Raw genomic sequence first — 139,062 nt, 5'->3', positions numbered from 1 at the left:
GGCTGGCTAGAACTGCCTGGCACTCATCCCCTCCTCCCCACAAGGAAGGACCAAGACAACAAGTTAACAGTGACAGTTTGACTGGAATGTCGAAGGTGGAGTGCTGGACTGCAGCAGAGGCCTTGAGACACACCTGTGGTGTTTGGAAGCCCAGGAGGCCTCTGCTGCCCACTCTTCCTCACCCACCAGTTTGACCTAGAAGCAAAGAGGGACTTCCTGTGGCAAGGAAAAGGTAAGCAGATCTCCACCAGCTGCCACTGCGACAGCAAACGCTGACAGTCCTTGCTGCAGGAGAACTCACAGTCCCTGCAAGCCCTGAGCCCAGTTGGGAGCACTGCAGCGAAGTCATAGAGCAGCGTTGCCCCGATTAGAGGCACAAGGTGTGCACCTCCCAACCCGCACCCACACCATGAGCCAAGCTGCTACTGCATCTGGAGGGGCTCTGCCCTGGGGCCAGTACCATCTGCACCTCTCCAACACTGGGGCTCCACCTTCACGCCACCAAGCCCACATGGGCGGCTGAACACCACAACCCCAGTTGCATGGAGCTTGGGCCCAGGCTCAGCTATAGCTCTGGTCCTGCACAGTAGGGAAACCCATCCCCACCACAGCTCTTCCAGCTGTCTGCCCCTCCCGCCTGCAGCAAACCCACCCTTGAGCCAGCCAAACAGCTGCAGGCCTTCTCATGCAGGACCTGCCTGCCTCCAAGCAACTGATAGCAGGAGCTCAAGTCCTGATAAATCAGCCCCACAGCGCCCCCACCTGCAGGTACGCCCCTGGCCTGCCCAATGGCTCTGTGTCTCCAATAAGGGCCTAAGAAAAAGTCCCACAGGCTGCCCCTGGCAATATACAAAAATTAGTAGCATTTCTATACACAAACAAAAAACTAGCTGAAAAAGAAATCAAGAAGGCAATCCTATTTCCAATAGCAACAAAAAAATATAAAATACCTAGGGATAAATTTAACAAAAGAGGTGAAAGACCTCTACAAGGAAAACTACAAAACACTGATGAAAGAAATTGAAGAGGATATGAACAAATCAGTAGACATCTCATGCTCAAGGATCAGAAGAATTAATATTGTTAAAATGATTGTGCTACAGAAGGTAATCTACACATTTAAGGCAATGCCTATCAAAATACCAATGGCATTCTTCATAGAAAAAGAAATAATATTAAAATTTGTATGGAACCACAAAAGACCCCAAATAGCCAAAGCCATTCTGAGCAAAAAGAACAAAGCTGGAGGCATCACACTCCCAGACCTCAAAATACACTACAAAGCTACAGTAACCAAAACAGCATGGAACCAGTATAAAAACAGACACATGGACCAATGGAACAGAACAGAGGGCCCAGAAATTAATCCACTTTCTACAGCCAACTGATTTCCAACAAAGGTGCCAAGCACATTCACTGTAGAAAGGACAGATTCTTCAATAAATTGTGCTGGGCAGTGGCTCACACCTATTACAGCTACTTGAGAGATGGGAGGATTGCTTGTGCCCAGGAGTTCAAGACCAGTCTGGGCAACATAGCAAGACCCCATCTCTATAAAAAGTTTAAAAATTAGCCAAGTGTCCTCTCTTCATGGCCTTCCCCACCACTCTTTGTCAGGGCTTTCTTAACATTAGTGACTCCATTTTGATTCTGACAACTTTCACAGCATGTATTTAGAGCAGCTGCTAGGTGTTCGTCCACAGAGGTGGCCGTGAGCAATTCCTGGGATCATAACAAGAGTCCATTCTGCTTGGGGCTTACCACAAATGAAGTAAAGACAGGCCCATGGGGACAGGTTGGGCAGAGTGAGCCCCATATAAGCAGGGCAGGAGAGGGGCCCGCACCCCAACAGAAATGTCAGGCGATCATCAGGTGATGGTCAAGCAGTTGTTAAACTGACTAAAATAATTATTGGTTGCAGCTGGTGCCAGGGAACGGCAGGCTCCCAATAGATAGAAAACACCTGAAGCTGGTGATGAGCCGCTTCCCGATAAGATCTCAGGTGTTGGCATAGGTGGGAATTGAATGGTGAGAACACTTGGACACAGGGCAGGGAACCTCACACACCAGGGCCTGTCGTGAGGTGGGAGGGACAACATTAGGAGAAATACCTAATGTAAATGACGAGTTAATGGGTGCAGCAAACCAACATGACACATGCATACCTACGTAACAAACCTGCACGTTGTGCACATGTATCCTAGAACTCAAAAAAAAAAATCTCAGGAGACCTCAGGTGAGTGAGGTCAAGCACGCGCACTACGAGGCAAAGTGGCAAAGTTTAACCAGCATGTGACCTTCCCCTAGGAACTGGTAAGGGAAGACTGCCTCAAGAGGGCACCGCACAACTCCAGTAAGCACACTGTGCCCGCGGCCCTCCCAAGTGCTGACAGGCCACTGCGCATGCGGACAGCCCACCCCAAGAGAAGAATCAGGGGAGAAGGGATGCAGCCCCCCAGAAGCAAGCCAACATATAAACCTCAAGTCAAAGGTCAAAACTGTGTACTTGGTCTCTCAAGATGCCCCCCGGCCCTCCTCCAAGTGTACTTTACTTCCTTTCATTCCTGTTCTAAAACTTCTTAATAAACTTTCACTCTTGCTCTGAAACTTACCTCAGTCTCGCACTCTGCCTTGTGCCCCCAGATGAATTACTTCCTCTGAGGAGGCAAAAGCTGAGTTGCTGCAGACTCATATGGATTTCTGCTGCTGACACTAGGAGATGGCGTTCTGGGCTCCCTGCAGCCCTGGAGAGTAGCAGCCTCCCCTCTTTCTCTAGGAGCCCCCCCACTAGGAAATGGCAGTAGGCACTCAGCTCGTTACATTCCATGCCATTGATACCTGTGTGTGCATGAGCCCCAGTCTCACGCAGGGCCCTAGGCATGAGCCACGGCCTCCCTCTGGTGTGAATGGTTAGCCTTTGGGGAACCCTAAGCAGATGCCCACATTCAACTGGCAAGATTCTCAAACATCAGCACACAAGCCAGCCCCGGAGGGCTGCTCATGCACATGGTGGCACTTATCAATAACTTTTCAACGATGGAAAAATGTTCTTGGGTGGGCTAGAAAGTCCTTTAAGAGCTGTGTCCTTGCAAGAGGAGAGCCAGCAGCCAGGCACAGTGGTCACACCTTGGGCCTAGATGTCCCTGCCTCTGACCTGCTAGAAGGCTGGCTGATCTGCCACAGAACGCTTCCGCTTTGCCTCCAGGAAAAGGCCTTGTTATCTGCAAACTCCGGGAGGCGCCCATCGCAGGATACCCAGCTTTGCCTGAGGGCTCTTATCCCTGCTTGCCTATAAGTATCTGCACCCGGGACAGAATCTAATCCACATCAAAACTCAGTGTGAGACTTGCTTTCCTAGAACTACAACCCCGGGGGCAGGTAGTGTGGGCAGAGACAGAGTCCCACCCCGCCCAGTGGACACAACATCTGTTGAATGAGATCAAACATGGGTTTGTGGCCCTTCATCCATATATCCTGCAGATGTGTCGGGCGCGGCGGCTCAAGCCTGTAATCCCAGCACTTTGGGAGGCCAAGGCGGGCGGATCACAAGGTCAGGATATTAAGACCATCCTGGCTAACACAGTGAAACCCTGTCTCTACTAAAAGCACAAAAAATTAGCCAGGCGTGGTGGCGGACGCCTGTAGTCCCAGCTACTCAGAAGGCTGAGGTAGGAGAACGGCGTGAACCCAGGAGGCGGAGCTTGCAGTGAGCTGAGATCATGCCACTGCACTCCAGCTTGAGCGACAGAGTGAGACTCCCTCTCAAAAAAAAAAAAAAAAAAAAAAAAAATCCTGCAGATGTTAGAATGCTTGGAAGAGAGAGAAAGCCAACGTCAATGAATACAGAGAGGCAGGAGATCCAAAACCTTCCTTCCCAGAAAAGCCTGGGTGCAAGGTCCCCGAGCTGAGCTGAGCCCAGGGGCGGGCTCCAGTCTGAGGACACCCTGTAGCCCTCACAGCAGGAAGCATCCACATTCAGATGCCCTCCTCTTTCCCTCCCTCCCAAGGCTGCACAGCAGCTATGGCCTGTAGGGAGAAGTGCGGTTTGCAGGTGCCATTCCTATTTCCTTCGCGTCTGACCACTGCCCGAGGGCCTCACAAAGGAACCAAATCTCTTGGAGCCTGCATTTCCTGTCATCCTGAGTGGCCATTGGAGTCCTCAGTGAATAAGGACAGCAAGGGCCAGCTCTTCATGTGAGCTTTCTAGAACATTCCAGGCACTCCATGTACTAACAGGTTCCTTGCTAGAGGGCCCTCAAATGATGGAATTGGTAAAAGCATTTTAAAACGTTGAATAATTCGCTAACCATAGACGTGGAGCTCAGTGAGTACAAATGCAAGATGTGACTCCCCCAGGCCTAGAAAGAAAGCCTTAGCTTCAGAGACATGGTAACCTTGGCTCTCCAGGGAGTGAGGCCAACAAAGTCAGCAGAACAGGGTCAAGCAGCTCTTGTTGCCCAAGCAGCCACAGCCGTCTGGCCTTCACTGCATCCAGCTGTGCAGTGGCCGAGAGGGTGCTGCGTGGGGACAGCGGGAGGAGAGGCCTTCAAGACCCAGGCCAGCTAAGCCTGGGGAGATAGAAGCAGGCACCACACTGGGGGAGTGTTGAGGGGGACGCAGGAGTTTGAGGAGTTCTGCGGGGTGCTGAATGGGGTCCTCCTCTGGCGCTTTCTCGAGGGAGTTCTGCAATGATCCACATCCTTTCCAGGGACTTTGCGTCAAGTGCTGTCACATGCTGGCATGGCTGGCTGGCAGCCCAGCCTCTGGTGGTCAGAGTCAGGAGGTGACAGATGAAAGGGTCCCTTTCCTCATGCGGTTTCTCAACAGGGCAGGGGGATGCCCACGAGTGTGCAAATATGTCCAGACCACTGCAGAACCCCATCTGCTCAACAGGGCAGGGGGATGCCCACGAGTGTGCAAGTGTCCAGATCACTGCAGAACCTTGTCTGCTCAGCTAAAGAGGCCCGTCCTCTGTGATCTTTCCCAAGATGGCAAATGTCCTGCACCACCAGCCACCACTTCCGTTGGCCACTGTGGATGACACTAGGGATGGACACTGACCAAGAAGGTACCAACCTGATTTCAGCTCCTAGAGCTGGCCAGGTGCCTGACTGGAAAATGAGACATCTGAGGAATACAGAGATGGGGGTAGGGTGGGAGGGAGAGGGAGATGAAGCCACACCCCAGAGCTCCTCAGTTTGTAGCTCTTTCCCGAGGCCTGGCTAGGTCCCTGCCTTTGGATGCCATGAGACACCCACCCTGGATAGCCTGCCAGTCCCTTTATGTTTGACAGCTGGAGTTGGAATTTGCCTCCCGCAGACCACAGGACTACAGCCTTCATTCACATGTTGCACAGACTGTGGCAGGACCAGCACCCGCTGCCGGTGTGGGATGCCTGGCCCTGTAGGGGCCCCCAAGAGTGGCTGAAAAGCAAGGCGTGATGCCTCCTGGGCCACCCTGCAAATCGCTCACGAGCCTGTTGAGGAGGATGCATTTGATCAGGGTAACTGGAGTCGGCAGAGGGCTTTCCAAGGACAGGTCTGCCAAGAAGCGAGAACAGACTGAAGGGGGAAGGAAGGACAGAGGCACTGGGTGTAGTCAGACACCACTGCCGCGGTAGACGAAAATCGCGCAGTGAGAGGACTCTGTGGGGAGGGTAACTAGGTGCATGAGAGTGAGAGGGGCGAAAAAAGACTGGGATGGCTCCGAAGCTCCTGGCCCAGCTTCCAAGGGTTGGCGGCCCAGGACTGCCCCTGCACGCGGCCTCGGGTGCCTGCTCTGGCCAGGCCTCCTTCTCTGGCTCAGTCTCGGCACCAATCATTGTCCCATCCGCCAGTCAGTCAAATCCTGAGTTCTTCCCGGAGCCCAGCACTCTGATGCAATTGTCCCTGCTCCGAAAACCCTCAGCAATCTATTGGGTCTTCAGTAGCATCTACTCTTTCCAGAAACGTCGAACAAGGTTTTCGATTGTGGTGCGCTTGTGGTACGCGTGTGGCAGACACAGAAAACGAAACGACCTTCCAGAGAACTGGCCAAAGGGCGGGAGCCGCTCCAGTACCTGAAGAGCACGGACTGAGCGCTTCTCACGGAGTCGGGGAGGTCGCCGGACCATCCACCGGCTGCCCGAGGGCCTCCCACTGGCCTCCCACGGCCGCCCTCCGAGGGGCCGCTGCTGACCTCGCCGTGCTGGGCACGCCTGGCTTTAGCGGGAAGCTGGGGGTCAGGTTCAAGGCTGTGAGGAGCCACTTCAGCCTGGGAATTTGAATTCTTTCTTCAACAGCGCCTGCCCCCACAATGGGCTTGTACTGGGGAAAACATCCACACACGGGATGAGGTGCTCGGCTTCTGTGAGGGTGAGGGTTCTGAGCACTTCGTTTTTCTTCCCTTCAGATTTTGACAGTTGTGGACTAAAACGGTTGCAGGCCCAGTGCCGGAATTCCCGCACCGCCTTCCACCAGGCTCCCCACACGTCGACACGGCCCCCACTTGGTGGTCTGGCAGGCGTGGTCGGTTGGGGACGGCGCCCCGGGGACCACGCAGCGCTAGCCTTCCCCGGCGCCCCGAACACCCTCTGCGGCCCCAACAGCGGTGCTCCTGGGCCCCTGGGAGGCACGCCCGGAGGGCGGCGCGGGCTGGTGACGTCACACACGCGCCGCATCCCGGACGAGCGTGCGCGGCGGCGGCCGAGACTCCGCTTCCCAGGGAGCCGCGCGGCGTGTCCACTTCCGGCAGGCGGCGGGGCCCGGAAGCGGCGCGCGGGGCCGGCGAATCCGGCGGCGCCAGGTCGGAGCGGGGCCGGAGCATGCGGGGCGGCGGGCGGTCTGCGGCGCGCGGCGCATTCGTTCCCCCGCGGCGGTGGCGGCGGCGCGCGGCGGCTCTCCAGTGAGCGGCGGAAGCCGGAGCGGCGGGCTGGGTGCCGGGCGGGCGGAGCCCGCGGCTGAGAGGCGGGCGGGCCGGGGGCGCCGGGCGCGAGGCAGCCATGTGGAGCGGCCGCAGCTCCTTCACCAGCCTGGTGGTGGGCGTGTTCGTGGTCTACGTGGTGCACACCTGCTGGGTCATGTACGGCATCGTCTACACCCGCCCGTGCTCCGGCGACGCCAACTGCATCCAGCCCTACCTGGCGCGGCGGCCCAAGCTGCAGGTGAGCGTCCGCGGGGCTGGCGGCCGGGGGTCGGGCGGGTTGGGGTGGTGGCCACTCCTCCAGTCCCCAGACGCCGCTGTCGCGTCTTAGTTCGGAGCTGTGGCCGCGCGAGTCGAGATGGAACCTTTCCTAGTTCCCCAGTGGCCAGGTCTTCCGCCCTCCGACTGGCCGTGGGATGCGTGTGCGTCCTGCCAGGGCCTGGCCGGGCTGACTCTTGACGCCCCCTCCTTTCCAGCTGAGCGTATACACCACGACGAGGTCCCACCTGGGTGCTGAGAACAACATCGACCTGGTCTTGAATGTGGAAGACTTTGATGTGGAGTCCAAATTTGAAAGGTATGGTTGTAGGACAAAATGCCAGTGAAAGGGAAAACATTACTTGTGTTCAGATCGTTTAAAAGTTAGCTTTCTGTACCCAACGTGTTTACCTTAGAGGACTAGTCTTACCGAGTGTCTCGAAGTGGTAGAATATCGTAAGTGGAGGCCTATGCCTGGCCTGTAAACATTCAACCTGGAAGGTGACAGGTGATGAATGTCGTTTGGGAGGTAGCTCTCAGCAGAGTCTGATGGCAGTGGGACGTCCTGCAGCGGGGAGGCTCCGAAGGAGCAGGGGCCAGGCTTGGTGAACCAGTTGAGAGCGGACAGCTCTGTAGTTTCACTACCGGGCCGACTTGTCTTTTCCTGGTGGAAGTAGTTCGCTTAAGTTACTTGTGAAGGAAAAGGGATGGGGATGGAGGAAGCAATTTTGTAGAAAGTCATAATTAAGTGACATGTGACGTTAGAATAGATCAATGTCCAAATATGTAGAGTAACTTAAAAATTACATCTAACATATGGCCTAATTTTTTTTAATTGAATAATGTTAACTATGATTTGCTTCTCACAAGTCGACCATTTCCCTTCATTGCCTGGGAGGTATCTGAGAGAGAATAATGAAAGCTTGAGACTCTTGCTGGACTCCACGCCCTTGAGGCGGCCAGTCCCTGTAGGTAGCTGGAGGCACTGGCAAGGCGGTTTCTGCCTGGCCTCTTTGGGCCTGTGATCTCAAGCCAGTTGCTGCCCTCTCTCTGCCTCCATGAAATAGAGGCCAGAAGTGCTGGCCTGGTCACCAGTCGGTTGTAGCTGCCCACACCTTTCAAAAATGTTCAGGATTCATCTGCATTGGGTTTAATTTCCCAGACAGGAATACTACCTTTTCCATGCTGGGCCCTGGACCAGTTACCAAGGACAGCTAATGAGGTTTTCCATTTGACCTGGCACAGTGTCAGCCTGGAGGTAGCGGGGAGAATGAGCATTCTGACACAGCCCCACCTCAAGTGTCTCTGAGTGCACATTCCATCAGAGATACACAGCCCTGCACCCCCACCTAAAGAGAGACACTTAAGATGTCCTGGTGGAGACGGATTCTTTCTTGGGTAGTGGGGAGCCATGGATGCCTTTGGTTTCTCATTAGAACTTTGGCCATAAGTTTTTTTTTTTTTTTTTTGAGATGGAGTCTCGCTCTGTTGCCAGGCTGGAGTGCAGTGGCGCCATCTCTGCTCACTGCAACCTCTGGCCCCCGGGTTCAAGTGATTCTCCTGTCTCAGCCTCCAAAGTAACTGAGACTACAGGTGCCCTCCACCACGCCTGGCTAATTTTTGTATTTTTAGTAGAGACAGGTTCACCATGTTGACCAGGCTGGTCTCAAACTCCTGACCTTGTGATCCGCCTGCCTTGGCCTCCCAAAGTGCTGGGATTACAGGCGTGAGCCGCCGCATCTGGCCAACCATAAGATTTTTTTTTTTTTTTTTTGAGGCGGAGTCTCGCTCTGTCGCCCGGACTGGAGTGCAGTGGCCAGATCTCAGCTCACTGCAAGCTCCGCCTCCCGGGTTTACGCCATTCTCCTGCCTCAGCCTCCTGAGTAGCTGGGACTACAGGCGCCCGCCACCTCGCCCGGCTAGTTTTTTTGTATTTTTAGTAGAGACGGGGTTTCACCGTGTTAGCCAGGATGGTCTCGATCTCCTGACCTCGTGATCCGCCCATCTCCGCCTCCCAAAGTGCTGGGATTACAGGCTTGAGCCACCGCGCCCGGCCCTACCATAAGATTTTTAAGGAGAGACTGGGCACAGTGACTCACGCCTATAATCCCAGCAGTTTGGGAGGCCGAGGCGGGAGGATCACTTGAGCCCAGCGGTTCGAGACCAGCCTAGGCAATGTGACAAAACCCCAGCTCTACAACAATTTTCAAAGTTAGCCGGGTGTGGTGGCACACACACCTGTAGTCCCAGCTACTCGGGAGACTGAGGCAGGAGGTCCCTTGAGCTCAGGAGGTTGAGGATGCAGTGAGCTATGATTGCACCCCCTGCAGTTTCAGCCTGGTGACAGCGAGACCTCGTCTCAAAAAAAAGACTTTTAGGCCGGGCGGGTGGATCACAAAGTCACAAGTTCAAGACCAGCCTGGCCAACATAGTGAAACCCCGTCTCTACTAAAAATACAAAAAATTAGCCGGGTGTGGTGGTGTATGCCTTTATCCCAGCTACTTGGGAGGCGGAGGCAGGAGAATTGCGTGAACCTGGGAGGCGGAGTTTGCAGTGAGCCGAGATTGCGCCATTGCTCTTCAGCCAGGGTGACAGTGCAAGACTGTCTCAAAAAAAAAAAAAAAAAAGACTTTTAAAGAGGAAGAAGAACTCATGTAACCATCAACAGGTGGCATGTGAGGTTTTCCATGGGGCTGTAGCATGGACAGTCGGACTCTAGCGTGCAGGTGAAGAGCCAAGCGCCTGGTCCGAGGCCTACAGTTCTAGCAGCTCACCAGGCCTTTCCTCAGCTCGCACTGGAGGCCGCGCAGTCAGGGCAGACAGGCTTAAAAGTCAGTCCTTTGTGGCTGATCGTCTTTTTATCTTTAAAAATGCAACGCCCAAAAAAACTACCCACATTAAATTTCTGAGACTCCAGTAGCAGGCATATGGAGCCCTCGCGGCTGCTGCCCTTCGTTTCAGAGTTCTGGGATTCAGTGTGTATGGTCAGCTGGTATCCTGGCCAGGCCCAGAAGCTGCTTTCCCCCTGGCTGCTTCAGCCCTGTAGCCTCAGGCGGGTCATTGACCTCTCAGCCTCCTGAGATGGAGGCAGGAAGTGCGGGCCCTTTTGCTTTCAGCTGTAGGCGCCCACACTTGTGCCGAGTTCTCAGGACACACACACCCAGGACTCGTAAAGCCCCAGGCAGGTGGGTTTCATTTTTGGTACTTCTGAGCTGAAATTAGAAGTTATTCAGCTCAGAATAACTAATTTCAGCTGAAATTAGAAGCTGAAATTATAAAGTTGTTTTATAAAGGTATTTGAATAGTTTCTAGAGACAGAATATAATATGTATGTAGTGCAAATGGTGGTTCTGTTTCAGGACAGTTAATGTTTCTGTACCAAAGAAAACGAGAAACAATGGGACGCTGTATGCCTACATCTTCCTCCATCATGCTGGGGTCCTGCCGTGGCACGACGGGAAGCAGGTGCACCTGGTCAGTCCTCTGACCACCTACATGGTCCCCAAGCCGGAAGAAATCAACCTGCTCACTGGGGAGTCTGATGCACAGGTGAGGTCTTCGTGGGTCACTGACAACAGGCTGTGCCGCGCCGTCAGAACGGATGTGTCTGTCTCCACACAGGCAGGCGATGTCTGGGGCTCCAGTGACTTTGTTGGGAGTAAAGCCATTGGAATGTTACTGGCATGCATTTCTGACTTTCAGCTGAGTCATATCCATGAGTTTGCAGACAAGTTTTATCTAAAATTAGGGACAGTTGAAGTGGTCGCTGGCATTCTTTATGCAGAGTCCCTCAGGGAGTGGGCCTTCTCAGCGTCTGGAGGCACCTGCTGCACTTGGTGGGATGGAGCGCTGGTCCTGCAGGGCTGTCCTGCAGCCTCGCACCAGGAGCTGGGCTCATTCTGCGTTCTGTGTAGGACTGGACTATTCCTAGATGTTTATTCTAAGAACGTAACTGGAGATGCTGGAAAAGGTAGAGGTACAAGTTGTAGTTTGTACATCTGTAGAAAGGTGTATGCACAAATAGAAACTGGAAGTCACTTAAGTGATCATGAACACAGGCCAAGGATAAAGCAAGGGAATTCTGATACCCACCTTTGTGTTGAGTGGAAAGTGAGATAATTTGCAAAACAAGGCTGGGCGCCGTGGCTCATGCCTGTCATCCCAGCACTTTGGGAAGCTGAGGTGGGTGGATCACCTGAAGTCAGGAGTTCGAGACTAGCCTAGCTAACATGGCGAACCCCGTCTCTACTAAAAATACAAAATTAGCTGGGCGTGGTGGCGTGTGCCTGTAATCCCAGCTACTCGGGAGGCTGAGGCGGGAGAATCGTTTGAACCCTTAAGGTGAGATGGCACCACTGCATTCCAGCCTGGGCGACTGAGGGAGACTCTGCCTCAGAAAAAAAATCTACAAAACAAGAAAGATGGCAGCTTTCCAGGAAGAGGCTGTGAAATTGTTGCAGACAGAAAGAGAGGTGTCTCGGGGTTGGTGTGGTTTTGAAAGCCCTGCCAACACCTGCTCCTGCCTCTCCCCAGTTTGCATCTGTGTCTCCTCGGGAACAGCCCGCACCTGCCCCTCTCCATGTCCCCCTCATCCGGGGCCCGCATCTCCGCACCAGTGTCCTGAAAAGTGGGTGGGGTGATGGGGACGTAGCATGTAGTGCAGGGAGCCTCCCTTCCAGGTAGCAAATGTGAGGAGGTGTGAAAAACCATTTGTAATGTAAATTATTGCTAAACTGTATCTTTAGGTAGGAAAAGGGTAAGATCATAGTGTTTCCTAGGATGTATCAGATCTGAAACGAGCTAAGATTTCCCTGTCAGTCAGTGTCCCTTTGAAGTTTAACTTCATTTAAGAGCCGTGCATAGTCCTCAGTGTGTCTCCTGCTTTAGGCAGCCCCACATGCTTAGTTTCAGAAGCCGACTCCCTCTCAGTCTCCTTACAGCCACCGGGCTGTGTGAGCTCTGGACTTGCACAGTCTTCTGCCAAGCTCAGGGGGCTCTCACCCTCTCAACTTCTGAGAAGTGGGCCCACTTAGTTGAGAACCCCAAAGAAGGAATTGGTGAGATCCATGACCACATGTTGCAAAGCAGCACCCCCTGGCTTCCATGTTGATAAGGATTGGGGGTGTTTGGTGAGAGTCTGGAGGAATTGGCAGCTGTGGGGCCACTGTGCCCTCTCTGCTGGGCTCTCCCCCAGTTGTGCCCGTGCATGGCTGTCTGTTCATGGGTTAGGATGCTGACCCTGCTGTCCCAGGCACGGTTTTCTGTCCTAGCATTGGCCTCTGTTTTCCTCACTTAGCAGCAGCTCGAGGCGGAGAAGAAGCCCACGAGCGCCCTGGATGAGCCAGTGTCCCACTGGAGACCGCGGCTGGCACTGAATGTGATGGCAGACAACTTTGTTTTTGACGGGTCTTCCCTGCCTGCCGATGTGCATCGGTACATGAAGATGTAAGTGGGGCCCCAGAGCTGGAGCGCCGGCGGGAGGGTGCTGGGATCGTGGCTGGCCAGAACCCACCAGCGGGCCACTCCTGCCTCCTGGAGTCCCTTCTGTGGCGAGGCACTCGCTGCCTGGGCCCCCCAGCTCTTCCCACTTCCTCGTTGAGGTTGTGCTGCTACTAGAGGGCTGGAAGGGAGAAGAAAGGAGTTCAAGCTGGAGCATGCTGCCCTCTGCTCCTGGCTGGCGAAGGCTTCCATGGAGAGAAAATGGAAGGTGCTGACGGGAGTGTGTTGCTTTGCTGCCCTTGTGATTTTTTAACTTGGCTCATTTAGATTTACTTAAAAGTTAACCTTTAGATTATTAGTTTAGTATAACTTGTCATCAGTTAAATACAATTATTGGAATTTACGTATTTGGCCACCTGAGCTCACCCCGTGTCTCCCATGTGTTGGGGATCCCCCCCAACTCCCACACCACAGCTCCGTCTCCTAGGTGGCTGCAGGTGACTTGCCCTTCCAAGTGTAGCGGCCACATCCTGGGATTGCTCCATGTCCGTGCGCAGAGAGCCCTGGGCTCTGCTGTACGGCCTTGTCCCTGCAGTTCCCCCTAGTGGCCGTGGAGGCATTTTCCCACCTGTGGCCGTCACTTCGTGGGGAGTGGGTCTCAGAAGCGTGCATATGTTGTCAGGCTCTCTGATTCTGTTTGGGGAGGCTGTGCCCTGGGGTCATTGTGACTGAGAAGCAGCTGAGGGTGGTGTTGGGGGGACTTCTCTGGGGTAAACCCGGTGCCTGAATGTATTGATTCATTGAAAGGGAAAAACCTTGGACTGACTTTGGAAAGTTGTGGTTTAATCCCAGGATCCAGCTGGGGAAGACCGTGCATTACCTGCCCATCCTGTTCATCGACCAGCTCAGCAACCGTGTGAAGGACCTGATGGTGAGTGACGCCTCTGCCCACTGGTTGTGCAGCTGGCGAGACTGATCCCAAGACTGGCCTCGCAGCCCCAGCACCCTAATGGACAGGGCCATTGCTGACATGTAGCACGGAGCTTTTACCTGTGCTGGGAAGCACTGCCTTCGGGCGTGGGAGGGCTGTGACGGGGGGCGGCCCTGGTGGTGCGCTGGGTTTGCTGTTGGCTGGCTGCGGGGTCCTCCTGAGCCTCTGGATGGTCGCTGGTGAAAGGCCCCTGAAAGATTGTTTATGCAGCGCCTAGAGGCCAGGCGCCTGAGCGCCGTGTAAAACCGCATCTGCGTGCAAGCTCTGGTGTGCCATGTAGGTTAATTCAGAGTGTCCTGAGCAAACTCCTGCTTTCCCCGCCAGGGCTGGTCCTGCACAGGCGGCCAGAGGAGCGGGTGACAGCCTTCCTCAGCTCTGGGGGTGACCCCTGGCAAGGCAGAAGGCCTGTGCGGGAGGGAAGTGGCTGCTCTCTGGGCTCTGGCGCCATGTGGTTATGGGCAGTGACGACGCCTGCTCTCCCAGGGTTGCTTTGAGGGGAGATGAAATGTGGCCACCCTTCGGCCAGTGTCGAGACTCACAGAAGCAGTTAATATTTAATGTCCCTTGCTGCACATGCGGCACTGTGCTAAGCACTCTGTGAACCTTTCTGTGATTGTGCTGGGAGCTGTGGCGTCGTTTCACGGATGAGGTTATTTGGGGTTCAGAGGTGAAGACTCAGCTGGGGCCCTGCAGGATCACCGCTCTGCCTTGCCTCCCTGCAAGCTGTCGCTGTCACTCTGGACCACCCAGTAGGAGCCAGGCCGCTTGACTTAACGGCTTTCGGCAGCTCTGAGGCGGGCCCTTTCCCCATTTTTGTTGAGGAAACAGTCCTGGGGAGAGCAGGGAGCTTGCTGGGGTGCAGCTGGGAAATTGGGGTGTGGCCACCTGACTGCTTTGATCTCTGCCCAGGCCCTGCTGCCTCCTGCTGACTGTGGCTCTCAGAACTGTCGCTCTGTACAGCTGTTCCCTCAGACCCCTTGTGGTCCCTAACACTGCCTCCTTCACTTCTGGGGTCACTGATTGCTCCTATACAACCTGCAGACTGGGGGCCGGACAGGCAGTGACTGGTGAGCAGGTCTGGTGTTCCAGCCTCTCCCTAAACAGTTTCTCTGTCAGCCCCTGCAATTCCAGTGCCTTTCTCTGTTTGCTGGAGTTTGCTGGTGTGCTGCTGAGAAACCTCAGGACAGCAGGTTCTGCTAAAATGCCCCGTACGGAGTTGTGTGAGCTGTGGCACCAGCCCGTGGTCGCCTCTTGTGAGGCCTCATGCCGCTGACTCCTTGTAGGCATTCAGAAGAAGGTGGAAGGGGCAGGCGGCTGCAGAAGGCTGCCCTGTGTGTGTGTCTGCAGATCTGTCTGTTAGAGGCCCAGGGCAGGCTTTGTGGCACAGCTGTGCCAGTGGTGGCCCGCCCTGCAGTAGTTATGGAGACACGTGCCGACAGCAGCTTCCCGGAATCCCGGCCTCTCATGTGCTGTGTCTCTGTTGCTGTGTCTCACTTGGGGCCAGATTTGAGAGGTGCTGTCTTAAGAGAGGAAGCAGGCAGCTGGGACGCAGCAGGCGCAGGAAGTCGGCACCTTCTGTGGCTGGGCCCGGCACTGCCAGATGGAGCAGGCAGTGACACCCTTCAGACACGCTTGGCAGCTCGAGGGGTGCCTGGAGGACACCATCCACATGCACTGATGCCACTTGGCTGCGTGGGGCGCCCTGACAGCTGCTTTTAGGGCAACCTGGCACCTGCTGGTTGTGGCTCTGACTCCACCACACTCTTGACACCAGCAGTGCCTGCCATGGCGGGTCAGGGCGTGAGGCAGGGCGGGTGGATTAGAGCACAGCCCTCGCTGGACGTTCCAGCATGTGGAGGGTGGCGCACACCGGGTGTGGTCACTATGCATGTGCTGTAGGGTGTGGGCTTGCCCCTGTGAACCCGTTCCTTACCCTCCTACCTCGGTGCCCTGGGACCTGGCCTGCAGCCTGTGTGCATGAGGCCCCGGCGGGCCGCAGGACTAAGCTTATTGTTCTGAGGCCCACACATCCACCCCACTGCCCGTGCTAGCTCTGCGTTCCAGAAGCCTTCTTTTGTCCCCATGGCCACCGCCTGCTCCGTGCTTTAGGCCCTGAGGGCACTTTGCCCATGTGCTGCAGGGCTGTGCGTGTCCCGTGGCCTCAAACTCTTAGGACAAACCAGCGCTCTGCAGGCCAAGCTCAGCGCTGTATGCTGTGCGGTGGATTCCTAGCAGATGTGGGTGGCAAGCATCACTTCCAGGGAACCAGGACTTGTGCACTTGAAATTGAAGGGGCACGTGCAGCAGAACAGTCCAGGCACTGCTAGCACTGCTGAACTCACAGGGTCCTAGTGGTGGTGGGAACCTCCCTGTGCTGGGACACAGCACGCTGGGGCCTGGGTCCTGTGGTGACAGAAGGAGGGACCTCAGGATGCCTGCTGGGTCCCGTCATGTCTGACCTGGTGCCACACAGGGATGGGAAGGGGGATGGCAGGGTTGACGAGGGCTGCCAGGCAGCTGGGCGCAAGGGTGTGAGGCCAGGGCCCTCAGTGTGGCTGTCTTCATCAGGTCATAAACCGCTCCACCACCGAGCTGCCCCTTACCGTGTCCTATGACAAGGTCTCGCTGGGACGGCTGCGCTTCTGGATCCACATGCAGGACGCCGTGTACTCCCTGCAGCAGTTCGGTACGTGCCGCACACGGCTGGCGTCGGGATGAGGCTGCCATGGAGCCCCCCGGGCGTCTGAGTGCAAATCCTGACACAGGCTGGGGCCTCCATGCCTCCTGCTGCAGATGCTCACACAGATGTTGAATCGGAGGCTCAGCAGCGCCTGCCTCACTTCTCTCCTTGGAGATGACCTGGTTGATTGTCTGGAAATTGGCTTTATTAAGAACATAATATGTGAAATGCCATGATTTTGGTCAAATGAACCTTAACTCTGTTGACGAGATTTATTTATTTATTTATTTATTTATTTTTGAGACAGAGTCTCACTCTGTTGCCCAGGCTGGAGTGCAGTTGCGCAATCTCTGCTTACTTCAGCCTCCACCGCCCAGATTCAAGCGATTCGCATGCTGCAGTCCCTCCAGTAGCTAGGATTTACAGGCGTGTGCCACCACGCCCGGCTAATTTTTGTATCTTTAGTAGAGATGGGGTTTCACCGTGTTGGCCAGGCTGGTCTCAAACTCCTGACTTCAAGTGATCCACCCACCTGAGACTCCCAAAGTGCTGGGATTACAGGCATGAGCCACTGTGCCCGGCCTAAATTTTTATATTGAAAACTGTATTTGTAATGTTAGGTAAGATTGATATTGCCTGTTTTATGTTGTGTGGTTTTTTTTCCTTGGCAGGGTTTTCAGAGAAAGATGCTGATGAAGTGAAAGGAATTTTTGTAGATACCAACTTGTACTTCCTGGCGCTGACCTTCTTTGTTGCAGCGTTCCATGTGAGTCGTCCGCCAGGAGGGCTTGCCACAGGCACTGGGGAGGCTCCCTGGGTCCCAGGCCTCCTGCAGGGGCCCTGGACCTGGGGTTTGTGGGCGCCGTCCAGCCCTGTGGCCCTCAAGCGTCTGCTCCCATTGCTCAGCAGCCAGCACTCCTGACACTTGGCGACCATTGCCCCAGTGGGCAAGTTCTCCCAGTTCTGTAAAGGGAGGGACCATAGAGCTCCATCCACAGCCTTGGGGACTTGGGGACTTGAGCTGTGCTGTGCTGGCTTTGGGGGCGGTTTTGAGAAGGATCCAGAGTACTCTGAGCAGTGTCCACACCAGTGAGATGAGCAGGTGCAGGCATCTCACTCTCCCCTGTCCAGGCCCCGACCCCATGCATGCCCATGCAGAGGTGGGCAGCTTCTGGCAGAAAGTACTTGTACAAATTCTAACACACTGATTTTTAAATGTAAAAAGTCCTGTGTGTATACAGTAGTCCCCCTTTATCCTCATCCGGTGTGTATACAGTAGTCCCCCCCATCCTCATCCGGTGTGTATACAGCAGTCCCTTATCCTCATCTGGTGTGTATACAGTAGTACCTCATCCTCATCCGGTGTGTATACAGCAGTCCCTTATCCTCATCTGGTGTGTATACAGTAGTCCCCCCTTATCCTCATCTGGTGTGTATACACTAGTCCCCCCTTATTCTCATCCGGTATGTATACAGTAGTTCCCCCTTATCCTCATCTGGTGTGTATACAGTAGTCTGCCTTATCCAGTGTGTATACAGTAGGTCCCCCTTATCCTCATCTGGTGTGTTTACGGTAGTCTCCCCTTATCCTCAGGAGATAGGTTCAAAGACCCTCAGTGGATACCTGAAACCAAAACCTAGAAAGACTGGTTTTTCTTCTAAATATATATATTATATAATGCTTATGATAAAGTTCAGTTTATAAATGAAGCACAGTAAGAGATTACCAATAATAACTGGTAACAGAAACAGGACAGTACACTGTAATAAAGTAACATGGGTGTGGTCTCACTCTCAGAATATCTCATCGCACTGCTCTGTGGGTAACAGCGAACTATGGGTAAAGCAAGGCTACTGTGCTCTTTATTTTCGCCTGTGGAGTTGAGCTGCTAGAGGAGAGCCATCCTTGTGGCTGTTAGGCTGGCCTTTGGTAAGGCTAGAAGGGTGAGGAGGCACCCAGGAGTGCAGCTGGCACTGGTTCTGAGTGCCTGGGAGTTTGGCTGCCCATCAAGCTAAAACTTTCTAAAGCCACATTGGAGAATTAAATGATTTTTATTAAAAGGTCGATGTCTCTAAGGATGAGCTCATGCATGGTTAGGTTTTTTTAAGTTTTTTTTCTTTCGGAGATAGGTCTCACTATGTTGCGCAGGCTGGTCTCAAAACCCTGGGCTTAGGCAGTCCTCCGGCCTTGGCCTTGCAATAGCCAGGACCACAGGCATGGGCCACCACGCCCAGCCCCTGCATTTCTAGCACAGTTGAGAGGTAAGGCTGCCCGGAGTAGGCACAATCCGAGAGCAGGGTAGGGACGCCCAGCCAGCCCCACAGTCCAGGGAATCCAAAGCCTCCAATTGCCTGTGGGCCTTTCCAGCAATTCAAGTCAAAGATAAGTGTTATTTCAGAATGGTCCCTGCAAAGCCTGCCTGGGCACTCTAGGTTCTGACAGGACATGGCAGGCCGGGCACATAGAGGTGCGGGTCCTGAGTATAGACATCTGTCCTGATGCGTCCCGAAGCTGAGCACACCTGCAGTCTCACGGTCACACAGGAGGCCTCTATCTCTGTCTCACAGGAGATAGAAACAGGAGATGTGAGTTGCTGTCATGTGTGTTCTCTTTAGCTTCTCTTTGATTTCCTGGCCTTTAAAAACGACATCAGTTTCTGGAAGAAGAAGAAGAGCATGATTGGCATGTCCACCAAGGCAGGTAGGCGCCCTGGACGTGGACCTGCTCAGATCCTCTGCCCCGGGGATGCTCCCTGGAGCCTGCGGTTGAGGGCTGCCCGCCTCATTCCTGGCTGCAGACACAGCGCCGGGTGTGTGCTTGGCTCTTGAGAAGCCTCTGAGACCAGGCACTGTAAAACCCCGAGAGCCTTTGCGGCAATTGCAGTGGGACTGTTGGAGGCTGCGCAGCTCAGGGCCTAGCTGCAAACTGGTATGTGTGTGGTGTGACTGCCGGAGGCTGCATAGCTCAGGGCCTGGCTGTGGACTCTGGCGTGCATGGGGTTTGGGCCTGGGCTGTGGGGAGTGAGAAGCATGGACCTCTGGAGCCTTCCCGGCTGCTCACGGGCGCTGAACGGGGCTGGGGCCTCACATCCCCTGTCTTAGTTCCCTCGCCCTGTCCTTCCTCGGGTCTTCCTTCCCCAACCAGCGCAGGCCTGGGTATGTGGGGCCTCTCAGGTGATGGCAGTTGATAGGCCCATGGTGCTGTGCCCGGCAGCGACGGAGTGTGCAACTGTTAGGTGGGGTGGTCAGGGACCCCTGAGGCCAGGCAGCCCGGGCAGGAGGCCTGCCAAAATCTGGGACCAGTGTTCCTGGCCAGGAGTGCCTGCCATGGTTAGGGGGCCCAAGTGAGTGAGGGTCCTCCTGACCTTGCAGAGGTGGAGGTTGTTACAGTGGGGTGGGGAGCGGCAGTCTGGACGGGGCGAGGCGTTGGCGGTGTGAGGACGAGGAGTGGATGAGTCCTGTTGGTTAGGAGTGAGGAGTGTTTGGCGGTGTGAGGACGAGGAGTCGGTGAGTCTTGTTGGTTAGGAGTGAGGAGTGTTCGGCTCCAGTATCAGAGACCCAAACACGTTGTTTTTCTCACATGGAAAAGATGCCCAAGCAGGTGGCCCTGGCTGCCTGGGGGCCCTGCCGTGCTCTGTGGTGGTGTCTCCTAACCCTAATGCCTTTCCCGGCGTCCCGGGTTGGGGTGGGCAGCAGACAGCGCTGTGGCCATGACCACTGTTTGTCATGTGGCTCCATGGATCTGCTTCCCCTGCCTGCCCTGGGGGTTTGCGGGAGGAGGTAGACATGTTGAATAAGCTGGAGTGGTTGTTAAGGTACAGGCTGGGGAGGAAACACGTCCAGACTTGAAAAGCCACGCGCTTATCACAGAACTAGCATAAGACCTGCCTGGAAGCAAAGCTGTGCTGGCTCCGTCATCCGATCTCTGCCCACGTTCCATGCTCGTTTGCAAGTGTGGCTCAGACACGTGTTTGTGGAGCTGGTGTGGGGCCGGCTGTTCAGTTCAGTAGCCTTCAAAACACTTTCCTGGCTGCTGAATACTTCCCTGTTCTTTTTGAACAGGGTAACATGGACTGGGGAGTACCTGAAGCTTCTTGGGCGTGGGGGTTGGGATGGGGGACTGGGGGTATGTGTGCGACTTGGGGGCACACAGGCGGGGTCTGGCCTGCACCCCCTCCCAGCCCGACCGTCCTGTCCCCAGTGCTCTGGCGCTGCTTCAGCACCGTAGTCATCTTCCTGTTCCTGCTGGACGAGCAGACGAGCCTGCTGGTGCTGGTCCCGGCGGGCGTTGGAGCCGCCATCGAGGTGAGTTCCAGGCAGTGACCTGAACTGTCTGAGGTCCATGGGCCTCCACGCACTCAGGAAAGGCTTTCAGCCCCAGCATGTGAGACCTTCCGTGGAAGCCTGCGTGCTTGTTCCTGACGGCCTCAGTGTTCTGGAAGCTGTGGAATGGCAGGCAGCGGCTATAAAGGCTTTGAACACGTGGAGAGCAGGGAAGTGGGTGTTCTGATGGCGCCAGCTCCTGAGGCCCTGTCCACCAAGCAGAGTGTTTTTACGTGTTTGAGAAATCCCACCACGCGCAAAGCAGAGGCATAAACCGTGGGGCCTTGAGAGGCTCGTGCTGTGGCTGCAGAGCTGAGCACGGCGGCCAGGTGGGCAGTGACGGAAATCACTAGGTGCCCTGTGGTCCAGCCCTGGTTGTTCCGGAGCTCAGAAAAGCCAGCCAAAAGGGAGCCTCGTGGGGCAGGGCCAGCTTGGGAGCAAAACTTGAGGGGGATGATGGCCCCCGCCGTTGGTGGCCCATTTGTGGGTGGGAGCCTGCACGGCCGTCATGCCTGTTGAGGAGGAGCTGGATTAGATGGTGCTGGAGCACCACAGGCGGGGCCCTCCATAGGTACGAGTCACAGTGCCACGCCCGGCTCAGGCACCAGTCCTCTGTGAACAGTGCCTTCCAAGGATGCAGCCAGGTGGTGGCGGCTCTCAGAAGAGGGCCTGAAACAGGCTCCATGGCTGCCCAAGTGCCAGGCAGAAGGAGGTGGGGGCTAATTTGGGTGCAGGCAGGGTGGTTTAGAAAACCGCACTTGCATGCTGGTTTTGTCGTCTGCTGGTCGGTGGCTGTGCAGCCCACCTGACCAGGTACACCTGCCGGGTGTGGGTTAGAGGCCCAGGTCCGGCCCCCACCATTCTGCCCTGAGCAGTGGGAGGGACAGGAAGAGGACAGTGGGCTGGGCGGGGCCGTGGGCGGCAGGTCCTCCCCGTTACCGTCTGGGTCATTCATTCGGGGTCTTGTGGCCTTGGAAGATTAAAGGAGCTATTTCCTGATTTCTCCCCTCAGCTGTGGAAAGTGAAGAAGGCATTGAAGATGACTATTCTTTGGAGAGGTCTGATGCCCGAATTTCAGGTAGGATTTAACTGTAGTGGCTGAACCCCACGCCCTCTCTGAAGAGTGTGGTTTTGCCCCCTGCGCGCAGAGTAAAGTGGCCATCCGCGGATGAGTCACTGCGGGCCTCTGTCGGGAGCCTCCGTGGTGGAGGCAGCACTGGTTTCTGATTGCAGCCACTCTCTTTGCCTGAGGACTCCCCAGTCATGTACCCAGTTCTGACCCTCTTCAATGCAGATGGCAGCGCTTCTGGGCCTGAGCTGGCCTCTGGGAGAAAGGACGCTGGCTGGCCAGCGGGAGTGCTTCATTTGGCACCTTGCCTAGAGCACGCTCCCGAGGCTGGTGCTGACTGGGGTCAGTACAGTCCTGGCAATCCCCAAGTGAGCAAGCCCCTGCCTCTTGTGGCTGCCCCAGTGCCTGGGTGCTCATGAGGCCCCTAGGCACATGAGGGCGGGGCAGAGCTGGAGTTGAATCGCAATGCCCACAGATGGACCTTGATTGAGGCAGGGCCATCAGCAGTCACGGCTGAGATTTTCCATGCTGTGGGCAGAGGAAGGGCAGGAAGCCCAGCAGATGCAGCGCAGCCACTGTGTTCCAGCCTGGCCCCGTGACTCCTGGCCGGCTGGTTCAGAGCATTGTCGGCTGTGCCTGTGCCCTCTGCAGTGTTCTCACTGTGAAGCAGCGGCACTGAAAACCGAGCTCCCCAACGAGGAACAGCAATGAGGCCGCGCTGTCCCCGCTCAGGCTTGCGGGACCCAGGGCCAGGGTGAGGTGGGAAGGGTCCATGCAGATCCCTGTCCTCTGGGTCCTCTCCTCGGCCGGTAGGGACCTGAGCGCCCTCTGTAGCAAGGCCTGGGTCAGCTCTGCAGCCATGTGTGACGCCCCTTAGTCACAGCTCACCTGTGCTCAGATCCTCCCTGAGTCTGTTAACATCCCTGTGTTGAATTTCACAACAGTTTGGCACTTACAGCGAATCTGAGAGGAAAACCGAGGAGTACGATACTCAGGTAAGTCACGTGTGGTTCAAGGCACGTGCATGCCGGGCACATCTCACACCCTCCACGACGGGGCTCTGGCTGTCACTGCTCAGTGCGGAGTCTCCTTGGAGCACGGGTCAGCCCGCCTTGAGCAGGGATCGCAAGAGTGAACACACAAAACCCAAATTTCTTACTGGGAAGGGTGGGGGCTTGCAGAGATGCTCATTCCCCAGTCCTTACAGGCACAGCCTGCCTGTGTCACCGTATAGTGGGGTATTTTCATCGTTTGTAAGTCACATTTGCCAGGCAGCTGACGCAGGCCTTGGTGTCTGCTGTGGTTGCTGGGAACGCACTTGCTGTCACCAAGGCCATAACGGCCTCGGCAGCACAGTGGCCTGGAGGATTGGCCCCAGAAGCACAGAGCATCACCTTTCCCCAGTGCTGTTGGGGGAGCTGGAAGTCTCAGGTTCAAGTTAAAAGAACATTTCTGCACAGGAATGATTGTGGTTTGGTTTAATGTTCACCAACTTGTATCTAACTTTCATGGAGTTGTAAAGCTGAAATCAATAGATACAGCTGGCAATGTAACTACATTACTTAGTAGACAGTTTTTTCAGGTGTTTTTCTATTATGTTTATTGATCTGTTGTGGGTTGGTTGGTTTTGACCAGCCCGAATTGATCTATTATTGTTAACTAGTGCCTGTAGTTATACCCGGGCTGTGGCGTGTGCGGTGCCTCCCAGTGCACGAAGCCCTACGTGCGCCCCTCACACCACCCGCCCCCTTTCAGAGCAGCCCTGCCGCCCTGAGTGCTGTAGCTCGTTCTGTCTGTCCCTGTCGTAGTGAGCTCCATGCAGTGCATTTACACAGGCCTGGCGTTTGGGCCTCTAACTGGAAGCTCCCTTTGTTCCCTGTAGGCCATGAAGTACTTGTCATACCTGCTGTACCCTCTCTGTGTCGGGGGTGCTGTCTATTCCCTCCTGAATATCAAGTATAAGAGGTAGGAAGCCACATACGCTTCACCTGCTGCGTCTTTCCCGAGAAAGCCATTTGGATGACTGAGCCAGAGCAGAGTGCGGCTGGAGGGCAAGCTAGGGGCCAGGGCACTTGGGCGAGTGCCTGGGAGGGGTCCTGACCCTGTAGCTGCGCACAGTGCGCTCTGGGCCTCAGTGTCCCCCCCGGTAAGGTGTAGCTGAGAGGACTGACTCCGGCCACCAGGCTTCATGGGAAGCTTGGCCCTGAGCTGAGAGGGGTCCTGGAGTCCCTGGCCTCCGCTGTGCGGGTGGGATGCTGGCCCTGAGCCGAGAGGGGATGGAGCCCCCAGCCTCTGCTGCCCGAGCATGGTGCTGGCCCTGAGCCAAGAGGGGTCCTAGAGCCCCTGGCCTCTGCTGCCCGAGCAGGCTGCTGGCCCTGAGCTGAGAGGGGTCCCAGAGCCCCCGGCCTCTGCTGCCTGGGTGGGGGCGCTCAGCGCTGTCTCCAGCTTGAGAACCAGGCTCAGCACTGCTGCTCTTGGCTGCCCAGCTGCAGTGAGAACACCTGGGGGTTTTTTTTAGAGAATTTTTAATGAAAGAATTATTTTTCATCAATTTAATACAGATACTAAGCTATGCAAGAAATGGGACTTCTCCTTTTTTTTTCCATTTCAGCTGGTACTCCTGGTTAATCAACAGCTTTGTCAATGGTGAGTCCATGTGCTTCCCTACTTCAGTAATGGTATTTACAGCAGGCACCAATTTAATTGTTCTCACCCTGTAACCCAGTGTGGCAGGTGCCTCTGCGGTGTCCAGGGCTCCCCTGAGCCTGTGAGCAGATAAAGCCCCGCATAGCTTCACAACAGTGACTGGTTCTGAGAAACAGGTCCTTGTACAAGCGACAGGGAGTGCTTACACCAGATGCGGCAGCCACTCCACGCCAGGCTGTGTGGTGCAGCCGCCTGGTGTACGTGTGCGTTGCTAATCACAACAGCGTTGTGTGTGTGGTACAGGACTGTTGTCTGTTTTCTTCATGAAAACAAGTAAACTTAAGCATTAAAACAACATCATGTATGTCTGGTTCCTTAGAGCAAATGGAAGCACCAGGCTCTCCTGCCGATGCACGGTGGGGACCCCGCAGGGCCCTGTGCTCGGGGCCACATGTCCTGGGAGGCCCGCCCGCCCCCACCTGCCCCAGGTGGCACCTTCAGCTGCATGGGCTGCTGTGTCCATCCCCCCGCCCCACCAGACCAGCCCTGATCGCAGCTTTGTGGTCTCTTTGGGAAGTGGTCCCGTGAGCATTAAGGGCGAGGGCCTGTCTGGTGCAGAGCAGGTGGGACCCGCACTGCCGTCCTGCCCTGTGGGAGTCCCACCTTTGACCCCTGGGGCAGGACCCTGTGGGTCGGGAGGCCGTGTCCTCAGCCCCAGGGTGCTCCAGCGCCCTCACTCACTGGACCCCATGGGCAGCAGTTACACTGATTAATAAATAAAAGAGCTTTGCTCTCCAAAGTTGTCGTAGACTCTTGATGAACTTACCAGCCAGGAAGTTGCTTCACACAGTGACAGACTCTGAAGTTGTCTGGATAGCAGACCTTGTTTTCTGCCCGCTATGCACAGACGTGGCAGCCCGGCCCTCCACGCCTCGTGAGTGCTGTCTGTCTTTCTGCAGGGGTCTATGCCTTTGGCTTCCTCTTCATGCTGCCCCAGCTCTTTGTGAACTACAAGGTAAGGTGGTGTGTGCTGCCTGCGGCCTGGGCCCCATCTCCTGTGCTGCCGGCAGCTGACCTGTGCCTGTCTCTCGTGTTTCAGTTGAAGTCAGTGGCACATCTGCCCTGGAAGGCCTTCACCTACAAGGTGAGTGTGACAGTTGGCGAGGAGTCCCTTCTCACTGAGCAGAGCATGGTTCCATTTGCTCTAAGGAACCAGACTGAGCAGAGCATGAGTGAGGGCGTCTTCCAGCCAGCAGCATTACCAGGGCAATCTCTGCCCAGAGTGCATCTGCAGCCGTCCCTTTCACTGAAAAATATTAAGGTGGCTCCTTTAAAAACGGAAGAGCTGTAGAGAACTTCAGACCCTGAAAGACTGGGGTTCTCTCACTTGTCACAGATTTGGTTTTTTTTTTTTAGTTTTTATGTTTCTTCTTAGGACGTGTGTCAAGACACAGACCCCTGTGGCCCAGTAACCGGTGCCTGGGGATAGTAGATTCAGGCCTCCCAGGCAGGAATGGAAGCTCCCATGGGCCATGGCCATTCCCCGTGGGTAGAGCTGTGGAGGGCCCCTTGGCTCCGTGTGGGATTAGAAGTGCCTCAGCATTGCAGGCGGAGCTGAGTTAATGGGACGTGATTTGCACTTTACTGCAGTCAAGTACAAGCTCCCAGAGGAAAGGGCAATGCTCGGGCAGCTCTCCCCTTGGCTCTGTCTCGGGCAGCTCTGCCCTTGGCTCTCCCCTTGGCTCTGGTTTCAGGCCATTCTCTTTGGGTTCCCCAATGTGGGTGGGAGCCTGGGCGAGACCTGCAGTGTGTCGGGTGCCAGCGGCTGTGGGGAGCCCCTGAGGGAACAGAGCGTCGTGTCTCCACTTGCTGGCTTTCTGCTCTTTTCATTGTTGCTGTGAATAGTTCCAGTTAGTTAGTTCCAAGTATCTGCCAAAAGCCATTTGCTTGGTTAGGTTACCAGAAACAATAGGATTCCAGTCCCAGCAACTGGGGTTCACCTTCCTCCCGTGTGGCCCTGCAGGCTTTCAACACCTTCATTGATGACGTCTTTGCCTTCATCATCACCATGCCCACGTCTCACCGGCTGGCCTGCTTCCGGGACGACGTGGTGTTCCTGGTCTACCTGTACCAGCGGTGGTGAGTGCAGCTGTGCATGCTCAGCTCCTGGTCCGTCTCAGCAGCGTGGCGCTGCTGCTAAACAGGATGACGGCTTTCATAGCACCCTGCGCCTGTTTGTCCATTTGAGGGCAAAGATAATTTGCGGGTGGTGGTTTTTCCTGTCTTGCCTAAACTTGGGTTCCAGTTGCCCATGATACGACCTGGCAAGAAACTGTTGCAGCTCTGTCTCCTCATTGTGCTTTAGAAATGCTCGTTTCTATGTGAATTATTGATTAGCCACTGAAAGCAAATTTCTCTCCTTAAGCTATTTACTTATTCACAGTCATTGCTATTGAGCAGGACAGAGACTGTAGCACGACTAATCCATACTTGGCACTAGCCTCGAAGTGTCCAGCTGGCAGTCCTGGGGTCCAGGTCTCCAGCGTCGGGAACAGGCTCTGGGCCACTCTTAGGCTGTGTGTCCCTGCAAGGCAGAATGTTACTGGAGAGCTTGCTCACCTCAACATTGGCCACACCCCTTAAACCAGCCACCCGGGTTTCTGAAGACGACATTGTGTTGACCTCCCAGCTTGGCCTTCAGGTCGAAGGCTGATGGCTAAGGAAAAGGCTTTGTGGAATTTTCTAAATGCAGAGGCTCAGGCCCCACCCCGGCCTCAGAATTTTCTAAACGCAGAGTCTCAGGCCCTACCCCGGGCCTCCTGCTTCCCTCCAGGGCTGACATCTGCCCTCTCAGTCAGCAAGAGCTCCCTCCAGCTCTGCTGTGCCAGGGTAGGAGCCAGGGATCTGGGGCTCCCCTCAGGAGCGTTGTATCCGGACCACTGCAAGCACTGCCCTCACCTCCCGTCCTGGCCCCAGGACCTTGTCCAGGGGTGGAAGGAGTGTGTGTCACCCCCAAGGCCTGTTGCCAAGTGTCTCAGAGCCTCCTGGCTGTGTCCTTTCTCTGGCCCTCGAGGTCCCTCTTCCCATCTCCCCCCGCCCTGACCAGGAGGCCACCACTCATACACCATGGCTGTGACACTTTCCTGTGCCCTCCCCAGGCCATGGCCCCCCTCAAGGCCTGGGGCCATCCGACTAGTGCTGGAGAGAGGTCCTTTTCCCCCAGGTCGTCCTGGGGGGTCCTGCCTAGGTCTGGGCTGCCGGCCCTTGGGGAGCGCAGTGCTTCCGTCCCCGCCTGTCTCCGCACGCGGCCTCGTCCCCGCCTGTCTCCACACGCAGCCTCGCCAGGTGTTTCAGAGCCTCTGTCCCGGCCAGTGTGAGACTGGCATTGTTCGGCCTGTTTTAACTCTTTGTTCAGGTGCAGTTGGCACATCCACACAGTGGCGCGTGGCCTCCCTTGCCTAGCTCTCCAGGCCTGGCCGCCGGCTGCCCACCCACCCCCTTGCTGTCTCATGCAGCCCCTGCACTGGAGCTCCCGCTTGGGTCTCAGCAGGAAGGACTGTTTCCCTTTAAGCAACACTCACACAGGGCTTGGTTCCCGTCCCCCGTTCACCATTCTCAGATCCCCCAGTTGGCCTCCTGCCCCCTGCAGAGCATGGGGTTGTCCAAGCCATGGAGTCCCGGATGCTGCTGTGCCTGGCGTGGTTGTCACTCTTCAGGGTCCCATCTCAACCGTGAGCCCTTCAGGTGGCTCCCACGTCCTCGCAGGTGGCCCAGGGTGTGCCTGAAACTGTGCTACACTCGGGCTCTGTGTGTTTCTGGTTCCAGACCTGCCAACGGTGTTTGGCCAGGACCACAGGGACCTTGGTGGGCAGCAGGTCCATTTTTAAGCTGAAGCCCTCACGCCACAGCTTCCTCATCCATACCTAGGAGTGATGTTGGCAAGGCCTCTGGGGCTCTCAGGATCAAAGGTGGCGGCAGTGTCCTGCCAAGTGTTCACAGCTGAGGAGACGCGCTCCCTGAACATGGCAGTTCCTGTTGCGATCGCTCGGGTCTCCATGATTCCACAGTTCCCAGAAGGCAGCCAGTGCAGCCTCTGGGTCCTCCGTTTGGCCAAGCTTCCCTTTCCTTGAAAGCAGTGCGCTGGCCTGGCCATGCCGAACAAAACACAACTCAGAAATCCCTCCTCAGCCCTCAGCAGTAAAACTTCTGAGGATTAGACTTTTTAGTTAATTTGCTCACTGTGGCCGCTCACTGGAAAATAAATCAAGGATGCCAAGTCCTCCTCTTAGGAAAATAGCCCCTGCAGTGGGGTTTGCTGATGTGCTCATTTGTGTCGTTGTAGGCTTTATCCTGTGGATAAACGCAGAGTGAACGAGTTCGGGGAGTCCTATGAGGAGAAGGCCACGCGGGCGCCCCACACAGACTGAAGGCCTCCCAGGCTGCCGCTGGCCACGTGCGACTTGAATTGTCCATGAGTATTTTTGGAAGCCTTTGGTGGAATTCGCAGACATTGCATTTTCTGTGTTGCCAAAATCGCTTTGGACATTTCTCAGACATCTCCCAAGTCCCTCACATCAGATTTGGAGCTGGTGGTGCTCACGGTGCCCCCACATGTGAACGTTTGTCTTGGTCACAGAGCTGGGCGCTGCCAGTCACCTTGAGCTGTGGTGGCTCCCGGCACGCGAGTGTCCGGGGCTCGGCCATGTCCTCACACTGGCAGGTGCGGGAGCCCTCACAGGCAAGGGGGCTGTCGGAGTTCCATTTCAGGTGGTTTTCTAAGTGCTCCTTATGTGAATTTCAAACACATACGGAATTCATTCCGCGTGGACTCTGGGATCAAAGGCTCTTTCCTCGTTTGTTTGAGAGTTGGTTGTTTTAAAGCTTAATGTATGTTTCTATTTTAAAATAAATTTTTCTGGCTGTGGCATTTTTCTTGACCTGGTATAATAAAAGTATTTCAGATATTTGAGTTTAACCCTTTTCCAGAAAGTAATACATAATATGGATTTATTTATGCATTAAAAGAGCAAATTTACAGAGCCCTTCCCAAGCCTTTGAGTCATGAGTGTTCTTACATACTTAGCATCTCAGTTATTTAAGACTAAATTATTGTACAGAGCCATGACCCGTCGGGTCAAGCCTATCTTGCCCTAGGTTGAGACAGAGAGGGAGAAATGGAATAGAAAGATGGGTAGAGAACTGCTGGACTCCGTGTGCAGTAAAGTTTCATATTTGCTGAAGTTCTTGTGGGGTTTGTTCTCAGCCCACAGCAGCCTCCACCTCCCACGTTCACGTGATCGATGCTCCTGCCTCAGCCTCCTGAGTAGCTGGGACTACAGGTGTGCGCCACCACATCCAGCTTTTTTGTATTAATATTTTTAGTAGAGATGCGGTTTTGCCATGTTGGCCAGGCTGGTCTCAAACTCCTGAACTCAAGTGATCACTCGCCTTAGCCTTTTGAAGTGCTGGGAGTACAGGCATGAGCCTCCCCACCTGGCCTCTAAATACGTAATCTTTTTTTATTCCTGGGCATTTCCTTGCTCTAAGTCTCCTTTGCCAATAGCAGCTTTCATCCTCGTGTGTTTCTGGAACAGGTGCCCCTGTCGTGGGCCTGGCTTCCTCATGGCTGAGGGGCTTCAGGAGCCCTGCTCAGAGCCCCAAGCCTGTTCCATGTGTCTCCACGTCAATGGATGAGACACGCCATTCCAGGATGCTCATTCAGGCTGAGAACCAAATCCAGATGCTCTCAGGCCATCCGCAGTTGGCAGTGAAGTTTCTGTACACTGTGCTTTCTTTCAGATCAGATAAGTCTTTTATAATTCAGGTGTAAACGTCACTCAGTTTGAGAGGAATGCACTGGGCTTTCAAGTTGTCATCTTTTAGTGTTACCCATTAAAATACGAAGATAGCAGATGAGTTGGCACACGAAAACAAATACGAATACACGGCCTATACCGCATTACTTAGTCGTGTGTTGTAAGTGGGGTCTGGAAGCGTGGCTGGGAGAGCGGGTGAACTGCTGGGTTTTATTAGATGTGCAGGTCCCATGGAAGGCACAGCACCTCAAGGGGCCTGGGGGGCACACAGGGGAGGCAGCTCCACAGGCAGGGCAGATAGTCGGGACCCTTGGGCAAGTCAGCGGTGGGGGAAAGACAGCAGGAGGCGTGAGGGGCTGCATTGGTGTGTGAGGGTCACGAGGTCACGGCCCTGCCCATCACAGGTGTGTTGGTCTGTGGGGAAGTTGAGGCATCAGGGAACAGGAAGTTGTAAACGTCTACAATGGACCTTACCCACACAGGCCGTGCCTTTGCCCACGGTGCCAGATTACTAGGGCGGGGTGTGGTGGAGGGTGTCCCTTCCACACCTGCGGTTTTCTTTGTCTTTGGGGGAGGGGAGCCTTGCTTTATAAAACACACAACTGGCTGTGTTCTGTAAGGCTGCACCTCGCGTCCTGTTGGCAGCAGCTAAGCACACAAACGGGAAAGGAGTATCGCCCAACTCCACCGATGAACCCAAAGTGCCTGGCTTTGCCTGGGGGATGCTGGCAAGGTCAGGTGCGGTTCCCAGCGTTTCTTCTGCCTCTTGGGGCACATCCCGCGGTGGATCGGCGCCTGCGGCCAGCTCCCGCAGAAATAGCGTCATCCAGCACTTGCATCAGCAGCCAAAGCCGGGCCTAACTGTCAGGGGCTCTGTGGACAGCTCTGCTGCTCTCGCTTTTCAGTTTCAGTATGAAAAATAGTCGCTACAAGAACTCATTTTTGCCGTAGCACCTGCTCTTCTATTTGGGCTGGTGTGCTGAGCAACGGAGCCTCATCAGCCTGACAGCAGAGTCAGCTTAACCTTGAGTTTTCAGGAAGCACCGTGGGAGGGCTCCCAAAAGGGGCAGATGTCCGCTGTGCACTGTGTCTGCTTCTGTAGTCGGCCCTCCAGTGCCATTTTCTTTCCCCTGCAAAGGGCATTATGCGTAAACCAGCTGCTGGCGACTGTTAGTCTTGATCTGTGTAAACAGGAGCAAGTTGCAGATTGTTCCTTTGAAGACACCGCAAGTCACGTGTGTCAGTTACTCCTGAGAGGTTGCTAGGGCACTTGCCTCTCCATTTTTTAAGATAAGCAGAGGTTTAAAAAAAAAAGGAGTTTGGGGAATGAGGCCTTGCAAGTCCTTCCAGCTTCAGGATCAGCACTTGCTCTGACAGCCTTGACTTCCTGCCCTGTGGGCCGGCACTCCTGCAAATGCGCAGTGTTTCAAGAGAGGCCAGGACTGAGCCTCATGCCGATCCCATCTCATGGGAACCCTGAAGCGTCACTGCCCAACGGAGGCTCCAGCTGGTGACTTGAAACATGCTTAAAGGGTTTATCCTTCATCCCGATGAGTTTAGTTCTGTTTTCCTCTTGGATTTCATTGATATTTCTTCATAACATCAAGGCCATGTCTTATGATTGATCATGAGGTGGGACTGAGAAATGTTCTAAGTACCTGTTGATTTTAGAATGTGTCAAAGCCCTCGAAGCTGTTGCCAGCATCTGTGAAACTGGACTCACATGGCGAGGGCCCGGGGTCTCCCACGGTGGAACTGTAGTGTCCTGATCGCAGCTGGTGGGCTCCGTACCTGGGCAGGACAGGCTCAAAGCAGCCAGTGTCCAGAAGGAGCTTCTGTCTCTCCCCCTTGGCACTGGCCACTCATTTTATAGAATGGATTTTCTTTAGACCAGAGTTTATTAGAAAGCCCAGGAAAATGAGAACTCGTACCCCTGTGAAATACCTGCCACACATAGCCCTGTAGAAGCCAGTTTGATGGCTCTCAGGTGTTTGGCATCAAGATCAGTCTGTTGGCCTCAGCCTCGGTAAGCCCTGCAGGCCAGGGGTCTGGAGGAAGGATGGGGTGCAGCCAACGATAGGTGAGGCTATGGAACCCCGATGAAGGGGGCTGTGTTCAAGGAGTGATCCATGCGGAGGAGGGAAACCAGGAGGTGGTCTTGGCATACCACACTGTTTACCCCTTTCCTGAAGCAGGTACAGGACCCAAGGGGGCATGGCGCCCTGTGGCCCACCGTGCTTTCAGAGCAGCAGCCCCTGCAGAGACGCTGGTCCTGGAAAAGCCACCGCCTGAGTGTCCCCCAGCCAGTGTCCCACAGGCACGGCCACAATCCCCGCAGCTTCCATGCTTCAAGCAGCATATTTGTTCTCTTGTGGTTCTGGAGGCCAGAAGTCCAGACCAGACCTCCCTGGGGGCCGCTGAGGTGTGGGCAGGCCGTGCCCTCCAGAGGCTACAGGTGCTCCGGTCCTCGCGTTCGCCACCTCGAGAGCTGTGCTCCTTGCATTCCCAGGCTCGTGGCCCCTTCTTCGCCTCACCTGACCTCTGCCTCCGTGGTCATATCCCTGATTCTCACCCCTACCCTCCGTGGTTCCATCCGCCCCAGACGATTACCCAGCATCATATCCCGTCCAAGATCCCAAGTGTGATGGTGGCCGCAGAGTCCACTCCAGTGCGTGGGGTCACATCCATGGTTCTAGGGCTGGACCCTGATGTCTGGCAGGACACGCCCACCTCCCACTCATCCTGCCATTTCCCTTGTTGAACCTTCAGTTGTGATGTCCCAGTGGCTTTTGTACTGCTGGCTGGACTCAGCTGGTGCACTGAGAGGCGAACTCTTTATTATTTTTTTTTGAGACAGAGTCTCGCTCTGTCACCCAGGCTGGCACTGCAACCTCCGCCTCCCAGGTTCAAGCGATTCTCCTGCCTCAGAGACCTCCCGAGTAGCTGGGATTACAAACCGCCACCACGCCCGGCTCATTTTGTATTTTTAGTAGAGACGGGATTTCACTATGTTGGCTAGGCTGGTCTTGAACTCCTGACCTCAGGTGATCTGCCCACCTCGGCCTCCCAAAGTGCTGGGATTACAGGCATGAGTCACTGCACCCGGCTGGCAGGCACTTTTTAAAAACTTGTGACTGTACAGTTTCCACACAGTGTCGTAGCAGATACACCCTGTGCAGCTCAACAAGCCCTCCATGCTTCCACACTCCAGCACCGAGCACCCGAGTCAGGCTACAGACGGACCCCGGCCCCACAGGGCCCTCTCGGTGGAAACCATGCAGGTGAACCCCGCCCAAGGGTCACTGGGTCCAAGGCCCACACTGGAGCAGTCACACTGGGAGCTCTGGTACCCAGGTTCTCGGGCTGGGCTCTGTCTGGAGTCCATCTGTGTTGTCGCAAGTGGCACTCATTTGTAACTTTCTTCCGTGGCATGAACCCGGGCCGTCATGGATCAAACCGTGCACGTGGCTATGCCTGCCTCTGAGGCACAGACCCAGGGGGGACGTGGCTGTCGTGGTGCATGTGTGCTGAGCTCCAGTACACGTCACCCATGTTCTAAGGGGGCTGTGCACTCTGGCTGGGCACCGTGGCATGTGAGCCCCATGGCATCACCCCTTCTCCAGCACACAACGCTGCTGTCTTTAATTTTAGCCACTCTGGTGGGTGTGTAGTGGAGTCTTTTGGAGGTTTAAACCTGCATTTCCCTGCTGACTAGCGGTGTTGAAAACCTTTTTGTGTCCTCACTGACCATCTGGGTGGCCTCTTTGTGTTTTCCGTTTCCTGTTCCTTCCAATCACACTGTGCAGAGCCGATCGTGCAGGGCTGGCTCACTGAAGCTGCTGTGACCACAGACGGAGGCTGAGAGCATTTCCTCTTCGCCTGTTGTCTAAAATCATCCCCTCAGGCACTTGTAGATGCAACTGATGAAACCGCCTAAGTCCTGCGGTTTCCTTTGTGGGATTTTTTTTTCACTACTGTTTTAATTTCTGTAAATTCTGTGATAATAATACCATGCAGATTTTCTATTTCCCCTTGAAGTTTTATTATAATATTTTGTTTATTTAAATAATTTGTCCGTTTGACCTAAAATGACAACTATCTTTTTTTTTTTAGAGACAAGGTCTTACTCTGTCGTCCAGGCTGGAGTGCAGCGGTGCAATCTCAGCTCACTGCAGTCTCAGCCTCTCTGGCCACAGGTGATCCTCACACCTCAGCCTCCTGAGTAGCTGGGACTACAGGCATACACTACCATACCTGGCTAATTTTCATACTTTTAGTAGAGGCAGTTTCACCACATTGGCCAGGCTGGTCTCAAACTCCTGACCTTAAGTGGTCTGTCCGCCTCAGCTCCCCAAATTGCTGGGATTACAGGCCTGAGCCACCATGCCCAGCTAATTTTTTTATCTTTTTGTAGCAATGGGGTCTTGCCGTGTTGCTCAGGCTCATCTCAAACTCCTGGGCTCAAGCAATCCACCACCCACCTTGGCCAAAATGCTAGGACTACAGGTGTGCACCCACTGCACCCAGCCCAAATATCAACTGCCTTGGCATGACGTTGGCATAGCACTGTCTTGATTTACATGACACCTGTGGCAACGTCTGCTTCTCCACCCCTGTGTGAGCTTGTGGGGGCGGCCACAGCAAAGCACTGCGGCTCCAGCTTCAATAGCAGACATTGGCCAACTCAGTTCTGGAGGCCACGGTCCCAGATCAGGTGTGGGCGGGACTGGCTCCCTCTGAGGCTGCGAGGGATGCCCTGTGTCAGCCTCTCCGTGGCTTGCACACAGCTGTCTTCTCTCTGTCTTCACATCATCTTCCCTTGACGCCCGTCTGTCTCTGTGTCCAGATTTATCCTTCTTATAAGGACACCAGTCACTGGCTTAGGGTCACCCTAATGACCCCATCTTAACTAATCACAAGTGCAAAGATCCTATTTCCAAATAAGGGCACATTCTGAAGTCCTGGGGGTTAGGACTTTAACACATAGATTTTGGGGAGGACACAGTACATCCCGTAACAACTTCTTATGAGGTTAGAGGTGGGACTTGGACCCCGGACCCAACTGAGGACTAGCTGAAACAGGGAACTGAGGACCAGCTGAAACAGGGCCCGGGTGGAAGCAGCTTTCCATAAGACATGCCTGCCAGTGTTTCCCATTGCTGTGGCAACCCCCGGGCATTACCACCCCCCTCATAGCAATGACCCCAACCCAACGGTTACTACCCCTTCCCTAGAAATTTCTGCATAAACTGCCGCTTAATCTGCATGTAATTAAAAGTGGTTACAAACCTAACTGCAGACCTGCCCTGAGCTGCCGCTCTCAGCAGGCCACTTATGAGGAGCCCTGCCTGGCACGAGCAGCCCCAGGGTTGTCACACTGCCTGTGGGGAGCTCTGCTCTGGGCACACCAACCTCGGGAGCCCTACCCTCAGGAGCCCTGCCCTCAGCACGCCGCCTGTGGGGACCACTCCCCCATGGGAGCAGCCCTGGGGCTGTCACACTGCCTGTGGGGAGCCCTGCCCTCAGTGTGCCGCATGTGGGGAGCACTACCCCACAGAAGCAGTCCTGGGGCTGTCACACTGCCTGACCTATAACCCTGCTGCTTCCATACAGCTATTTCCTTCCATCCTACTGAGGCAGGAGAATAGGGTCTGGAGGCAGGGAACCTAAGTCTGATTCACGCTGACTTGCTAGAACTAAATCAAAAGGAAAACTCCAACTTTCTGAGCTCAAGTAACCAAAGGACCAGAGGCTACTCCCTTTGCAACCCCTCCCCCTTTTTTCTGAGTGGCAGATGAAAAATTGAAAGTACCTCTGATTAGTCCCCTCCTGCAACCAATCAGATTGGTCTAGGGCCAAGTCTTCATTTGCATATGAGTATAACACTTTAACTTCACTTCAGCCTCTGATTGGTCACTTTCCACACTGAGCTGACCAATTGTGGGCCAGTATTTCAATTACATAGGGCATATAGCAAGTAACCAATGGGAAACTTCTAGAGGATATTTAAACCCCCAAAATTCTGTACCTGGGCTCTTGAGCCAGTTGCTTGAGCCCACTCCCACTCTGTGGAGTGTACTTTTATTTTAATAAATCTGTGCTTTTTCTTTTTTTTGTTGCTTTGTGCATTTTGTACAATTCTTTGTTCAAAACACCAAGAACCTGGACACACTCCACCAGTAACACTGCCACCGGCTCATCCTTGAGTTCTGCCCTGGGCGAAGCCAAGAACCCTCACCTGCTGAGCCCCACTTTGGGGCTTGCCTGTCCTGCATCACTTACGTAGTTATTTGTATCTTTATTTTTCTTGAATGATTTGTTTTTGTCATTTTCATTATTATTAGTCTTTCCTAGAAGAATAAATGTTTAGCTTTGCTGATTCTTGATATTTTGTTTTCTCCTTCACTAATTTCTGCTCAGATCCATTGCTCGTTTCTTTGTACATTCATCGGTCTATTTTCATATTTTGTTTCGTACCTTTAGAGCTGATTAATGAGCTCATTAATCTGTTCAGCCTTGCTCTAGGAACTTTCACTTCTGGACAAAATAAAGCAACAGGAACGGGATTCGTCCTCCCATTTGACATGACAACACCACCAACAGACTAGACAAAAGGTATGAAATCACAGCCCTAAAGATCCTGAACCTCGACCAAGGAAGGTGAACCTCAAAAGGCAGGAGCCAAATGCAGCAAACCTACAATCGCCTACCTGGGAAGACTGTCCAGGCAATGGTGCCCACCTGAGGCTGGACCTGGTCATCTCCCTGGGGTGAGGAGATGGAGCTGGAGACCAGGGAGGCCAAGGTGGCTGAGGTCCAAGAAAGCCCTGGAGGAGCGAGCTGTGTGGAGACTGGGCTTCGGGAACTGGCGGACGGTCCTCCTGCAGTATGTGGCTGATGGTTGATCAGCATGTGTAGCAGAAAAAGGACTGGATTACAGGAAAAGATACAAGTAAGAACTACCCAACAGGATTAGAAGGAATGGTGTTCGCACAGGAATAGTGCCAGTTCTAATTTGCCAGAGTAGATAAGCCTCTAATTCACCAGGTTTTTTTTGTTGTTGTTGTTTGTTTTGTTTTTGTTTTTGTTTGTTTTTGAGACAGGATCTTACTCTGTTGCCCAGGCTGGAGTGCAGTGGTGCAGTCTTGACTCACTGCAACCTCTTCCTCCGAGGTTCAGGCAATTCTCCTGCCTCAACCTCCTGAATAGCTGGGAGTACAGGTGCATGCCACCATGCCTGGCTAATTTTTGTATTTTTAGTAGAGACAAGGTTTCACCATGTTGGCCAGGCTGGTCTTGAACTCCTGGCCTCAAGTGATCCACCCACCTCAGCCTCCCAAAGTGCTGGGATTACAGGCATGAGCCACCGCACCCAACCCTAATTCACCAGGTATTGACTGGAGTACTCAGTAGAGCCTGGCCTCAGAGACAGGGTCTCACTGTCACCAAGGCTGGAGTACAGGGGTGTGACCTTGGCTCACTGCAGCTATGACCTCCCTGGGCACAGGTGATCCTCTCACCTCAGCCTCCCAAGTAGCTGGGACCACAGGCACTTGCCACCACAGTTGGCTAATTTTTATATTTTTTGTAGAGACAGAGTTGCACCATGTTGCCCAGGCTGGTCTCAAACTCCTGGGCTCAAGTGATCCTGATCCAGCTACCTCAGCCTCCCAAAGTGATGAGACTACAGGCGTGAGCCACCACGCCCAGCCCAAATGTCAATTATCTTGGCCTGATGACTCTTCTGAGTACTCTGGGCAATACCTTGTGAGTTAGAAATGCTCAATTCACAAGGTATTGACTGGCTATTCAGAAGAGTCTGGCCTCAGTAGTGGAGAAAAACCTTCCTCATGGATCAACCCCTGCCCTGGTCCCACTTACTGGAGCGCAAGCACAGGATTCAGAAGGATCGAGTTTTTCCAAGGAATGTAACTGTTTCCCGGGAAAAACTAAACTGTATTTTTAGGAACACATTTTGTGTTATACATACATTTTGTGTTATACATACATTTTGTGATATACATCACCGAACAAGAAGAAACTCACACTGCATGCATCCGTATTACCAGGCAGGTGAGGAAGTGAGGAAACAAGGCCTGCAATGAGGAAAAAACCACCCAGAGCTGACCCGGGAATGACAGACGTGACAGAGTTAATAGAAAAGGATATTAAAACCATTATTAACCTTTATTCTGCATGTTCAAGCAGCTAGAGCAAAGATTAAAATGTTAAGCAGAGACATGGAAGACGCAAAAGATCCTTGCCAAATTTCTACAGAAAAAAGTGTAATGTCTGAGAAGAAAAATACACTGGATTAGATCAATGGAAGATGAGGCATTGCAGAAGAAAAGATTAAGGGATTTGAACACACAGCAACAAAAACTACGTGAAGTGAAATGCAGGAAAAAAAAAGATAAAGAAATGAAAAGAAAAGGGCATCAGTGAGCTTCGGCAGATGTTCCATTGGCCTCACATATGTGTAAGTAGAGGCCCTGTAGGACCAGAGGCAGGGGGAAAATACTTTAAGAAATAATGTCTAAAAATTTTTCAAATATGAGGAAAAACATAAAATCACAGATCCAAGAAGCTCAACAAAACAAAGAACAAGAAACAGGAAGAAACTAAAAGTTATATCACAATCGAATTGCTGAAAACCAGCAACAAAGAGAATATCAGAGGAAAAGAGATTAATGACAGACCAAGAAACAATGAAAACAATACAGATTTCTTATAGGAAACAACACAATATAAAAAACACTTTTTACAACCAAAAGGAAAAAAATGCTAAATTAATTTTTTTTTACCCACTGAAAGTATATTTCAAAATATATTTTAGGCCAGGCTTGGTGGCTCACACCTGTAATCCCAGCACTTTGGGAGGCCAAGGTGGGTGGATTGCTTGAGGTCAGGAGTTCGAGACCAGCCTGGCCAATATAGCGAAACCCCATCTCTACTAAAAACACAAGAATTAGCTGGGTGAGGTGACACATGCCTGTAATCCCAGGTACTCAGGAGGCTAAGGCAGGAGAATTGCTTGAACTGGGAGGCAGAGGTTGCAGTGAGCCAAGATTGCACCAGTGCACTGCAGAGTGACAGAGTGAAACTCCGTCTCAAAAACAAACAAACAAACAAAATACATATATAGAGAGAACTTTTGGCTGGGCACCTTTGCAAGTCTCATGGCACATGTAAGTCTCATGGTAACTTCAAATCAAAAAACATACAACAGATACATCAAAAATAAAAACCAATAAGTTAAATCATACCACCAGAAGAAATCACCTTCACTAAAACGAACACAGGAAGGAAAGAAAGAAGGAAGAGAGGACCACAAAACAGCCAGAAAACAACAAAATAGCAGGAGTCATTCCTTACTTATCAATAATAATGCTGGATGTAAATAGACTAAACTCTCCAATCAAAAGGCATAGGGTGGCTGAATGGATGAAAAAGCAAGACTCAATGATCTGTTGCCTACAAGAATTCACTTCACCTATAAAGGTACACATAGACTGTAAAGAAAAGGATGGAAAAATATTCTGTGCAAATGGAAACCAAAAGAAGAACAGGAATAGCTATACTTACATGAGACAAAATAGCTTTCAAGACAAAAAAAGTATAAAAAGAGACAAAGTAATTATATAATAATAAAACAAAAAGATATAACAATTATGAATTTATATGCATCCAACACTGGGACACCCAGATATATAAAGCAAATATTATTAGAGCTAAAGAGAGAGATAGATCCCCATACAATAATAGCTGGAGACTTCAACACCCCACTTTTAGCATTGGACAGATCATCCAGATAGAAAATCAACCAAAAAATTGGACTTAATCTATAATACAGACCTAATGTACCTAATTAATATTTACAGGACATTTCATCCAGTAGTTGCAGAACACGCATTTTTTTCCTCAGCACGTGGATCATTGCCAATGATAGACCATATATTAGGCCACAGAACAAGCCATTAAAAATTCAAAGAAATTGAGCCAGGCATGATGGCTTATGCTTGTAATCCCAGCACTTCGGGAAGCTGAGTTGGGAGGATCACTTGAGTACAGGAGTTTGAGACCAGCCTGGGCAAAATAGTGAGACCCTGTCTCTACAATTCTTTTTTTTTAATTAGCGAGGCATAGTGGTGTTTGCCTATAGTCCCAACTACTTAGGAAACTGAAGTGGAAGGATCACTTGAACCCAAGAGTTCAAGGCTACTGTGAGCCATGATTGCAACAACACATGCCAGCCTTGGTGACAGAATGAGACCTTGTCTCAAAAAAAAAAAAAAAAAAAAAAGATTCAAAAAAATTGAAATAATATAAAGCATCTTCTCTGGCCACAATGGAATAAAACCAGAAATCAACAACAAGAGGAATTTTGAAAACTATACAAACACACAAAAATTAAATAATGTACTCCTGAATGACCAGTGAGTCAATCAAGAAATTAAAAAGGAAATTGAAAAATTTATTTAAACAAATGATAATGGAAACATAACATCCCAAAACCCATGGTATACAGCAAAAGCAGTACTAAGAAGGAGGTTTATAGCTATAAGCAGCTACATCAAGAAAAGTAGAAAAGCTGGGCGCAGTGGCTCATGCCTGTAATCCCTGCCTTGGGAGGCCAAGGCAGGCAGATCACCTGAGGTCAGGAGTTCGAAACCAGCCTAACCAACACAGAGAAATCCCATCGCTACAAAAATACAAAATTAGCTGGGCATGGTGGCACATGCCTGTAATCCCAGCTACTCGGGAGGTTGAGGCAGGATGATTGCTTGAACCCAGAAGGCAGAGGTTGCGGTGAGCTGATATCATGCCATTGGACTCCAGCCTGGGTAACAAGAGTGAAACCCTGTCTCAAGAAAAAAAAAAAGTAGAAAAACTTAAAAATACAACCTAATGATGCATCTTAAAGAACTGGAAAAGCAAGAGCAAACTAAACCCAAAATTGGTAAAAGAAAAGAAATAATAAAGATCAAAGCAGAAATAAATGAAATTGAAACAAAGCTAACAATACAAAAGGTCAACAAAATTAAAAGTTGGTTTTTTTGAAAAGATAAAATTGACAAACCTTTGGCCAGACTAAGAAAAAAGGAAAAAAGGCCTAAATAAATAAAGTTGGAGATGACAAAAGAGACATTACAACTGGATCACTAGAGGCTACTATCAGCAACTGTACACTAATCAATTGAAAAGCCTAGAAGAAATAGATAAGTTCCTAGATGCATACAACCTGCCACGATTGAACCAGGAAGAAACCAAGATTGAACCAGGAAGAAACCAAGATTGAACCAGGAAGAAATCCAAAGCTCGAACAGACCAATAACAATGGGATTAAAGCCATAATGAAAAGTCTCCCAGCAAAGAGAAGCCCAGGACCCAATGGCTTCACTGCTGGATTTTACCAATCATTTAAAGAAGAATGAATTCCAATCCTACTCAAACGATTCTGAAAAATAGAGGAAGGAATACTTCCAAACTCATTCTACATCGCCAGTATTACCCCGACTCCAAAACCAGACAACAACACATCAAAAACGAACAAACAAAAAAACGGAAGGAAAACTACAGGCCAATATCCCTGATGAATATTGATACAAAAATCCTCAACAAAACACTAGCAAACCAAATTAAACAACATATTCGAAAGATCATTCATTGTGATCAAGTGGGATTTATTCCAGGGATGGAAGGATGGTTCAACATATGCAAATCAATCAATGAGATACATCATCCCAACAAAATGAAGGACAAAAACTATATGATTATTTCACTTTATGCAGAAAAAGCATCTGATAAAATTTAGCACCCTTCATTATAAAAACCCTCCAAAAACCAAGTATACAAGAAACATACAGGCCAGGCACAGTGGCTCACACCTGAGATCCCAGCACTCTGGGAGGCCAAGGTGGGATGATTGCTTGAGTCCAGGAGTTTGAGACTAGCCTGGGCAACATAATGAGACCTGGTCTACAAAAAACTTTTTAAAAAAATTAGCCAGACATGATGGCACATGCCTGTAGTCCCAGCTACTCTGGAGTCTGAGGTGGGAGAATCACTTGAGCCTGGGAGGTCGAAGCTGCAGTGAGCCATGAACATGTCACTGTACTCCAGCCTGGACAACAGAACAAGATCCCATTGAATAAGAAGGAGAAGGGAGAAGGGAGGCAGAAGAAAGAAGGAAGGAGGAGGAGAAGGAGGAGGTGGAGGAGAAGTGGAAGGGGAAGGGGAAGGGGAAGGGAAAGAGGAAGAGGAAGAAACATATTTCAACATAATAAAAGCCCTATATGACAGACCCAGGTAGCATCATGAGAAAAACTGAAAGCCTTGCCTCTAAGATCTGGAAAATGACAAGGATGCCCACTTTCACCACTGTGATTCAACATAGTACTAAAAGTCCTAGCAAGAAAAATCAGATAAGAGAAAGAAATAAAAGGCATCCAAATTGGAAAGGAAGAGTCAAATTATCCTGTTTGCAGATGATATGATGTTGTATCTGGAAAAGACTTAAGACACCACTAAAAAACTATTAGAACTGAAATTTGGTACAGGAGGATACAAAATCAATGTACAAAAATCGGCAGTATTTCTATATTCCAACAGCAAACAATCTGAAAAAGAAACCAAAAAATCAATGCTATTTACAATAGCTACAAATAAAATTAAACACCTAGGAATTAACCAAAGAAGTGAAAAATCTCTACAATGAAAACTATAAAACATTGATAAAAGTAATTGAAGAGGGAACAAAAAAGGAAAAGTTATTCCATGTTCATGGATTGGAAGAATAAATACTGGTAAAATGTCCATACTACCCAAAGCAATTTACAGATTCAATGCAATCCCTATGAAACTACTAATGAAGTTCTTCACAGAAATAGAAGAAACAATTCTAAAATTTGTATAGAACCACACAAAAGACCCAGAATAGCCAAAGCTATCCTGAGCAAAAAGAACAAAACTGGAAGCATCACACTACCTGACTTCAAATTATACTGCAAAGCTATAGTAACCCAAACCACATGGTACTGGCATAAAAACAGATGACACATGGACCAGAGGAACAGAATAGAGAATCCGGAAACAAATCCATGCATCTACAGTGAACTCATTTTCGACAAAGGTGCCAAGAACATACTTTGGGGAAAAGATAATCTCTTCAATAAATGGTGCTGGAGGAACTGGATATCCATATGCAAAATAACAATACTAGAACTCTATCTCTTACCAAATACAAAAGCAAATCCAAATGGATTCAAGACTTAAATCTAAGACCTCAAACTTTGAAACTGCTAAAAGAAAACACTGGAGAAACTCCCAGGACGTTGGAGTGAGCAAGGACTTCTTGAGTAATTCCCTGCAGGCACAGGCAACCAAAGCAAAAACAAACAAATGGGATCATGTCAAGTTAAAAAGCTTCTGCACAGCAAAGGAAACAATCAACAAAGAGAAGAGACAACCCACAGAATGGGAGAAAACATCTGCAAACTGTCCCTCTAACTAGGAATTAATAACCAGTATATAAAAGGAGCTCAAACTACTCTACAGGAAAAACACCTAATAAGCTGATTTTTAAAAACAAGCAACAGATCTGGGTAGACATTTCTCAAAATAAGTCATACAAACGGCAAACAGGCATCTGAAAATGTGCTCAACATCACTGGTCATCAGAGAGATGCAAATCAAAACTACTATATCCTCTCACCCCAGTTAAAATGGCTTTTATTCAAAAGACAGGCAATAACAAATGCCAGTGAGGATGTGGAGAAAAGGAAACCCTTGGACACTGTTGGTGGAAATGGAAATTGGTACCACTATGGAGAACAGTTTGAAAGTTCCTCAAAAAACTAAACAATAGAGCGACCATACAGCAATCCCCTTGCTAGGTCTATACCCCAGAGAAAGGAAATCAGTGTGTCAACAAGCTATCTCCACTCCCACATTTACTGCGGCACTCTTCACAGCAGCCAAGGTTTGGAAGCAACCTAGGTGTCCATCAACAGACCAGCGGATGAAGAAATGGTGGTGCACACACAACGGAGTACTCTGCAGCCATAAAAAAGAATGAGATCCTGTCATTTGCAACAGCATGGGTGGCACTGGAGGTCAGTACGTTAAGTGAAATAAGCCAGGCACAGAAAGACAAAACTTTTCATGTTCTCCTTTATTTGTAGGAGCTAAAAATTAAAACAATCGACATGGAAATAGAGTAGAATGGTGGTTCCAGAGGGGTGGGAGACGGTGTGACTGGAGCCAACAATAACCTATTGTATGTTTTAAAATAACTAAGAGAGTATAACTGGATTGTTTGTAACGCAAAGAAAGGATAAATGCTTGAAGGTGATAGATACCCCATTTACCCTGATGTGATTATTACACATCATATGCCTGTATCAAAATATCTCATGTATGCTATAAATATAAACCCTACTATATTAAAAATTAAAATTTGAATGGCCAGGCATGGTGGCTCATGTCTGTAATCCTAGCACTTTGGGAGGTCGAGGCTGGTGGATCACCTGAGGTCAGGAGTTCGAAACCAGCCTGGCCACCATGATGAAACCCCATCTCTACTAAAGATACAAAAATTAGCCAGGCGTGGTGGTGCACGCCTGTAGTCCCAACTACTCAGGAGGCTGAGACAGGAGAATTGCTTGAACCTGGGAGGCGGAAGGTGCAGTGAGCTGAGATCATGCCACTGCACTCCAGCCTGGGTGACAGAGCAAGACTCCCTCTCCAAACAAAAGCAAAAAAGAGAAAATGAAAATTTTAATTGTTATGTACCCTATAAATGTATACTCTACTATATTAGAAATTAAAAAGTAAAACAATTATAAAAGGTAAGTAACCACTTAATCCAAAATAAGAACAATGTATTGTGGGGTTTCTAGCTTCTGAAGAAGTAAAGGTTATGGCCGCAATGGCAGAAGCGCGAGGAGGGAGCGGTGGAAGTTACTGTTGTTAAATGCTCATACTCTCCGTAAGTGACTTAATTTTAACCAAAGACAGGCTGGGAGAAGTTAAAGAGGCATTCTATAAACCTTAAAGCAATAGCTAATAATGGTGAAAGGTAATCTTTATTAATTACCGATAATTACAGATACCTCTAAAATCGAGCTGCAGAATTGGCATATCTGATTATACTGTGTTCTTGTCTTGTTTCTTCCATCTCTCATTCATGGTGCTGTTTTTCTTGTATGCTTGGAGATTTTTGATTGCATGTTCACGTTTAGTTAAACTTAATCTGTATGAATCCTGAAGCCAAAAATGTTGGTGATTTCCTCCAGAAGAATTCAAGTGTCTGGCAGGAAGCAGGTGGCTCTGTGGACCGGAGCCACTTCAGATCTTCAAGGCTCCCTGGCCAAGACCTAGGTGCAAGGCAGAGGCCCGATGACCTGAGGGCAGGAAAGCTAGGGTGGGAAGGGGTGATGAGAAGCCTGCCTCGAGCGGTGAGCAGTGCAGGAAGTGCCCTTATTCATGCTTTTCAAAGATTGCTCTGGTTGCCACCTGGAAAAGGCGGCCGGCAGGAATGGAAGGGGTCAGAAACCTCCTGCTCAAACCCAAGCCAGCAGCCAGGGTGCTCACCCGGGCGCGAGGAGTCAAGGCTCCTCCAAGTATGGCTTAAATCTGTTTTTCGTCTGAAGCAGTGACTGAGGTGTATTCTGAAGGAAGCTTGAGTTAGGTGCCTTCTTTAAAACAGAAAGTCATGGAAGCACCCTTCTCAAGGGAACACCAGACACCTGGCTCTGCAGTCTTTTACCTCTTTCCTCTCTCCCTCTCTTGCCCTCGTGGTTTCTGTTCAGGACAGAGTGACCCCACGGGGCTTCTCTAAGCCCCTGCAGAGGAACCTCTTGCAAAGCGCTCCACAGACCCCCGCCCTGGAGAGAGGAGTCTGAACCTGGCTTAATAACAAACTGGGATGCTGCTGGGGGTGGACAGCGACGGCGGGATTGAAAGACTTAATTCCATGAGTAAATTCAACCTTTCAACATCTGAAAGGATAATTTTGTCTTACTATTTTCTTAGATTTCATCAAATAACCTTCAGGAGTGCAGAAATCCAAAGGCGTAAAACAGGAACTGAGCTATGTTTGCCAAGGTCCAAGATTTAATAACCACGTTCAGACGGATTTTTCACCCTAAGTACTTTTTATTGGTTTTCATAAGGTGGCTTAGGGTGCAAGGGAAAGTACACGAGGAGAGGACCGGGCGGCAGGACTATGAGTGCGGTGAAGCCACCAGGGAGCGTGTCTTCAGCCTGGGAGGCTGACAGCAGGACTGCTGACCATCCTCCCTGGGATCTGCTGCATTGGGCAATGGGAACACGGCCACGCTGTGTGCGACTCAGGGCCCCACACCAGCTTCCTGGGCCCACCCACACTAACCCAGGAAGTCACGGTGCCCTGAACCTGTGGACACGAACATGACTCTTCCCTGCCTGCTTCCCTGGGTGGGCCAAGGGTAATGAAGCCATGTGCATGGAATGGCCATGTAAATTATATGACTCTACTGATGGCGACCGTTACTTCCATCATTATCCGTCTTCACCCTTAAGGACTGAACGAGTCCAGCAACTTCTTCAGGCATGACAAGCCATGACAAAACTCAATACAAACACTTATTCTTTTACTAGGCCCACAGAGCCCTGCCCACATCCCTGATGTATTAGAGTCCAAGAGAGATGAGGCTGCTTTCAGTCACCAGGCTGGGGTGACAACAGTGGGTGGAACAATCTGTTCCTTTAGGCTAGGAGACCCTGGGAGACAGGACCCTGAGGCTGCCCTGGCAGGCAATCCCCCAGACTCTAGGGCCTGGTTGCTGCTTCCCAAGGGAGCCATCTGCCCTAGAGACTTACCCTGGGGTGCCACACTGAGGCCAGCCCTGTCCCCACACCCCCTACTTCCAGGCCTCAGCTTCTCCAGGCCTCAGCTTCTCCAGCAGCTTCCTAAACCCTGGGTGGGCTATGTTCCAGCGCTGCTGTCTCCCCTGTCCTGGGTGGGCTATGTTCCAGCGCTGCTGTCTCCCCTGTCCTGGGTGGGCTATGTTCCAGCGCTGCTGTCTCCCCTGTCCTGGGTGGGCTATGTTCCAGCGCTGCTGTCTCCCCTGTCTTGTCTCAGCAACGCAGCTCGCATGGTTCATCCTTACATGGGGTGTCTGTCTCCTTCCCCAACACTCACACGCATTGAAGGGAGGAGATTCTGTGCCTCCCAGACTGGCTCCTCTCAGCCTGAACCTGGCTCGTGGCCCCTGGTGCAGGTTCCTGGCGTCTGGCTGCATGCTAACCTCCATTTCCAGGCGCTCCCCACTCCTGTCATCTGCCGGGGACTGCCGGTGTGTTCCTCCGTTTCTGTGCTCCTTTCCACGTTCAGCCACGTGTGTCTGCCCGCTAGGGTCTTGTGGGTTTTTATAGGCACAGGATGGGGGCGTGGCAGGCCAGGGTGCTCTTGGGAAATGCAACATTTGGGTGTGAAGGTAGGAGTGCCTGTCCTCACCTAGGTCCATGGGCACAGGCCTGGGTATGGAGCCCTCGCCAGGGACCCGCCCTTCTCTGCCCAGCACTTTCCTGCCCCCCTCCCTCTGGAACACAGGGTGGCAGTTTCCACAAGAACTAAGCATCCTCTTCCCAAAAGACCCGGCAATCGCACTCCTGGACATTTATCCCACAGCCCCGGGAATTCACGTGATTACGCACATCATGTACAAACTCCCGTCCACGACCGACCACTGCAGTTTTATTTTAATAGCTACAAAGGGGGGAAAGCCCTGCTAAAACGTCTTTAACAAACTGATTAAACAAACTGGTCTGTCCGCACCGTGGACAGTTCCTCCGCGGTGAAGAGGAACGCGCCGTGTATAAAGCCTTCAGGCGTCTCAAGGGAATTATGCCGAGTCAAAACTGCCACCTCCACGGGATAGGACTCCACATACACAACATGCTCAAAATGAGAAAATTTCACCCCAGGGCAGGGGAGTGGTTAGAGGGGTTAGGGACAGTGGGGGCAGGAGTGGGGGCTACTGCACGCACCTTTTACTAAAGCCAGTTTCCTGGTTCTGACAGAGTATTGGCTCAGTTATGGGAGACTAACCATGCGGGAGTGGGGACGGGGGAACCTGGAGGCTGTGCCATCTTTGCCACGCCCGAGTGTCCTGGGCAGGATAATGCCCTAGAGACCCGCATCCTGATTCCCCCAGACCTGTGGACAGAACCCGCCCGGCCCCAGGGCCTCTGCAGGTGTGATCACCGTGAGGAACCTGAGGTCCAGGATCATTTGGGATTACCTGCAGGGCCAAAAAGTAATCCAGGGGTTCTGGGAGGAGGCGAGCAGGAGGGTCAGAGTGGGGTAGTCTCGGGACATGGAGGCAGAGTCAGTCCGAGGCTGAAAAGGGAGAAGGGGCCTCGAGCCCAGGCCTGCAAGTGCCTCCGGAAGCTGGAAAAGGTGAGGAAGGGACCCTCCATGGAGCCTGCAGCATGAAGGCACGGCTGGCCCTTAGCCCTCCAGGGCCCATCGTGGACCTCTGGCCTCTGTGCCACAGGAGGGCACCCGTGCTGCCCTTCTAGCATGAAGTGTGTGGGGATTTGCAGAAGTCACAGGAAACCCATGCACTGCGAATCTAGGATTATTTCAAAACAAAACTTCACAGAAACATGCAAGGACAGGGCCGAAGCGCCTCCGCGCAGGGTCAGGGCAGGCACGAGTGATTTATTTAGCTATTTTATCTTATTTACTTACTTTTTGAGACAGAGTTTTGCTCTTATTGCCCAGGCTGGAGTGCAGTGGCGTGATCTCAGCTTACTGCAACCTCCATCTCCTGGGTTCAAGCAATTCTTGTGCCTCAGCCTCCCAAGTAGCTGGGATTTCAGGTGTGCAGCTCCACACCCGGCTAATTTTGTATTTTTAGTAGAGATGGGGTTTCACCATGTTGGTCAGGCTGATCTCAAACTCCTGACCTCAGATGATCTGCCCGCCTCCGCCTCCCAAAGTGCTGTGATTACAGGTATGAGCCATCGCGCCCTGCCTGTTTAATCATTTTAAAACTTCCCTGGGCTCAAGTCACACCCATTGGTCAGGAGTTCATGGAGTTCAATTTCCGCTTTACTCAGGAGTTACCCTCCTTTGATATTTTCTCTAATTCCTCATAGACTGGGGATATACCATCTCTTGACGTATTCACAGTTTCTGTGACCACCTGTTATGCCGTGGGACCCACTGCAAGGGATGCCCCCCACCCTGCCAGCACAGCAGCTGGGAGGCTGCAGGCCTCAGGTCCCAGCGGGTTGCCATCTGCCAGGAGAAACCTGATGTAGAATCAGGGCGTGAGTGTGGACACCGTCCTGAATCTCAATGTCTCCATGTGTGCTGAAACACTGAAATTAAAGTAGAAATTAAAGTCCATCCCTCCTACTCTACTGGTAATGAGTCCCCTCCCCATCCCCCCAGGGGCAGAGGAGTTCCTCTCACTCCTGTGGAGGAAGGAATGATACTTTATTTTTCACTGCTGGTACAGAATCCGCTCTGTTTCGGGTGTTTGTTTGTTTGTTTTGAGACGGAGTTTCACTCTTGTTGCTCAGGCTAGAGTGCAATGGCACGATCTCGGCTTACTGCAGCCTCTGCCTCCCAGGTTCAAGTGATTCTCCTGCTTCGGCCTCCCATGTAGCTGGGATTATAGGCATGCGGCACCATGCCCAGCTAATTTTTTGTATTTTTAGTACAGACGGGGTTTCACCGTGTTGGCCAGGCTGGTCTCAAACTCCCGACCTCAGATGATCTGCCAGCCTCGGTTTCCCAAAGTGCTGGGATTACAGGCGTGAGCCACTGCGCCCAGCTCAGAATTTACTCTGGTTAGAAACATCTGGGTCTGAGATAGGAAGCTCACCCCACTCAAGTGTTGTGTTTTAAGCCAATGATAGAATTTTGTTGTTGTTGTTAGAACATTCTTGATGTTTTATACTGTGATGACTAAGACATCATCAACTGTTCAAAGACAGACTAACTGCGCCCGTAATACTGGGGTGTCTTCTGGGTATCAGCAATCTTCATCGAATGCTGGGAGGCCTTTCTCACCATGGACACGGTGTTAATTACTCCAGCGTAATCTTCTGCCTCCATTTCTTCTATTCCCTCTTTTAAAATTATGTTTTCTATGTTGGTTTCTCTGGGGGGAACCAGAGTAAGCTACAACCTTAACTTTTGTTGGAACAAATTTTCCAAACCACCCCTTTGCCCTAGTGGCACAGACAGTTCACAAACACAGCCCTTTAAAAAGGCTTCGGGCCACTAAGGGGATTTCTAGAAGAGCGACCTGTAATCCTAAGTATTTACAAGACGAGGCTAACCTCCAGCGAGTGTGATGGCCCAGGGAGGGTGCCAGGCCTGTTCAAATGCTAGCTCCATAAATAAAGCAATTTCCTCCGCCCGTTTCTGAAAGTAGGAAAGGTTACATTTAAGGTTGCATTTGTTAGCATTTCAGTGTTTGCCGTCCTCAGCTACAGCATCCCTGCAAGGCCTCGGGAGACCCAGAAGTTTCTCGCCCCTTAGATCCAAACTTGAGCATCCTGGAGTCTGGGTTCCTGGGAAGTCCTCAGCTGTCCTGTAGATGTGCCATGGCCCCAGGTCTAGAGGGGCCCAGCAGCCGTGTGTCTTCTACTGCTGGGCTGGAAGTCGGGCCTCCTGGCTCTGCAGTCCGAGGCTTGGAGCCAGGTGCCTGGACCCCCCGGGGCTGCCCTCCTCCCTGTGCCGGCGGGATGTGACTAGAAGTTGGCCTCATCTGCTAGATAGAGTGCGGGCCCAGGGTCAAGACAGCTGTGGCGGGTGTGAGGCGCCCGATGCGCTGCCTGCAGGAGCGCCTGGCTCCATTTCCCACCCTTTCTCGACGGGACCGCCCCGGTGGGTGATTAACAGATTTGGGGTGGTTTGCTCATGGTGGGGACCCCTCGCCGCCCGAGAACCTGCAAAGAGAAATGACGGGCCTGTGTCAAGGAGCCCTAGTCTCGGGGAAGTGTTGCAGGGAGGCGCTCCGGGAGCCCCCGCGTGCCCGTCCAGGGAGCGCTGCTCTGTCCTCGGGTTAGTCTCCAGCCGCGTCAACGTGCCTCCGTCCTCCCCTTCACGCCTGGCATTCGCAGTGCCCGGAGCCTGACGCCCCGCGTCCGGACCTGGGGGCAGCCCTGGGTCTCGGGATCAGGCCCAGCTGAGAAAGCGGCGAAGGGGTCGCCGCTCGCACCTGTTCCCAGGGCCCCCACATCACGGCCCCTCCCTCGGGTTACCCCACAGCCTAGGCCGATTCGATCCCTCTCCGCTGGGGCCCTCGCTGGGGTCCCTGTACCCTGAGAGCCGGAGCGGCGCGCGGGCGGAGAAGCGCGGCCCAGACCCCGGGGTCCGCCTGGAGCCGCCGTAGGGGCCAGGCCGGGGCTCCCAGTGGATTCGCGGGCGCAGACGCCCGGGACCGCGTTGCCAGTCCAGCCACTTCACCTTCCAGCTCCGCCTCCTCCGCGCGGACCCCGCCCCCGTCCCGACCCCTCCCGGGTCCCCGGCCCAGCCCCCTCCAGGCTCTCCCAGCCCCTCCCCTTCCTTTCCGCGGTCCCGCCCTCTCCTCGCGGCGCGAGTTGGAGGCAGAGCCGAGTCCTGCTGCGCACGTGAGAGGCCCCGGCCCTGGCCACCCCTGCGATGCCGCGCGCTCCCCGCTGCCGAGCCGTGCGCTCCCTGCTGCGCAGCCGCTACCGCGAGGTGCTGCCGCTGGCCACGTTCGTGCGGCGCCTGGGGCCCGAGGGCTGGCGACTGGTGCAGCGCGGGGACCCGGCGGCTTTCCGCGCGCTGGTGGCCCAGTGCCTGGTGTGCGTGCCCTGGGACGCACGGCCGCCCCCCGCCGCCCCCTCCTTCCGCCAGGTGGGCTCCCCCAGGGTCCGTGTCCGGCGGGGGTTGAGGGCGGCCGGGGGGAACCGGCGACATGCGGAGAGCAGCGCAGGCGACTCAGAGCGCTTCCCCCGCAGGTGTCCTGCCTAAAGGAGCTGGTAGCCCGGGTGCTGCAGAGGCTGTGCGAGCGCGGCGCGAGGAACGTGCTGGCCTTCGGCTTTGCACTGCTGGACGGGGCCCGCGGCGGTCCCCCGGAGGCCTTCACCACCAGCGTGCGCAGCTACCTGCCCAACACGGTGACCGACGCACTGCGCGGGAGCGGGTCGTGGGGGCTGCTGCTGCGCCGCGTGGGCGACGACGTGCTGGTTCACCTGCTGGCACGCTGCGCGCTCTTTGTGCTGGTGGCTCCCAGCTGCGCCTACCAGGTGTGCGGGACGCCGCTGTACGAGCTCTGCGCTGCCACTCAGGGCCGGCCCGCGCCACACGCGAGTGGAACCCGAAGAGGTCTGGGATGTGAACGGGCCTGGAACCCTAGCGTCAGGGAGGCCGGGGTCCCCACGGGCCTGCCAGCCCCGGGTGCGAGGAGGCGCCGGGGCAGTGCTAGTCGAAGTCTGCCGTTGCCCAAGAGGCCCAGGCGTGGGGCTGCCCCTGAGCCGGAGCGGACGCCCTTTGGGCAGGGGTCCTGGGCCCACCCGGACAGGACGCGTGGACCGAGTGACCGTGGTTTCTGTGTGGTGTCACCTGCCAGACCTACCGAAGGAGCCACCTCTTTGGAGGGTGCGCTGTCTGGCACACGCCACTCCCACCCATCCGTGGGCCGTCAGCACCACGCGGGCCGCCCATCCACATCGCGGCCACCAAGTCCCTGGGACACGCCTTGTCCCCTGGTGTACGCCGAGACCAAGCACTTCCTCTACTCCTCAGGCGACAAGGAGCAGCTGCGGCCCTCCTTCCTACTCAACTCCCTGCGGCCCAGCCTGACTGGCGCCCGGAGGCTCGTGGAGACCATCTTTCTGGGTTCCAGGCCCTGGATGCCGGGGACTCCCCGCAGGCCGCCCCGCCTGCCCCAGCGCTACTGGCAAATGCGGCCCCTGTTTCTGGAGCTGCTTGGGAACCACGCGCAGTGCCCCTATGGGGCGCTCCTCAAGACGCACTGCCCGCTGCGGGCTGCGGTCGCCCCAGCAGCCGGTGTCTGTGCTCCGGAGAAGCCCCAGGGCTCTGTGGCGGCCCCCGAGGAGGAGGACACAGACCCCCGTCGCCTGGTGCAGCTGCTTCGCCAGCATAGCAGCCCCTGGCAGGTGTACGGCTTCGTGCGGGCCTGCCTGCGCCGGCTGGTGCCCCCCGGCCTCTGGGGCTGCAGGCACAACGAACGCCGCTTCCTCAGGAACACCAAGAAGTTCATCTCTCTGGGGAAGCATGCCAAGCTCTCCCTGCAGGAGCTGACGTGGAAGATGAGCGTGCGGGACTGTGCTTGGCTGCGCAGGAGCCCAGGTGAGGACGTGGTGGCCGTCGAGGGCCCAGGCCCCAGAGCTGAATGCAGTAGGGGGCTCAGAAAAGGGGGCAGGCAGAGCCCTGGTCCTCCAGTCTCCATCGTCACGTGGGCACACGTGGCTTCTCGCTCTGAACGTCGAGTGGACAAGGTGATCTCTGCCTCTGCTCTCCCTCCTGTTCAGTTTGCATAAACTTACAAGGTTCACCTTCAGGTTTTGATGGACACACAGTTTCCAGGCACTGAGGCCAGAGCAGTGAACAGAGGAGGCTGGGCACGGCAATGGAGCCAGATTGCCGGCAATGGGGAGAAGCGTCTGGAAGCACAGACGCTCTGGCGAGGGTCCCTGCAGGTTACCTATAATCCCCTTCGCAATTTCAAGGATAGGAATGAGAGGTGGGGAGGAGAACCCGCTCTTCCTGGGGGTGGGAGGTAAGGGTTTTGCAGGTGCACGTGGTCAGCCAATATGCAGGTTTGTGTTTAAGATTTAATTGTGTGTTGACAGCCAGGTGCTGTGGCTCACGCCTTAATCCCAGCACTTTGGGAGGCTGAGGCAGGTGGATCACCTGAGGTCAGAAGTTCAAGACCAGCCTGACCAACATGGTGAAACCCCGTCTCTACTAAAAATACAAAAAGTAACTGGGCATGGTGGTATGTGCCTGTAGTCCCAGCTACTTGGGAGGCTGAGGCAGGAGAATCACTTGAACCTGGGAGGTGGAGGTTGCGGTGAGCTGAGATTGTGCCCTTGCATTCCAGCCTGGGTGATGAGAGTGAAAGTCTGTCTTAAAAAAAAAAAAAATTGTTCGTTGACTATGCCAGGACAGGGTAGAAGGAGGGAGGTAAGACTGTCCTCCAGCACAGATCCTGGTCCCGTCTTTAGGTATGAAGAGGGCCACGTGGGAGCAGAGGACAGCAAATGGCTCCACCTGCTCAGGGAAGGGACCAGTGTTTGTAGGTGTTCAGGGGATGGTGCTGCTGGGCCCTGCCGTGTCCCCACCCTGTTTTTCTGGATTTGATGTTGAGGCACCTCCGCTCCAGCCTCCTTTTGGCTCCCAGTGCTCCCAGGCCCTACAGTGGCAGCCGGAAGAAGTCCCGATGTCACCCCCTCCCCACAAACTCCCGAGACGTTTAAGACTCCTGGCCATGCAGACAAGGAGGGTGACCTTCCTGCGCTCCTTTTTTTTTTTTCTCTTTTAATGGTGGCAAAAGTCATATAACATGAGATTGACTCTTCTAACACGGTATTCTGTGTACAGTGCAGAATTGCTAAGTCGGCCTAGTGTTTACAGCAGTTTGCTTGAACTGCTGTGTCTTGCGTGACTGGAAGTCCCTACGCATCGAACAGCAGCTGCCTGACACCTGCTGCAGCTCAGGTGGACCACGCCGAGTCAGATAACCGTCATGCAACCCATTTTGCTTATTTGCGCTCCAGCTTCCTTCGTGGAGGAGAGTTTGAGTTCTCTGATCAGGACTCTGCCTGTCATCATTGCTGTTCTCTGATTTCAGATGAGGTCACAATGTGCCCCTGTCTCGTGCAGGGTGAGTGAGGCACGGTCCCCGGGTGTCCCTGTCATGCAGGGTGAGTGAGGCGCGGTCCCCGGGTGTCCCTGTCATGCAGGGTGAGTGAGGCGCGGTCCCCGGGTGTCCCTGTCATGCAGGGTGAGTGAGGCGCGGTCCCCGGGTGTCCCTGTCACGTGCAGGGTGAGGCGCGGTCCCCGAGTGTCCCTGTCACGTGCAGGGTGAGTGAGGCGCGGTCCCCCGGTGTCCCTGTCTCGTGCAGGGTGAGTGAGGCGTGGTCCCCGAGTGTCCCTGTCGTGCAGGGTGAGTGAGTTGCAGTCCCCAGGTGTCCCTGTCATGCAGGGTGAGTGAGGCGCGGTCCCCAGGTGTCCCTGTCTCGTGCAGGGTGAGTGAGGTGCAGTCCCCGGGTGTCCCTGTCATGCAGGGTGAGTGAGTCGCGGTCCCCGGCTGTCCCTGTCATGCAGGGTGAGTGAGGCGCGGTCCCCGGGTGTCCCTGTCTCGTGCAGGGTGAGTGAGGCGCGGTCCCCGGGTGTCCCTGTCTCGTGCAGGGTGAGTGAGGCGCGGTCCCCGGGTGTCCCTGTCTCGTGCAGGGTGAGTGAGGCGCGGTCCCCGGGTGTCCCTGTCACGTGCAGGGTGAGTGAGGCGCGGTCCCCGGGTGTCCCTGTCATGCAGGGTGAGTGAGGCACGGTCTCCAGGTGTCCCTGTCACGTACAGGGTGAGTGAGGCACGGTACCCGGGTGTCCCTGTCACGTACAGGGTGAGTGAGGCGCGGTCCCCAGGTGTCCCTGTCACGTACAGGGTGAGTGAGGCGCGGTCCCCGGGTGTCCCTGTCACGTACAGTGTGAGGCACGGTCCCCGGGTGTCCCTGTCATGCAGGGTGAGTGAGGCACAGTCCCCGGATGTCCCTGTCACGTGCAGGGTGAGTGAGGCGCGGTCCCCGGGTGTCCCTGTCACGTGCAGGGTGAGTGAGGCGCGGTCCCCGGGTGTCCCTGTCTCGTGCAGGGTGAGTGAGGCGCGGTCCCCGGGTGTCCCTGTCCTGTGCAGGGTGAGTGAGGCGCGGTCCCCGGGTGTCCCTGTCACGTGCAGGGTGAGTGAGGCGCGGTCCCCGGGTGTCCCTGTCACGTGCAGGGTGAGTGAGGCGCGGTCCCCGGGTGTCCCTGTCACGTGCAGGGTGAGTGAGGCGCGGTCCCCGGGTGTCCCTGTCACGTGCAGGGTGAGTGAGGCGCGGTCCCCGGGTGTCCCTGTCCTGTGCAGGGTGAGTGAGGCGCGGTCCCCGGGTGTCCCTGTCCTGTGCAGGGTGAGTGAGGCGCGGTCCCCGGGTGTCCCTGTCGTGCCGGGTGAGTGAGGCGCGGTCCCCGGGTGTCCCTGTCGTGCCGGGTGAGTGAGGCGTGGTCCCCGGGTGTCCCTGTCACATGCAGGGTGAGTGAGGTGCGGTCCCCGGGTGTCCCTGTCACGTGCAGGGTGAGTAGGCGCGGTCCCCAGGTGTCCCTGTCACGTGCAGGGTGAGTGAGGCGTGGTCCCCGGGTGTCCCTGTCATGCAGGGTGAGTGAGGCGTGGTCCCCGATGTCCCTGTCATGCCGGGTGAGTGAGGCGCGGTCCCCGGGTGTCCCTGTCACGTACAGGGTGAGTGAGACGCGGTCCCCGAGTGTCCCTGTCATGCAGGGTGAGTAGGCGCGGTCCCCGGGTGTCCCTGTCACGTACAGGGTGAGTGAGGCATGGTCCCTGGGTGTCCCTGTCAGGTGCAGGGTGAGTGAGGCGCGGTCCCCGGATGTCCCTGTCGTGCCGGGTGAGTGAGGCGCGGTCCCCGGGTGTCCCTGTCACGTGTGGGGTGAGTGAGGCACGGTCCCCGGGTGTCCCTGTCTTGCAGGGTGAGTGAGGCGCGGTCCCCGGGTGTCCCTGTCACGTGCAGGGTGAGTGAGGCGCGGTCCCCGGGTGTCCCTGTCACGTACAGGGTGAGTGAGGCACGGTCCCCGGGTGTCCCTGTCACGTGCAGGGTGAGTGAGGCGCGGTCCCCGGATGTCCCTGTCGTGCCGGGTGAGTGAGGCGCGGTCCCCAGGTGTCCCTGTCACGTGCAGGGTGAGTGAGGTGCAGTTTCCGGGTGTCCCTGTCACGCAGGGTGAGTGAGGTGCGGACCCCGGATATCCCTGTCGTGCAGGGTGAGTGAGGCGCGGTCCCCGGGTGTCCCTGTCATGCAGGGTGAGTGAGGCGCGGTCCCCGGGTGTCCCTGTCTCGTGCAGGGTGAGTGAGGCGCGGTCCCCGGGTGTCCCTGTCTCGTGCAGGGTGAGTGAGGCGCGGTCCCCGGGTGTCCCTGTCTCGTGCAGGGTGAGTGAGGCGCGGTCCCCGGGTGTCCCTGTCTCGTGCAGGGTGAGTGAGGCGCGGTCCCCGGGTGTCCCTGTCACGTGCAGGGTGAGTGAGGCGCGGTCCCCGGGTGTCCCTGTCACGTGCAGGGTGAGTGAGGCGCGGTCCCCGGGTGTCCCTGTCACGTGCAGGGTGAGTGAGGCGCGGTCCCCGGGTGTCCCTGTCACGTGCAGGGTGAGTGAGGCGCGGTCCCCGGGTGTCCCTGTCACGTGCAGGGTGAGTGAGGCGCGGTCCCCGGGTGTCCCTGTCCTGTGCAGGGTGAGTGAGGCACGGTCCCCGGGTGTCCCTGTCGTGCAGGGTGAGGCGCGGTCCCCGGGTGTCCCTGTCGTGCCGGGTGAGTGAGGCGTGGTCCCCGGGTGTCCCTGTCACATGCAGGGTGAGTGAGGCGCGGTCCCCGGGTGTCCCTGTCACGTGCAGGGTGAGTAGGCGCGGTCCCCAGGTGTCCCTGTCACGTGCAGGGTGAGTGAGGCGTGGTCCCCGGGTGTCCCTGTCATGCAGGGTGAGTGAGGCGTGGTCCCCGATGTCCCTGTCGTGCCGGGTGAGTGAGGCGCGGTCCCCGGGTGTCCCTGTCATGTACAGGGTGAGTGAGACGCGGTCCCCGAGTGTCCCTGTCATGCAGGGTGAGTAGGCGCGGTCCCCGGGTGTCCCTGTCACGTACAGGGTGAGTCAGGCATGGTCCCTGGGTGTCCCTGTCACGTGCAGGGTGAGTGAGGCGCGGTCCCCGGATGTCCCTGTTGTGCCGGGTGAGTGAGGCGCAGTCCCCGGGTGTCCCTGTCACGTGTGGGGTGAGTGAGGCACGGTCCCCGGGTGTCCCTGTCTTGCAGGTGAGTGAGGCGCGGTCCCCGGGTGTCCCTGTCACGTGCAGGGTGAGTGAGGCGCAGTCCCCGGGTGTCCCTGTCACGTACAGGGTGAGTGAGGCACGGTACCCGGGTGTCCCTGTCACGTGCAGGGTGAGTGAGGCGCGGTCCCCGGATGTCCCTGTCGTGCCGGGTGAGTGAGGCGCGGTCCCCAGGTGTCCCTGTCACGTGCAGGGTGAGTGAGGTGCAGTTTCCGGGTGTCCCTGTCACGCAGGGTGAGTGAGGTGCGGACCCCGGATGTCCCTGTCGTGCAGGGTGAGTGAGGCGCGGTCCCCGGGTGTCCCTGTCATGCTGAGGCTGGACTCTGGGCTGCCTGTGTCTGCTGCCAAGTGTTGCTGGAGACATGCCAGGAAGGATTCTCTGCGGACTGGAGGAAAGCAGGCCCCACCCCCTCACTTGTCCTGTTTTCTCCTAAGCTGCCCCTCAGCTTGGCTCCCTTGGGTGGGTGGCAACCCTTGTCACCTCATTCTGGGCACCTGCCGGTCATTGCTTAGGCTGGGCTCTGCCTCCCGTCGCCCCCTCACGTGGATTGACATCCAGCCACAGGTTGGAGTGTCTCTGTCTGTCTCCTCTCTGAGACCTACGTGGAGGGCTGGTGTCTCCGCCGGCCTTCGTCAGACTTCTCTTTTGGGTCTTAGTTTTGAATTTCACTGACTTACCTCTAATGTTTTTATCTTTCCATTATATGCTTTCTTTGGGTTTACTCTTTCATTCCTTTTCTAATTTCTTAGTTATTTAAGCCTTTCCCTCTAAGTGCTGCCTTAGCTGCACCCTGTGTTTTGATGTGAATTTTGACATCAGCCACTTTTAAGTATTCTTAAAATACTTAAAAGTGTTAATACGTGTTAATACTTCTTTTAAGTATTCTTACACTGTGATTTTTTTCTTTGTGCACCCTGTGTTTTGATGTGAAGTCATTTTAATATCAGTCACTTTTAAGTATTCTGTAACTTATTCTGTGATTTCTTTGAGCAGTGAGTTATTTGAACATGGTTTATTTTCCAGATATATAGAGTATTTTAAGTTATCATTTTGTTATTAATTTCAAACTCAGTTGTGTGGTGGTCTGTATAATACCAATTGTGGATCTTTGCTTTGTGATGTAGTGTGTGGATGGTTTCCAGAATCATCCATTGTAAATTTGACGTCCTGTCAGTAGAGGGCATGTTCACTGTATCCAGCTTATTAAGTCCTGTGTAAAGCTTCTGTCTCCTTCTAGATGCATGCAATTCCAAGAAGGAGGCCACAGTCCATCACCTGGGGAATGGGTCTGTTCATTTCTTCTTGTTTGGTGGCATTTATATGGGGCATTATTAGGTGCATGCACATGGTAGAATTTTTATCTTCCTGATGAGTGAATCTTTTGTAGACTTCTATGTCTCTAGTAATCTAGTAATTCTTTTTTTAAACTGCTCTTAGTACTGCCACATTGGGCTTCATTTGATTAGTATTTTCCTGCTGTATCTGTTTTCTGCCTTATATATATATTTTTTGTTGTTGTTGAGACAGAGTCTTGCTCTGTCGCCCAGGGTGAGTGAAGTGGTGTGATCACAGGTCACTGTAACCTTTACCTCCTGGCCTGAGCCATTCTCTCGCCTCAGCCTGCTGAGCAACTGGGACTACAGACACGCACCACTACACCTGGCTAATTTTAAAATGTTTTCTAGAGACAGGGTCTTGCTGTGTTGCCCAGGCTGGTCTCAAACTCTTGGACTCAAGGGATCCACCTACCTCGGCTTCCCAAAGTGCTGAATTACAGGCATAAGCCTCCATGCCTGGCCTAATTTTCAACACTTTTTTGTTCTTACAGTGTAGGTATGTCTTGTTAACAGCACGTAGGTGAATTTCCAGTCCAGTCTGACAGTTATTGTTTAGGATAACTTGATTTGTTTTCATTTTTCTGTCACTAGAGACCCGTCTGGTGCACTGTGATTCTCCATTTGCCTTTTGCGTGTCCTCGTTCCCTTGTTTCTCACTACCTCTTGGGTTGCTGTGTGCGTTTCCTGCCGAGTGTGTGTTGATCCTGTCGTTGCCTCCTGGTCACTGGGCATTTGCTTTCATTTCCCTTTGCTTAGTGTTACCCCCTGATCTTTTCATTGTCATTGTTTGCTTTTGTTTTTTGAGACAGAGTCTCACTCTGTCACCCAGGCTGGAGTGCAATGGCGCAACCTCGGCTCACTGCAACCTCTGCCTCCTGGGTTCAAGCAGTCCTCATTCCTCAACCTCATGAGTAGCTGGGATTACAGGTGCATGCCACCACGCCTGGCTAATTTTTGTATTTTTAGTACAGACAAGGTTTCACCATGTTGGCCAGGCTTGTCTCAAACTCCTGACCTCAAGTGATCTGCCTGCCTCGGCCTCCCGCAGTGCTGGGATTTCAGGCGCGAGCCGCCATGCCCAGCCTACCCTGATCTTTTAAAATGAAGTCTGAAACATTGCTGCCCTTGTCCTGAGCAGTAAAAGCCTTAAGTGTATTTTAACTCTGGTCACCACCCCCAGCCTATGTGCTATTTTCCCTGCTGACTTAGTTCTATCTTGGATATCTTGACACCCCTACAAGGTAAGCATTATTAATATTGTTTTCCGTGTTCAGTGTTTCTTTAGCTTTGTTCCTGCCCCACCTTTCCTCCTTTGTTCCCCATCTGTCTTCTGTCTCAGGCCCGCCTTCTGGGGTCCCCTTCCTTGTCCTTTGCATGGTTCTCCTGTCTTGTTATTGCTGGTAAACCCCAGCTTTACCTGCGCTGTGGCCTCCATGGCATCTAGTGACATCCGGGGACCTCTGCCTATGCACAGATGAAGATGTGGAGACTCACGAGAAGGGCGGTCGTCTTGGCCCGTGAGTGTCTGGAGCACCACGTGGCCGGCGTTCCTTAGCCAGTGAGTGACAGCAGCGTCCGCTCGGCCTGGGTTCAGCCTGGCACGTTGGGATCTGGTGGCTCCGTGGTGACGAGTTTGAAATTGTGCAAACCCACGGTCTGGTGCCAGCCCTGATGTGCTGCCTGGCGGGGGAGTGTCTGCCTCCTCCTTCTGCTTGGGAACCAGGACAAAGGATGAGGCTCCGAGCCATTGTCACCCAACAGGAGCATGACGTGAGCCACGTGGATCATTTTTAAATGTCTAGGCTGGGCGCGGTGGCTTACGCCTGTAATCCCAGCACTTTGGGAGGCCCAGGCGGATGGATCACAAGGTCAGGAGATCGAGACCAACCTGGCCAACATGGTGAAACCCCATCTCTACTAAAAACACAAAAATTAGCCGGGCATGGTGGTGGGTGCCTGTAATCCCAGCTACCTGGGAGGCTGAGGTAGGAGAATCGCTTGAACCAGGGAGTTGGAAGTTGCAGTGAGCTGACATTGCGCCACTGCACTCCAGCCTGGCAACAGAGGGAGACTCTGTCTCAAAAAAAAAAAGAGAAAAAGAAAAAAAAATTCTAGCAGCCACATTAAAAAAGTAAAAAAGAAAAGGTGAAATTAACGTAATAATAGATTTTACTGAAGCCCAGCATGTCCACAGCTCATCATTTAGGGTGTCATTGGTGGGAGTGTCACTCACAGGACATGTGACATTTTTTGTGCTTGATCTGCGGGATCCTGTGTGTGGGTCCCATGTGCGGCCATCTCAGCCTGGGCCTGCTGGGCTCCCCGTGGCCATGGCTGTCATACCAGATGGTGCAGGTCTGGGATGAGGTCGCCAGGCCCTGGGTTGAGCTGGATGTGCGGTGTCCTTCTCGTTTCAGGGGTGGGCTGTGTGCCGGCTGCGGAGCACCGTCTGCGGGAGGAGATCCTGGCCAAGTTCCTGCACTGGCTGATGAGTGTGTACGTGGTCGAGCTGCTCAGGTCTTTTTTTTATGTCACGGAGACCACGTTTCAGAAGAACAGGCTCTTTTTCTACCGGAAGAGTGTCTGGAGCAAGTTACAAAGCATTGGAATCAGGTAGTGTACCCCCACGCCGGTCCTCTGCTTCTTGAAGTCCTGGAGCACCAGTCCCGGCCTCAGCGTGTGCCTGTCTCCCCTTCCCGGTGCTTCCCTGGCTGTGCGGCTCTGGGCTGGGAGCCAGGGCCCCTGTTACGGGCCTGGCCCGAGTGGATTCTGTGCTGGGCTCTGATTGCCCGGAGCTCGCGTTCTGTTACTTGTAAAATCAGGAGTTTATGCCAAGTGGTCTCTAGAGTCTGTAAAGCAGAAGTGATTTATATTGGATAGAAACACTACCACCAGCCTCCTTGCCCCTCCTTGGGATGTGGATCTGATTCTCTCTTTCTCTTTTTTTGGTTTTTGTTTTTTGAGATGGAGTCTTGCTCTGTTGCCCAGGCTGGAGTGCAGTGGCGTAATCTTCACTCATGGCAACCTCCACCTCCCAGGTTTAAGCGATTCTCCAGCCTCAGCCTCCTAAGTAGCTGGGATTACAGGCACCTGCCACCACGCCTGGCTAATTTTTGTATTTTTAGTAGAGACAGGTTTTGCCATGTTGGCCAGGCTGGTCTCGAACTCCTGACCTCAGGTGATCCACCCACCTTGGCCTCCCAGAATGCTTGGTTTATAGGCTGAGCCACTGTGCCTGGCCCCCAATTCTCTTTTAATTCATGCTGTTCTGCATGAATCTTTAATCTGCTGGATTTGGGTCATGAGAGGATAAAATCCCACCTTCTTGGTGACTCACTGTGGGGAGCACCTGTGTGGGGAGCACCCGGGATAGGAGATGTCCATCATGAGCTAACTTCTAGGTGGCTGCCTTTGCATGGCCGTGAGATTTTGTCTGCAATGTCCAGCTGATGAGAGTGTGAGGGACTGTGGCAGATTCAAGCTGGATTTGCATCAGTGAGGGACTGGAGTGCTGGGCTGGGAGACAGTAGCCTGGCTGAGCCCAGGCCATGATATTAGCTTCTCCGTGTCCCACCCGGGCTGACTGGAGGGCTCAGTGAGGACTCTTTAGTCCACAAGGTCAGGGCTTCCCCAGCTCCTCTGCACACTCGAGTCCCTGGGGGGCTTCTCACACCCCATGCCCCAAATCAGGATGTCTGCAGAGGAAGCTGGCAGCAGACCACATCAGAGGTAACACAGCCTCTGGGCTGGGGCCCCCAACGTGGGGCTGGGGCCATTTCCTCCTGTATCTGGGGGAGAGTCAGGGCTTTCCCTGTGGGAACGAGTTAATACACAAAGTGCCCTACTTAGACATTGCACATATTGAATGGTGTGTGACCCAACATGGTCATTTGACCAGTGTTTTGGAGAGAATTTAATTGGGGTGACGAGAAGGAGCAGACAGACGTGGTGGACCCCTAGACGCTCCTTGTAATGACTGGAGCTGACGTTCTGCCTGAGGGGCCTCGGAGGCCCCTCCTCCCTGGACAGGGTACTGTGCCTCTCCTGCGCTCGGCTGGGCCTGTGGCCTGGGGTCAGGGCACCAGCCCCGGAGCACCCTCAGCCCCAGCGATCATAGAGCACCAGGCCGTCAGCTGCAGATGGCCAGGTCCAGGTGTGGCCACTCCAGCGCCCCACTCCCCCATGGGTGGTTTTGGGAGAAAACGCCAAAGGGCAGAGGTGTCAGGGAGCTGGTGGGCTCACGGGAGCTGGTTCTGCTCCTTGGCCGAGCTGCCCTGAGCAGCCTCCCCTGCCCTCTCCATCGGAAGGGATGCAGCTCTTTCTGTCTGAGGGTCCTGCCTAGGGCCAGCCCTGGGCTACCCAGTGGCTATACCAGAGGGACAGGGATCCTGTGTGGAGGGGGCATGAGTTCATACGGCCCCAGATGCAGCCTTGCACCCCATCCTGGGTGGCGGCCACTGGACAGGCAGTCTGGAGGTTGATCATGGGACCAGGCTCCCTGGTGCTGATGGTGGGACAGTCACCCTGGGGGCTGACCACCAGACCACCAGACTGTGCGTTCCTAGGGTTGACTGTAGGACCAGGTGTCCAGGTGCCCTGCAAGTAGAGGGCTCTCGGAGGCGTCTGGCCGACGTGGGTGGATGTGGCCCCGGGCATGGCCTTCAGCATGTGCTGCCATGGGTGCCCTGAGCCCTCACTGAGTCGATGGGGGCTTGTGGCTTCCCATGAGCTTCCTCCTAGTCTGGTGCCTGGCTGAGCATGTCCTGAGGGGCTCTCTGTTGCAGACAGCACTTGAAGAGGGTGCAGCTGCGGGAGCTGTCAGAAGCAGAGGCCAGGCAGCGTCGGGAAGCCAGGCCCGCCCTGCTGGCATCCAGACTCCGCTTCCTCCCCAAGCCTGACGGGCTCCGGCCGATCGTGAACATGGACTACGTCGTGGGAGCCAGAACGTTCCGCAGAGAAAAAAGGGTGGCTGTGCTTTGGTTTAGTGTCTTTTTTAAACAGAAGTGCGTTTGAGCCCCACATTTGGTATCAGCTTAGACGCAGGGCCCGGAGGAGAGGCCACGGGACCCAGCCAGGCCCATGGCACAACTTACACCCATTTGTGGGCATGGTGAGGTGGCTGAGGTGCTGGTGCCTCCAGAAAAGCAGTGTGGGGTGTGGGGGGAGGTCCTGGGGCAGGGACAGGCTCTGAGGACCACAAGCAGTAGCTGGGCTGGGGCCTGGATGCAGCAGAGTGCGAGGTCCCAGGTTCGTGTCCTGCTGTGGTGCTCAGGCACCGGGTGCTTCCGTATGTGGGCCCAGGGACCAGGCCATGGCTGCCAGGACCCCATCGGGCTCTGAGGACCCTGGGCCCTCACCCCACGGATCCTGCACCCCACCCCTGTGGCTGCTGTGGCTGTGGTGACCCCGTCATCTGAGGGGAGTGTGGGGTGAGGTGGACATAGGTATGGCATGAGCATCCCGTGTGCAACACACGTGCAGCTGGGACCACGTTTCAAATAGGGTCTGGGGAAGCTGGGAAGAGTTCAAGGACCTAAGTCTGGGTGGCTGGGGACACTGGGTGGGGCTGCTTCTCCCCTGGGTCCCTCTGGTGGGGCGGGGCACCTGGCCGGGTCCACTGTCCTGACCATCTCCCGTACCGTCCCCGCCAGGCCGAGCGTCTCGCCTCAAGGGTGAAGGCACTGTTCAGTGTGCTCAACTATGAGCGGGCACGGCGCCCCGGCCTCCTGGGCGCCTCTGTGCTGGGCCTGGACGATATCCACAGGGCCTGGCGCAACTTTGTGCTGCGTGTGCGGGCCCAGGACCCGCCGCCTGAGCTATACTTTGTCAAGGTGGGCGCCGGGACCCCGTCAGCAGCCCTGCTGGACCTTGGGGGTGGCGACCTGATTGACACCTCATGCTGGGTGGGCCGCAGGGAGTGCAGGTGACCCTGTCACTGTTGGGGACACACCTGGCACCTGGCGGGGAGGCTCTCAGCCTTTCCTGCAGCACATGGGCCCCGACTCTGCACCCCAACTGACCCGGGCTCCTCCTCCAGGGAGGGTCCCACCGGATTCCAGTTCCCGTCAGAGAAGGAACCGCACCAGCTCAGCCACCAGGCCCCGGTGCCTTGCACCCCAGTCCTGAGCCAGGGGCCTCCTGTCCTGAGGCTCAGAGAGGGGATACAGCCCGCCCTGCCCTTGGGGTCTGGAGGGGTGGGGGTCAGAGAGAGATGGGGGGACGTGGCTGCGGCCAGGCCCTGAGGGCAGAGGTGACTTCTGAGTTGCTGGATGGCCGTTGTCAGCCTCCTCACCTTCACTCACGCAGGTGGATGTGACGGGCGCGTACGACACCATCCCCCAGGACAGGCTCACGGAGGTCATCGCCAGCATCATCAAGCCCCAGAACACGTATTGCGTGCGCCGGTATGCTGTGGTCCAGAAGGCCGCCCACGGGCACGTCCGCAAGGCCTTCAAGAGCCACGTAAGGCTCACGTGTGATACACTTGTGTCCAGGATGTGTGTCCCTGGGATATGGATGTGTCTAGGATGCAGTCATGTCTGTGATGTGTTTCTGTGATGGAGGTACTTCCATGATTTACATGTCAGTGATATGCGTGTGTGTCTGCGATATGCACATGTGGCACATGTGTGTCCGTGGTGCATGTGTCTGTGATGAGCATATTTGTGATGTGTGTGTGTGTATCTATGGCACATGTGTGTCCATGGTGTGTCTGGTGTGTGTGCCTGTGGTGTGCATGAGTGTGTGTGCTGCGTGTCTGTGACATGCATATTTGTGGTGTGTGTGTGTGCATGTGTCCGTGACACATGTGTGTCCATTCTGTGTCTGTGGCATGGGTGTGTGTGGCCCCTTGGCCTTCCTCCTTCCTCTTCCGGGCATGGTCCGTACCATTGTCCTCACACTCTTGGGTGCTGGTTTGGTGAACTCCACATTCAGGGTCCTCCCTTCCAGCACGGGTGCCCCTGTCCTGTCACAGGGCTGGGCCTTGGAGACTGCAAGCCGGGTTTGAGAGAAGAGTAGGGACGCTGGTGGTACCTTCCTGGACCCCTGGCACCCCCAGGACCCCAGCCTGGCCTGCGCCAGCTGCATGAGAGACAGGAAGGCTGATTCAGGCCTCGCTGCCCGGGACACACTCCTCCCAGAGCGGCCGGGGGCCTTGGGGCTCAGCAGGGGTGAAAGGGGCCCTGGGCTTGGGTTCCCACCCAATGGTCCTGAGCACGCTGGAGTGGTAAGCCCCCAGGGTAGTGCCAGGCCAGGGTGCAGAGGTGAAGTGTCCCTGGAGCTTCAGTTTGGGGAAAGGCGCATGTGGAAACCTGCAAGGACCTCTTTCTCTAACTTCTTGAGGCTACTGCAGCTATTTGCAAATCCCATGTATGACTCAGCAGAATTTTACACTCGTGGAAACCTGATGGCTACCACCTGCACCCAGGTGTAGAAAGTCGCCAAAGCCCAGGAGACCCTCCTCCCCACCACCCACCCGTGCCCAGGTGTAGAAAGTCACCAGAGCCCAGGAGACCCCCCTCCCCGCCGCCTACCTGTGCCCAGGTGTAGAAAGTCACCAGAGCCCAGGAGACCCCCCTCCCCGCTGCAGCGGAAGCTGCCACCCCCACCGTGACCTTGGTGCCGACCTCCATGGTCTCCCTCTTCTGGTCTCCACATAAGTGAGATCAGGCGGGAGGTGGGTTTGGGGGTCCAAGTCTCAGCTGTGCTGAACGCCTCAGCTGCGTATTCTGTCCACATATGGCATCTGCTGTGGAACACGCCATGTGGACGTATCCTTCCTGCTGCTGTGGAGGCTCCTGGGTGCGGACTGCATGGCAGCGCCTGCTATGAGTGTTCTGGGTTCTGAGGACGTCCCAGGGGTCAGAGGCCCTCGCCTCTGGGTGAATTCCAGGAGTGGGGTTGCTGGGTCGCTGACGTGCTTTATGGATATTGTGGGAGTTTCCAGGGGGTGACAGTGACACCCCAGCTGGCTGCTTGGGAGGGTGGTGCCTCCGGTGGCCGCCGGCCTGATGGTGTCGCAGCCACCTTGTGGGATTGTGCAGGGGGCTCTCTTGATGCCCATGTCTCCAGCCTGTTCCCGTGCTGGCCGCCCCGGGGCTTGCGGGAGGTGCCCGTCCATCCTGCCCTGCTCCGTGCGGGGTGCCTGCCTCCCATCGTTGGCTTGCAGGAGCTCTTTGTGTGTTCTGGTGCAAGTCTGGCATCAGATGCGTGCACTGTGAATGTCTGTGCCATGTGTGTCTTGCTTTTGTGCTCTCAAGTCAAGCCTTTTGAGGACTGGAAGTTTGTACTTCCAACACAGTTCGCTAACGCAGTCCACTAACGCAGTCCACTTTAGCAGCTGTTTGTGGCTAAAATTGTTTGTGTTCCCTTCAGGAACTCTGTTTACCTTGAGGTTGTGGTGACATTGCTTCTGCGTCTCCTTTTAGAACAGCCTTTACTGTGTCAGCTTTCAAACGTAGGTGGGGATCTGTGGAATAGGTTTTCATGCGTGGGATAGGTGGGGATCTGTGGAACTGGTTTTCATGCGTGGGGTAGGTGGGGATCTGTGGAACTGGTTTTCATGCGTGGGGTAGGTGGGGATCTGTGGAACTGGTTTTCGTGCGTGGGGTAGGTGGGGATCTGTGGAACTGGTTTTCGTGCGTGGGGTAGGTGGGGATCTGTGGAACTGGTTTTCGTGCGTGGGGTAGGTGGGGATCTGTGGAACTGGTTTTCGTGCGTGGGGTAGGTGGGGATCTGTGGAACTGGTTTTCATGCGTGGGGTAGGTAACAGAGTTGAAGGCGAGCTTTCTTCCTGGAGTGGGTCTGCAGTTGCTCTGACAGCTTTGTTGAGGAGACCACTCCTTCAGTGTATTTATAGTAAGTCAGGGTGTGGGGGCCTCTCCCGGGCTCCCCATTCTGTTCCTTCCACTCCTGGGTCATGAGGTGCCTGCAATGGTGTGTGGCCGGTGGGCAGGACTTCCAAGCCTCCCTGTGCTCATTGGCCTGGATGTGGCCCTGGCTGGGCTCCGTCCTCGGAATTCCTCTGCGAGTTGGAGACTTGCTTTCTTTCTTTCTTTTTTTCTTTTTTTGTAACGGAGTCTCGCTCTGTTGCCCAGGCCAGAGTGCACTGGTGCGATCTCAGCTCACTGCAGCCTCCACTTCCTGAGTTCAAGCAGTTCTCTTGCCTCAGCCTCCCAGGTAGCTGGGATTATAGGCACCCACCACCATGCCGACTAATTTCTGTAATTTTAGTAGAGACAAGGTTTTTCCACGCTGGCCAGGCTGGTCTCGAACTTCTGACCTCAGGTGATCCGCCCGTCTCGGCCTCCCACAGTGGTGGGATGACAGGTGTGAGCCACCACGCCCGGCTGAGACTTGCTTCCTGCAGGTTCCATGAGATCTGCAGTGGTAGCTGCCTCCAGCCTTGGTGCTGACAGTCTCCGTTCCTTCTCCAGGTCTCGCTAGGGGTCTTTCAGTTTCATGACTCTCTTCACAGAAGAGTTTCACGTGTGCTGATTTTCCGGCTGTTTCCTGCGTAATTGGTGTCTGCTGTTTATCAATGGCCTCCTTCCATTTCCTTTAGGCTTTGTTTGTTCTTTTTCCGGCTCCTTGAGGGAAAAACTTTGATTATGGACATTTGAACTTTCTTTTCTAAACAAGCATCTGAAGTTGAAATTTTCCCTGTAAAGCAAGGGTCCCCAGGCCCCTGGCCATGTACTGGCACCGGTCTGAGGCCTGAGAGGAACGGGGCGCACAGCAGGAGGCTGGTGGGGTGTGGTGAGCCAGCGTTCCCGCCTGAGCCCACCTCCTCTCAGATCAGCAGTGGCACGCGATGCTCAGAGGCGCACACCCTACTGTGAACTGTGTGAGAGAGGGATCTAGGTTGTGTGCTGCTTATGAGAATCTAATGCCTGATGATCTGAGGTGGAACCGTTTCCTCCCGAAACCATCCCCTTCCCCACTGCTATCCTGTGGAAAAATCATCTTTCATGAAACCAGTCCCTGGTACCACAATGGCTGGGGACCCTGCACTGGAGACCTGCTTCAGCAGCATCTTGCCAGTTTTGATATATTGGCTTTTCTGTATTGAGTCCAAAATGATTACGGATTTCTGTGATGATTTCCGCTGACCTCAGACCCATGGGCTATTTGTGGGAGTGTTACCTGCTCCGGGGTTGGGAAGGGTGCAAGGCCCCCGTGTACCTTCCTGTTACTGCCTTCCAGGTCGGTTCTCAGGGTTGAATTGTACTCCATGTGGTTTTAGCCCACAGCCCTGCCGCCAGCTCCTGGGGGCCGGGGAACATGCTAAAGCACAAAGTCGCCGTGCGCCTCTTTTATGCCTCACAAGTTCAAGGTCTCCTGTGTCTGTGTTAGTGTGTGCTGCATGCCTGGTCACATCCTACCTTTGGGACGCAGGGGCTTGGCGGGTCCTGTGGTAAATGGCAAGCATCCCGGGGGATTCTGCAGAACAGGACGTGGGAGTGCCGGTCTCTCTCCCACGTCTCCAGACTCTTCTCCTGCCTGTGCTGTGGCTGCACCTGCCTCCCTGCAATTCCTCCAGCATTGGGCTAGAGAGGCCCAGGAGCTTGAGCGCCACTTGTGCCACGTGACTGTGGATGGCGGTCGGTTGTGGGGTCTGATGTGTGGTGACTGTGGATGGCGGTCGGTTGTGGGGTCTGATATGTGGTGACTGTGGATGGCGGTTGGTTGTGGGGTCTGATGTCTGGTGACTGTGGATGGTGGACGGTCGTGGGACGGTCGTGGGGGTCTGACATGTGGTGATTGTGGATGGCAGTCGGTCACGGGGGTCTGATGTGTGGTGGCTGCAGGTGGAGTCCTAGGTGTGTCTGTAGCTGCTTTGTGTCCCCGGCCCCTCAGCTCCCCTTTCCCAAGCTCCCCGGGGGCTCCCCGGGCTTCCTCCCGCCATCGGGCTTGGCTTCAGGTCCACGTGTCCTGGTTGGAAGAAATAAGTGCCCAGCTCTGGCCAGGGTGGGCCACATTTGTGACTCATGCCCTCTCCTCTGCCGGCAGGTCTCTACCTTGACGGACCTCCAGCCATACATGCGACAGTTCGTGTCTCACCTACAGGAGACCAGCCCGCTGAGAGACGCCGTCGTCATTGAGCAGGTCTGGGCACTGCCCCCAGGGTTGGGCATGGACCCCAGCAGCGAGTCCTCACCTGGAGCATCACTGGGCTCATCACCAGACAGACTGTTGGCCCTGGGGGGCGTTCGGGGGAATGAGCTATGGTGGGGTCATGAGGAGCTGTGTGCCTTGGCGGAATCTAAGCTGGGCCAGGCTGTGACAGCTGCTGCATTCAGGCACCTGCTCACGTTTGACCACTTGGTCTCTCTCCAACCCCGCAGTGGCTTTATTCATGATTTGCTAAACGTCTTCTCTGGCAATTTTGATCTTAAGGCCAAAGGAAAGGTGTCCCCCTCCTTTAGGAGGGCAGGCCATATTTGAGCTGCATCCCACTGAGCTGGCCCCTCAGTGCTGGGTGTGAGGCCAAGGGAAATGTGTCCCCCTTCTTAGAAGGACAGGCTGTGTTTGAGCTACATCCCGCCAAGCTGGCCCCTCAGTGCTGGGTGTGGGTCCTTGGCCCCCAGAGTGGGGGTGGGGGTGGCGTGGGCTCCTGGGACCCAGACCCAGTGCCCGGCAGCTGGGCAGCAACTTCTGGATCACGTGTGCCATCTGGGCCACGGTGGGCTGTGTGGGTCTGAGCCCAGCTGGACACTCAGGTGGCCCAGAGGGGATGTTCTGTGTCACACACTCTGCCTAAGCCCCTGTGTGTCTGCAGGGACTCGGCCCGGCCAGCCCACGATGGCCCTGCATTCCAGCCCAGCCCATGCTTCATCACGAATACTGACCCCAGAAGGGACGGAGGGTCTTGGCCATGTGGTCCTGCCTATCTCGGTACCCACTGGCTCACTCTCGTGTGTCTCTCTTCTGCTTTCCCAGAGCTCCTCCCTGAATGAGGCCAGCAGTGGCCTCTTCGACGTCTTCCTACGCTTCGTGTGCCACCACGCTGTGCGCATCGGGGGCAAGTGAGTCGGGTGGCTGGGTGCCATTGCCCAGCGGGTGGTGGGCGGACTGGCAGGGCTTCTGCTCACCTCTCCCCTGCCCCTTCCCCACTGCCCTTCTCCCCGGGGCCACCAGGGTCTCCTTTTCTGGTCCCCCACCTCTCCGGCTCCTGGGCTGCAGGCACCCGAGGCCCTGGGAACATGGCCCGGCTCGCAGCTGCTGGAGCAGAGCAGATGCTACGCGAGGCCTGGAAATGGCAAGCGGGGCGTGGACTTGCTCCTTTGTGGAGGACGAGGGGTGTGGGGTGTGTCTGGGCCAGGGGTGCGGCCGAGCGTTTGAGCCTGCAGCTTGTCAGCTCCAAGTTACTACTGACGCTAGACACCCGGCTGTCACACGCTGTATCTCTCTCTCCAGATACAAGAGGATTTTATCCGATTCTCATTCCCGTCCCTGTCGCGTGACCCCCGCAAGGGCACGGGCTCTTCTCTCTGTGGCTAGATTTCCCATCTGGCAAGTGGGGGGTTGACCATGTAGTTTGCTCCTCTTGGGGGCTCTGTGCTGGCCATGGGGCAGGCGGCCTGGGAGAGCTCAAACTCCTGACCTCAGGTGATCCACCCACCTTGGCCTCCCGAAGTGCTGGGATTACAGGCGTGAGCCACCACGCCTGGCCGGAAAGCCTCTTTTTAAGGTGACCACCTACAGCACTTCCCGAAAATAACAGGTCTTGTTTTTGCAATAGGCTGCAAGTGTCTCTTAGCAACAGGAGTGGGCATCCTATGGGCTCTGGGGATGGCTGAGGGTCGTGTGGCAGCCATGCCTTCTGCATGCACCTTCAGGTTCCAAGGGGCTACTCTGCTCTCACTGTTTGTCTGAAAACGCACCCTTGGTGTCCTCATTGGTTTGGAGAGTTTCTGCGTCTCGTTGGTCGTGGTGAAACCAGGGGCAAGGCTGTATCAGTTGGCACACAGCTGCTACATGTAGGGGCTGTGAACCTTTCACCGTGGATAAATTCCCTGAAAAGAGAGGAGTCCAGTTAAGCATTCCTTCCGGGTCAAGTGTCTGGTTCTGTGAATAAACTCGAAGATTTAAGAAACCTTAATGAAAGAAAGCCTTGATGATTGAGAACAAGGATGTGGTCACAGCTGTGGCTGGATCTGCTTTAAGCCGGCCCAGTTCACAGTGAGAGTGGGCAGCGGGGACTGTGTGCTCAGACGTCTCGTCTGGTGTGTTTCTGAGGTGTTTGCCGGCTGAATGGTAGACGTGTCGTTGGTGTGTGGAGGTGGTGTGTATGAGGGTCTGTGTCTGGTGGTTCTGTGTGAGTGTACACATGTCCACACATGCCCCGCCCATCTCTCACCTATGTCTTCCCGCCCCAGGTCCTACGTCCAGTGCCAGGGGATCCCGCAGGGCTCCATCCTGTCCACGCTGCTCTGCAGCCTGTGCTACGGCGACATGGAGAACAAGCTGTTTGCAGGGATACGGCGGGACGGGTGAGGCCTCCTCTTCCCCAGGGGGTCTTGGGTGGGGGTTGATTTGCTTTTGACGCGTTCAGTATTAATATTCCTGGTGCTCTGGATACCGTGACTGCTCTGTCTTGAGGAACCAGTCAAGGTTGCAGCCCCTCCTTGGTGTGAAGCTGCACAGGAGGGGTTGCACAGCCCGAGGACTGCAGGCTCCACGTGGACTCTGTCCAGCGGCCGTGTCTGGAGGCCTCAGGGCTCAGCAGGCAGGAGGGCCACTGCCCTGCATGATGCACATGTGAATTCAACACCGAGGAAGCACACCAGCTTCCATCACATCCACCCGGGTTCCTTTAGGATCCTCGGGGACACAGGCTGGTGCAGCCTGAGGCTCCGTATCTCCCAGCAGGCCCTCAACAGGTGGCCTGTACTGGGCGCCCCTTTAGCCCATTGCCCATCCCACTTGCATGGGGTCTACACCCAAGGACGTCACACGCCTAAATATTGTGCCAACCTAATGTGGTTCAACTCAGCTGGCTTTTGTTGACAGCAGTTAATTTTTTTTTTTAATACTTTAAGTTCTAGGATACATGTGCACAACATGCAGGTTTGTTACATATGTACACATGTGCCATGTTGGTGTGCTGCATCCATCAACTCATCATTTACGTTAGGTATTTCTCTTAATGCTATCCCTCCCCCCTCCCCCCACCCCACGACGGGCCCCGGTGTGTGATGTTCCCCAACCTGTGTCCAAGTGTTCTCATTGTTCAATTCCCGCCTGTGAGTGAGAATGTGCAGTGTTTGGTTTTCTTTCCTTGGAATAGTTTGCTGAGAATGATGGTTTCCAGCTTCATCCATGTCCCTGCAAAGGACATGAACTCAATTCTTTTTTATGGCTGCATAGTATTCCATGGTATATATGTGCCACATTTTCTTAATCCAGTCTATCACTGATGGACATTTGGGTTGGTTCCAAGTCCTTGCTATTGTGAATAGTGCCGCAATAAACATACATGTGCATGTGTCTTTATAGCAGCATGATTTATAACCCTTTGGGTATATATCCAGTAATGTGATGGCTGGTCAAATGGTATTTCTAGTTCTAGATCCTTGAGGAATCGCCACACTGTCTTCCACAACGGTTGAACTACTTTACACTCCCACCAACAGTGTAGAGTGTTCTGGTGCTGGAGAGGATGTGGACAGCAGTTACTTTTTTAATGAAAATAGTATCATTGAACAAGCAGTTAGTGAAGGATGCATCAGGAAGCCTGCAGGCCATACGGCCATTTCTCTCGAAGTCTCCGGGTTTTTCCTGTGCGTCTTTTGAAACTCCAGCTCCTTTTATAGCATGTACAGCGGATCAAGGTTCTTTTTCATTAAGGTTCAAGTTCTAGATTGAAATACGTTCATGTAACAGCAACAAAAATTTCTTGTACACACAGCTTGCTCTGGGACTTGGAGGGAAGTGTCCTTGAGCTGGTGGCACCCTGGTCAGCCCTCTGGGACAGGACGCCTCTGGTACATGATCACGGGGCGCCGGGCTTGGGCCTGAGGGTCGCACAGTGCCCCGTCCCCGCTTCCTGGGGACAGGATCTGGGTCTCGGATGATGCTGAAAACCACAGCTGCCCTGCTGGTAAAGGGCACCACGTGGCTCAGAAGGGGCAAGGTTCCCGGCCCAGCATTCTTACCATCTTCAGTTATTTTTCCCTAAGAGTCTGCGAATTGGGCCCGCACCTGGCGGCCTTTGTTCACCTTCAGCTGGTGCGGAATTGCACAGGCCGGTGCTGAGCACTGAGTGCTTGTAATGAATGAGGAATTGCTCTGGCAGTTAACTGCAGAGAGCACGTCTGTTGGAAAGAAATTTAAGTTTTTGATGTAACCGCTTTGGAGAATGTTACTTTATTTTTGCCTGTGTAAATTGTTTGACATTCAGTCCCTCGTAGACAGATACTACGTAAAAAGGGTAAAGTTAACCTTGCCTGTGTATTTTACTTTATTTCAGGCTGCTCCTGCGTTTGGTGGATGATTTCTTGTTGGTGACACCTCACCTCACCCACGCGAAAGCCTTCCTCAGGTGAGGCCTGTGCCATGTGTCTGTGGAGACCTCCACGGCCTGTGGGCTTTGCAGAGTTGAGCCCTCCATGTCCTGCCCCTGGCACCGCAGCGTTGTCTCTGCTGAATCCTCTCTCTCTGCCGGTGCTGGATCCGCAAGAGCAGAGGCGCTTGGTCGTGCACCCAGGCCTGGGGGCACAGGGGCACCTTCGGGAGAGAGTGGGTCCCGCGGAGATGCACCCAGGTTACGCACATGGTGAGTGCAGGCGGTATCCCGGCTCCTGCCACTCTTTGGAAAGTCTTCAAGTGTGGCGGCTCCTGCGGCCCCAGTGAGACCCCCCGGAGCTGTGCACAGGGCCTGCGGCACCGAGATGGCAGCCTCCTCCCCAGGGTGCACCCGAGCCTGCGGAGAGCAGGAGCTGCCGAGTGAGCTGGCCCACAGCGCTCGCTGCAGTTGCGTTCCCGCGTGGGGTTGTTTGGGATTGGCGGGAGAATTTGGATGCGCTGAGTGGTGCTGTCTTGAACCACGGAGATGGCGAGGAGTGGATCTCAGAGTTGATTTTTGTGGCTCAAACTAAAATCAGGCACAGGGAACCTGGTTTCAGCGCAGGGGATTGTCGAACGTGGTCCCCCTCAAGGGCGCCCCACAGAGCTTGCTTTAAAGTGCGATTTGACAAGGGACGAGAAACCTTGAAAGCTGTAAACGGAACCCTCAGAAAATGTGGCCGCCGGGGGTGGTTTCGGGTGCTTTGCTGGGCTGTGTTTGTGAAAACCCATTCGAACCGCCCTCCAAGTTCACCCTCCAGGGCCGCCCAGGCTCGGGGCCTGTCCCGCGTTCCCCTTAGTGCTGCAGCCCAGAGCACAGCAGGCCTCGCGTGTTTAAATCACAGCAGGCCGCGCCCATTTAAAATCACAGCGGGCCACACCCATTTAAAAATCACAGCAGGCCACGCCCATTTAAAAATCACAGCAGGCCGCGCCCATTTAAAAATCACAGCAGGCCGCGCCCATTTAAATCCACTCAGATTCACTCAGGACCAACCCAGGTCCCAGGCAACTGAGGGCTCAGGAGTCCTGAGGCTGCTGAGGGGACGGAGCCGGTGGGGAACGCTGCTTCTGTGTGGCAAGTTCCTTTGGGTGCTGGCCTGGGAGGTGGCTCAGAGTATACGCTGGGGTCCCCCTGGGGACAGAACTCTCTCAGGAGATGAGTCGGCAGCCACATCACGGGAAGGGGCGGCCGTGGGGAGCTGGGAATGCACCAGGGGGGCTGAACAGCCGGCTGAGGTCCCAGGGCCAGGCCGCAGGAAGGACAGGGGGATGCCCGGGGCCAGAGCAGAGGCCGCAGCAAGGGCAGGGGGACGCCCGGGGCCAGAGCAGAGGCCGCAGGAAGGGAACAGGGACGCCCGGGGCCGGGGGCAGAGGCCACTGGGCACAGGTGGATGCCTGGGCCAGAGCAGAGGCTGCTGGGCACAGGGGATCTCCCTGAGCTGGGTGGGCAGGCTCATGACCCGCTGAGGGAACCTCCTTGACGTCCGGTGAGGGAACCTCCTTGATGTGAAGCTGATGGTTGGTGTTACCCTGCTCAGAGCCCAGCTGGGTCCCATGCCTGAGTGTGAACTCAGATCCCTCCCCTGCGTCTGAAGCACAGCAGATGCCTTCAGGGCCTCTAGGAGAAAACAGGCAAAGTCATTGAGCAATGTCTTAAAAGAAGAGTGGTGGTGTGAGAATTTCTTGTCCGGATTTTAGTCTACCCCAGACCACAGATGAATCTTTGTAACGGGATCATGGTCTTGCCATGGGGACACATGAGATGGACCATCACAGAGGCCACTGGGGCTGCACCTCCCGTCTGAGTCCTGGCTGTCCCAGGTCCAGGCCAGGTTCCTGCCCGCTCACCTACCTGTCCTTCCCAGGAGACAGGGCAAGCACCGTGAAGTCTGGAGCAGGGCTGGGTCCAGGCTCTTCAGAGCTGCTGCCAGGCCCAGCACCCCTCTCCAGATCACCACTTCTCCGGGGTTTTCCAAAGCATTTAACAAGGGTGTCAGGGCACTTCCTGGGTGATGGCCCCGCATCTTGGGGCTGACATTGCGCCTCTGCCTTAGGACCCTGGTCCGAGGTGTCCCTGAGTATGGCTGCGTGGTGAACTTGCGGAAGACAGTGGTGAACTTCCCTGTGGAAGACGAGGCCGTGGGTGGCGCAGCTTTTGTCCAGCTGCCGGCGCACGGCCTGTTCCCCTGGTGCGGACTGCTGCTGGACACCCGGACCCTGGAGGTGCAGAGTGACTACTCCAGGTGAGCGCACCTGGCCGGAAGCGGAGCCTGTGCCCAGCCGGGACAGGTGGTGCTGCAGGGCCGTCCGTCTGCCCCTGCTTCCGTGTGGGGCAGGCGACTGCCAATCCCAAAGGGTCAGAGGCCACCGGGTGCCCCTCGTCCCATCCAGGGCTGAGCAGAAATGCGTCTTTCTGTGGGAGTGAGGGTGTCACAAGGGGGGAGGTTTTCTGTGCTATTTTTGTAAAAGGAAATTGTGCACCAGACCTGGAAACACTGAGGTGTCCTCAGAGAGCAATCTGGATCCAAACCCGAGACGCCCAGGCCCTGCTGGGCGTGAGTCTCTCCAGACCTGAAACCCCGCCGGGGTTCTGCTGGGTGTGAGTCTCTCCGACCCTGAGACACTGGGGCCCTGCTGGGCGTGAGTCTCTCCACTGTGGGGCCCACACTCCGAGGCTCATCCACAGTCTACATGATGCCATGAGTTCATGATCACGTGTGACCCATCGGGGGACAGGGCTGTGGTGTGTGGGGGTCTCTACAACATTCTGGGGTCTCATTTCCCCCGAGCCTGAGAGCTCATGGCCCCACCTCAGGCTCAGACACAGATGGATTGAAGATGGACACAGATGCAGAAATCTGTGCTGTTTCTTTTATGAGTAAAATGTATCACCATTCCAGGCAGGGTGAGGTGGCTCACACCTGTAATCCCAGCATTTTGGGAGGCCGAGATGGGTGGATCACTTGAGGCCAGGAGTTTGAGACAAACCTAGCCAACATAGTGAAACTCCGTTTCTACTTAAAAAGTACCAAAATTAGCCTGGCGTGGTGGCGCACGCCTGTAGTCTCAGCTATGCGAGAGGCTGAGGCAGGAGAATCATTGAGAATCAGGAGAGCTTGCAGTGAGCTGAGACCACACCACTGCACTCCAGCCTGGGCAACAGAGTGAGACTTCATCATAAAAAAAAGCAAAAAGTATCAGCATTCCAAAACCATGGTAGACAGGTGCTTTTTATTCTGTCCTTCAATAATATTCACTGGTGCTGTGCTAGAGGCCGGAACTGGGGGTGCTTTCCTCTAAAAGGCACAGCTTTATGGGAAGAGAAATATGGGATTTTTAAATCCCTTATTGGATGATTGTTAAACCAGTGGTTTAAACTGGGGTCCTGTCATTCTGAGTTGAACAGTCTGGATCTGGACTTTGCCTCTTTCCAGAATGCTCCCTGGGGTTTGCTTAATGGGGGAGCGGCAGGTGCGGACACCCTCGTGATGGGGGAGTGGCAGGTGTAGATGCCCTTGTGCATGGTGCCCAGCACGTCCCTGCTGCAGCTCCCTCCCCACCAGGACACCAGTCCCCTGTGCTCCCCACAGTCCCTGCTTCCCTCTCCCAGCCTCACCTGATCCTGGCCTCTGCTGGCTTTGTCTGGGTGATTTGCAGATTTGCTGGGCTCCCAGCACCTCCTTGCCTCTCCCTAGGCACCTCTGCAGCACTGGCCATACCAGTCAGCCGTGAACCGTCCACTGCTTATTTTGCTCCCCATGAAATGTATTTTTTAGGACAGGCACCCCTGGTTCTAGCCTGTGGCCCAGGATCAGTGAATGTTACTGGAGGACAAAGCAGACAGACATACGAATCAGGAAAATGGGTTCTCTCTGAACACATTGCAAAGCCACAAAGGCTAGTGTAGGGTGGGTGGGCATCAGGTCATCAGATGTGGGTTCAATGCCAGAATATTCTGTGCTCCCAAAGGCCACTGGGTCAGAGTGCCTGCTTGCAGAGGTGGTTGTAAAAGCTCAGCAGTGGAGGCAGTGGTTCGCCGCACTCGGGGTGAACACACGTCCTCTGTGTCTGAAGCATACAACAAAGGCTTGAAGGGCATCTGGGAGAAGAAAACAGGCAAAATGATTAAGAAAAGTGAAAAAGGAAGAGGGGTAAGATGGGAATTTTCTTGTCCAGATTTTAGTCTCCCAAACCACAGCTCAGATGGCAGAATGTGGTGAGAACTGATGGACAGTACAATAGAACAAAACGGAAGCCCTCTCTCTCAGAAACGTGTGTTAAATGTGGCATGTGTCACAGCTGACGGAAAAGAGAGTGTGTGTTTAATCATTTTTCTGAGAAAACTGACTGGAAGCAAATAAGTTGTGTCTTTATAACGTATACCAGAGCAGATTCTAGGTGGAAGAGGAATGACATGCAAACAGCAGCAGCAACAGAAACAAAACAGGAGACTCAAAAGGAAGGGAGGCGAACGGTCCCTGATTTGGTGTTGGGGAAGGACACGCAGGGAGGTGGATGAAACCAGTGAGGCAACAGGTATTGCTTTCCCTGCAGAGGAACTCAGCTTGCCTGAGCCACAGTGAAAATGGCTGTTCCCTGGAGCATTTGTGCACACGATTTATTTAAGGCGCCCTGTGAGGTCCTACACATTCATCCTCTCACTTTGTTCTCCTAACCACCTGAGAGGTAGATGAAGAAAGCCTCCAGGGGGGCACCCAGCTGGCAAGGGGCTTGTGCGATTGCAGCCTGGCCTCCTGCTCTGGGGCCCTTGCTGTGCCTGAGGACCTCACACAGGTCAGACCCACAGGCTCGGGGCGAGCCGGAGCCCAAGGTTGTGCTGGGGACAGCTGTGAAGGAAGAAACGGACATCTGATGCACACTTGGGAAGGTTCTACCAGCAGCATCAAAGAAAGGCGTGTGAAACTGACAGCGAGACCCGTCCTTTATGCTGGCTCCTTTTCTGGGCTTTCCAAGAGCCAGCATCAGGGTGAGGCAAGTTGGAAAGACTTTTCTGGAAAGCAGCTTGTTTGCATGGAAGTCCTTACAATGTCCTGTGTTTTCCCAGTAATTCCACTTCTGAAGTGACCAGACGTTATCACGGGTCTTATTTACCATTTCCAGTGCTCCAGGTCGGGGGACTTGCCACAGCCAGTCACTGACCCGCCCAAATCCAGGGCTAAGCAGATACTGTGTATCACAAAACTTACTCTGCCATTAGACATGCTTTCAAAGAATTTTTGAAGAATGTTTAATGGCACAAAGCATTTATTTCAATGTAGCAGTGTTCAAAGCTGGATGTAGAACACACCCCAGGGAGCCCGGTGTGGATGTCACGTGTGTTCGTCTTTGGACACGGATGTACACGGGCAGTGAGTGGTGGCAAGGCCCTGGAGGACGTCGGTGGGATGCCTGCATCCTGCCCCTCTGGAGATACCCTGTGTGTGCCACGTGTACTCACTGGAGCCCTGTGTAGCTGGCGCCACCTGGCTCTTCCATCCATGAGATTCAAACACAGTGAGATTCCCCATGCCTGACTCAGTGTTCTCCCACAAAGAAGCTGAGTCACGTCCGTGTCCACTCGAGGGACGCCCGGGAGTCAGGGCTCCACAGTTTATTATGTGTTTTTGGCCTGAGTTATGTGCAGATTTCATCAGGGCAGGTGATGAGTGCACACACACACGGCCATGCAAGGCTTGGATACACTCAACATCACTAGCCACGTCCTGGTGGAGTGTGGTCATGCAGGGTCCGGATGGTGTGTAGCGTTTTGAGTCCACGGAGAGAGCACCCAACTCCCTCAGGCTGCAGCGCGTGCCCCAGGCAGGACAAGGAAGCAGGAGGAAGGCAAGAGGCTCTTTGGAGCAAGCTTTGCAGGAGGGGGCTGGGTGTAGGGCAGGCACCCGTGTCTGACGTCCCCCCTGTGTCTCAGCTACGCCCGGACCTCCATCAGAGCCAGTCTTACCTTCAACCGCGGCTTCAAGGCTGGGAGGAACATGCGTCGCAAACTCTTTGGGGTCTTGCGGCTGAAGTGTCACAGCCTGTTTCTGGATTTGCAGGTGAGCAGGCTGACGGTCAGCACAAGAGTTCAGAGTTCGGGAGACGTGTGTTACTGTGTGTGCACGCATGTGTGTGTGTGTGTGCCTGCAAGGCTGACGGTGACTGGCTGCACATAAGAGTGCACATGTGCACAGATGCATGTGAGCCATACGTGTGTGTACATGAAGGCATGGCCGTGTGTGCACAGGTGTGCAAGGGCACAGGTATGAATGTGCACATGCAAATGCATACCTGACGTGCATGTGTGTTCGTGTGCATTCGTGTGGGATTCATGTGAGGTGCATGCTTGTGGGTGTGCGGTGTGAGTAGCATGTGCGCACATAACCTGTATCGAGGGCCCCTCATGTTCACCCCACTAGGTCCTCAGCACCAGCACCCGTCCTTACAGGGTGAGATGGGGTGGACCCCCACAGGAGAAGGGGAGTGGACGCGGATGCCCAGATGGGACAATGCCCTCAGGACTGCAACTTCAGAGCCTCAGCCCACCGGGGCCTGGGACCCTGTCTCACCCTGTAAGGAGGGGCGCTGGTGCTGAGGACCTATCAGGGTGAACATGAGGGGCCCTCGATATAGGTTATATGCACACATGCTACTCACACTGCACACCTACATGCATGCACCTCACGTGAATGCCGCATGACTGCACACGAATACACATGCATGTCAGGTATACATTTGCGTGTGCACATTCATACTTGTGCCCTTGCACACCTGTGCACACACTGCCATGCTTTCACTCCCCCTCTCCTGTGGGCGTCTGCGTCCCCCCCAATCTCTCCTGTGGGCATCCGCGTCCACTTCCTCTCCTGGTGCCTTCCCTTCTTGGCCAAGCCTCAGGGGCAGGCAGACGACACGGAGTCCTGACTCCCCCAGGGTGGTTCACAGCTGCTGGGTGAGGGTCAGGCCGGATTTCACTGGGGAGAGGGATGGTTTCTTGTCAAAATGCTCTTCTTTCTTGTTTCATCTGAATGGATGATAAAGTAAAAAGTAAAAACTTAAAATCCCAGAGAGGTTTCTGCCGTTTCTCACTCTTTCCTGGCGATTCTAGGTGAACAGCCTCCAGACGGTGTGCACCAACATCTACAAGATCCTCCTGCTGCAGGCCTACAGGTGAGCCGCCACCAAGGGGGCGCAGGCCCAGCCTCCAGGGACCTGCCGTGCTCTGCTTGCCTCTGACCGGGGGCTACACCTGGGTTTTAGGGGCAAGGAGTGTCTTACATTTTCAATGGTGCTGCTGCCTCTGCACTGTTCTGTGTTCCCGTGGCTCTGTGCAAAGCGTCTGTTCTCCGTCTCTGGGTAGTGCTAGGAGCCAATGTGGCCCCACGTGTCCCCGCTGTGCCTGTGCACTGACTGTGGGACCTCATGGAGGCCAACCCAGGGCAGGAGGGGCATGGGGTAAAGAGATGTTTATGGGGAGTCTTAGCAGAGGAGGCCGGGAAGGTGTCTGAACAGTAGGTGGGAGATCAGACACCGGGAGGATTTGGGGTCTCAGAGAGCAAAGAGGGCCGAGGTGGGTGCAGATGAGGGTCGCTGGCCCCACCCCCGGGAAGGTGCCGCAGAGCTGTGGCTCCCCACACAGCCCGGCTGGCACCTGTGCTCTGGGCATGGCTGTGCTCCTGCAACATTCCCTGTCATGGCTGGTCAGGGGGCCCCCCTGTCAAGAATCAACAACTTTATCACTGAAGAAAGGGCCAATCTGTGGAGGCCACAGGGCCAGCTTCTGCCTGGCGTCAGGGCAGGTGGTGGCACAAACCTCTGGGCTGTACCAAAGGGTAGTCGGGCACCACAGGCCCGGGCCTCCACCTGAGCAGGCCTCCTGAGCCACTGGGAGCCGAGTGCCAGGAGGCCGAAGCCGTCGCCCCTTGAAGGCTGAGAATGAGTGTGAGAATTTGTGTTACCCAGGGCCGAGGCTGCGCGAGTTACCGTGCACGCTTGATGTGAAATGAGGTTGTCTATCATGGGAACCCAGCAAGGGTTCACGGGAGAGATTTTCCGTTACAAGGTCACCCCATGAAGGTGGTTTTTAACCCGAGTGCTTGTGCCTTCGTGCTCTGGCAGGGAGGGCAGAGCCGCAGCTGCGTGTTACCGCCTTTGTGCTGGCTCCAGAGGCTTGGGACCAGGCTCTCTGTTCCAGGGTGCATCCGGCTCAGGCCGCCCTCCTCTCTGTCTTCTCTCTGCCTCGAGTCTTCCCTCGTTGGCATCTCCCTGACGTGTGCCTGGGCCCTCATGCAAGCCGCTTGACTCCTTTCTGGAAACCCTTGGAGTGTGCTGGAGACAGGCACCTCTGAGGACGGGAGGTGTCTGACACCGTGGTCGACCCCAGGGTCCAGCTGGCATGCTTGGGGCCTCCTTAGGCCATGATGAGGTCAGAAGAGTTTTCCCAGGCATGGGCCACGTGGCCTGCCACCTGCTCCTCCTGTATTCAGCTCAGCCTTGTCCTCATTTCCCCACCAGGGTCCCTGGCTCCAAGGAGCTCCCGTAGAGGGCCTGGGCTCGGGCAAGGTGGCTGAGTTTTCCCACCCATGTGGGGGCCCTTGGGTAGTCACTTGATTGGGTAGCCCTGAGGAGGCAGAGGTGCGATGAGCCACAGGCCATTTCCAGACACGGAGCCAGGCACGTGGAAGGCCCAGGAACTCCCTTCCCTCAAGGCAGGAGTGGGAGAACGGAGAGCTGGGCCCCGATTTCACAGCAGCCAGGCTGTAGCAGGCGAGGCTGTGGTCATCTGTGTGGCACTGGGGGCGAGACCTGACTCCATTCCGCCGGGGCTCAGCCTTCCCGCCCCTGCTGGCCACGCCTCCACATGGGCGGGGGGCGGATGCCCTCACCTCTAGCAGGTGGCTTTTTCTCCCTTTGGAAGAGGGCCCTTCACCCATGCTAGGTATTTCCCTGCTGGGTCAGGAGTGCGACCCTGTGGCAACCCCAGTACCTTAGGCATATTTGTTTATTTAAAAAACATTCTGGGCCTGGCTTCCCTCGTTGCTACATGGGGAGAAGACGTCCCACCTCAGCAGAGTTACTGAGAGGCTGAAACCCGAGTGCTGGCTTCACTGGTGTGGTCTCAGGTCATTCCAGAAGGGGGCTCCGGCAGTCGGTGAGACCAGGTACACAGGTGTCCTGATCACACACACATGTGGGCACATGTGCACCTGTGCTGTTTCGTGGTGGCCAGGTCCGTGCACACCTGCCCCAAAGTCCCAGGAAGCTGAGAGGCCAAAGAGGGAGGCTGACAGGGCTGGCGCGGTGGCTCACACCTGTAGTCCCAGCACTTTGGGAGGCCGCGGTGAGAGGATCGCTTGAGCCCAGGAGTTTAAGGTGAGCCTGGGCAATGTAGTAGGACCTCATCTCTATGAAAAATAAAAACAAAAATTAGCTGAGTGTGGTGGAGTGTGCCTGTAGTTCCAGTACTTGGGAGGCTGAAGTGGGAGGATGGCTTGAGCCCAGGAGGTGGAGGTTGCAGTGAGCTGAGATCACCCCACTGTACTGCAGCCTGGGTGACAGAGTGAGACCCCATCTCAGCAGCAGAAAAGACTGACAAATGCAGTTTCTTGGAAAGAAACATTTAGTAGGGACTTCACCTACACACAGAAGCCAAGTCGGTGTCTCAGTGGCAGTGAGATGAGACGATGGGTCCCCGCACCATCGCCTCAGACCCAGGGTTTATGCACCACAGGGGTGGGGTGGCTCAGAAGGGATGCGCAGGACGTTGATACACGATGACATCAAGGTTGTTTGACGAAGGGCGGGATTTACGGTAAGTACCTTCTGGTACACAAGGAACAATGGATAAACTGGAAACCTTACAGGGCTTCCCAGAACAGGAGCTAATCAGAAGCCAGCATGGCAGGTTAGCATCCAGGATGGAGCCGCTTCAGCCTCCACATGTGTGTGCGTTCATACAGACGGTGCACAGAAACGTGCAGTGTACCTGTGCACACACACAGACACGCAAGTACTTGCACACACAAGCACACACACACAGACATGCATGCATGCATCCGTGTGCGTGCACCTGTGCCCACGAGGAAACCCATGCACGTGCCTTCATGCATGCACACACACACCGGCGGGCCCGTGCCACACCGGTGAGCACCGTCTAATTAGGAGGCCGTTCCTCTGATGATGTCCACCATCCCCTCAGGTTCCACGCGTGTGTGCTGCAGCTCCCATTTCATCAGCAAGTTTGGAAGAACCCCACGTTTTTCCTGCGTGTCATCTCTGACACGGCCTCCCTCTGCTACTCCATCCTGAAAGCCAAGAACACAGGTATGCACAGGTGCCTGGCCTCAGTGGTAGCAGTGCCTGCCTGCTGGTGTTAGTATGTCAGGAGACTGAGTGAATCCGGGCTTAGGACATTCTCACCCTTTTTCGCATGGGGAAGTAGTTTAACCCGACCACTGGCAGGCCCGTCTGCCCGCCCTTCCGTGGGGTGAGCAGAGCACCCGATGGAAGGGACAGGAGCTGCCTGGGAACTGCCGTCCTCCCCACCTTGCTCTGCCTGGGGAAGTGCCGGGAGGGCTGGTCTCTCCTGCTTGCCCCATGGTGGGATTCGGGGGGCCTGGCCTCTCCTGTTTGCCCTGTGGTGGGATTGGGCTGTCTCCTGTCCATGGCACTTAGGGCCCCTGTGCAAACCCAGGCCAAGGGCTTAGGAGGAGGCTGGGCCCAGGCCACCCCACCCCTCTCAGGAGCAGAGGCTGTGCGTCCCCACCACAGAGCCCCGGGCTGTCCTCTGCTCCGCGGTCACCATCCTCTGCCTCTGGACACTTCACCCAGCGTCAGGGAGGTTTCTGATCCATCTGAAATTCAAGCCACGTCGAACCTGCCGTCCTGAGCTTCAGAGCTTCTACTTTCTGTTATTTCTGTGTTGTGGAAATTTCACTTGGAGAAGCTGAAGGAAACATTTCAGTAGTGACTCCTGCAGTGCTTGGGTCGGGGCAGCTGGAGATGGAGCCGCCCTGCAGACCGTCGGGCGTGCGCAGCTTTCCGGTGTCTCCTGGGAGGGGAGCTGGGCTGGGCCTGTGGAATCCTCAGCCTCTGTTTGTCCCCCAGGGATGTCACTGGGGGCCAAGGGCGCCACCGGCCCTCTGCCCTCCGAGGCCGTGCAGTGGCTGTGCCACCAAGCCTTCCTGCTCAAGCTGACTCAACACCGCGTCACCTACGTGCCACTCCTGGGGTCACTCAGGACAGGCAAGTGTGGATGGCGGCCAATGCGGGCCCACCTGCCCAGACACCATCCTCGAACGCCCTTTGCAGGGCAAGCAGCCTCAGATGCTGCTAAAATGCATATGCCCCGGGCCTGGCCTTGGGGCTGGAGCCATGCTGGCAGCCCTGTGTGATTAAATGCCCGTGTCCCCAGGCCATGGAGCCTGGCAGGGTCCACGACTTCCTGAACCCCTGCCTCCCATCTCAGGGCGGATGGCTCCCCACCCTTGGGAACCTTCTGACCCCTGACCTGTGTCCTCTCACAGCCTCTGCCCTGGCTGCTGCCCTGATACCCCCATGGGGTCCTGAGCTCCTGAGGTCTTTCTTTAAGTTCTCTCCCCGCCCTGCCGCTCCAGCATCACCGGGCTGCCTGTCTGCTCGCCCTGGTGGAGGGGTGTCTGTCCCTTCCCTGAGGTTCCCACCACCCAAGGCCACGAGGTGCAGGCCCTGCCTGCCTGGCCGCCCACATGTACCAGGAAGGCTGGAGGATGGCCCCTCTGGCCTCTTCTGGAACAGAGTCTGATTTTGGCCCCGCAGCCCAGACGCAGCTGAGTCGGAAGCTCCCGGGGACGACGCTGGCTGCCCTGGAGGCCGCAGCTAACCCGGCACTGCCCTCAGACTTCAAGACCATCCTGGACTGATGGCCACCCGCCCACAGCCGGGCTGAGAGTGGACACCAGCAGCCCTGTCACGCCGAGCTCTACATCCCAGGGAGGGAGGGGCGGCCCACACCCAGGCCCGCACCGCTGGGAGTCTGAGGCCTGAGTGAGTGTCTGGCCAAGGCCTGCATGTCCGGCTGAAGGCTGAGTGTCCAGCACACCTGCCGTCCTCACTTCCCCACAGGCTGGCACTAGGCTCCACCCCAGGGCCAGCTCCTCCTCACCAGGAGCCTGGCTTCCACTCCCCACACGGGATCCGTCCTTCCCCAGACTTGCCGTTCGCCACCTCTCACCGTGACCTCCTTTGCCCTCCACCCCCACCGTGCCGGTAGAGACCCTGAGAAGGAGCCTGGGAGCTCTGGGAATTTGGAGTGACCAAAGGTGTGCCCTGTTCACGGGCAAGAACACTGCACCTGGATGGGGGTCCCCGTGGGCCACAATGGGGGGCTGTGGGAGTAAAATACTCAATATATGCGTTTTTCAGTTTTGAAAAAAAGCCTCATGTTTGAATCCTAATGTGCACTGCATAGACTCCACTGTATGCGATTACAGAAGCGTATGAGTGAATGGCACGGTGGTCAGTGCAGGCCTGTGGCCTGGCTGGGCCCAGGAGGTTTCTGACGCTGTGAGGCAGGAGGGGAAGGAGGGTCGGGGATAGACAGTGGGAGCCCCACCCTGGAAGAGGGACAGTCAGTCCAGGCCCAAAGGATGACAGGGATGATGGGGACCCAGTTTGGGTGGCGATGATGGGGGGGCCTGGCTTGGGCGGAGGGGATAACAGAGGGCCTAGTTGGGGTGGCGGGGATGATAGGGGCCCAGCTTGGGTGGTGGGGATGATAGGGGGACCCGTCTGGGCGGTGGGGGTGATGGGGAAACCTGGCTGGGCCCCCTCTTCCTCTGCCTCCCACCTGCAGCGGTGGATCTGGACGTGCTTCCCTGGTGCACATCCTCCGGGCCATCAGCATTCATGGAAGTGGGGGGCAGGAGCATGACACCATCCTGTATAAAATCCAGGATTCCTCCTCCTGAGCCCCCCAACTCAGGTTGAAAGTCACGTTTCCCCTCTGGCCATTCTCTTCAGAGTGGACCAGGCGATTCTGATCTCCGAAGGGTGGGTAGGGTGGGGCAGTAGACACAGGAGTCTTCAAGGTGGAGCTGGTGATGGTGGCCCATCCTCTTATCTTATCTCCCAGTCTCGTCTCTCATCCTCTTATCTCCCAGTCTCATCCAGACTTATCTCCCAGGGCGGGCGCCAGGCACGCAGTGGAGCTGGACTCACGTCCTTCAGCAGACAGAAGGAACTGGAAGGACTGCAGAGAACGGGAGGGGCAACTCAGAGGGACACAATCTTGGGGTGAAGAAACAGCCCCTCCTTGGAAGTTGGCTTGGGCCACATGACACCAAGGGCCCGGCGTGAGCGACTCCGGAGCCTTCCAGCAGGTCCCTGGTGGGGCCTTATGGTATGGCCAGGTCCTACTGAGTGCGCCTCGGACAGGGCTTCTGGTGTGAGTGCAGCCCAGACGTGCCTGGTGTCGAGGTGGGGGCTTATGGCTGCTGGATATGGCCTCATTTATTGCTGCTGCTTCGGAGAGTGTCCGAGTGACCGAGCCTAATGTGTTTATGGTGGGCCCAAGTCCACAGACTGTGTCGTAAATGCACACTGGTGCCTGGAGCCCTCGTATAGGAACTGTGACAAGGAGGGGCCCTCGGCAGCCGGCCTGGGGGTGCCTTTGCCCTGCAAACCGGAAGGGAGTGGAGTGGCCCCAGGTGCCGTGGGCAGACGACCTCAGTGGGAGGTTGGACAGAACAGGGTGGGGACTCCTGGGAGCAGAGGCCGCTGCTCAGGCACACCTAGGTTTGAATCACAGACCAACAGATCGGGCCATTGTTCAGTTACCCATTTTCTACAAAGCTCCAGAATCCTGTTTCTTCAGGTGCTTTTTGTTGAAATTTTACTCAGAATTACTTATATTTTTTGCTAAAGTATTAGACCCTTGAAAAAGGTATTTGCTTTGACATGGCTTAACTCACTAAGCACCTACTTTTTGATTTGTCTCTTTTTACTTATTGATGATTATTATTAGAGATAGAGTCTACTTTGTCACCCAGGTTGTAGTGCAGTGGCACAATCATGGCTCGCTGTAGCCACACACCCCCAGGCTCAAGTGATCCTTCCGCCTCAGCTCCCTAAAGTGCTGGGATGACAGGTGTGAGCCACTGCCCTTGCCCGGCACTTTGAAAAACCACTATTGTAAGGTCAGGCATGGTGGCTCACACCTGCCATCCCAGTAGTTTGGGAAGCCGAAGCAGAAGGATTGTCTGAGGCCAGGAGTTTGAGACCAGCATGGATAACATAGAGAGACCCCATCTCTACAACAAATACAAAACGTTAGCCAGGCATGGTGTCCAGCATCTGTAGTCCCAGCTGCTCGGGAGGCCAAGTGGGAGGATCGCTTGAGCCTGGAAGGTCGTGGCTGCAGTGAGCTGTGATTGTACCATTGCACTCCAGCCTGGGTGACAGAGTGAGACCCTGTCTCAAAAAAAAAGGAGAAGAGGAGGTAGAAAAGGAAGAAGGAGAAAAGGAAGAAGGAGAGGAGGAGGAGGAGGAAGAAAGAAAAGGAGAAGAAGATGGAGGTGCTGGGTAGACTGTCAAACCTCAGGGCAAAATGAAAATAATGAAGTTGGCCGGGCGCGGTGGCTCAAGCCTGTAATCCCAGCACTTTGGGAGGCCGAGACGGGTGGATCACGAGGTCAGGAGATCGAGACCATCCTGGCTAACACGGTGAAACCCCGTCTCTACTAAAAATACAAAAACTAGCCGGGCGAGGTGGCGGGCGCCTGTAGTCCCAGCTACTCCGGAGGCTGAGGCAGGAGAATGGCGTAAACCCGGGAGGTGGAGCTTGCAGTGAGCTGAGATCCGGCCACTGCGCTCCAGTCCGGGCGACAGAGCGAGACTCCGCCTCAAAAAAAAAAAAAAAAAAAAAAGAATGAAGTTTTAAAAGGAAAGAAAGACCCCAGCTCTGCTGACTTCCCTAGGCCTGAACTTCATCTCAAGCAGCTTCCTTCCACAGACGAGCGTGTATGGAGCAAGTGAGTTCCAAGCAGAAAGGGAAGAGAAGCAGGCAAGGATGGAGGCTGTGGGTGATGCCATCCAGTACCCCTGAAAGGGAGTGGTTATTTTCCTGCATCAGCCCCACGCTCCTGCCGGTCCTGCACCTGCTGTAACCCTCGATGTGGATTGGTGCCAGGTGCTCACCTGGGAAGGGGGCTTGCCAATCCTTGGTGGGTTTCAGAGGTCCCAGGCGTTTGTGGTAGGCAGAATTACAGCCCCTCCCCAAAGCTGCCCACGTCCTTCTCCTGGGACCTGTGAATGTGTCACCTGTAGGGCAGAGGCTGGTGGAGGCTGCAGGTGGAGTCACGGCTACCAGTCAGCCAGTCTTAAGGTCATCCTGGATTATCTGGTGTGCCTGATGTGACCACAAGGGTCTCTAGAAGAGAGGGAGGCAGGGAAGAGTCAGAGAGGGGACGTGAGAAAGACCACTGACCACTACTGGCTTTGAGATGGAGGAAGGGGCCCCCAGCCAAGGAATGGGGGTAGCTGCTCCATGCTGGAAAAGCAAGCAATCCGCCCCCATCCTGAGGGCACACAGCCCTGCCCACGCCTCGATTTCAGGCCAGTGGGACGCATTTCAGCTTTCCGGCCTCCAGAGCTATAAGATAATTTGTTTGTGTGAGGCCACTAAGCTGCAGTGATTTGTTATAGCAGCACATGGAATACCAGTATAGGGAAATGAACACAGGGACTGTTCTCAGAATGAGACTCCCGGCCCACCCTGGGAATCTGTGGGACAGCTCAGGTGGACTTGCTGCTGAGAGGGAGAGAGAAACAGAGTGGGGCTTCCAGCCTCCCTGCGTACTGGTCACCTGGCGTCATGATGAGATGTGCATGCTGGGACAGCAGAGCTCCTGTGCCCGTCCAGCTCCAATGGCCAAGGCTGCTGGCGGGTCCTCGCACTGATGGGCAGGGATGGAGCCTCTTCACCCTGGATCCAGCTTTGACCACGGCCCCTGGCAAGGGCAGGTCCCCCAGGTTTGTGGAGCCTGGTGCTGGACATTCTGCTGTGGCCTGCAGGAGGGTTGGACAGGTCTCTAAGGTGCCATCTGGATGCAAAGGTTCCATGCTCCCGTTTCTGCTGCCCCAGAGAGCGAGCATCACAATAGGCCTGGGCCTCACCTCAGCCTCATGCAGGCATGAAAGGACCGAGTCTTGCAGGAGGGGGACTGGCTGGCTTTCTCCTCTCTGACACGGCACAAAGCCCTGGGCTCACCACCTGGAGTTGTGTGTCCCCAGCCCCCCGTGTGGACGGGAGACTCATGCTCCCTGGCCATGGCAGTGGGATCCTCTCTGTCAGGTCCCAGTCCCACCCTTGGTGGAAGGGGCTGCTTCCCTTGGAGCCGAGTGGGTGAGTCCTGGGGCAGCTCCAGTGCTGGCTGTACCCTCCATGACCTCCCGCCTCACTTCTCCTTCTGCTCTTAGTCCTTCACACGTCCTCCCCTGGTTCTTGGTGACCTCAGACTCTCCCCTGCGGATGAGCCCCATCAGGCTTTTGAAAACTGGACCCTGAATCTTGTTTTCCCATCAGGTGCTCCGACTTCTCCGTGCCTGGCAAAGCAGCCCTGGGTTCACCCTCTGCCAGGAACCAGCTCACGGGACAGCCTGTCCTCATGTGACCACCACAGTCATGGGAGCTGTGTCCATCTCTGGGGTCGGCTAACCTCATCTGCAGCTGGCTTTATTTCCAGTTCAACATGGCTGCCCCTGGAAGGGGCAGCCCCTGTAGCTACAGATCCTGTATTCCAACCACTTCCAGTCAGGTGATAGGAGCATTTTGTTCCTGTCCCGACACTAGCCAGTCTGAGAGACCCGCCCCTGGAATGTTTTTCCCAAAAGAGTGGAGGACAAGTTGAAGGAGCTGAGTGTGGGGCGTGGCCACGCAGGGTCAGCCCGTCCAGTTCTGCTCTCACCGCCTGGCCCTTGTCCCCGCTCCCTGGATGGTGCTCGGGTACCTCCGCAGCCCATGAGGCCTCAACCCCTGGCCCTGAACGACCCTGGTAATGTGATGGGACAGACGCACCTCTGCCACCCTTTGGGGCATCCATCTGTCCACCCATCGTCACCTAGTGGGCCACCTCTGTCCCTCCTCCTTTCTACCCATTTTTATCCATGGCCGCATCAGGCACATGGGTGGAGTGGCATTTTCTGGCTGCCCACCTAAGCATGTCCCAACCCCACAGCCGGGGGACCTGCCCACCTAAGCGTGTCCTGAACCCACCCATGGGGCGGGGGGGAGCTGCCCACCCAAGCACATCCTGAGTCCACGTTGGGGGGAACTGCCCACCTAAGCGTGTCCTGAGCCCATGGGGCAGGGGGAAGCTGACCACCCAAGCACGTCCTGAGCCCACAGCAGGGGGACCTACCCACCTAAGCATGTACTGAACCAACAGCGGTGGGGAGGGGGAAGCTACCCACCTAAGTGTGTGCTAAGCCCACGGGGCAGGGCGGGGCAGGAGGGAGCAACCCACCTAAGCGTGTCCTGAGCCCACAGCGGGGAGGGAGGGGGGGAGCTGCCCACCTAAGCATGTCCTGAGCCCACGGGGCAGGGCGTGGGGGGGAGCTGCCCACCCAAGCATGTCCTGAGCCCACGTCGGGGGGAGCTGCCCACATAAGTGTGTCCTAAGCCCACGGCAGGGGATGCTGCTGCTTCCAGCTCCCCCTATACAGAGTGCTGGGCAGAGCCCCAGCCCTCGTTAGGATGTGCTACACCCAAAAGTCTGATCCAGGATGGGAGCAGGGGGCACCTGCTTACATCCTGGTTATTTTCTAAGTATGGTATTGATGCAAAATGTGAGCTCAGCTAAGTCTGAGTGGCTTGTCAGCACCCTGCTGCCAACAGCTGCTGGTTTTTCTTGTCCGGGTCAACGAAGGACTTGCAGCCTCTATGGTGGGTGGGGGAAGGTGTCCCAAGAGCTGCCTTTGGGGACACATGCCCCTTGGCAGTGTTGGCTTCTGAGCAGGTTACTCCACCTTCTGCATGTGTGAGTTGTTGACACTATGGAACACAGCTGTTGCTTTGGCTTCTGGAGGCTTTCCTTTGGGGAACCACCCCCTCTCCACCCCACCCTCCAGGCTCTGTGATCACTCTTCCCTGCAATTTGATGTCTAGACTCTGAAGGGGGAGCATCTCACCCAGATCATGAACCAAAAGGATTTTGGAATGGTCACGGAGACGCCCTACTTAAAAAAGCTGAACAGTGCGGGCAGAGTCCCATGGATCCTATGAACTCCTGGGTCCAGTAGGGCCTGAAGCCCACCCTGGACTTGGCCGGTTCTGAGAGCTGATGAAGGACATTCGGTTTGAGTTTGTTTGTGTCAGTTACAACGGAAAAGGCTGACTAGTACACCCAAGGCATGGAGTTGCGGCAAGATTGTGAGGTTGAAGTGGGGGATGTCAGACTGTCCTCTGCAGCAGCCCCATCTCACAGTGGACTGACTCCCTTTGTGACATGTTCGTCCTCACATACCCCGGCCTCACCACGGGTGTGGGGAGCATCACAACAGCAGGACGGAGGGACGCAGTGCAGCTCCCCCCGCTGTGGGCTCAGGATGTGCTTAGGTGGGGTGCACTAGCGTTAACTGCATGTTTAGCACTCAGTTTACCTACAGGTGGGTAGCGGTGCATGTGCTGTTGTTTACTCTGGACCTGGGCTGGCCGTGGGCAAGGACGGGTTCCCGATAAGAATGCGTGTAATGGACGCTAGGAACCACGGCCGCGCCTTGTTGCCGGGATTTTTCAGCACCACGGACAGTGCTGCCTGGCCGGGAGCTCTTTTCAAAGGAGGGAGCAGGTGCCTTGGGTCTTCACAGGGCCTCTCCAGGCGGCAGAAAGCCAGGACCTGCAGGGCCTCCCTCCGTGTGGCGAGTCAGAGACCTGATCCCTGGCTCCTGGTGCTTTTGCGGGGGAAGGAGAGGAGGAAAAAGGATGGGGAGGAAAGAGGAGGGAGGAGGGAACAGAGGGAGAGGGAAGAGGGAAGCAGGTGCGTGGCGCGTGGAGCCGGGGTACTCCAGAGCAGGGCAGGCTGGACGGGGGCTGCACAGTGCGCTTGGCGCCTGTGGCGTGGGTGACTGCCCCACATGAGCGAGCTCCTGCCTGTCGCCCCTCTGCCCCGGGACAGCAGTAGGTTTTTGGTACCTCCTTAATACAATTCAACAGTTTGGGAAAATAAAAGTGGCAACCTACAGTGTTTCTCAGAAATGTTAGGAAGGGTCAACTAGACCGCAGACTCTAGACCCCAGACCCCCGCTCCCAGGCTGGAGGGAGCATCTGTCCTGGGTACCCTGCTGCCTGCGAGCTGTAGGGGGACAGTCCGCCCAGGACCTGGAGCTGGGGTGCAGGCGGCCTCCTGAGCCACCCGGACGGCCACTGTTCCCCAGAGACCAGTCAGGCTAGGTTCAGAGGCTGTGAGACTGGGAGCCCCGCACCTGCGAAGATCCTGGAGCCAGCCCAGCCAAGTGCAGGGCCCCCAACTGCTGCAGGACGCCCAGGCCACCGGCTCACCAGGGATGCCAGAGCCCTGCAAGACCTCCCTCAGGGCAGGCCCCAAGCAGCAGCGCTGGGGGCTAGGTCTGCAGCCCTGCCTGGGCGTCGGGAAAGCAGTAACCACGCGGACACAGCGGTATCAAGGTGTATTGGGCGGTGTCGCTGGTGTATTGGGGGGGCCCTGTGGGTGGGGCCCCGGGTGGGGCCCCGCCCACCACCAGACCTGCCCACCACCAGACCTGCCCACCACCAGACCCGCCCATGCAGGCCCCACTCCCATCCCACTCCTGGCGGCTTCAGCTCGTGTCCGTGTCCAGGCGCGCGTCTCTGTCCCTCCACGTTCGTCTCTGCCGGGTGAGCAGCTGAGCCAGCGCAACCCCCGGGACCCACAGCAAAGGCAGCAAGGACAGCAGTGCGCAGGCGGCAAGCACCCAGCCTGGGTAGAGCTTCTCCTGGCGCGTGGGGAACAGCTCCTGTGGGACCACAGCCTCATTAGGTGATGCCGGCCACCCTGGGCCGTGAGGCTGATCCCTCGCTCCTCAATCCAAGGAGCAAGAGCCACCTGCCCACCCGGACTTGGATGGGAATGGAAAAGGCGCGGCCAGAGCAGTGGCCAGGACTTGTGGCCGCTCCCCACGGTTCCCCTGGGCCGGGAGTTTGGGAACCTGGGCTGAGCTTCTCTTGGGGCTGGGGACTCCCCAAGGTAGGCCTAGGTATCGTGTTCTGGAACCAGAGGGGCTACATGGCCTCAACCCACTGGGCATCGTTGGAGGCCATGTCCCCAGCTTTCTCCCCTGTACACTGGTGGCACCACCCACCTGGCTGCAGGTATCATGGAAATTCTTCAGAAATACATGGTCACTCCTCCTTCACCTGCCCTTGGTGTTCTGCTAGGGAGGGACTTTCCGAGACATATTCGGAGAGGAGTGGCGTCCACATTCCCGAGAAGGGGTGGCATGGAGAGGTTTTGAGCGGCCACCAGTGGGGACTCAGGGTATTTCAGGGGCTGGCACTGCTCAGAGCCTCTGAGGCATTTTCAGAGTGTGGCTGGCACTCCGATCCCTCCTCAGGAGGCTCTTGTGTGGAAATGGCCTCAGCCAAACTGACCCACTGGGTGGCAGTAGGGGACTGCGCAGGACCTCTCTCATCACAGACGAGGAATGGGCAATTGTCCAGCTGCCCGTCCCCACGCCACATGGGCAGGACACAGGCAGGGAGGGTGAAGCTACATCCCCAAGAAGGAGCTCCAGGGCCCTGTGGGGTCTCTGGGCTCTGGGTACTGCTCAGGTCCTCACTCCACTGACCAGGCGCTTGCCCACAGTCACCCTGATCCCATTTCTGATCCCAGTGGGCACTCAGGGATGTCGCACAAAGCCCATCCTGTTCACATCCCTGGCTTCCCAGTTTGCCAGGCAGAAGTGACCACGCCACCTTGTCACTGGGACATGAATGTGCACCGCATGGGTCATCGGGCACTGGATGGCACCATGGAGGCCAGACCGAGCCCGAGGGGTCCCAGGACTCCCCAGGTTCCCGCCGGAAGGACCTACGTATTTGGGGTTCCAGGCCCTGTAGCTCAGTGGCTTCTGGGACAGGAGGGTGATGTAAGCCACGAAGATGGTCAGCAGCAGCAGGGGACTGACCACCCTCCAGGTCAGCCGCCAGTAGGGGCTGGGCCGCCTCCCAGTCATCCATGCAATGTCATCGCAGAACCTGCACCAGATGCTGGGCTCAGGCTCCACATGGCCCGTGGAAGGTCCACACACTCCAAGCCGAGGACCAGACCCTAACTGGCGTCCAGCCTACACCCCCTGGTGCCTCGGCAGCTCCCTAGGGCAGAACATTCTCAGCGGTCTGGGACAGTTGCGGGTTGTGCCTGTGCCCGGCACCCATTCCCCTTCCCACCCTGGTGGATCCCAAAGGAGCGCTCGTAGGGCAGCAGCTCACCGTTTCATTCCGTAAACATAAGCGACACCCACAACCTCGAGGAAGGCCAAGATGAGCAGGTTCAGGGAAGCGGCAACATTGTCAAAAATCTCCAGCCAGTAGTTCCCAGACTGCAGCGTGAAGCAGGTGGCGAAGAGGAAGCAGGCCAGGCAGACCAGCCCTGGGGCAGCGGGAGAGGAGTGTGGGGGTAAGGGGATGGGGGGTGGAAGTGTGGGGAGGGTCAGGAGGAAGCCAGTCAGGCAGAACTGCCCTGGGACAGACAGCGGGAGAGGGGTGTGGGGGGTAAGGGGATGGGGGGTGGAAGTGTGGGGAGGGTCAGGAGGAAGCCAGTCAGGCAGACAAGCCCTGGGACAGACAGCGGGGAGGGCCAGGGCACCCAGGCTGGAGACTTCTCTCGGCTTCCCACCCTCCATCCCCACCCTCCCCAGTCTCTTTCCTGTACTGTGCTCAAGGAGCAGGAAGGACCTGCTTTCCTGCTCCGGATGGGGGATTTGGCCTCTGGGGCCGTGGGGGAGGGGCAGCCCTGAACCTCCCTCAACCCTCAGCTCTCCCATGATGGCTGTCAGTGAGGAGCAGCCTGGCTCAGACTTCCCCTGAACTCAGGCTTGGCCCCTTGTGCTCTCCATCCAGGAGGGGCGTCTGGACAGCAGGTGGGAGTAGATGGCCGGATGCTGGGGATGAGTCCTCCAGGGCCGCCGAGCTGTGCACTCACCAGTCAGGGCCTCCTTGGGGACCCATCTGGGCAGGACCCCCACGTCCAGCATGGGTGTGATGACTGCCTCCATGCTCCCGAACATGGTCGATAGCCCCAAGGTGAACAGCATCCCGAAGAAGAGCACAGCCCACGCAGGAGCCCCCGGCATGTGGAGGACAGCCTCCGTGAAGAGGATGAAGGCCAGGCCCGGGCCCGAGGCACTCTGCAACACACGGAGCCCCAGGCTTCGGGCCACACACACATGCACTCCACCACACACATACGCCTGCCTGCAGAATGCACACACTGTCTCCCAGGCTGAGGGCATGAGTGCACATCGCCCCTCCTCGTGTGGCGCTGAGGTGGCTCAGGGCTGGCCCTGCCTTCTGGGAGACTAGGCTGCAGGTGATCTCTGCAGGGGAGGGTCCTTCCCCTTTAATAACCCACACCCACAGCAGGCAGCTGGGCCTGGAACCCAGGGCCTTTTATGCCTTGGGTCAGGCACCCTGAGATGCATCCCACACCTGCCTCCTGGCTGTGCACCCCTGCCTGGTGCCCCCAGGTCCAGGCATCCACTGGCCTTGAGTGTGGCTGGACTCCAGCCATGCCCTGGCACTGTGACCCTCATGCTGGTCACCCCCTTTCCTGGGGTCTGGGCACCATCAGTGCCCACTCTTTCAGGTCAGCCCAACCCCCAAGACTGCTGGGTACAGTGTCTGCAGGACACAGCTGCCTCCAGGGCTTCGGGCTTTTCAGGAGGCCTGGCAACCTGAGACAAAGACAGACTGGGGTCCTCGGTTCACAGGCCCTGGCCCTGGGTCTGTGGGAATTGTCTGCAGCCTTTGGCAGTGGGGCACAGCCAGTACGGCCCTGGTGCTCCTGTGGACGCCCCCGCCTGGCTACCCCAGTGGGTGTGCAGGTACCTTATCCAGAAAGTCTTCCAGGCGGCAGACCTTTAGGGGGAGCTGGGCTACCCTCTTGGGCCAGGTGGCGTTCAGGTGCATGAGGACGGCCAGGTAGTCATCCCTGGAGATGCTCTGCTCTGGGAAGTCAAACTCGTTGATGAGGCTGAGGATGTTTCTGTGGGGACAGAGGGGACAGCCCCAGTTCCCAAACACATCCAGAGAAACCCTTGGTCGGTGCTGGGAAGAACAGTGTCCCTGGGAGGGCTGGGCCCCTCCTGCCCCTGTTGGGACCGTGTGGATGCCTCTGGCCCCGGTTGGGATCATGTGGACACCTCCAGCCCCTGTTGGGATCATGTGGGCCCCTGTGCTATAACAGGGCGGCACTGGTGGGGGCACAGTTTACTCCATGCACACTGCTGGGTTGGGGGAGAAGCTGTTCTCTACCCCCCTGGGCTTGGAAGGGGAGCACTCCCCCATGGGTGCAAAGGGGGTGGAGGTAGTGGCAGCTTCCTCACCTCGAGGGTGGGACCTGATTCGCCCTGAGGGGCTGCCCTGCAGGCAAGGACCTGGGCTTCTGAAGGTTTGCTGCAATGACTTCAGCCCACCCGCCTGCCCTTCTGTCTCCACTGCCAAAGGCTCATTCTGTCCTCAGGGCTTAAGGTTCAAACACAGTCACCCAAGGGCAGGGCACGTCTATACCAGCAAACACCTTTTTGGGGCTCCCGCTGTTCCTAGAACAATCCTGACGATAGAGGCCTCCCCACCCTCATTCCAGCCCCATGTGGCATGCGAGGCTGGCTTGGGCTGTACGGTGCAGGCTGTTGTGCACACAGCTGGTCCTTATCCGCCTGCTCACTAAGATGTGCTTGTAACCCCAAGTCAATATTTGTGCACTTTTGTGGTTATTTGCGACATTCAAAGAGTGAGCAGAAATCAGAGTCGTCGCCATGCACCTCCCCGGCTGGGGCTGAACAAAGCCCAGCTCTGCCTTCTTAACCCGGCTCATCCTGTAAACCACTGTCCTCCCTGACCTGGCTCATCCTGTAAACCACTGTCCTTTCCGTGGCCTGCAAGTGCCATGTTTTCCACTTCTGTGTGCGTTTTCTTGGTGGCGTCCCTGTTGAAAAGCACCGTCGGGTGCAGTGCTGACGTGCTGCCCTGCTCCCGACCTCAGGAGGCTGGGGTTGGAACACGGAGTTGCAGCAGCACTGTGGACACTCAGGGCCAGTCACTATCTGGGTGGGGCCGTCCTGGACACTGTAGGGTGCTGTGCAGCATCCTCGGCCTCCACCCACTGGGTGCCAGGCACACCCCTCACGCAAGTGTGGCCAACCAAAACTGTCTCCATATGCTGCCAGATGTCCCCTGGTGGGGTCAGAGTCACCCCATGTTGTAGGGACATGCTGTCTGGCCAGTGGGTTCTCAAGGACCCGCCTGAAGGTAGTTCACAAGCAAGTCAGGTGCCCTGAGAAGGCCGTGGGTGTGACGAGGCAGCTGCCTGTGCAGGGTACAACCTAGCTGTATCAGCGGCCTGGGACCACCACAGGAAACGATGAGCAACGGTGCCTCAAACCACAGGAATTCAGCCTCTCCCGTTCTGGAGAACCGTGGTGTCTGAAATCCCCGTGTGGCCCCTCCCAAGCCTGCACAGGAGACTCCTCCCGCCTCTTCCAGCTTCTGCACCTTCAGGCGTCCCTGGGCCGTGGCCACAGCGCTGCGACCTCTGCCTCTGTCTTCACGTGGCCTCCTCCTCTGTGTCTGTCTCCTCTTCTTATAAGGACACCGGTTATTGGATTTAGGGCCTACCCTACTCCAGGGGGACCAATCCTACTTAATTACATCTGCAAAGACCCTTTTCCAACCAGGTCACATTCTGAAGGTTTGGGTGGAAGTGACCTCCTGGGGACACCATTCACTCCACACCCCTAGAGAAATGAAAAGTGCCCACGCCACCCTTCCTCACGCCGTGGGAGTCTCAGTGCGGCAGGCACCTGCCTGGCGGCCGTGCCCCACAGAGCCTGGCGTGGCCCCTGTGCTCACCTGTCCAGGCAGTGCCCGTAGTCATTGGTTGCCTTGAACCCCAGGACGGAGAAGACAGCGATGGACGCGTACAGGGAGGTCATGCTGTTGACCAGGGCGATGACCACCGCGTCCTTCTGGCAGTCATTCCTGGGCACAAATGCTTGCTCATCACGGGCTTTGCAGGTGGTAACTGGGCCTCACCCAGGGGAGGAAGTGAGGAGGGGGCTTCCCTCCTTGGCCCTCTCTCCCGCCTGGGATGCCCCTTCTCTGACCCAGGGGCTGCTGTTGCCAGTCCTGGAGTCTCAGGATGGCCTCGGACCCCTCCCTACAGTCTCCTCCAGCAGCCCCAGCTCAAGGCTGCTAAGGTCTGAAACCCATTCACACCCCCACCAAGGCCTTTGGGCCCACGGGGAGCTGAGAGGCAGGGCATTCGTGGAGGGTCTGAAATGTAGATGTTTTGGTAAATCATCTCCAAAGGAGAAACATACACAAGCCCAGCTCCAGTGTGAGGTCAAGGAAGTAAGGTGTCAATCACAAACATTTAAAGCTTCCCTGGCATCCCAGCTGGCACTTCCTTCCCTAAAGACCACCAGCGGGCAGCACTGCCCAGGGACCAACCTGCCCCTCCCATCTCATGCAAACTGCCTGCCTCTGAAGGGGGCACAGATCCTGGCAGCCACAGGAAATAAGGTTTGTTTCAGGTTCATCACAGTGCACTGGGCTATGCATTTTATGATCTGTGGAATTGCACTTTGTAGGGTTCTGTGCATATTATGACATCGTAAAAGCAGCACCCGCTCACGTCGGCACCAAGGGGCCTTAGTCTATTTCAGGTGACCGTCGAGGCTTTTACGGCCCCATGTGTCATGTGCATTTTGATTGGTATCATGCCCAGTTACACTCTGGTTCCTGGGTGTGATTATCCAGGCTGTCTTCCTGCAGCCAGCTCCGGACGTGCTGGGAGCTGCCGCGAGGGCCCAGGCCGTGGCATGAGGTTCTTATCTCAGGTTCACACAAGGCCACCCTTGGATCCACAGTGTGATCCTGAGATCAGGAAGTGCTCGGGGCATCTCCCCAAAGCTTCTCTGGCTGGACACCTGAGCCCGACTGCCTACCTGGGCGAGTTGTAACTTGCAAAAGCGATGTGTCCTCCAAAGGCCAGGGACAGAGAGAAGAATATCTGGGTGGCTGCATCCAGCCACACCTGGGGGTTCTGGAGAATGTGCATCTGGAATGAGTAGGGAGAGCGTCTCACTCAGCAGGCAAACCACAACAGCCGGTGGCCCTGACTGTTCTAGAACGTTCCCAAGGCGGCTTTGGGGACACTCATGAGCAAGTGTGACCTGTACAGACACCAGGAACAGGGTAGGACCATGCAGGTGTGCAGGTGTGCAGGTGTGGAGTGGCAGCTCTGGACACGGCAGATGCCAGGCCCCTGTCCGGGACGTGGCTGAATGAGCCGGTGGACTGTCAGGCCCGCTTGAGAACGTAGCTGGCAGGGTTTTCGGGGCTGGAGATGGGTTTGAGCAGCTCCTGCGTAGGCATGTTTACTGTGCCCTCTCTAACCTGGCAGTTCTGGGTGATTTGAAGGCCCGAGGGCAAGGATCCCATGCACGGAGCCTGGCTTTTCTGTTTCTGGGGGACCTGGGAAGGTGTCCTCTGTCTTCTGCTAGGACTCCAGGCAGCCATGCCCATACCCAGGTGCCCATTCCCACACCAACCCTTGGAAACTGCCTCAGGACAATGGGCAGGCAGTGCCGTGATCTTGGATAGTATAGAATGCTCTGGAAGCCGTGCAGGCTCCTGGAGCGGGCACTGGCTCCTGTGGCTCCCGGTGGGGTGCGTGCAGCTGGACAAGGCCCTTGGCGGTGTCAGGCCCAGGGCAGGGACATCCGGTCCCCAATCAGCCTCTCCCTGAACCCTGTCCCTCCTCCCCTGGCCCCTCACATCCATGTCCACTTGGTGTCCCACAGGTGCCAAAGTCCACCTGCCCCAGATCGAAGTCATCCTCCAGGCTCACTCCAAACCTGACCTCTTTCCTGAGGCCCCCTCCCCCCGTGCCATCCTGGGCCAGCCTCACCCCTGACCACCAGACAGCACAGCTGCTGGATGTATGGCTCCTGGCGTCTCACGCTTCCAGGTAAGGAAGGGAGCTGCTGGCCACCGCCCTGAAATGTGTGTGCTAGAAGTCCTGAACTTTGATCCAAGACCCACTTACGTTGGGAGTGAACAAGTAGATTAGTCCTTTTGTGGCCCCCGGCAGGGTCAGCCCTCTGATGACAAAGATGGTCAGGACCAGGTAAGGGAACAAGGCTGTGAAGTAAATCACCTTGAAACAAAAGGTGGAGTGGTGAGACTTGAAATGGCCTCTGGTCCGTCCACAAGCCTTAGAGAAGCAGGCAGGCTCCAGACACCTCCCTAGTGGTCAGAGTAGCCGCTTCTGGCATGGGATCGACCAGGATGGATTGGGGGGCACCTTGGGGGATTGTGGGGTGCAGGCTCAGGCTAAGCTCGGAGGGTTTGGGGCTCACCAGAAACAGTCACATGCACATTCGTTTACACGTTTGTGCCCTATCCAGCACTGGCCATCTGGGAGAGTCAGGCCTCCTTTGAGCACAGGGGCTGGGCCCTGAAGAGGGGTCTGAGCCGTGTTCCCTCCCTGGCCTCCCTCTCCCAAGCCACCCGCCTCCACTTGCCTCTCTCCTGATCACGCTTATTTCTGACTGTGTCCTTTCCCTGCTTTGGTCCCCTCTCCGGCCTCCCTCCTGTTCACTCTCAAGCTCTCAGCCCTACTGTGTGGCTGGAGTCCTCTTCCTGCCACCCTGATGCCCTCACCTGGCTGCATCTGCCCTGTGACCCTTCTGCCCACATAGAGCTATTGTCCCAGCTCTCATCAGCTGTGGACAAGGGTCTGCACACGAGGTGTCCACATGGAAAAGCATCTACAAGTGGACAGTCCTCTCTCACTCTCCTTCTCAGCCCCCCAACACAGACTGGCTGCAGAATCACCCGGGGTGTCTCCTTCTCAGCCCCCCAACACAGACTGGCTGCAGAATCACCCGGGGTGTCTCCTTCTGAGCCCCCCAACACAGACTGGCTGCAGAATCACCCGGGGTGTCTCCTTCTCAGCCCCCCAACACAGACTGGCTGCAGAATCACCCGGGGTGTCTCCTTCTGAGCCCCCCAACACAGACTGGCTGCAGAATCACCTGGGGTGTCTCCTTCTCAGCCCCCCAACACAGACTGGCTGCAGAATCACCCGGGGTGTCTCCTTCTCAGCCCCCCAACACAGACTGGCTGCAGAATCACCCGGGGTGTCTCCTTCTCAGCCCCCCAACACAGACTGGCTGCAGAATCACCCGGGGTGTCTCCTTCTCAGCCCCCCAACACAGACTGGCTGCAGAATCACCCGGGGTGTCTCCTTCTCAGCCCCCCAACACAGACTGGCTGCAGAATCACCCGGGGTATCTCCTTCTCAGCCCCCCAACACAGACTGGCTGCAGAATCACCCGGGGTGTCTCCTTCTCAGCCCCCCAACACAGACTGGCTGCAGAATTACCCAGGATGCATTTTTTTTTTTTTTTTTTTTTTTTGAGACAGAGTCTCGCTCTCTTGCCCAGGCTGGAGCGCAGTGGCCCAATCTCGGCTCACTGCAACCTCTGCTGTCTGGGTTCAGGCGATTCTTCTGCCTCAGCCTCCAAAGTAGCTGGGATTACAGGCTCCCAACACCACGACTGGCTAAGTTTTTTTTTATTTTTAGTAGACATGGAGTGTCACCATGTTGGCAAGGCTGGTCTTGAACTCCTGACCTCATGTGATCCGCCTACCTTAGCCTCCCAAAGTGCTGGGATTACAGGCGTGAGCCACTGTGCCCAGCTTGGGATGCATTTTTAAGGACCTGTATAATAGGATTATTTGGAATTTCTGGCTGGTTGCTTTGTCTCATTTAGTAATTCCAGTCCTCTCAAGCATGAAGACCCCTGCCCTCCACATAAGAGGAATGACAACCTCAGTACACTGAGACACTGCCCAGGGCATGGGGCACTGGGATCCTGGGTCTGAGGCCCGCGGGTCAGGAAGCACGGTCCAGGGTGCGTGGACTGAGTGCCATCATTTGAAAAGAATCCACACATGTGTGATACCAGATTAGAGATGATAGCACACACCAGAGAATACAGGATGAGGACTCTTCTGGCTTGAGGGGCCCAGGCAAGCAGGAGGCTCAGGTTCTACTGGTCCTTTCTGTGCCCCCAGTGGAAACCACATGGGTGAACATCCATAGTTTTTCTCATTATTTAAGCCTCTTTGAAAGGTAATCACTTGTTTAAAACAAAACTGATAATAATGCATTCGCTGTCTATAACACGTTATAAGTAAAATGTGTGACAACAGTAGTGCAAAGCCTGGGAGGGAAAAATGGGATAAAATGCAATGACATTCTTTTTTGTTTTGTTTTGTTTTTGTTTGTTTTGTTTTTTTTTTTGAGACGGAGTCTCACTCTGCCGCCCAGGCTGGAGTGCAGTGGCCGGATCTCAGCTCACTGCAAGCTCCGCCTCCCGGGTTCCCGCCATTCTCCTGCCTCAGCCTCCCGAGTAGCTGGGACTACAGGCGCCCGCCACCTCGCCCGGCTAGTGTTTTGTATTTTTAGTAGAGACGGGGTTTCACCGTGTTAGCCAGGATGGTCTTGATCTCCTGACCTCGTGATCTGCCCGTCTCGGCCTCCCAAAGTGCTGGGATTACAGGCTTGAGCCACCGTGCCTGGCCGCAATGACATTCTTAAATGACCGTAGAATACCCCAAGATCACTTAGTGATCGACCATGACAGGCTAGAGACATAGACCATAACCTCTAAAGCAGTTACTAGGATAACAAGAGAGAGTTAAAGCTAAACCAACCAAGGAGATAGAGCGGGATCCTGAAAAATACCTAGAGAAAAAGAGGAACAAGAATAAAAAAAAAACAGATGGGGCAAATGGAAACACATCTGAGGATAGAGCTAAACCCAACCATATCAATAATCACATTAAATGTAAATGCTCTAAACACCCCAAATAAAAGGCAGAGATTGTCACATTGGTTAAAAAAAGCCAGATCCAATTGCATGCTGTCTACAAGAAAAACACTTTCAACATAAAGACACAAAAAGGTTGAAAGAAAAAGGAGAAAAAAGTACACTCTGTTAACATAGCCCAAAGAAATCTGGAGTGGCTATTTTAAAACAAAGTCAATTTCAGAGCCAAAAATATCACCAGGATAAAAAAGGTTGCTTCACAGTGATAACGGGATCAATACCCTAAGAAGACATTGCAATCCTAAATGTTTATGCCCCTCATAAGAGCTTGTAGACACAAAGCAAACACAGGTCGATGGGGAGGGGTCCTCGGGGCTGGAGGAAGCAAGAGAGGGGGTCGGGCCCTGCCAGCTCTCACCTTCCCTGTAGTCTCAATGCCTCTGATGACACACATGTACACAACTGCCCAGGACGCTGCCAAGCAGAGAAGCAGCCACCACTGGATGGAGCCACTATCATTGATGTCGGCTGTGATGTTCAGTGTCTGCCGGTACCAGAAGTAGCTCACGGCGCTGCTGCCCTGGCACTCCTCCACGAACCCTGCAACCAGGGGGCCTGTCACAGGCTGGCTATGGGGCATAGGCACCCTCACCATGTGGCTCTTGAGCTCAGTTTCCCTGGGCTGCTCTCAACACTGCCCTTCTGGGCTGAGGTGCCCTTTCACTTCGTTTTGGGCCCAGGGCTGAGATGGAGAAACAGACGTGGCTATGAAAATGAACAGGCTGAGTGAACCTCAAAGGGAAGCTCCGCTTTGTGAAGGTTTATGAGCCCTGCTGAGCCCGGGTAGCCTGCAGCCCCTTGGACGTCACTGTCACAGTGTAAAGCTCACTTTCTCCTGCCACCCACCGTCCCAGACCCCCAAGAATGGCACAGAAGCACTGGACGGACAGTGGCTGCATGTGTCAAATGTGTGGCTGACTGGTGCTTGGGGAGAAAGTGAGGCTGTAGCCAGGTGGGCAGATTGTCCTGTGACTCCCACTTCCTCCTTGACAGGGCCACAGGCCGGTGCAGGGAGCCAGAGACAGCGTCTGACAGCAGCAGGCTCCCACGACATCTCTCAGGACCCACTGCAGCCCATTCCTGGGACACTTGACTGGGGAAATGTTGGGGGGCCCTCATGGAAAAGTCTGAGGATTACTGGTATCCCAACCAGGCCACTGCCCATGTCACGGGGCTCCTCCCGTCACACTGTCCTCTGGCCCCAAGTCCCCCTCTAAGGCCCTGCCAGTCATTGACCTGAGCACTGTCACAGCCCAGCTCTGAGTGGGCACTGCCTGCCCCACACTTGGCTGAGAGAAGGGTGTGGGCAGAGTTGACCCCTCCGGGCCCTTCGCTGGGGAAATTTCCCTTCAGTGGGGCGTGGGGCAGATGTGGGAAGGGCAGTTATAGGCCCTGCTACGTGCATTGAGAGAGGACTTCACCCCTCCAGGCCTGCCTGAAAATCAAAGAGCTGGCCTAAGTGACCCCAAAAGGAAACGCTTGGACAAGGTAGAAGGAATTTGGAACCGACAAACCATCATCCTGGAACTCGGGCTGCAGAGAGCCTGTCCTGAGGCCACTTCCGGAGTGTGGCTGGGAGGAACCCTGACAGGACCACCCACCCTCAGAGAGGCGCCAGGAGGCTGATGTCACAGTCGGGGCTCTTGGCCTCCCCAGATTGCCCAGCTCTGGCCCAGGGCATCCAGGTGCAGACTCAGTGTTGGTCCCCGAGGCTGGTCTCATCCAGTACCAGCCCAGCGTGAGTTTTAGTCAGCAAGAGGGAGGAAGGAAAGAAAGTCAGAGTTGCTTCCTGAGCAAGTCATTGAAAGATACAACTATCAGTTGAGTGCAGTGACTCACGCCTGTCATCCCAGCACTTGGGGAGGCTGAAGCAGGAGGATCACTTGAGCCCAAGGGTTCAAGACCATCCTGGGCAACATATTGAGACCCCGTCTCTATAAAAAATAAATAAAATTAGCTGGGTATGGAGGCATTTGCTTGTGGTCCTAGCTACTGGGGAAGTGGAGGTAGGAGAATCACTTGAGCCAGGAGTTGGAGGTTGCAGTGAGCTGTGATCGCGAAACTGCACTCCAGCCTGGGCGATAGAGGGAGACCCTGTCCCAGAAAAGAAAAAAAAAAAAGAAACTATAACTGTCATTCATGTCTCAAGGATCTCCCCAGAGGGAGCTCCTGGCTGAAGTCTGGACCAAAAGTCTGTTTTGTTTTTTGTTTTTTTTTTTTCTGAGGCAGAGTCTCATTCTGTCACCCAGTCTGGAGTGCAGTGGAGTGATCTTGGCTATCTGCAACCTCCATTTCCCAGGTTCAAGAAGTTCTGTCTCAGCTTCCTGACTAGCTGGGATTACCGGTGCCCGCCACCATGCCTGGCTAATTTTTGTATTTTGAGTAGAGATGGGCTTTCACCATATCGGTCAGGCTGGTCTTGAACTCCTGACCTCAAGTGATCTGCCCACCTCGGCCTCCCAAAGTGCTGGGTCGACAGGCGTGAGCCACCGTGCCCAGCCTAAAGTCTTAAATTTAACAACAGCAGTGCCATTGCATGACCATGCCATGCACACGGCTGTAAGGGGACCTCGGTGGTCTAGGCCTGGGAGGAAAGCACAAGACAGCGTGGAGGTCATGAGAACTGGGCTGCACGTGTGCTCCTGGGGAGATCAAGGCATGTGCGTGTGTGCACAGAGCGACTGGTTCCCCGGCCCTTCCCCTGCGGTGAGCATCCACCACCCGTACCTGCCCTGATACTGGGCATGCTGCAGCCCATGCCTCTCTCGGCAGTGCCCAGCCCCACACAGCAGGCCACGCCCAGCTCACCTGTTCTGTTGAGGTCCGGTGGGCAGGAGCTCCAGGGCAGCGGGTGCTGGAAGGAGTTGAGGAGGTACCACAGCACCCACGCCACAATGGCGTTGTAGTACAGACTGATCAGCAAGGACAGTGTGACGGAGCTCAGCCCTGCAGACAGGGACCATGTCAGGCAGCCCCGGGGCTCCTCCCAGCTCCCTCTGCCCAGAAGCAGTGAGAATAAAACAAAAAACATAAAATAACACATGCTGAAGGGCACGACTGAAAGCCAGGCCTCCCTCACGCCTCACACGTGAATGGCAACACCAGCTTCCAGGTCCTTCCGGGATGTCCCGGCACACACCGTCTCCATTTCTGATTCTCCCCGAGTCACCACTGCTTCTCACTCACACCCAAGGGCTCCCTGTCACCCCGCCCACCAGCTTCCCTGGCCACGTGCGTAACACAGGCATGGACCTGCCCCCGCCCCACCGCTCATCCGGGAGGGCCCCGTCCCAGGCAGCCGCAGTCAGGACAAGGGAGGACGGCGGCCTACCTACTCCACTGAGGTACGGGGAGATGGCCGTCCACACGCCGACGCTGCCCTTCCTGCAGCCGCTGGCCGATGGCGAGCTCGACATGGAAGATGGGGATCCCCTCGAAGACCAGTGCGATGACGTAGGGGATGAGGAAGGCCCCTGTGAGGAGGGGGTGCTCAGCACCTGCCCAGGCCGGGGGGCCGGGGGGGACTGTGGCATAGGCCGGGGGAGCCACCTGTGGTCTTCAAGGGGCAGACGGAACCAGAATGTTGGGGGCACCACTTGGGTGGCGGAGACACCCTTGGGGCACTGTCGGGTTGCAAACCCTGTCTCTGATTTCGGCTCAGTTGCTGAGACCTCTGATCAAGAGGGTAGGGCCCTGGAGGGGAGCAGGGGCCCCAAAAGGAGGCAGCCGACCCTGGACGAGGACTTGGGGTCTAAGTGTGACCCCTGTGTTGCATTTACTGAGGGACCAGCATTATTTGAGGCACCCGCATTTTCCTGGGGGCTGCTGTGGCTGGCAGTGGGGACTCAGTCTCTGTGGGAAGGAGGCATGCAGGGGCCTGGCAGAATCACACTCAAAACCTCTGCCATCAGCCTCCCCATGGGAAAACAGCTCCTTTCATTAACGTGATTTTCAGAAAATTCATGAGTTTGCAGAAATAAAGTGACGACTGAGCATGTTTTTAAACGCCCCCGTCACCGGAGGAGGCCTGGCTGCTTTGTGTGAGGCGCCTGTTGGCCCCCAGCTTCACGCTGCTCTTCTTGGAGCTTCATGCAGCAGATGGCGTGAGCTGCTCTGTTCCCGCGGGGACCCCGGGGCGGCTGGAGGGCTGCTCTGTTCCCGCGGGGACCCTGGGGCGGCTGGCCGGCTCTTCTGGGAACTGGAACCATCTTTACTCATGGGGATGTCGCGGAAGAGTGGTGTCTCCAACCAAGGCCCTGAGAGCTGCATCAGGGCTGGACCTGTCCCCCCACTTCCTGGCATCTCAGGCCTCTGTATCTCCATCCAGCGCCATGATGGGGTCGCCCACAGGCACAGCAAGATGAAGGCCCCACGGGCCCCAGGGCAGGGGGAACAGGCCGGCTCCCCTTCCTGGAGTCAGTGGAAGCACCCAGTAGAGATGAGTGGCCACGCCTTCTGCCTGGGGCACCCGCAGTGGAAGGGGCAGACAAGGTGCCAGGGCCTGGTGCTGAGGATTCGAGCAAGGCTGGCTTCCCGTGGAGTCCACAGACCCTCCTGGCCCCAGCGAAAGAGCTGGGCATGATCGATTCCTGCAATTTGACCTCTAAGTGCAGCTGCTGCCTACAAGACCTGCTGGGAGGATGCTGGTTCTCCCGGGCTCCTGGTTCCGTGGGCGTCCCTAGGCTGCTGAGGAGGCCCCTGTGTCTGCATGCTGCGTCTCGGTCCTCCTGGTGGCCTCACCGGGTTGGCAGCTGCACTGTTCCCCAAGCGAATCACTGTCTGTGCACGAGCTCGGGTCTCTGTGCAGCTCCACTTCCATGCCCAGGGCTGTTGACTCCTCCCCAGCTGCATATGCACAGGTGCCGGGACAGGCTCCGGGGTGGCACTGACCTCAGGCCTTCTGCCCTAAGACGCTGACCTACATGGGTGCCGGCTGCCCGCGCTCCTCCCCGCCGCGCTTCTCCCCGCCACGCTCCTCCCTGCCCTGCTCCCCTCCGCCACGCTCCTCCCCGCTGCTCCTCCCCGCCACGCTCCTCCCTGCCGCGCTCCTCCCCTCCTCCCCGCTGTGCTCCCCCCCCGCCTGGCATCTCCTGCCAGCTCCACTTTGCCAGGCAGGATCCGGCTTCTACAAGCTCGTTTCCAGGTCATCAACACAACCTTGCTCTGGGTTTGTGTCACCACGAGACTGTTCTGTGATTGCCACGGGAACAGGGAAGCCCGAGAGCGGGAGGTGAGCCTTCACCCCCGTTGGTTTCTGCACCGGACTCCAGGGCCAGCATGTGGGGGTGGGACAGCTCTTGTCCATGTCATTTACACAAGGCCAGAAAGACAAGCATTGAAGAGGGGAAGCTGAGGTCTACAGACTCAGCCTCAGGTGGAGGCACCTGACACCCCAAGATGCCTCCTGGGAGAGTGGGGACAGCCGTGGCCGGGGCCTGGAGCAAAGGGTAACAAAACCCAGGGCACCCCAGGGAGCTCATGGCAGGGAGTCCCCACACCTGCTTTTCTTCGGGCCAGGTTCCCGTGTGAATGGGGGACGCACTCAAGCCAGTCCCTCTTCCCCCCACTCCAGCCTGCACCGCGAGAGCCCTTCTTCCCTCCCCTCCAGGCTGCACCGAGAGAGCCCTTCTTCCCTTCCCTTTAGCCTGCGCTGTGAGAGCCCCTCTTCCCTCCCCCATCTCCAGCCTGAACCATGAGAGCCCCTCTTACCTTTCCCCTCTTCAGCCTGCACTGTGAAAACATCACTACCCCCACCCCCAACCTGCACCATGGAGCCCCTCTCCCCTCCCCGACCTCCAGCCTGCACCTGAGGTCTCGCAGCCAGTGTGTGACCAGCCACCCATCCCGTAGTAGGGGCTTCATGGTCACAGGCGCATAGTGGCAGGGTGGAGGACAGATGTGGGTGGTGTAGGCACCACGTCACAGTGGTCAGGGGCTCTGGGTTCCAGATGTGGGATCCACTGTCCAGGGAACCCTGCAGACTCCAGGCCGGCAGGTGCCCCGGGTCCCAGTGACCCTGCTCTGTGGGGAGGGCCATCGAGCCTAGGCTGGGGCCTCAGGTGACCAGGTTGAGGTCAGTTTGGCAGAGATCACCCTGATGAGATCATCAAAGGGAAAGATTTGGGGAGAAGTGAGCTGCTCTCTGTGACTGATTTGGGGAAGTTGAATCTGCTGTGTTTAGGGGAGAAGAGATGAGAGGGTTTTCTGTGAATATGAGATAGAGGCCACAGCTAGGATCTTCACGAAATAGGAGCATCGACTCTGTGGCACACCAGAGGCATTTAAAGCTGTATTTAGACTGCCTTGTGGGCATAAATGTAAATTAAAAACCAACCAGAGTGTTGTGGTTGGGGGTGGTGGCTCCGTTGGCCAACCCAAGCCCAGCATGGAGGGTGCTTTCCCTGGCCTGCGTGGGCCCAGCTCTCACTGGGCAGCCTTTACGCTGAACGTGCAGGAAGAGACAGTCAGTCCATGCATTCTTTCCGAATTTGAAGAAAGAAGAAGGGTTGATTCCCCATGGTAAGTGTCTACACAACTCCTTTTTGGGTGTTTGTTTTGAGACAGCATCTTGCTGTGTCACCCAGGCTGGAGTACGGCGGCACAGGCATGGCTCCCTGCAGCCTCGACCTCCCGAGCTCAAGCCATCTCAGCCTCCTGGGTAGCCAGGGCTACAAGTAGATGCCGGCATGCCTGGCTAATTTTTATATTTTTTATGGAGATGGGGTTTCGCCATGTTGCCCAGGCTGCAGCTCCTAGTTTTAACAATTACGTGAAGTTTAGCACAGTCGTTCATGAGCATGGAGGATGCAGTGGTGTCTGCTGAAGATGGGAAGGGTGGCTGTGAACAGGTGGCTGCTGTTACAGTCGTCCACGCAGGATCGGGAGAAACGTGCACCCCACCGCACTGAGGCTGTGAGATGCAGAGGCCACAGTACAGCCACTGAGCAAATGCAGAGGAGAAGCAGGCTATGCTCAGAGCAGCGGCAAAGGCCAGGGATTGCTGAGAATCGACCAGAGACACGCCCAGGGTAGTGATGGAGAGACCCACAGGAAGGCAGAAAGGGAACCAAGCCGGGAGCCGTGAGGGTGCAGACGGTGCTCCCGTACCGGCCCCCACTGCCTGGGCCCTGCCTGGGGTGAAGGCTGTCAAGATGGAAACTGCCCCCAGGCAGTGTGGAAAGCAGCGCAGGGCTGAGAGAGTGCCGAAGAATCTCTTCTGGAAATTGAAAACCTGGTGTAAAGCTCAGAGGAAAAGTAGCAGCTGGCAAAATTTCAAAGAATAAAAAAGAAGGCCTTGCTCTACTACTAGGCGTCGAGACTTACGAAAAAGCCATAGTAATTAATACAGTGTTGTTTTTGGTGCAAGAATCCACAGATCTCAACAACACCTACCGGATACGGAAGCTGGTTGAACACCGGAGGCAGGAAGTAGTGGGGAGGAGGCCATGCTCGATGAGTGAACTCACTTGTGTGGACACAGCCAGCCCAGAGCCACCAGCTTAGTCATCAAAGCTTCCTGGGCTAAAGCCTTAAACCACAGCAAGCATTAGAGTGTCCCAGGCAGCTGGCCTGAGCCCATCGCTTGGCATTTACAGGTCTACGCTCCTTTGATTTAAAGGCGCTGAATATGTAATAAAGCAGGTGCCATGAAATGTCATAGATGTGATAAAATCACTGTAAATCTTTACTGCAATGTTTTGCTACATTCTGTCACAATATTGCTTTACAAGTCTTAGCTTTGAAGAGAACATTTATGTAGTTAAATACTTATGAATGGGAGAGCAAATAATATTCGCCTTTGGTAGTCATGAGTATATGCAAATTTTAAAAGCTGCACAGTACCTGCTTCTTAATTATATCTTATTTTCAAAATCATCAATGAGGGATCCTCACAGTGAGACAAAGTGAAGGGCGTGTTCACACACAGGGTGAGAATGCTGACCGCACGGCCCTTAGGAAACGTGTGAGTTAAATAAACTTGGATGTTTCATGACGTGCGACCCGGTGGCTTGCATCAGGAAGTTGATGGTACAGTCGTTCATGAGTGGAGCAGCCCTAAAGTCCCCACACAGCTGGCAGGCAGGGCTGTTCTCCCTCCTCAGCAGCACCCCAGGTGGGGGCCTCCCCAGCTCTGCCCCAGCGTGGAGCAGCTGAGTTTAAGGGAGGTTAGTGCCAGACAGTTTGACACACTGCAGGTGCTTAGCATTGGTAACTGGGTTTCGGCGGGCAAGGCATCAGCGGGCAAGGTGTCAGTGGGCAAGGTGCTGGCGAACAAGGCGTTGGCGGGTAAATCGCCGGCCGGCATTTCCAGCTCTGCGTGAAGCCTGCTGCCCGCACAACCTTGCAAGCTCCAGTGACTCTTAGCGGACTGAGCCGCAGCCCAGGCAGGGAGGGCCCCAGGAGCCAGGGACGCCTCTGCCCTCTGCTTTAGGGCTTTGGTGCTTTCAGAAATGCCTTCAAGGGGACTCTTTCATGATGAGAAGATCCAAGGCCCAACATGCACTCTCCAGCCCCACAGAGACCCCAATGCCCCGAGGGCAGCAGTGACGGGTATTTCTTTTTGTTTTTTCTGTTTGTCCGCATTTCCAGCATTTTCTGAAGGTTGAGAATCTTTTCTTAACCAGAAGGAAAAACCCTTTAAAGTAGTAACCTTATAACAAGGGATAATTGTGCAGGGTTCTCAGGGAAGGAGCTGAGGCCCCGGGAACAGGCTGACCAAGCAGCCCGGCCTGGCCTGAGAAGGACTCTGCGGCCTGGGAAGCCCCTGCCTGTGGCGCCTGGGGACGACTCTGGTGTCCATGGGTGATGCTGGACGTTGGCTCCCTGAGAGGGGTGGTTCATGCCTGTCCCTACCTCCTGTGTCCCCACATGGAGAGCAGAGTGTGACCCCTGCATGAAGAGAAGCAGGCACGGGGTGAGGGGAGGCTCAGGGCATGCGGGAGCCCATTTCAGTCAAAAATGCACCTCTGGGGGTGGTGAGTCCAAGGGTTGGTAAAGTCACCCAGATGGTTCCGAACATCCCAGTACTCCCTGCAGGGCTCTCCCAGAGAACCAAAGCCAGGGAGGCGAGGGGTGGGCCCCCAACTTCCTGCAAAGAACCTCGGGGAAGAGCACCTGAGCACATGTCTGGACACACCAAGGCTGTGGCGAGGAAACCCAGAGCGGATGTGTGTTCTTGAAAGAACCGACGACATTCAAATATAAGAGCGCTCACTGCTTGGAGTGTGTGTCGGGCGGGGGCCCACTCAACCTGACGCCTGGCAGGAAGCTGCCCGGAGGTCCCGGAAGACCACGGTGGACCCTCCCTGCTGTGGGCACTGGTGAAGCTGCCTTGAGGTCCTGGAAGACCGCAGGTGGACCCTGAGGGGACTGACTCTGCCGTGGGCAGTGGTGCACCCTGGTTTCCAGGAGGAGCGACTCTGCCCAAGCACTGGGGATGCATGGCAGGTGCCTGGCGGGTCAGGGTGGAGACGGCCTCCCCGGCTTAGGGGTCTGCCTCAGGACACAGGCTGGTGCTTACCTCCTCCAGTAGGTCTGGCACAGGTATGGGAACCGCCAGATGTTTCCCAGCCCCACAGCAAACCCGATGCAGCTCAGGAAGTACTGGGCCTTGTTGTCCCACTTGGGCCTCTCCTCCCCGAGGTCGCTGGTGGCCGGGTCTTGTTCTGGGGCATGAGCCATGGCCACTGAATGCCCCAGGCTGCAGGGCAAGGGTGGTGCCACACTCCACACCCAGCACCAGAGAGCCGTCTCCAGCGTCTGCCGGCGTTTGGAAGCCACAAGCAGCCCCCTTGCAGTTTTCTTTTCTCATTTCTTTAAAGGAAAACCAGTGGAGCGTCATTAATGGGTAACTAAGGCCCAGGCCCTGGCTCCGACATTGGGCTCCTTCCCTGGCACCCACGTCCTCTGCTCCTTCTCTCATGCTCTGTGTTCCAGGCAAATGCCAGGCCTGGCACCACCCCCAGCACCATGAGGACTGTTTGCAAGGACAGCCTCATGATTTTTGTTGTGGACACCAGGACTCCCAAGACTGAGGCATATTTTAATTGTTTTAAATTTCTTCTTATGTTTTATTTAACCTTTTGATCTTGAGATACTTGTAGATTTTCACTCCGTCACTGTCAGAAACAACTCAGATCAGATTGCATGCACCCAAAGCCCAGATTCACGCAGGGATCCTCTCGGCCGCTCTTGGGAGGCCGGGGGCTGCCCTCACACCCACTGCTGCCCTCGGGCCACTGAGCAGGACGGGGTAACAGGTACCCACTGTGCGTGGGGTCAGGGGGCTGAGGGGTGAGTCCTCCCCTGTGCTCGGGGCACCCCCGCCCGTGGGGGGAGGGTTGATGAGTTGACACCGGGTGAGTTCAGCTCTAAGGAGCTCCCCACAGTGCTCCCTGGACTCTGGAGCTCCTCCCTGCAGATGCTCCTGCCAGGGACAGGCCAAGGGCTCCCAGGCCCGCAATTTCCCAGTTCCACTGGACACTGCGCCCTTCAACCGTGTGGCCACAACTCCAAATCCATGAGTCCCAGGCCAGGGGCCCAGGTGGACACATTTCTGGAAGGTTCTTATTTGAGTGAGAGGAAGTGTGAGGAAAGAAGATGAGCAGAGCTGGTTGGCCTCCGCCGTGAGGCCACGGGCCTGAGCCACGGCCTCCTCAGAGCAAACCTCCAAAGCCAGACCCCCAGGAGGAGGCAGGAGCTGGACCTGCCGTCCCCACCATCCCCTCTGAGGTCACTGGCTCACTCATCCCTTGACGTCTGGACAACAGTAACTTTTAGGGTGAGAATATTAAATAGAAGGGATTTATTTAGAAACGTATACTTTATGCCCACAAAACCTGCATTTCTACCACATTTACAGAGACACTGAAACCTACGAAACAACGCATGAATCAGGAGATGTAGACGAGATGGGAGCTCCCACCCAGGGTCCTATGGCAGGCTACACCAGGGTACACCAGTGGATGCCAGGTCACACCAGGGCACACCAATGCACACCTGTGCATGCCTGGCCGGGCCTCCTAGGCAGACGCCACAGAGCAGCATATTAATGGGTGACTGATGGGGATTTTCTTGACTGAGGGCCTAAGAGCAGGAAAAGATGAGGTGAGACCCTATTGAAATCATCAGCAGGCGAGCCCCTCAGTGGCATCACAGCCGGGGGCAGAGGCCGTGATGTTCCCCCCCCCCCCCACCTCTGCTGCTGTGGAGTCTTGCCCATCCCAGGGCCCAGTGACAGTCAGCAGGGGTGGAAGAGGCTGGTAGGAGGACTCAGTGTGTGCGGTCACCGCCGGACGGGGTGCTGTCAGTGTGTGCGGTCACCGCCGGACGAGGTGTTGGAAGGGACGAGTGTGAGTGGAACATCACACCAGTACACACCAGGCTTTCAGTCCTGCCCATAGGAATTCTCAGAACATCAGTTTAATGTAAGCATCCAGATTCTTCCATGGAAAGCAGAGGCGACCTGTCCGTTGAAGCAGATGTACCAAGTGCCGACTGCCTTTGGCTGAGATGAAACGTCGAACCCCAATGGGGGCCCATCCCGTGATAGGGGCAGGGCAGGGGCCAGGCTGGGCTTCACTGAGTGGCGCAGGGGCTGGAGGCTTCTGGGGGCTGCATGGTCCTTGAAGGTGCCCTGGACACATAGAGTGCCCAAGGATGGTGCCAGGACCGAGTTACCCTGTAACCCATCTTTTCCAAAGTCTGGCTAAAAGTTCACACAGCTCGTGTCCTCTGTGCACAGAGTGGTGTTCGCCTTGGATTGTGCCAAGTTGAGTTTTGTTTAACTGCTCATCTATTTGTGGTGGCAGGAGCAATGATTAAACGGCTGGCATTTGTGGTGGCAGGAGCAATGATTAAACGGCTGGCATTTGTGGTGGCAGGAGCAATGATTAAGTGGCTGGCATTCATTAAGCTGGGCAATGGCCAGGACGCAGAGACTTGGCAGAGGCCGACTGGAGGCACGACTCCGGACGATGCAGCCAAATTTTCTCAGAATCGCCAGCAACTGCCCGCTCTGGCTTCTGAGAGGCTGCTCCCGGTCAAGGGCTATGGGGCCCTGGGAACCCCCGGGTCAAAGGTCAACACCAAGGGGAAGGGGATGGGTGGGGGTGGGCAGCAAAAGTCGCTCTCAGGAGCCAAGACAGTAACCTGTGCTTTTGTCTCCTGCCATCCACAGAGAGGAAGCACAGAGGTGCTGCCCCCCACCCTGGCTGCAGCTTCTGCTTCCCCTGGGTATGTGCAGGTTGTAGCATGTCCCCAGTGGTCCGCTCCCCCAGCCTCTGCACATGCACCCTGTGTCTGTGGCAAGGACGGACACAGAGGACGGCTGGGCCCTGAGTGGCAGGCATGTGTCCCATCGAAGTGTATGCATACATATCCACACGTGTCCATATGTGTACATACATACATATGCACACACAGCACACATCACACACTTACAGACAACACGCACGTATACACAGACACACACCCATGTACGCATGCTCACATATACACACGTCACACAGGCATACATGCACATATACACCGATGCACATGTACATGCATGCACACACACACACAACACACATACTCACAGGTATACATACATGCATGCATGTGGACACCCATTATACAAGCACATGTGTGTGCATGTATACACATGTGTTCACACATATGCACACCACACACAACACAGGCATGCACGTCCATATATACATGCACGCACACATATGGGCAGTAAATATACATGTACACACGTGCACACATGTATATGAATGCACACACGTGCACATTCACACTGTGACCATACATGTACATGCCACATGACACACATCTACACACATGGCACATACATGTACACACGTACACACGTATATGCATGCACACATGTGCACACTCACATGGTGCCCATACATGTAGATGCACACACGACACACATCTGCACACATGGCACATGTGTATAAAATACAAACACACACACGTGAGCATACATTCATGCTCACACACATGCAGGTGCACCCCACAGGTCTTGCCGTTTCCTCCTTCCTGGACACCAGTGTGTGGCACGCCGTGGGCTCGGCCTTCTCAGTACTTCAGGTCTCCGTTCACCGAGGCTGTGGACAGTGTGCTCACCAGCCCCTGACGGTCCCCTGGCTTCTGGCAGCGGTTCTTGATGAGCTTGTAGATGGCATAGCTGGGGATGGTGAGGCAGGGCACTCCGGCCACAATCACCACCACCGCATACACCCAGTTTGGGTAGGAGATCTTCTGGGATTTGGGAAATTCCTCCTGGGGAGAATGTCCCATGGGTGAGTAGGCACCTCGGGAGCCAGCGGGGTTCACTTTGGGGCAAAGGCCCCTCACCCCATGACTCTTACCTCCTGTCCTGTGGCCTGGGGCTCCTCCAGCTTTCTCTTTCCCCTGCCTCCCAACTACCAGCCCACCGACCTCCCTCCTGGGATGGCGTGACACACTGGTGTCAGGGAGGGGGGAACCAGCAAGTTGTGTGGGGTGGTGGCTGGACTGCACCTGAGTGTGAGCGTGTGTGCCTATGTATGTGGGTGTGTGTGTTGTGTGTGCATGCTCCATGTGTGTGGATGTGTGTTCTCCTTTCCCCTTTCCCGTTCCTCTCCCCACCCTAGGCGATGGCCTGGGCACTTACGTAGCCAGGATCCCAGATGCTGTAGGTCAGTTCCTCACTGACTTTGACCACAAAGAAGAAGAGGAAGATGATCAGCATGAGTAGGGGGCTGATCACGCGCCACGTGACTTGCCAGAAGATGTTGGGCTTGTGGCCAATCATGAACTCGATGTCCTTATTGAACCTGCCAAGGCCAGAGACAGCTGTCGCTGCTACCAGCTGGGCTTCAACTCGCCAAGCTTTCTGTGCATTCTGCTATCTGAACAGACGGCATTGTGCTGCGAGGTGCCCAGCCTCCCCTCGCCAGGGCCCCCTCCCTCACTCCTGCCCATGGGTGCCTCCTCAAGCAGAGCCATCTGTGGGCACGGCCAGCAGCTGTCTCTGCCCTATGACATCACCAGCCAGTGCTCGACGGCAAGCCCATGGTCAGAGGTGCCCTGCCCACACCCACACCTGAGGTGGTCACCGGTGCAGAATGGGGGGTTGGAGGAGGGAGTGCCGCCAGACACCCGCAGCCTCTCCTTCCTTAGCAGCACCCTGAAGTTGGAAAATCCCACACCTTCCCCACCCTACAGCTCAATTCCCGTCCTCTGCTGAACCCTCTTCTGTGCAAAGGAGTTTATCGTCTGCAGAAATCAGGATGGAGCAGGCGGGAGGTTACACCGAAGCTGGTCCCAGGCCTGCAGTGTGCAGGTGAGTACCCTTGGTCCCTGCAGAAGCATGTGAGGAGTAGCTGGTCCCACATGTCCCAGATTTAGATGGTTATGCATGCACCTCACACCTGGCAGCACCAGCCTGCAGCTAACCCACATGTTGGGCCTAAACATTCTTTGACAATATCTGTGTGATGTTAGAATAGCATGGCCAGCGCGCCCTGTGTCCCTCAGCCTTCTCCATGGCTCCCCCAGGCTGGTGCGAGCTCTGTCCTCACTCATCCAGTGCTGAAGAGCTTATTGCCCTTGTGTCCTGCAAACCCCACTGCCAGGGACGCAGGACAGGTTTCCCAAGCCAGGAGCCTGCAGGGCTGTGCCTGATCAATGTTAACTGAGTCTGTCCAATTATTTCTTCTTCTTCTCCTCCTCCTCCTCCTCCTTCTTCTTCTTCCTCTTTTTCCTCTTCTTCTTCTTCCTCTTCTTCTTCCTCCTCCTCCTCCTTCTTCTTCTTCCTCTTCCTCTTGTTCTCCTCCTCCTCCTCCTCCTCCTCCTTCTTCTCCTTCTCCTTCTCCTTTTTTTTTTTTTTTTTTTGAGATGGAGCCTCACTTTGTCACCCAGGCTGGAGTGCAGTGGTGTGATCTCCCCTCAACCTACACCTCCTAGGTTCAAGCCATTCTCCTGCCTCAGCCTCCCGAGTAGCTGGGATTACAGGTATGCATCACCATGCCTGGCTAATTTTTGTATTATTGGTAGAGATGGGGTTTCACCATGTTGGCCAGGCTGGTCTCAAACTGCTGACCTCAAGTGATTTGCCCACCTTGGCCTCCCAAAATGCTGGGATGACAGGTGTGAGCCACCGTGCCTGGCCTTGTCCGATTATTTCTAAAGTGGTGGCTCCGACCAAGAGTCCCTGTCTGAGGCTCTACCACACTTCTGGAGCCTCTGTGTCCCTAGAAAGGCCTGGAGCGCCAGGGACATGAGGCACTCCCCACCCCCCAGCACACACAAGGAGCATCTCTGGCCATGGGCCCTGCAGTGGCCTTGAGCATGCAGCTCTGGCTCTCTGCGTGGGCACTGCCAAGGTCTGGACTCCACCGGGCTTCCTGGCTTCCAGCAACACAAAGTTCCCATTATTGGCAGGCCAGGGCCTGCTGATGCCCTCTGCTCCCGCCAGGAGAGGTATACACCAGCCTCCGTGGCCAGCCGAGGCCCCAGGTCATGGACTCTCCCTCTGTACCCTGAACACAGCCCGGGTCCTCCTCACAGGAATGCCCTGTGACCTTGCTTTTCTGCATTAGAGGCACCTGTCCCCACTGTGGCCCCTACCTGTCCACACCGTACACGTAGACCACAGCGAACATCTCGCAGAAGGCAATGGTGAGCAGGGGAATGGAGCCGGCGTAGCTGTCCAGCAGGGAGAGCCAGTACTGGCCAGAGTTCAGTGTGAAGATGAAGCCAACGAGGAATGTTCCCAGGCAGATGAGGCCTGCAGGCCGGGTGGACGGAGATGCTGACACCCCCAGGGCTGCACATACGGCTGGGGAACAGAGCTGCCCACACGCCCAGGGGCTGCACACATGGCCGGGGGCTAGAGCTGTTCACAGCCCCAGGGGCTGCCACCCCACAGGTGACACCATGGCCATGGGGACCCCACCCGACTGCACACGCACCTGTGAGCAGCTCCTTGGGCCACTTCGGGGGGATAACTCTGAGGTCCTGCAGGGGCACAGTGACGCCCTCCATGTTCCCAAACATAGATGACAGCCCCAGGCAGAAGAGCATAATGAAGAAGAGCACGGACCACAGTGGGGACACCGGCATCTTGGTGATGGCCTCAGTGAAGACGATGAAGGCCAGGCCTGTGCCCTCCACACCCTGCATGGATGACACACACAGTCACCAGGGCCTCTGCCCCCCACGGACTCCCTCTCGTCCCTGCCCGAGGTCTTGTGCATCGCCAAGCCATGCAGCACGGGGCGGGCAGGTCTGAGCTGTCATGAAATAGCTAGATCTTGTCTTTCAGGCCCAAAGTGTATTTTCAAAAGCTGAACTATGCATCACGACCAGCAAGTGGATCCCATCACCAAGCGGCACTCAGAGCCCCGTTCCGCCCACAGATGGGCTCTCCCAACACAGGGAGCTTCTGAGATCTCACAGCCCGCATAGCCCTGATCCAGTGTAGCTGAGCCATGTACACGAGGTGTTACGTGAGTCGCCTGTTAATAAACGCATGCCCTGGATGTGCTTGGAAGTCAAGTGGCCGACGGCCGAGTTAGAGCAGGCTGTGCCCACAGACAGCCTCTTGGGTAAGAACCACCAAGGTGCCGCCACCCAGAGGCCCCAGGGCTGACCTTCTGCTCCTGTGTCTGGTCCCAGACCATCCCCAAGAACCAGGCCCCGGCCCGTCACAGTCCTGGTGATCAGCGGTCCTGGCTGCGTAATCTCGGGAGGAAAACCTCCACCCATGAGGCTGAGGGACCTGCTCAGCTCAGTGGGGCTCCCTGCAGGGTACTGGCTCCGGGATTGGATGTGGGAGGACTCAAGGACCCATCCGAAGACAGGGTCCTTCAATGCTGCTTAACACATCTATGTGAGTTCCAGGGACAAGAGTAACCCCTTACACAGCAGGACATGGCTTGTGGAGGGCTCTGAAGAGTTTAAAAGGAAATTGTCAGAAGCAGGCGGCAGCATGTGCACACAAGGCACGCTGCTCTTCAGTGCAGGGTGGGAGGTGGGAGGAGGTGGGAGGAGGTGGGAGGAGGTGGGAGGAGGTGCCAGGATGGAGGCGCCAACCTGCAGCAACTCTGGTGCTTTTCGGAATGGCACTGCTGAGGGCAGCCCTGCCATGAGATCACGCACCATGGGGTTTCTTTCTGTGGCATTTCTAGAAAAGGCAGGTGGGCAGAGCAGCAGAGGGGGTGCCTGGGGCTCCCAGGAGTGGGGAGTGACAGCAAACGGAAACCTTGTGGGCACGGACGGGGTGCTGCACATGGCTGTGCAAGTCACTGCAAATGGGTGAATTTCATGGTGCATAATTATACCTCACTAAAGTTGCTTTTAAAAAAGACATTTAGACCGGGACGGCCCTACTGGGTCCCTCCTGCCTGCGCATCCTGCACTTGGAGGCCTCCTGCAGTTGGTGGAATAGGGTTGAGAGAGGCCACAGAGCCCTCTGCCTGGCTCCAGCTGGCGCGGAAATGGCTCACTCTGCCCAGCTTTCTCCCCGCGGCCACTGGAGTAGCAGCGCTGGGTCCTGAAGTGCCTAATGCCCGCAAAATATGGGGTGGCTCCCCAAAAGAAACCTGCATAATTAAAATCAGCAAATGTCGACCTTTAATTGTAACAGCATCTAAACTCCATTAACTATGGAAATAGTATTCAAAAGTGCTGGTCACATGGAGTATCCTCAGTATCAGCGTGACTAAGACGTGCCAGCTGGTCCAAAATAAAACCTGTCCTGGTGGCCTCACAAGTTCAAAAACAGCTACACAAACTCTTTCCATGTTGATGGAAGTTATTGTGAACATCTATCCCTGATGGCCCCAGGCAGTGTTTCGCGTGTTTGATGGGAAAGAATGCAGGGGCAGCCCATGGTGTTCCCCAGCTTCTGCCTCTGAGCCTCTGCCTCTGAGTGTAACAGAAGCCTCAGAAGTGAAATCTCGTGGCCTGGCAGACACCAGCACCCCAGACGGACAGCAGGCAGAGCAGACCGTGGGAGCTGGGCCTCCCGACGGAAGCTCAGCATCTGTGTCCTCCACAGGCCAGGGGCCCAGGGGTGGCTGGACTCTGAGGTGCCAGCAAGGGGGGTCCTCTCCCTGCCTCGAGCTCCGGAATGGGCCTACCTCCGAGAGGAAGGAGTTGATGTCGCAGGTCTGGAACGCCAGCTGCGCGTAGGCCGCGGGGTCGGAGGCATTGCACTGCCGTTGCATCTCTGCAAAGTTCTCCTGGGTCACGTTGCCTTCAGGCAGGTCGAACTCATTGATGAGGGTCAGGATGTTCCTGTGGGTCAGATCGAGGCTGATGGCCAGCTGGGGCCAGAGAGCCTGGGAGGCTTCCTGGAGGCGCATCCCAAGGCACCTGGATGGTGGGACAGCCACTCACGTGCTGAAGCAGTCATCATAGCGCTGTGTGGCGCGGAACCCAATGATGGAGTAGACCACAATGGCCGCGTACACCGATGTGAAGCCGTTGATGATGGACACGATCACCGAGTCCCTCTCGCAGTTGTTGCTGCAGACAAGACCAGTGTCATGGCGGCTGGCGATGAGGCCCCGGGTCAGAACACAGCACAGGGCAGCACCCGCATCCCACCCAGAGCGCCAGCCCCAGGAGCGAGAGGCTGAGCCACTGAGTGACACAGCAAGGCAGCCGGAGCCCCTGCTCCACTCTGAGCAGGCTCAGGGGATGCAGAGGTGGCCCCAGGACAGCGCCTGGTCCCCTGCTGACCTGGTCTCAGCTTAGGGGCTGCCTGGGGCTCTGACTGCTCCTGACTCCCCAGACCACTCTGGTTATAGAGCTCAGGTCTCTTCCCTCCCCATCTCGTGCCTGCGGTAACCTCCATCAGGCCTCTAGGGACAGCTCCAGGCCAAAGACATCACACCCGTTCTCCCCCAGCCCCCACCCTAGGCGTCCTGTCCAGTTGCTCGGCAGCTGAGACCTCACCATTTCCTAAAGGCACCCTGTGCTCAGTGTGTGCTGAACTCAAGCCCCAACCTCTCTGACCCAACCCAGCCAGCTCACTCCACCCTTCCTGTTTTGGCTGATGCTGACACCATCCTTCCAGATGCTTCCATCAAAACCCAAATGTGTTAGCCTCAGGGAAATGCCAATCAAACTGTAGTGAGACCTCACCACATCCCTGCTGGGATGGCCAGAAACAAAAGTCAGATAATAATAAGCATTGGTGAAGATGTGGGGAAACTGGAGCTTCCTACACACTGGTGGGAATGTGAGTGGTGCAGCCACTGTGGAAAACAGCCTGACAGCTCCTCCAAGGACTGCACACAGAGGCCCATATGACGTGGCAACTACACTCCTAGGTGCACACCCAGGAGAATGAAAGCGTGCATCCTCAAAAATGCATACACACGGGCTCACAGCAGCATCACTCACGATAGCCAAAACATGGAAAATGTCCACGGATGCATGGTGCACAAACCGTAGTCCACGCACACCAAAATATCCACGGATGGATGATGCACAAACCGTAGTCCACGCACACCATGAAATATTGCTCAGCCCTAAACAACAATGGCGCTCTGACACCAGCTGTGATGGGATGAGCCTTGAGGATGTCGTGCCCCATGAAAGGATCAGACATAAGGCTGTGGCAATGTAGCCACCCCATTCGCAGGAAATGTCCAGACCAGGCACAGCCACAGAGGCAGACAGCGCATCAGTGCTCACCCAGGGCAGGAGGACAGGGCAATGAGGAGCAGCTGCTCACATATGTGGGGCTTTTGCTGACTGGAATGTTCTAGAACTGGACAGTGGTGATGACTGGCTTCACAACTCTGTGAATGTACTTAAGACCACTGAACTGGGCACTCCAGATGGGGGAATTGTGTGGTATACAAGTTTTCTGAATAAAGCTGTTATAAAAATAATTCACCCTCAATTCCACCTTAGCCACTCCACAAAAAAGTCAGAGTCCTCAATCCTGCCTTGGCCCTGCCCCAGCTGCCTGCAGTGCTCAGGGGCCCTCCTAGCACCTGCCCTCAGCACCCAGGGAAGCTCCTGAGGCCTGGGTGGGGCTTCACTGCTCCACCCAGTGCTCACACAATGACTCCAGGGTCCTTCCTGTCCCTCCAACACCCTCTCTGCCCCCAACCCCATCCTGCACGTGCCTCCAAGTGCACCTCTCTCTGCACCCCAGCCCTCCCTGCCTGGGCTCTACACCTGCCAAGCCCCAGCCACGCCTCAGCTATGCCCTCCCTGCCCAGCCCCGCCCCTCACACCCAGGCCCCGCCCTCCCTGCCCAGGCCCTGCCCCCTTGCACTGAGGGTCCCCTGTGTCTGACTTCAATCGCACCTTCCTAGCCTGGAGGGCCACCCTGACCCCAGGAGTCCTCCCTCACCCCCAGTCCCTTCTGCTCTGAAATTCTGGTCACTGCACACAGGACAATTTCTGCGCTTGCTTGTCAACCTGCAGAGCCGCAGGTCACTATGGGCGGGCCCTGATGCACCTGGTTGGGCATACAGTAGGTGCTTCATAAATGTGAGTGGAAATGAACTGACACCAGCTGTGCTCCTCCCAGACGCTGCTGGGGACTCCAGGGTATGCGCAGTGGCTATGTGGGGAAGGGGCAGTGGAAGGATCAGACCTTGGTCAGGGACGTGGAGGTCATCGGGGGTGCCACATGTCTGGGGGCCTGGGATGCCCAGGGGTGGGCTGGGAGTGATGTGGGCATGGAGCAGGGAACTGGGGAGAGCACAGGAGAGGCCTGCACCAGGCTTGTGGAGGGACGGGTGTGGGGAAAGCTGCAGGCCTCAGGTTCCTGGCCGTCCTCGAAGGGAGACCTGCCCCTCCTCCACATGCTATACTCTAGACTCAGCTCACATGGTCCCTAAGCAGGAGGGAATGGGCCCATCGGGGCAGGGAGGCCCTGGCCACATAGCCACAGAGCACTTTCCACCTTGTCTTTTACCCTCCCAGCAAGATCCCCCCAGGACTGAGAGGGAAACTGAGGCCCGTCACGCCCACACTCACTGCACGGAGTTGTAGCTGGAGAAGGAGATGAGGCCCCCGAAGGCCAGGGAGAAGGAGTAGAAGACCTGTGCACCCGCGTCCAGCCAGGTGACCGGGTTGGCCAGCTCCGTGACCTGCACCACATGGAGACCCTCAGCCACTCTCGGTGTGGATGGGGCCATGGGGACCTGGGAGAGTGTGGTCCCAGGGAGTCTGGGGAGGGTCAAGGCTATCGGGGTGGTCCGGACAGGCCACGGCCCCCCTGGGGTAGCAGCTAGTTCCTTCCCTGTGGGGGCTCCGTCAGCTCACAGGGGCAAAGCCACGCCCCCAGGAGCTGCCCCGGGCCCCAGGGACAGGCCTTGCCCTCGCTGGCCCTGGGACTGGTCGGGCAGCAGCCTGCCCGTCCCCATGGGTGAGAGAGCTGGTATTGAGGCTGGCAGGGGCACAGGGCAGCCAGGCCTCTCCCAGGGTCTGGCCCAGGGCAGCCTTGCGGACTCACGTTGGGCGTGAAGAGGAAGACGATGCCATTGGTAGCGCCCTTCAGCGTCAGGCCTCGGATGAGGAAGATGGTCAGGACGACATAGGGCAGCGTGGAGGTGACGTACACGGCCTGCAGGGGGGCGGGGCATGTGGGATGGGAAGGGAGGGGGCCAGGCATGCGGGGCGTGAGGCATGTGGGAAAGGGGGACCAGGTGGATGGTGGGTGGGGCATGTGGGAAGGGTGGGGAGGGGGCCAGGCCTGTGAGGGGCAGGGCATGTGGGACAGGTGGGGATAGGGGCAGGGGCTGTGGGGGGCAGGGCCTGTAGGGGGCGGAGGATGTGGAATGGATGGGGATGAGGGGCCGGGCCTGTGGAGTCCGGGTGTGTGGAACGGTGCGAGGGGGGCCGGGCCCGTGGGGGTTGAGGCATGTGGGGAAGGGGGCCCAGGACTGCGGGGGGTGGGGCATGTGGGACCGGTGGCGGTTGGTGGGCAGGGCCTGCGGGGGGCCGGGTATGTGGAATGGGTGGGGATGGGGACAGGGCCTGCAGGGTGTGGGCATGTGGGATAGGGCGGGGGGGGCCGGGGGCGTTCCGGGCCTGAGGGGGCGGGGCATATGGGATGAGTTGGGAGGGGGTCAGGGCCTCACAGGCTGCTGGCCCACCAGGAGAACGGGCTGGCTGCTCTGGACCTCGCACCAAAGATTCCCATGTAGGGAAGATCAAGCCTCACTCTTCCATTTCCACCTTCCTATTTTATCATCATCGTCGTCGTCGTCTCTTTCCAGTAGTTAGTATTACTCCTACACAACGCTAAGTGTCGTGTGGGCCAACGCCAAGTTCCTGGGGCCCCAAGTCTGGTCATTTCAGGAAACCCAGGGCAGGCAGGGCCCCACCCGCCCAGGCCAGTGAGCCGAAGGGCAAAGGCAGCTCTCTCGGTGGGGTCTGGGGAAAGGCAGAGCCCGGGACCCCCAGAGCTGGGTTTTAGAGTGCAGCCGGCTGGATGCAGGGCTGCCCACACCTGCCCTCTGGAGCACCTGCAGCCTCGCCGGGCCCACGCAGTACCTTCCCGGTGGTCTCAATGCCGCGGATGGTGCACATGTACAGGACGCTCCATGCACCAGCGAGGCACAGCAGCAACCACCACTGGATGGAGCCCGAGTCGCTGATGGACGTGGAGGTGTTGAGCGTCACTCGATACCAGAAGTAGTCCACAGGGGAGCTCCTGGCACACTCGTCCACGTACCCTGGGGAGAGGGCCATTCACACACCTCAGGGTGCGGGCCCCCCAAGGGAGGAAAATGGAAGGCCCTGATCTGGAAGACATGCCAGCTGCTCCAGAGGCCTTGACACCAGTGACACACCCACACGTGCACATGAACACAGGCACACATGCTCACGTGCATGCACAAGCACACACGCACACAGCACACACGCACAGCTGCCCCCTCGTGTGCACATCTGGTACATGCACCTGCATACCCCACACATGCACATGCACACAGACACACGTGCTCACATGCACACACATGCACGGACACACAAAGCACACACATGCACACAGGCACACATGCTCACGTGCATACACATGCATGTAGACATACAGCACACAAGCATGACTGTATCCTCACGTGCACATCTGGTACATGTACCTCTACACCCCACACATGCACATGCACACAGCACACATGCTCACGTGCACACACATGTGTGCATACACATTGCACACACAGGCATATGCGCACACACAGCACACATGCACAGCTGCACCCTTGCATACCCATCTGGTGCACACGCTTGCACACCCCACGTACGCACACACCTTTGTGAGCACACGAGCACACATGCCTAACACGTGTGCACACACATTGCACACACAGGCATATGTGCACACACAGCACACATGCACAGCTGCACCCTTGCATACCCATCTGGTACACACACCTGCACACCCCATGTATGCACACGCCTTTCTGAGCACACGAGCACACATGCCTACACAGGTGCACTGGTTAGAAGGCTCCAGTCCCAACATTCAGGTGCACCCTGGGCCTCACGCTGCTCCCTCTTCTCTGTGCAAGTCTGGCGGCCTCAGAGCGTTTGCGCTCCTGGGCGGGGGCCCTCGCCTGCAACTGCCCACTCCACACACTCTCGCCACCGTGGGCCTCTCTGGGCTTGGGGAACCACCTGAGACCCTTCTAAGGAGGAAGTGGTCTAATTCCAGAGGACCCCACACCCCCAGAGGCAGGAAAGGGCCCCGACAGTCCCAGAGTGCAGTGAGGGTTGCACGTATCGTGAGAGGACCTGTCTTATTCTGACCTGAGGGGCCGTCTTGCTGGCCTCAACAGAACAGCAGCATGCAGGGAAGTCCCGCTGGCCCCGCTGTGCTGGTCAGACCAGAAGCCGGTGCTGACCAAGCCATTCAGGCCCCAGGGCCACTTGTGAATCGCCGTGAGCTGACTGCATGTCACACGTAGAGGGTCTGTCCCCTACGCTCCCTCTCTGGGCAAGAGGGTTCTGGAAGGGCCGGGGTGAGAGGGCAGTGCAGGGCCCACATGGGCAGGACAGACCCACCTGAGCAGAGCAACGCAGGGATGCGTGGGGTGGAAGGCGGCAGTCCTGACACCACGTCCCTTCCTGGAGAATAGGGAGCAGCCTCCCAGCAGCCCCGGACTCCAGGCTGGTGACCACGGGCCCTCAGAGTGGGCACAGCCCCTGCTGGGCTCCCACACTTTCCCCCAAGGGCCTCATCCTCCACCACACCCCCGACAAAAGAGCCACCACTTTGAAGGCCTTTTCTCTGGCGCTGCCGTTCTTTGATGCCCTGTTGCCTTGGGGCTCTGGTTTCTGCCACAACTGACCTAAGTTTCGTGAGGCCATGTGCCTGCTAGGAGAGGCACAGCGGCCCCACAGGTGAGATGGACAGGGCTGCTTGCAAGGACTCACCTGTCCGGTTCTCGTTGAGTGGGCACTCACTCCAGGGCAGAGGCTCCTGGAAGGAGTTGAAGAAGTACCACATGATCCAGGAGATGATGGTGTTGTAGTACAGGCCCACCATGAAGGACACGAGCATGGAGGCCAGGCCTGCAGGGATGCTACTGCTGAGGCTTGGGGCTGGGGCACGCCCTCCTCTGGCTGCCCGTCCCCACTCTGAGCAGGAGGTCCCAGGGCTGGCACAGGGTGTGGCCGGGATGGGCTGACCCAGAATCTGAGGGGCACACCTGCCCTGCACACACCTCCCCTCCATGCGCCTCCCCTGCATATGCCTTCCCAGCTCACACCTTCCTGGCACATGCCTGCTTGGCTCGCCCCAGGCATGGGTCTCACCTGCCCAGTGCAGCCTCCAGCAGGTGCATCTAGGCCACGGCCTTGGCAGAGAACTTTTGATGTACCAGTAGCCTGGTTGCTGCCTATGGGCTGGGGAGACTGCCCACTTGGCCCTGCCCCAAACCAGGAAGCCCCCGTGCCCAGGACAGGTGGGTGGGCTTCAGGAAAACCTTCCCTGTGGAGGACTCCTGAGAGGGGAGACAGCAGGAACTGCAGAGGGGAATCTTCTCAATTATTTGGGGACAACTAGGCAGGATGGAGAGTGTGCTGTGTACTACACGCTTTATCAAAGTTTCAAACTCAAAAACCAAATGTGTGCTGTGAATATGTGAGTGTGAGACGGGTAAGAGAGACAGAGGGAGAGACAGAGACGGGGAAGAGAGAGACACAGAGAGCAGGGAAGAGACAGAGAGAATAGGAGGGGGAAAGAAAAAAGACAGAGAGGGGAATGAGAGCGGGAGAGAGAGTGGGGGGAGGAAAAGGTGGGGAAGGGAGAAAATAGGAGGGGAAAGAGAGAGCGACAGAGACAGAGAGAGAGAGGAGGGAGGTCTTGGAGACTCAGGAGAGGGCGTGGGCACTGCCCTGGGCCTGGAGGGAGGCCTTGGAGACTCAGGGAGAGGCCGGGATGGGGTGTGGGCTCTGCCCTGGGCCTGGAGGGAGGCCTTGGAGACTCAGGGAGAGGCTGGGATGAGGGTGTGGGCTCTGCCCTGGGCCTGGAGGGAGGCCTTGGAGACTCAGGGAGAGGCTGGGATGAGGGTGTGGGCTCTGCTCCAGGCCTGCAGGCTTCTGAAGGGCAGGTGCTTCCTGGACTCAGACCCCTTTCTGGAGTGGACCCTGCTCTTTCCTCCTCCGTCTTTCACTGCCTGCCCATATTCTGAGGCCTTAATGAGCCGTGTCCTCTTGGTGAGGCTGCACTGGGTCTGCTCCTGGGCCCCAGAGTTTATCAATGAATGACTATGTCTGGGGGTGTCCGCGCTGGGGACCTCCTCACTAGATGTGGGGGAGTGGGCACAGGAGGCTGGGAGGGCAGTGGCTGGCGCCCCCTCCTGGGCCCTGGGCTCTTGCTGAGTGCCACCCTGGGGAGGGCTTGAGGGGTCACTCTGCTGTCCAGAGTCTGGACCCTCCTGGGCCCTGGGCTGCAGGGACTCGGGCGGCCTCTGCTGGCCTGTCTGGTTCCTGGTGACCAGGAGTGGCCTGGAGTTTCCAAAGGCCTCCAGGAGATGAACCTGGGACCTTTGTTTCACCTAGAAACAGACAAGGAAGTCAGAGCAGGGGCGCTGAGACCGGCAAGGCGAGCCCTGGGCCCGGGTGGAGTGGCTCCGAGGCAGAGGTGACCCCTGGGCCCAGGTGGAATGGCTCCGAGGCACTCACCTACGCCCTTCAGGGCTGGGTGGATGGAGCTCCACACGCCCAGGCTGCCCCGCCGCAGCCGTTGCCCGATGGCGAACTCCAGGTGCAGCAGGGGGATGCCCTCCAGGACCAACAGGATGAGGAACGGGATCATGAAGGCTCCTGCAACTGGGAGGAGTCCACCACACCTGAGAGCTGGCCCGGGCAGCAGGAAGGCCTCCCTCAGGAGCAGCCATTCACAGCACCTTGCAGCCCCTGTGGCTGGCCCACCGGGGGGAACAGAGCTGAGATGGAGCAGCCAGTCCATGGGATCAGGGCCAGAGCTGACTCCACGTTCTGAAAGCACTGCTGGGCACCTGGCCGTTCCTGACCATCACACAGGCTGAGGTCGCCTGTGGGACCTTGGGACATTGTGGTTGTTAAGGGAGGTGTGGTCCATGCCCTGAGTGCACTGACCAACCTGCAACCACAGCCGCTGCCTGTGAGTCGACCTCCCTGCCCACCCCCTGGCAGTCCAGGGGTCCCACGGAGGAGCTGCTTTTGCCTGTCTAGTCAGGGGCTTCCAACAGCAGCGTGCCCGCCCCTGCCCCACCTGTGCCGGCTGCACCTGCCACATCCTTCCTTGGCTTAATGAACGTTCTGTGGATTTGGCATGCCTGTGGGGAGGGACTGTTTCCTGGCAATCATGTGTGGCCTCAGTGGGGTGTTAGGGTTTAGTGGGGACCGTTTTGGTTCTTAAGACAGAGTTCTAAAGATGGACCTGGGTCCAGGTGCTAGTTACATGGCATTGTGAGTGTCTTTAATACCACTGAAGTGTACATGTAAAAATGATTAAAATGGCAAATTTTACATATATGATTCAGTAACAATAAAAAATTGCAAAAAGGAGAACTACGTTGAGACATTTCTGCTTCTGCTGTGACAATGGTTTTGTCTTATGGGGATCTACCCACCTCCGCTCTGCTACCTCTTTGCCCTAAAAGGACAGCTTCAGCCATCATTCTGGGGCTAATTCTCTGATTTGGAACAGTGAAAAATCACCTTTGACATATGATGCTATTTAATCTTTGTGAAAATGTAGTCATTCAGTCTGGGCTACAACGGTAGCAGCAAAGTGGGACTGTCCAGGCACTGAGAGAGATCACTCACAGTCTAAACGAGGGCCGCTTTTAGGGTTTCGACTGGCTGGAGAGTTGTTTGTTTGAACATTGGTTTGAACTGGATAAAAGATAGGGATGTGCTGACCCTGAGAGGAAGCCACGTGGCTCCTGCGGTCATCAGTCGTAGAGGCTCAGAGTCAGCCTGGGACCGGGAGAAGAGATTCAGGAAAAATCGCAGATGCTTAGAAGGATTTCACACTCACATTTCCTCATGTCTTTAAATTCTGTCTCTTTCGGAAAACCAAAGCTGAAAAGCATAGGTCGGCTTCCTCTCAGAGCTCAGTACCCGGAGAAGGGGCCTGGCCGCGCCCACGAATTCCACTCGCCTGACCAAGCGGGCGGCCCTGACCACTCCTCTGCAGGTAGACGCACAGCCTCCCAGCTCAGCTACAAGGCCCCAAGGCTACACACACAGGATGAGCTGCAGCCACTCCTGGGCATCGTGACGGTGCCCAAGGTGCTTGGCAGAGGGCGAGGAGGGACACGACCTTGGCAGGGCTCCCATCCAGCCAGGGCAGTGCGGACACCGGTGGGTCCTTCGCCCAAAGGTGGAGAAGGACAAGGGTCAGGGAACAGGAGAGAGGAGTGCAGGCCACGGGGCCCGGCTTCCGAGGCTGGCCTGACACCATGCAGTGCGTCTCCTACCTGAACCCGAGCACCCTGCTATGGGGACGCGGAAGCAGCTCCCGTCGCACCTGCCCCAGGCTGGACGGAAGGCCCGCGCTGCAGCCGGGGTGAGCACAGCGAAGCCGACAGCCTTTGGGACCGGGGTCAGCAGCTGCAACAGCGCAAGAATTCCAAACACAGCTGTGGCTGAAGAGCCTGGGGTTGTGCAGGTCCTAAACCCCCGTGAGCCTGATCCCAACCTGGGTCCTGTCTCCTGGGCCACTTTCTGTCCCGTGGCAACTGACCCCGAGATGGAGGGCTGTGGGGCTGCTCACATGACACTGGGGTCCCAGCAGCAGCCCCTCCTTACGCTGCGTGTCCCTGGGGCCTCTCAGACAGGATGCGTGACCCGCCCACCTGCACCCTCCGCACCAGCAGAGCCAAGCCCCATCATCCTCCCGCCCCCAGGCTGGGCACCCTCACTCTGCTTCCCCACACACGTGTTCCATTTGTTCTTCTCCCACCAAATCTCTTAAACCCTGAGCTCCCCCCATTCCCTCCCCATTGCCTCCCTTCCCCGACTCAGCCACTGTCTCCCTAGCCAGCAGGGCATTGTCAGACCCCAAACTACCATCCTCAGGGGATGGCACTGCACGTGTGTGAGAGACAGAGACACACACAAAGACAGAGACACAGAGAGACAGAGACACAAAGAGAGACAGAGAGGGAAGCAGGGAGAGAGGCAGAGATACACACAGACATACAGAGACAGAGTCACAGAGAGGGAGATGGAGACACAGAGAAAGAGACAGAGAGACACACACACAGACAGAAACAGAGAGAGACAGAGAAGGAGAGAAATAGACACAGGGCCATGGAGAGAGACACACAGAGAGAGAGGAGGGAGGGGTGGGTAGAGGCGGGAGGGAGGAGCCAGGTACTGGCGGCCGTGACTTCCCTACTTGTCCCCCGCCAGCCTTTCTCACTCCTCCCTCTCCCAGTTTAACACCGAGCCTCTTCTCTCTCCTCCTCCCTCTGTCCACTTGGTGCCTGCCTGTTGGGTGGAACAGGGCCCTCTGGAGCCTGAGGCCTCTATCCCCACACAGGTCCTGGCCGGTGCACAGGTCCCTCTCTCTGAGCTGGGGCTCCGGGGACAGGTTCCTTCAGAAGCAGGAGCTGTAGGTGGGGAATTCCAGGAGAGCCAGGTGTGTAGGGTGGGCTGGCAGGATGCTGGATTCATCGTGAGATGAAAGGCAGAGGGGAATGATAGCCAGGTGTAGGAGATGCCCACCAGCCGGTCCCCAAAGCCAGGTGCAGGAAACGCCCACCAGTAGGTTCCCCAGGCTGGGTGCAGGAGACGCCCACCAGTGGGTTCCCAAGGCCGGGTGCAGAAGATGCCCACCAGCAGGTTCCCTATGGGAGGGGGTGGAGGCTGCAGGCTCACCTGCAGGGACACCCAAGACCTCAGCAGGGCCTGCTCATTGGGTTAAAATAGGAAAAGATTCACTCCTCTAATTATTTTTCCCAAGAGCTTGATTTGAAACTCTTCCAGACAAAACTACCAGGGAAAAAGCAAGTGCACGATCCCAAACGTCCTCCATCTCCTCCCTTCCCTCCACTATGCCCTAACCCTAAATGCTTGGGTCTTCCTTCCACTCCATCTCCATTGAGAAAACTCCTACTCATCCTTGAAAACCCCACCAGGGTGTCCCCTCTTCTGAGAGTCTCAGTTGTTGCCCTTGCTCCTGGTGGCTCTCCTTTCTGAAAGTTCCTTGGGGCAGGAGACCCTCAAATCCCCGACCCCTGGGGTTCAGGCTCAGCATGGAGCCGTGAACAGAGAGAACTGGGGGGCACACAACCACTCTACCCCAAACGCAGCCCGGAGGCAGCCGGGCCCTCCCTTGCTCCCAGTGAAGGGGGCTGTCCTGCCGCAAGAAACGCAAGGAAAGCCAAGCATTCTTGACAATTAAAGCCACCAGAACACGAATATTTGTCTTTTAAACCCAGCGACTTCTTCCTAGTGTGGGGTGAGGCGCAGAGGAAGGAGAGACGGAGAAAGGGGCTGCCAGCACCCAGGCAACACTGAGTGGCTTCACCTGATGGGGCAGTGCAGGGCGCCTGGATGTGGTTGCAAAGGTCCCTGGAAACCAGGCCTCTCTGCTGCGCTGCAGACGTTGGCTCACTCAGGTGGAAGCAGGTAACCGAGAGAATGGGGCGGGGGAACGTGGCCAGATGGAAAGCAGCCAGAGGGAAAGAGAAACTGGGCACAGAAACACAGTTCCTCCTGTCTGTCCTAAGTGGGAAACCAGGAGAGGGAGGAGGGGGAGGAGGGAGCTGCTGTTCTCATGCAGGGACTAAGCTTCCCCTTTTTTCTCTCTCCAGCAGGTGGTGTTTGTGGCACCAAGTAAATGCTGCCTGGATTTTTGCTAAGAAATAGCTGTAGACGGACTGAGGAAAAAGCTGACCCGGGGCCAGGTGCTGAGCAGCAAAGAAGAAACAGCCGGAAACAGCTGTACTGGGGCCACACGGTCCTTGAAGGGGTAGCTCCTCAGGCTCCCGCCTCTCTCACGGGCACTGTCACTGCCGTGTGTAGAGGAGCTGGGGGGCAGCCCCTGAGGGGCCAGCTGTGGGATGGGCTCTGTCAGCAGCCACTGACGGGGATACACGGGGCAGCCGAGGTTTCTGGACAGACCCAGGGGAGCGTGAATGCGTCTCCGCCTGGGCCGCCGGCACTGTGGGGCCCTGCCGTGGGGACGTGGTGCTCCCAGGTGGGGGTGAGCGGGGTGAGCCCTGGCTGACCACATCTCACGGCTTTCGGTTGCTGTTCCTGCACACCCGCCCCCCACCTGAACACCACCCTAGGGGGGCTTTGCCATCACACCCGTTTCCCAGGTGAGAACACCCGGGCACAGCGCGCCCTTGAGCTGGCTCAGGTGAGTGGCGGCTGAGTTTGGAAATGCCCTTGATCGGGAAAGGGTCTCTTGAACCTGCCCACCTGGCACAGGCTCTCCAAGGATGGCAAAATCTGTTAAGACACAGGAGACTCGCAGGCGTAATGGTTTTTAACCTCGAAGGACAATCCCAAACACTCAGGAGGCTTCCAGGAGGGAAGGCAGGAGGACCCGGCTGCCTGCTTCCCCTCGATTTGGTCTCGATGACCCGCATAAATTAGGAAATCTGGTGTCACTGACACGGCGTGCATGCTGGAGCCCTCACTAAGATGCATAGAGAGAGGGCGCGCTGTCTGTGGGTGCGGCCTCCCGGGGATGCTGCCTGCTCCACTGTTTTGGCACCCACGAGGCCCCAAGAGCCGGAGGAGGGGACCCTGTGTCCCTGGGTCCTTTCAGCTGCCTCCCTGAAAGCTCCCTGGGAGCAGAGCTGCAGCCCCGATTAGATTCACCAGGAGATGAGTGCCCTGGTGGGAAACCCAGTGGCCTGCAGAGCCGTCTCCCATTCTCAGTGCGCTGCCCTGCTGGCCCGAGTCCCTCCGGCTGCAATGCAGGCTTCAGCTGTTTCAGGCTGGTGGTCTGGTGTGTGGGGTCCTGGTCAGCCCCCACAGTGTGACCAAAAGGCACGGGGTTCCTCCAGGCCGGGAGGACTGCCAGAACCCTGTGGAGCCCCCTGCGATGTTGCAGCTGATGGGGGCCCAGGTGACAGTGGCCCTCAGAGTCTAGCAGGTGACCTGGTGGCCCAGCAGAAGGCCAGGTCAGCGGCAGCTTGTCTGGGGTCTGGGGAGAAGGGCCTGCTGGTGTCCACCCCAGGAGCGGGACTGTCTGAGACCCAGCACATCCCAGAGCCCGGCTCGGCCCTCCTCACGTGGGCCTGCCTGCCTGGAGCCCGCTGCCCGCTGCCCGCACCTGCCCACCCCAGCAACTCAGCCCTCATCACCTGGGCCTGCCTGCCTGGAGCCCGCTGCCCACTGCCTGCACCTGCCCACCCCAGCAACTCGGCCCTCCTCACCTGGGCCTGCCTGCCCAGAGCCCGCTGCCCACACCTGCCCACCCCAGCATGGCCCAGGGTGTGGCGCCAGCACCCGCTGCTTGAAAGCTGCTTGCTCCCAGGCTCCACCGTGCACAGCGGCTGGTCTCTCAGTGTCAGAGTGGGGACTATCTGAGGTACTGGGAGCCCCATCAGATTCCCACCCAAGCCTACATCTTAGAACTTGCCCGTCTGTGCAAAGACAAGTAACTTCCCAGGCAGGCTGGGGCAGTCCCACCCCCTCCTCTTCCCAGGAGGCATGCGTCTGCCCCTCCGTCCCCAGTACCTGTGGCTCAGTTTCTCCTCCAAGCTAAACAAACTTGGGGTGTGGGTCAGAGCAGGGATCCTCCCCCTCCCCATAGGACAGGGCCCTGGGGGAGGGAGTGAGGACAGTGGCCAGGAAGTCCCTGAGGCTTTGGTGAGCTGAGACTTGGGGACTGTCAGGGACTATAGCATTGCAGTGGCCGAGGACCCCGCCCTGCCTCCAGTGGGAAGTGCCGGCTGGACCAGAGGTTCGTGAAGCGCTCACCCCGCAAGGCCATGATCAACTCCTCGACAACGCTGGAGGCGAAACGGATTCAGGAAAAGCCCATCTCTGTTTTTCTTTAAAACCTTCCCATCACAAAGCCCGTGTGAGAGACAGCAGCTCTCCATGGTGAGAAAAAACAGGGCCCACCGAGGGAGGGCTCTAAACGGAGGCTGAGACCCTCACGGCCCACCATGAGCTGCCCCAGGGCAGCAGGAAGCCTGTTTCCTGAGGGCGCCAGGCCCTCCTGGACCTTCCACCGAGAAAGCAGCAGGTTTGTGGGGGCAGCAGCTGTGGGGTTCGCTGAGCCCAAGGCTGAGCCCAAGTGTGGGGTCTCACGTGCAGCCCCCTGCCAGGCCTGGGAGCCACTTCTCAGATGCTTAGGGCCACTGAGCAGGAACACAAATGTCACCTCCATGCTAGCAGCAGCCATGCCCACCTCGGCCCCAGGAGCCAGAGGAACGGGGAGCACCAGGCTTGTGTGTCGGGTGGGCACAGCAGCTCCCCGGCCTCCAGGCCCAAGTCCACAGGCTCTGGCCACCCACTCTGCTCCTGCAGGGTCACCTGTCCCCAACCCAGCTACCTCCTCTGCCCCCTGCACTGGCAGGTGCCCGCCTGTGGGGCTGGGACAAGAGATGATGCCCAGGAGGGCTCGGCCCCGCGACCTCCGAGGAGGGGCTGTACCGGGAGAAGCAACCTTTCCCCGGCCCCACCCTGGGGCCAGAACCTTCCAGAACTGCCAGTCTGGAACTCAGGGTCCTCCTTGGAGCCTCACACAAAGCCCTGGGGCCGTGCCGGCCAGGCCCATCTCCTCACCAGCAGCCTAGGAACTGGGCACAAGGGCAGGTGGGGGCCCCAGCTCCCCCACGCCCTGCGGCTTCTCCTTTCCCTTCTGTGCTTGGGGAGCCGAGGGTCCGGGGAGGACATCCGCCCAGGGTCTCTGCGTGTGTCTGAGTTTCCCTGGCCACAGCCTGGCCCGCAGCCCCGCCCGGCCAGCTTACCTCCTCCGTGGCTCTGACACAGGTAGGGGAAGCGCCACACGTTGCCCAGGCCCACGCAGAAGCCCACGCAGGTGAGCATGTACTGGGCCTTGTTGTCCCACTTGGGCCGGGAGCCGGACTCCTCCTGCTCGATGGTCTCCAGCTCAGCCAGGGACGGGATCCGGGCGTCCAGGCCGGGGTTGGGCAGGCTGAGCCTCACCATGGTGGTCGCTGGACGGCTCCGCACACAGCAGGCAGGGCAGAAGCTGGAGGGCGAGTGGCCGTGGGCTGGGAGCCGGGCACTTTATAGAGAACCTTTGGCACCTCGCCCCACGCACCTGGGCAGAACGGAGCCAGCCGTCAGCAGATCTGCAGGGCGCGTCCGCGGAGGGACTGTTAATGCCTTATCTGCAGAGACGCCCGGCCCTGGGGCCAGCAGAGCCACCCA

General features: G+C 56.2%; 4 protein-coding genes and 1 pseudogene across 8 annotated transcripts; 2 read left to right on the top strand and 3 right to left on the bottom strand.

Moving 5' to 3' along the window:
• Positions 1-3,784: 3,784 nt before the first annotated feature.
• LOC115896444 lies at positions 3,785-6,607 on the bottom strand (annotated as a pseudogene).
• Positions 6,608-6,721: 114 nt separating this feature from the next.
• On the top strand, positions 6,722-29,348 carry CLPTM1L (CLPTM1 like). Of its 5 annotated transcripts, none has more exons than XM_030927121.1 (17): positions 6,722-7,141; positions 7,377-7,477; positions 10,519-10,708; positions 12,459-12,604; positions 13,451-13,529; positions 16,158-16,275; positions 16,941-17,035; positions 18,886-18,970; positions 20,471-20,574; positions 21,605-21,670; positions 22,606-22,656; positions 23,544-23,626; positions 24,273-24,307; positions 25,267-25,322; positions 25,407-25,451; positions 26,331-26,446; positions 28,650-29,244. In XM_030927121.1, the coding sequence occupies exons 1-17, from the start codon at positions 6,980-6,982 to the stop codon at positions 28,732-28,734; spliced, it is 1,617 nt and encodes a 538-aa protein (XP_030782981.1). In that variant the 5' UTR covers positions 6,722-6,979; the 3' UTR covers positions 28,735-29,244. The 5 variants fall into 5 exon arrangements, with proteins under 5 accessions (XP_030782981.1, XP_030782979.1, XP_030782978.1 ...); XM_030927120.1 differs by having other exon boundaries at positions 6,980-7,141; positions 12,456-12,604; positions 28,650-29,348; XM_030927119.1 differs by having other exon boundaries at positions 25,267-25,451; positions 28,650-29,348.
• Positions 29,349-51,716: 22,368 nt separating this feature from the next.
• Positions 51,717-87,504, top strand: TERT (telomerase reverse transcriptase). The gene is made up of 16 exons (XM_010371459.2): positions 51,717-52,012; positions 52,117-53,470; positions 61,938-62,133; positions 64,305-64,485; positions 65,172-65,351; positions 65,827-65,982; positions 70,534-70,629; positions 71,464-71,549; positions 72,903-73,016; positions 74,996-75,067; positions 77,148-77,336; positions 81,023-81,149; positions 82,199-82,260; positions 85,289-85,413; positions 86,197-86,334; positions 86,887-87,504. The coding sequence occupies exons 1-16, from the start codon at positions 51,794-51,796 to the stop codon at positions 86,988-86,990; spliced, it is 3,399 nt and encodes a 1,132-aa protein (XP_010369761.1). The 5' UTR covers positions 51,717-51,793; the 3' UTR covers positions 86,991-87,504.
• Positions 87,505-94,902: 7,398 nt separating this feature from the next.
• Positions 94,903-114,927, bottom strand: SLC6A18 (solute carrier family 6 member 18). Its single transcript, XM_010371478.2, is given in 14 exon segments — positions 94,903-95,079; positions 96,157-96,319; positions 96,554-96,713; positions 97,266-97,470; positions 98,171-98,327; positions 100,193-100,321; positions 101,290-101,402; positions 102,393-102,503; positions 105,605-105,786; positions 108,055-108,192; positions 108,578-108,632; positions 108,634-108,719; positions 114,767-114,773; positions 114,775-114,927. Coding segments are annotated over 14 exon segments (1,836 nt in total).
• A 3,214-nt stretch (positions 114,928-118,141) lies between these two features.
• SLC6A19 (solute carrier family 6 member 19) lies at positions 118,142-138,837 on the bottom strand. Its single transcript, XM_010371462.2, has 12 exons — positions 138,636-138,837; positions 131,386-131,526; positions 129,634-129,771; positions 127,753-127,934; positions 126,710-126,820; positions 126,232-126,344; positions 123,625-123,753; positions 123,366-123,522; positions 121,194-121,398; positions 120,850-121,009; positions 118,892-119,054; positions 118,142-118,518 (listed from the first exon to the last, which is right to left on the bottom strand). The coding sequence occupies exons 1-12, from the start codon at positions 138,835-138,837 to the stop codon at positions 118,315-118,317; spliced, it is 1,905 nt and encodes a 634-aa protein (XP_010369764.1). The 3' UTR covers positions 118,142-118,314.
• Between the last annotated feature and the right edge of the window lie 225 nt (positions 138,838-139,062).

This window comes from Rhinopithecus roxellana, chromosome 3 (genome assembly GCF_007565055.1).
Source record: "Rhinopithecus roxellana isolate Shanxi Qingling chromosome 3, ASM756505v1, whole genome shotgun sequence".
Classification (NCBI taxonomy): Eukaryota; Metazoa; Chordata; class Mammalia; order Primates; family Cercopithecidae; genus Rhinopithecus; species Rhinopithecus roxellana.
The sequence above is the reverse complement of the archived record's forward strand: the minus strand, read 5'-3'. Positions and strand labels throughout refer to the sequence as shown.

Bases quoted from the DNA above. Each gene is read 5' to 3' on its own strand.
- TERT (XM_010371459.2), top strand. From the start codon at position 51,794: ATGCCGCGCGCTCCCCGCTGCCGAGCCGTGCGCTCCCTGCTGCGCAGC. The intron at 52,013-52,116 runs GTGGGCTCCCCC...CTTCCCCCGCAG, and splicing joins CCGCCCCCTCCTTCCGCCAG to GTGTCCTGCCTAAAGGAGCT. The intron at 65,983-70,533 runs GTAAGGCTCACG...CTCTGCCGGCAG, and splicing joins GCAAGGCCTTCAAGAGCCAC to GTCTCTACCTTGACGGACCT.
- SLC6A19 (XM_010371462.2), bottom strand. From the start codon at position 138,837: ATGGTGAGGCTCAGCCTGCCCAACCCCGGCCTGGACGCCCGGATCCCG. The intron at 123,754-126,231 runs GTGAGTGTGGGC...TCTTGTCTGCAG, and splicing joins TCCAGCTACAACTCCGTGCA to CAACAACTGCGAGAGGGACT. The intron at 123,523-123,624 runs GTGAGTGGCTGT...TCTGACCCACAG, and splicing joins TATGATGACTGCTTCAGCAC to GAACATCCTGACCCTCATCA.
- CLPTM1L (XM_030927118.1), top strand. From the start codon at position 6,980: ATGTGGAGCGGCCGCAGCTCCTTCACCAGCCTGGTGGTGGGCGTGTTC. The intron at 7,478-10,518 runs GTATGGTTGTAG...GTTCTGTTTCAG, and splicing joins GTGGAGTCCAAATTTGAAAG to GACAGTTAATGTTTCTGTAC. The intron at 18,971-20,470 runs GTAGGCGCCCTG...TCCTGTCCCCAG, and splicing joins TGGCATGTCCACCAAGGCAG to TGCTCTGGCGCTGCTTCAGC.